The sequence below is a fragment of the Dama dama genome, chromosome 15 (assembly GCF_033118175.1).
Source record: "Dama dama isolate Ldn47 chromosome 15, ASM3311817v1, whole genome shotgun sequence".
Classification (NCBI taxonomy): domain Eukaryota; kingdom Metazoa; phylum Chordata; class Mammalia; order Artiodactyla; family Cervidae; genus Dama; species Dama dama.
The window spans coordinates 68,350,240-68,482,483 of record NC_083695.1 but is presented as its reverse complement, the minus strand read 5'-3'; the positions used below and the strand labels follow the sequence as shown (position 1 = coordinate 68,482,483).

The 132,244-nt window shown below is 46.8% G+C and overlaps 7 protein-coding genes across 16 annotated transcripts; 2 read left to right on the top strand and 5 right to left on the bottom strand.

Annotated features, from left to right (window-relative positions):
• Positions 1-11,400: 11,400 nt before the first annotated feature.
• On the bottom strand, positions 11,401-19,356 carry SFXN3 (sideroflexin 3). Of its 2 annotated transcripts, XM_061162423.1 has the most exons (12): positions 19,277-19,355; positions 18,485-18,649; positions 16,982-17,145; positions 16,161-16,335; positions 15,765-15,859; positions 15,344-15,419; positions 15,106-15,191; positions 14,776-14,903; positions 14,531-14,580; positions 13,603-13,652; positions 13,089-13,136; positions 12,540-12,767 (listed from the first exon to the last, which is right to left on the bottom strand). In XM_061162423.1, the coding sequence occupies exons 3-12, from the start codon at positions 17,140-17,142 to the stop codon at positions 12,671-12,673; spliced, it is 966 nt and encodes a 321-aa protein (XP_061018406.1). In that variant the 5' UTR covers positions 17,143-17,145; positions 18,485-18,649; positions 19,277-19,355; the 3' UTR covers positions 12,540-12,670. The 2 variants fall into 2 exon arrangements, with proteins under 2 accessions (XP_061018405.1, XP_061018406.1); XM_061162422.1 differs by lacking the exon at positions 14,776-14,903 and having other exon boundaries at positions 11,401-12,767; positions 19,277-19,356.
• Positions 19,357-20,595: 1,239 nt separating this feature from the next.
• On the top strand, positions 20,596-39,486 carry PDZD7 (PDZ domain containing 7). Its single transcript, XM_061162421.1, has 16 exons — positions 20,596-20,947; positions 25,544-25,684; positions 25,996-26,170; positions 26,960-27,136; positions 27,373-27,520; positions 28,711-28,771; positions 29,147-29,548; positions 30,007-30,204; positions 31,981-32,031; positions 32,628-32,803; positions 36,121-36,212; positions 36,338-36,429; positions 36,581-36,652; positions 37,165-37,758; positions 38,044-38,144; positions 38,556-39,486. Exons 1-16 carry the CDS (start codon positions 20,656-20,658, stop codon positions 38,769-38,771), a joined length of 2,988 nt encoding a protein of 995 aa, XP_061018404.1. The 5' UTR covers positions 20,596-20,655; the 3' UTR covers positions 38,772-39,486.
• Positions 39,487-39,560: 74 nt separating this feature from the next.
• Positions 39,561-49,476, bottom strand: LZTS2 (leucine zipper tumor suppressor 2). Of its 4 annotated transcripts, XM_061162417.1 has the most exons (6): positions 46,598-46,669; positions 45,529-46,331; positions 43,729-44,178; positions 42,463-43,110; positions 41,661-41,918; positions 39,561-40,893 (listed from the first exon to the last, which is right to left on the bottom strand). In XM_061162417.1, exons 3-6 carry the CDS (start codon positions 44,134-44,136, stop codon positions 40,210-40,212), a joined length of 1,998 nt encoding a protein of 665 aa, XP_061018400.1. In that variant the 5' UTR covers positions 44,137-44,178; positions 45,529-46,331; positions 46,598-46,669; the 3' UTR covers positions 39,561-40,209. The 4 variants fall into 4 exon arrangements, with proteins under 4 accessions (XP_061018400.1, XP_061018398.1, XP_061018399.1 ...); XM_061162415.1 differs by lacking the exons at positions 45,529-46,331; positions 46,598-46,669 and adding an exon at positions 49,346-49,476; XM_061162416.1 differs by lacking the exon at positions 45,529-46,331 and having other exon boundaries at positions 46,598-46,692.
• Positions 49,477-51,831: 2,355 nt separating this feature from the next.
• On the bottom strand, positions 51,832-57,225 carry TWNK (twinkle mtDNA helicase). 2 transcript variants are annotated; one of them, XM_061162414.1, is made up of 6 exons: positions 56,867-57,225; positions 55,413-55,539; positions 54,980-55,220; positions 54,739-54,846; positions 54,296-54,437; positions 51,832-53,087 (listed from the first exon to the last, which is right to left on the bottom strand). In XM_061162414.1, exons 3-6 carry the CDS (start codon positions 55,099-55,101, stop codon positions 52,767-52,769), a joined length of 693 nt encoding a protein of 230 aa, XP_061018397.1. In that variant the 5' UTR covers positions 55,102-55,220; positions 55,413-55,539; positions 56,867-57,225; the 3' UTR covers positions 51,832-52,766. The 2 variants fall into 2 exon arrangements, with proteins under 2 accessions (XP_061018397.1, XP_061018396.1); XM_061162413.1 differs by having other exon boundaries at positions 55,413-57,225.
• A 56-nt stretch (positions 57,226-57,281) lies between these two features.
• Positions 57,282-58,474, top strand: MRPL43 (mitochondrial ribosomal protein L43). Its single transcript, XM_061162419.1, has 3 exons — positions 57,282-57,471; positions 57,561-57,667; positions 57,783-58,474. The coding sequence occupies exons 1-3, from the start codon at positions 57,341-57,343 to the stop codon at positions 58,022-58,024; spliced, it is 480 nt and encodes a 159-aa protein (XP_061018402.1). The 5' UTR covers positions 57,282-57,340; the 3' UTR covers positions 58,025-58,474.
• A 793-nt stretch (positions 58,475-59,267) lies between these two features.
• Positions 59,268-72,958, bottom strand: SEMA4G (semaphorin 4G). The gene is given in 18 exon segments (XM_061162412.1): positions 59,268-60,382; positions 60,510-60,950; positions 60,952-61,568; positions 62,961-63,022; positions 63,218-63,393; positions 63,537-63,652; positions 64,062-64,284; positions 64,387-64,531; positions 64,797-64,966; positions 65,051-65,220; positions 65,425-65,538; positions 65,686-65,779; positions 65,884-65,982; positions 68,878-68,940; positions 69,207-69,355; positions 69,451-69,916; positions 72,070-72,137; positions 72,869-72,958. Coding segments are annotated over 15 exon segments (2,535 nt in total). The 5' UTR covers positions 69,575-69,916; positions 72,070-72,137; positions 72,869-72,958; the 3' UTR covers positions 59,268-60,382; positions 60,510-60,737.
• A 5,101-nt stretch (positions 72,959-78,059) lies between these two features.
• SLF2 (SMC5-SMC6 complex localization factor 2) lies at positions 78,060-119,200 on the bottom strand. Of its 5 annotated transcripts, none has more exons than XM_061162407.1 (20): positions 118,811-119,103; positions 116,220-116,263; positions 114,994-115,718; positions 113,810-113,867; positions 108,890-109,875; positions 107,837-107,907; positions 105,153-105,275; positions 104,115-104,282; positions 103,162-103,264; positions 99,232-99,307; positions 98,287-98,428; positions 92,957-93,059; positions 92,173-92,349; positions 90,705-90,802; positions 90,045-90,132; positions 88,290-88,421; positions 87,766-87,843; positions 85,607-85,693; positions 83,390-83,458; positions 78,060-81,341 (listed from the first exon to the last, which is right to left on the bottom strand). In XM_061162407.1, exons 1-20 carry the CDS (start codon positions 118,948-118,950, stop codon positions 81,306-81,308), a joined length of 3,504 nt encoding a protein of 1,167 aa, XP_061018390.1. In that variant the 5' UTR covers positions 118,951-119,103; the 3' UTR covers positions 78,060-81,305. The 5 variants fall into 5 exon arrangements, with proteins under 5 accessions (XP_061018390.1, XP_061018389.1, XP_061018391.1 ...); XM_061162406.1 differs by having other exon boundaries at positions 108,890-109,878; positions 118,811-119,102; XM_061162408.1 differs by lacking the exon at positions 114,994-115,718 and having other exon boundaries at positions 108,890-109,878; positions 118,811-118,906.
• Between the last annotated feature and the right edge of the window lie 13,044 nt (positions 119,201-132,244).

Sequence of the window (132,244 nt, the reverse complement as noted above, 5' to 3'; positions counted from 1 at the left end):
GAGAATAAGAAAAGGAATTTACTTGGAAGAGGGGGTCAAGGGAACCTCTCTGAGAAAGCAAAGATCAGTCCATAATTTAAAATCAAAAGTCCTTCAATCAAACCCGCGGGAGGAAGGGAGAGGGCTCACCTTCCTCCACTATTGGCCTAGCCTCAGACCTCTGCCCAGGTCGGAGATGGAGAAGAGAATAGAACTGCGGTCTCTGGCACTCCTGACCTTCTTGCGGGGCTCACCTGATGGAAAGGAGGTGAAGAGAGGGATGGCGGCGGGTGGTGCGGCAGGCACCAGGTTGGCCAGCGCGGAGCGAGCGGCGCTGCAGCGGTGTCTGGGCTCATCTCCCTGCCCCGGAGCCCGGCAACTATTAATCTTGGTTGACGGTTTCTAATGTCCTAATTGGTAGGTGGGGAGAGCGGCCCAGTCCGCCCTAAAGGTAGAAGCAGCTAATGGACCTCTTCATCACCGCCAGGAGCGAGTCCCTGGCGGAGAGCGAGGGGCGCTTCAGCAGGTGAGACGCGGGGCTGGCAGCGACCCTTAATGAAGCTGCGGGAGCGGCGGCGGATGGTGAGGGAGCCGAGGAGGGAGGTGGTTCCGGGGGTGAGAGAAGAGGTCGCCCATTCCCGCCCGGCAACCCAGCTCCGAGGCTCACCTGGGCACACATTATCTGAGACCTCCTGGGGGCTCAGTGTTGGGGGTGAAGGTGCTGGGTTAGCCTTGCGCAGATAGGACTCCTTTCAGAGGTGACAGGAGCTGGGTAGGATATACACGGGGAGGAGGACTGTCTGAAAGCCCAAGCCCCTCTACCATAAGCAACAGCTGGGCACGATGTGGGCACTCTGATGTGTGTTGACCTAGGAGGCCTGGGCCCTACTTGTGCGGGTAAGTAGATGTTAGGAGCAAGTGTGAATTCGCGGGCCTCTGGGACCCCATGACTCCGGAGCTCCTGGTCTTTTCATAGTTGTGTCCCTTCTCCCTCGGAGACTCACTTTCCCTTCTGGGGAGGGCTGGTAAGCTCTCAGTTCTTCAGCTCTCAAGCCTGTCTCTTCCACCAGCACCTGCTAGCGGGATCTGTGTCTAACCCAATCCTTCCGATGCAGCCCTCCTTACCCCCGCCCCCATCCTGGTCCAAACTGCCCGAGGAAGAGAAGCGGGGCGGGGTGGAGGGGGAGGTGTCCCCCACGCAACCGGGTGGGCGCCTCTCCTCCGCCCTCCCCAGGGGCCTGCCGCGCTTCTCCGCGGGATTCGCTGTCTCTCACTCGCCGTCAGCCTCTTTCCCGCCCCCTCCCTCTTCCAGCCGCATCAGAAACATATTGTATTCTCACCTAATCCTGTTCAATTACAGCATAATAAAACACATAATAAAAACCTAATTCATTTTTCTCCTGCGCCCCCCATCTCCCGGCATCTTCTTGCTCGGGATTAAAAATTTGTCTTCATGTTTGTGGCACCGCAGTCCCGGCGCCTCCGCATCTTTAATGTATGAGCCGGGAGTTAGGGACCCGCGGGTTCTGCAGTCTTCGCGCCGGGAAGGCGCCCACCAGTCACCTAAGGACGCGGGCGGGGAAGGAGAAAGAAGAGTAATCCAGCACCGGGCCTCACCAGCATCCACCCGCTCCCTCCCCAGGGATAGAGGCGGATTAAAGGCCAGCAGATTTCGAGCGACCGCGAGATAGCGCGTCCATTCTTCCAACGGACCCAGCGTGGCCTCCAGGGGGCTTAGTGTGGGGCAGGTCTCTGGGGATTTTACCAAGGAGGCTGGGCTACCTGATGCAGCTCAGCTGAAGGTACAGAGCAGAGCCAGGCAAGGAGGGGACCCTGCTGTCTTCAGCCTCCCTTCTCTCCTTTGCTTCTGATCTGAGCTGACCCCATCAAGGCAGCTCTGGCTTCCAACTTTAGCAGCACCATCCCCAGTCCCTAGGGACACTCTACCTCCCTCTTATCAGTGTGAACCACTGGATCACTGAAACAAGGTTAGAACTCCCCAGAAGGAATTATTAAGAATTTAGTAAGAGGACTTCCCTAGCAGTCCAGTGGTTGGGAGTCGGCTTGCTAGTTCAGGGGGCATGGGTTCGATCCTTGGTCTGGGAAGATTCTACATGTCTTGGTCAGCTAAGCTCCACACCAGCTACTAAAGCCTGCAGGCCTAGAATCTGTGCTCTGCAACAAGAGAAGCCACTGCAATGAGATGCCCGTGCACTGCCACTAGAGAGTAGCCACCACTTGCCACAACCAGAGAAAGTCCACACAAGACATTTTTTTTTAAAAAAAAGAAAAAACAGCTTTACTATTAAAAAATAAATTTAAAAAATTAAATTTAAATTAATTTTTAGAAAGGAATTCAATAAGAGAAAATTTTCCCACAAAGGCACAGTACATGGGGAGCTTAGAGAGGGCAAGTCTGAGACCCAAATGCAACCCAGTGATAGTCCTTCATTTCTTCCTTCATTCATCTAGGGCAGGAGTTACCAAATTTTCTACATTAATAGAGCCCTTAGTTTTTCAGGAATTTTTTTCACAGTACTCTAGGCCAAAAGAAATATCTAACAATTCCCTTTAAATACTTAGTTCCACAACAACTTAATATTTACATCCTAACTTCTTTGTGCAGCTGTTTGAAAACCTAACACACATAAATTGGAAGAAAAATAGAATGGTTTTACATTATTCTTAAGTCTGATTATTTACCAATGAATGGAAAGTGTGTGCCTGTTGGGCTCTGCATACCTTCTCAAACCTTGGAATCAGCTTGGATACTGCCATCATTTCCTGTTCCACAGTGACTTTTGTGTAGTTCTTGCTTTTTGTCATAGCAACCATCAAAAACCCAGTTTTGCAAAGACATCTTTGAAAGTAAGGTTCAGTTCAGTCACTCAGTCATGTCCAACTCTTTGCGACCCCATGAATCGCAGCACGCCAGGCCTCCCTGTCCATCACAAACTCCCAGAGTTTGCTCAAACTCATGCCCATCGAGTTGGTGATGCCATCCAGCCATCTCATCCTCTGTCGTCCCCCTCTCTTCCTGCCCTCAATCCCTCCCAGCATCAGGGTCTTTTCCAATGAGTCAGCTCTTTGCATCAGGTGGCCAAAGCATTGAAGTTTCAGCTTCAGCATCAGTCCTTCCAATGAACACCCAGGACTGATCTCCTTTAGGATGGACTGGTTGGATCTCCTTGCAGTCCAAGGGACTCTCAAGAGTCTTCTCCAGCACCACAGTTCAAAAGCATCAATTTTTCAGTGCTCAGCTTTCTTCACAGTCCAACTCTCACATCCATACAAAACCACTGGAAAAACCATAGCCTTGACCAGACGGACCTTTGTTGGCAAAGTAATATCTCTGCTTTTTAATATGTATCTAGGTTGGTCATAACTTTCCTTCCAAGGAGTAAGCGTCTTTTAATTTCATGGCTGCAGTCACCATCTGCAGTGATTTTGGAGCCCCAAAAAATAAAGTCTGACACTGTTTCCACTGTCTCCCCATCTATTTCCCATGAGGTGATGGGACCAGATGCCATGATCTTAGTTTTCTGAATGTTAAGCTTTAAGCCAACTTTTTCACTCTCCTCTTTCACTTTCATCAAGAGGCTTTTTAGTTCCTCTTCACTTTCTGCCATAAGTGTGGTTTCATCTGCATATCTCAGGTTATTGATATTTCTCCTGGCAATCTTGATTCCAGCTTGTGCTTCTTCCAGCCCAGCGTTTCTCATGATGTACTCTGCATATAAGTTAAATAAGCAGGGTGACAATTTATAGCCTTGACGTACTCCTTTTCCTATTTGGAACCAGTCTGTTGTTCCATGTCCAGTTCTAACTGTTGCTTCCTGACCTGCATACAGGTTTCTCAAGAGGCAGGTCAGGTGGTCTGGTATTCCCATCTCCTTCAGAATTTTCCACAGTTTATTGTGATCCACACAGTCGAAGGCTTTGGCGTAGTCAATAAAGCAGAAATAGATGTTTTTCTGGAACTCTCTTGCATTTTCAATGATCCAGCAGATATTGGCAATTTGATCTCTGGTTCCTCTGCCTTTTGTAAAACCAGCTTGAACATCTGGAAGTTCTCGGTTCACGTATTGCTGAAGTCTGGCTTGGAGAATTTTGAGCATTACCTTACTAGCGTGTGAGATGAGTGCAATTGTGCGGTAGTTTGAGCATTCTTTGGGATTGCCTTTCTTAGGGATTGGAATGAAAACTGACCTTTTCCAGTCCTGTGGCCACTGCTGAGTTTTCCAAATTTGCTGGCATATTGAGTGCAGCACTTTCACAGCATCATCTTTCAGGATTTGAAATAGCTCAACTGGAATTTCATCACCTCCACTAGCTTTGTTCGTAGTGATGTTTTCTAAGGCCCACTTGACTTCACATTCCAGGATGTCTGGCTCTAGGTTAGTGATCACACCATTGTGATTATCTGGGTCGTGAAGATCTTTTTTGTACAGTTCTTCTGTGTATTCTTGCCACCTCTTCTTAATATCTTCTGCTTCTGTTAGGTCCATACCGTTTCTGACCTTTATTGAGCCCATTTTTGCATGAATTGTTCCCTTGGTATCTCTAATTTTCTTGAAGAGATCTCTAGTCTTTCCCATTCTGTTGTTTTCCTCTATTTCTTTGCATTGATCACTGAGGAAGTCTGTCTTATCTCTCCTTTCTATTCTTTGGAACTCTGCATTCAAATGGGAATATCTTTCCTTTTCTCCTTTGCTTTTCACTTCTCTTTGTTTCACAGCTATTTGTAAGGCCTCCTCAGACAACCATTTTGCCTTTTTGCATTTCTATTCCATGGGGATGGTCTTGATCCCTGTCTCCTATACAATGTCATGAACCTCCGTCCATAGTTCATCAGGCTCTGTCTATCAGATCTAGTCCCTTAAATCTATTTCTCACTTCCACTGTATAGTCATAAGGGATTTGATTTAGGTCATACCTGAATGGTCTAGTGGTTTTCCCTACTTTCTTCAGTTTAAGTGTGAATTTGGCAATAAGTAAGTAAAAAAAAGTAAGGTAGCACAATCTAATTTTGAAACTGTGAACTACCTTGAGCTAGTAGTTTGTGCAGTGTCCCAGAAATATTGAGTATTTTGGGGTTTCCCTGGAAGTCCTGAGTTTACTGTGGCACTCTGGGGTGCCTCAGTATACAGTTTGGAAACCACAGACTTAGAGAGTCTACCTGTTTTCTTTAAGCAACAAGCCTTCTCAGTGGTGTTAGAAAAGTTCAGTTCAGTTCAGTCACTCAGTCATGTCTGACTCTTCGCGACCCCATGGACTGTAGCAAGCCAGGCCTCCCTGTCCATCACCAACTCCCAGAGTTTACTCAAATTCATGCCCACTGAGTAGGTGATGCCATCCAACCATCTCATCCTTTGTTGTCCCCTTCTCCTTCTGCCTTCAATCTTTCCCAGCATCAGGGTCTTTTCAAATGAGTCAGCTCTTTGCATCAGGTGGCCAAAGTATTGGAGCTTCAGCTTCAACATCAGTCCTTCCAAGGAATATTCAGGACTGATATCCTTTAGGATGGACTGGTAAGAAGTCATCTGATTTAGCCAAAGGAAAAGAACTAAAATCTTATCCACAGTTTGTGGGTCACATAAACAGGGGAGTCTGATAGCCTGGGGGTTCAGGTGTTAGAAGCCAGAATGCAGAATGTGGCTCTAAAAGAAAATCACTAGCAGTGATGATCAAGTCTAGCAGGATGAACCAGACACAGAAGGCTTGATTATCATAAAAAGCAGTTCCTTAATCTTATATTACCACCACCCACCACCACCCGTGATCCTACTGTGCCGTGATACCCTGGAAAGGAGGTCATGACAATGAAAGTATATCACCAGAGACCAGCAACTCTGCTGTGGGAAACCAAACAAGAATGAGGTGATGTCTCTTTCCCAGCATACCTTAAAAGATGGCAGCTCAGAGCCAGCCCCAAGAAGTGGCAGAGGCAGAAGGCAGGTCAGCACCACAGAAACTGCCAAGAGGAAAAGGTATTGGTGTGTAGAAGGAAGCAGATAGACAGCAGAGTTGGAGACAGTGGCTCTGATTACATGTTAGATATTCTGTCCCTCACCTCCCTGCATTTAGGACTCCTAGAGAGACACAGAGAGGGAGGGCTGAGTTCCTTCTCTTGCTGGCTATCACATGTTGGAACATCTCTAGGAACAAGCTTCACTTTGCCTAGGGGACTTATCAAGTCACATTACTCCCAAGATTCTGACATATCTCCCTGGGAGAATAGGCTGGAAATCCCTAAAGCTGTGAGCCACTGTTTCTGTTGTGAATGTGTCATGTCTTTTAAGTTTGTTGAGGAGTAAAATAGATTGAGAGCCACTGTATCAGTAAACTAACTAACCTTGGACAAATATGTGAGTGGGGTTTACAGCACTTTTGGATTCCACATTCATTTATTCAGGAAACATGTAGCGTATACCTACTGTGGATCAGGCACTATTACAGCTGCAGTGAAAGTGAAGATATGAGTGGTTGCTTAATGGGTATAGAGTTTCAGACGTGCAAGATGAAAAAGTTATGAAAATCTACTCCACAATGATGTGAATATACTTAACACTACTGAACTGTACACTTAAACGTGGTTAAGATTGGTAAGGTTTATATTACATGTTTCTTTAATCACAATTTAAAAAATAGTGAAGATATGCTGCCTGCCCTCAGCTTTTTCATTTAAATTGGAGAGAATCATTTGTATAGGATCAATAGGAAAACATATTGTAGCAAATACCACTCAGGTTAATCCCCAGCTCAGGATAATTGCCCTTCTTTGAGAACAGCCCCAACCACAGAGAGGGACCTGAAGGATGATGCACAATGCCCTTGACCCTGACCTCTGGCTACCTCCTAGGGGCAGACAACTGATCTAAGCTGCACCAATTTTTGAAACTTGAACAGAGAGACTGAAGCTGTTACCTTTTTGACAGTGTCTGAGTACTCCCGTTGCTGAGGCCCCCGGAACTGCTCAGCTTCTTGCCCTTTCTAAGGCCTGGTTGATTAGCTCCATCTCTGGTTCTGAGAGCTATGGCAGAATCCTTTCAATTTAATGAAGCTATTCACAATCATTCTCTACTGCTGTCCACAAATAACTTCAACTATAACCCAAACCAGTAGTGCTCCTTCTAGGAAATAAAAGTTATCAGTTGAAGATTTGCTGGTGACAGAGGAGGGGAGGTCTTCAGTCAGAAAACAGCATAGGTGGTTAATTTATAGATTGAAATAGCAAATTCTTGTTTCATAAGCACCCTGAAGGAGCTGGAGTGTTGCCTGTTACAGTAGGAGTTATCTTCCTACTGGATGTGAGGGGATGTGGGGGAGGACAGAGTTGTGTGAATAGCCTAAATTATTCACAGTTCCTCCCCCATTCTCCTGGTCGTTGTTATTCACTTGCGAAATTATGCTGGGAAGACTGGAAGGAGAAAGCTTGAGGAGGCTGTGGCCTGAAGTTGTGGCTGCTATTATCCTTCTGGCAGCCTGGGCTGGGGCTGCCAGTGAGGAAAAAATATTTATAAAAGAGTGAAGGGGGCAGCTTCAGAGGCTCTCTTTGGGAAAATGATACAACTGGTTCGAGGTTCCTCCACAATTTCTAGCAAAAGATTGTTCGGCTTCAGGACCCGAGATCAGTGCAACATGCAAGGAGATTGACGAAGAGGAGACCGCCTGCCGAGCACTGGCTGTGTGCCAGCAGGTGGGATGGGACTCTTCACCCAACAGTCCATTTCTACTCAGCGCTGGGCACAGAGTCACACTTAGCAAAGTTTACTGAACTGTGGCACGCAAGGGTAGAGACGGAGAGACCGCGGAAGGCGCAAGATGTAGAGTCAACAGCCTCACAGGCCGCTGGCGGGTGGGGAGACGGAGGGGGAAAGAGGCCTTGGAACCCAGGAAGGGCCTCGATTCCTCGAAAACCTCGCGTATTTCTCGGCGGGAAGTCAAAAGGCGGACGCTGGGGCGCTTGTGGGTTTCGAAACTGAAAACTAGGGAGGGGATTTGGCGGATTTAACGGCCCAGGACCCAGATGATCAACGAAGCGGATCTGTGACCTGTGACGCAGGTTCCAGGTTCAGGTAGGCGAAGTGAACGGTATCCTCAGCCTACGGCGCTAAAGCCGTTGCCCGGGAAACGGGGAGGAGGCGGAGCCAACCGAACTTGGACTGACAGCAGCCACAGCAGGGGCGGGACTCTGCTTCTGACTGGTTATGTTCCTCTCGAGGGGCGTGGCTCGTTTACGGCCAAGCGGCCGCTGGGGCGGGTTGGCTTGAGACTAACAAGCTTGACTGGGGGGAAATGGGACTTGGTTTTAACAAGTAGGGCACCAGCCAGGGCGGGACTAGGATAGTCTGATTGGCATAAGTCCACAGGGCAGGAGCTAAAGCTAGCCCGAACCACCTGTCCTACGCAGACATTTTAGACACAGTCAGGGAAAGGACATGGTGAGGTGATTTGGAAGAATAGCATTGAAATATATATTCAGTTCAGTTCAGTCGCTCAGTCGTGTCCAACTCTTTGCGACCCCATGGACAGCAGCACGCCAAGGCCTCCCTGTCCATCACCAGCTCCCGGAATTTACTCAAACTCATGCCCATTGAGTCGGTGATGCCATCCAACCATTTCATCCTCTGTCGTCCCCTTCTCCTCCCGCCTTCAATCTTTCCCAGCATCAGGGTCTTTTCCAATGAGTCAGCTCTTCGCATCAGGTGGCCAAAGTAGTGGAGTTTCAGCTTCAGCATCAGTCCTTCCAATGAATATTCAGGACTGATTTCCTTTAGGATGGACTGGTTGGATCTCCTTGCAGTCCAAGGGACTCTCAAGAGTTTTCTCCAACACCACAGTTCATAAGCATCAATTCTTTGGCGCTCAGCTTTCTTTATAGTCCAACTCTCACATCCATATATGACTATTGGAAAAACCATAGCCTTGACTAGATGGACCTTTGTTAGCAAAGTAATGTCTCTGCTTAATATGCTGTCTAGGTTTTCATAACTTTTCTTCCAAGGAGTAAGCGTCTTTTAATTTCCTGGCTGCAGTCACCATCTGCAGTGACTTTGGAACCCCCAAAAATAACGTTTGAAAAAATAAATAAATAAAGTTTGCCACTGTTTCCAACATATATATATATATTACCATATGTAAAATAGCCAGTGGGAGTTTGATGTATGATGCAGGGAACCCAAAGCCAGGGTTTTGTGACAACTTCAAGGGGTTGGGATAGGGAGGGAGGTGGGAGGGGAGTTCAAGAGGGAAGGGATGTATGCATACCTAATGCTGATTCACATTGATGGGTAGCAAAAACCATAACAATACCATGAAGTAATAATCCTCTAATTTAAAAAAAGAATTAAAGAAGAAGAAAAAAAAAGATGTTGGCCTCCACTGGAAATATATACATTAAAAAAAAAAATGTTGAACTCATTAGCCCCAGTGGCCAAGGAAAAGAGCAGGATATGCCTACCTGGCCCCCTCCTTATAGCCAGGGTAAGCCAGGTCTCCAGATCCAAGCCATTTTTTCCCCTTAGAACATGGACCAGGAGAGAGGAAGAAGGCTGGGGAGGAAGGCCAAGGATGCTGATACAAGTTTCCAGAGAAGGTACCCAGAGTCTGAGCACTGGGAGGAAGACAGGAGACCCAAGAATGGGGCAGATTACTTTCCAGTGAGTAAAGTGCTATCTCTGCCCAAATGCTAGCTTCCAAATAAAATTCCAAGCATGTGGAAGCAGTCTCGAAAGCATACCTCACTAGGATTTGCCCCTAAAGAACCTGTGAAGTTAACCTAAACCAAACTTTTTTTATTTTGAGAAGTTGGTGTGAAACTAGGAATTTTGGTGGCAGAAAAGCCTTCCTACTAACTGGGCCACTGGTGCCCTGGCCAGTCTTCTCTCTAACATGGCTTAGTTTTATCTGCAGAGTACACTAATTGTTACTAAATATTCTTAATGATTTTGTTTTACAAAGATTCCTGCACCTCACTCCCTAAGTGGATTTCTTTTGCCTAGATTTTCCAGTGAAGTGCCAGGCCTCTTTTCAAGGGGATTTTTAATGGCCAAAGCTATAACTGTAGAAAGAGGTTTCAAGATTTGACCCAGGGTGCCAGCTGGGCTTGGTGGGAGACACTGTTCCCTGGCAGGATGCAACTGAAACTGGTTATCTAACTGTCATCCCATAGTTAGTCAAGAATGGAAATCTTTGCTTATACTCCTTGTTATAAAACCCTCAAGCCTGGAAACTCTTCAGTGGCTTTGGTAAAAGGTCTGTCAATTTTTTCTGTCCTGTAAACAAAGTGGGCCAGGGAGGAGCTGCCCTGGAATGTCAAAAGGACTAGAAGAACGACCTCAGGTTAACTGGTGGGTGAGGAAAAAGCATAACACATGATTCAGAGTCACTCAACTTGGCTCGAATCCTGATTTCACCACCACATAGTTGTGTAGCTGTAAGCAACTTTCTTAATGTCTTAAATAAGCCTGTTTTCTTGCTATAGTGAAAGTGATAGTCGCTTAGTCATGTCCAATTCTTTGCGACCCATTAACTGTCACCTGCCAGGCTCCTCTCTCCATGGAATTCTCTAGACAAGAATACTAGAGTGGGTATCCATTCCCTTCTCCAGAGGATCTTCCCAACCCAGGGATTGAACCATGGGTTTCCTGCATTTTTCTTGCTATGAATGGATATATAATATGTCTGGCCTCACAAGGGTGGTTGTGGAGCTCCAAAGACACAATGTACTTAAAGCACTTAAGTTTCATTAAGCCTGCCTGGCATGACTGGAAGGACTCAATGAGCAGTAGCTAGTGTCGCCCCCTACTGCCCATCAAGTGAACTACTTTCCACAAGGAATGGGTGAGCTCAGGCCGGGGGAACAGGTCACCTGAGGCTGTTGTGGGACCATTCAGTCCTAAAGATTCCTAAAGATTTCTCTTGGCCACCTACTGTGAGAGCTTTAGGCTGAAAAAAAAAGGAGATGAGTGTGTAGAGGTATGTGGCACGCTAACAACTTCTCTGATGGAGCTAGACAGTCCTTAGCCCTCTAGCCTTCCTCTCTTAGAGGTCCCCACTCCATCCCATGCCACAACCAAGAAGCCCAGAGCCTGAGTTGATTTGTAGGGGTGTGATCAGCCCCTTCCCACCCCCGCCCCCCACCCTAGCTCTCCTTTCCTCCAAGGGAATAGGAGGTGGAGCCGTCTACCTGCATCCTTCCTACTTTAGTACTCTGGGTGCTGAAGGAAGATTGATTTTCTAATCTCAGAGCGCCCTCTGCTGGGATCTGAGGCTCCCTACAAATGGGGAAGGAAGAGACTAAGACTTGAACTTTGGTAGGGAGAGAAAGCGCCCTACAGAAGACTGCAGAAAGGAGGCTCTTCCCTGGCACTCAGGACGTGGAACTGAGTGACAATGAAGAAATAGACAGATGTTCAGTTTACGGAGTAACAATGGCACCATAGCTTTTATTACTGGTGGTGGTTGGTTGCGGGAAGCAGGAAGGTGCTCTTAGAGGATCACACTGGGGCCTTCACCCCACTTCAGCCAGAGGTCACAGGAGTTGGAGGCAAGGTCCAACTCTTCACTCTGTGAATTCACCAGCACATATTACATCCCCAAGCGCACCTCCCCTTTGGACCAGCCATTGACACCTGGGCCCTCCTGCCTCTTGGAGATGGGGGTGGGGGTGGAAGCAGAACCAACCGTCAAGAAAGAGAAGGAACTAACTAAGATCAGGATGCTGTGGAATGTATAACAAGATCAGCGCAACACAAAATCCCCTGTCTTAAGATTGTACGCTCAGGCTTCGTCGCCCTGAGGTGTCTTACAGCCACTCAGACACCTGTGGAGTGTAAGCACCATTCCCACAGCTGCCTCCCTCTGTCAGAGGGTGCTGCGGGGGCTCTTAAAAAGGAATGCTTGCTATGCCTTCATGGCTTTTTGGTTGTGGGAGGGTGCTGGGATTTAAGTTTAGCTTTGAGGTTATGATGTCAGAATGGACCAAGAACTCCTGGGATTGTGCCCTAAGATGGCCTTATTGTAGTGGGAGGGAGGGAGGATGGGAAGCCAGCAAGAGCAGTACAGGATGCTGACATTCCTTTGTTCTATAGAGAAGAGGAGAGGAAATGACCCATTCCAGGATGAAGGGAATGGGACAAGCCTCCTGCCTCCCTTATCCCCACATGTCCTCCTCCGCCAGCCCAGTTCTTGAGTCAGCTTTGGGAGCCAGAAAGCAGAAATCTGAAGGATTCAGCCCAGTTTGGCCTGCTAAGTGTCCTTCAATCTTTGTCATGAGATCCTGGGGCTCCTCTTATGTCCAGAAGGGGCAAGGTCCCATCAGAAATGACTTGGCTGGTGAAACTGTTTAGGCAAGAAAGCCCTGTACCCTGGCTGGTAGATAGCCAAGAAGGGAAGCCAGACATGAGGACATCCCAGGGCAGCCTGTACACACACACATTATCACTTATATACATACATAGATGTACTAGAGTAGGAGAAAGGGGTTATATGACCCTGTCTTTTGAAATCAGAGGAGAGTAAAAGGCTTTGGGGGCACCTCTCAGCCTATGGATCGCTGGTCTCAATGGCTGCTCCCCCACCAAGCCCTCTGCCCAGCACCAGGCAGATGGAAAGCAGCAAGGACAGCAAGGCTCCACTAAGCAGCAGCCCAAGGAGGCGAGGAAGGAGGCCAGGGGCTGACCCTGCCTCAGAGCCCCTTGTTGTAGTAAACCACTTCGATGCTGGGGTTTTGCTCCTGAATCTGAACTCTCAGCTCCGGCTCCAGCCTGCTCACGTGTATGGAGCTGTAACAGAAGAGCAGGCTGGCTAAGTGTCCCCTGAGCCCACCCCTCACGCTCAGGAACCACCATCCCTCATCCTCCCAGGCTGCAGAATCTTCTCCTCCGACTGCCAGAGGCCCAGATCACAGTCATTCCCTCACCCCCAGGATAAGCTGAATGCCCACCAGGCCCCTTCCTGGAACACAATGATGGGACCTAAGGTCAGCTGCTCCCACAGGTGTGGAAAAGTGGAAGTGAAAGTGTTAGTCCCTCAGTCGTGTCCAACTCTTTGCAACCCCATGGGTCTGTCCAAAGCCCCCAGCCAAGCCCAGGGACAGCACTTACCTTTTCTGGGGGAACAGGGCACAGCACAGTGGGGTGGCAAATACCAGGCTGAGGGAGAAGAGTGTTAGAGAGGTTTGTGAGGCGCTGATCTAAGAGTGTTCCCTCCCAGTCCCCCACCCCATCTCTGGAGACAGCCTCTATGGGTGGAAACTGATTAAAGCCAACGATGACAGATGACAGTACATTCTGGCTGAGGAAAGAGCCTCCAGAGCAGTGATCCAGAGTGCCACAGCCAGTGACAGAACCAAGAATTAAATGTGCATGAAACTCTGAGATGGGACCAAAAGGCTTATTTCCATGGTGGATGTGGGACCCCTTCGACTAGACTCTTGACCTTCAAGAACAGACCTCACCCCTTAACACACACAGTATGCTTTACAGGTGTCCAAGACCCCTACCAGCTGATTGTATGAATGAATGACATATATAAACATCTTAAAAGCAATAATATCCACCCACATTCACCATGGAAAGGACACTCGCACACACTGTAGCTATCTTCCTACATACTTACCAGAAACCCACCAGGCCCATCTGCAGTGGGGCCCCCAGCCAGGGGCGGCGCTATGGGGAGAGAGAGAATATAACAGTGTGTGTCTCCTGCCCCCCTCATCCGTATACCCATACCACGGTGGTTCTATCCCATCAGCTCTACCTTTAAGCCTCTGATATATGGCCCTTTTCTTTCCCCCAATCCCATAGCAGTGACTGGTCACCTTCCACTCCAGCCAGGCATGTTTGCCGACACCCACCCTAGCATACCATCCTAACCCTTACCTCTCAGAATCACTTCTTACACTTCCTCCAGGAGCGTTTCTCCAGGAAGCCTTCTCTAACCCTCCACTCACTCCCTCCCATCCCACTGCATGAATTTGTCCGTTTCCAAACTCACCTCCTGCTCTGCACACCCTTCTTGATTTGCTCCAGCCATAGAGACCACCAATCTGTTGCTCCGTGTGTGTGTGTGTGTGTGTGTGTGTGTGTAGTTGGCACTCAATAAATATTTGCGAATAAAGGATTCATCAAATGAGTCAGAGCTTATATTCCTATGCTGTAAAGTACGGGATGTTCTGTCCCATTCACACATGTGTGAACCTGTGTGTATGTGTGCATGTGTCTCAATGCTTTTCACAGCTGACAGCATGAGCATGATACCAGGTGTAACTGTGATGGTCCCTCCCTGTGTGTGTCTCTGGAGTGACACCAGCTTCCTTCAGGACAGAAACTCTTTCCCTCCTTTCCTGCCCTTCTCCTGCACCCTCAGTGCTCCTTCACTCCAGTTCAAGTTAGTCTTGCTGAATGAATTAATGAAGCGGGAGGGGGAGCACAGGGGTGCAGACAGGTGGCAAGTCTTAGGTCAGGCTGGAGAGGATGTTGGGGACTGGTCACTTCTGCCCCCAGGCACCACTACTTCCAGGATGGGAAAAGTGAAAGTGACCTACCTTCAGGAAGTCTTTCTTCTCCAGGGTGTCCATGATCACTGGGGGAATAGCTGAGGGAAGAGCAGGGCAGGGAGGGAAGGAGTGAACGGAGTGAAAGTCAGGACCCTCAGGAAGGGGCGATCCCCCTTAGCAGCTCCTCCCACTCCCCCCAGAATCTTACAGCTCCCAGAGTCCTCACACCCCTTGGATAATGGCATCCCTTCTCTTAGAGCCTCCCGTGCCCCACAGAGCCACTTCTGCCTCACCCATGGCAGGAATCGCCATGCAGATTCTTGATATCACCACCTGGAAGATTCCTTGCTTGGCTGCAGCCACAGAATGGCCAAGCCTCTGACCCTGTTCATTGGTCACTGGGATGCCCACCTGCAGCTCCCTGAGAAGGGACGGGGGTGGGGATCAGATAACAGGCAGCTGGTCCCTGGGGTCCCCTCAGTCAGCCTAGATTCAAAGGCTGGTTCTCCCACCCCAGCATCCCCCCAGCACCAGATGGAGACTAGGCCCGGCAGTTTGCAAGGCCAGCTGGTATGCCTCCAAGCACTCTGTGCGTGCACATGCCAGAAGCAGGGGCCACTCACCTTTGCCTCATCAGGGGGATGTTGATGCAGTTGGCAGCTGCAACGGCTGCAAAGGGCACAAATCTGCCAACCAGTGGGGGAAGATGCTGGGGGAGAAAGGGTGTCACTGAGTGGCCCTAAGGGCCATGGGGTGGCGGGGAACTCTGAGGAGAGTTACCGGGAGCCTGTAGGTTGAGTGGAGGAGGGGAAAGGGAAGAAGGAGGTAAGTAAAGAGCGAATGGGGGTGGGGGGCATTTACCTTGGTGAGGGATTTGAGTCCCAGGGCCGTGGCCACAGCCCCAGTGGTGGCACTCACGTATGCTGTTCCCAGCTGCCTGTGGGTGGAAGAGTCAGGAAATGAGGTGGAAATGAACAACCCAGCATGTGGCTGTTTGCTTCAGGGACATGCCAAATCCTCAGTAACTGAGGCATGGGAGGCTGGCCTCACTGCAGAGAAACGTCTCCCCTGCTCCAGTGTAGACCTGTCTGGAAGCCCCAATCCCTCCACTTGAAGAGGGCTGGGTCCTCTTCAAGCATACACAAGAAGACCTCACGCCATCCGTCAGGCCAGGAAAGTGACAGGCTGAGAGGAGGGCACTGAGCCACTGGCTGCACAGGCCTGGGGGGACAAGAGACAGAAATGGAGAGCCAGGAGAAGAGTTCCTGGGGTGAGCTCTCACCCCACAGTGATGGGAGCGTCGCCACTGCGGTTGGAGTAGTTCACGATGGCATTGAAGGACTGATTCAGCCACTGCCAGAACACCACGGTTGGGGTCTTCCTGAGGGAACAAAGGCACTTATTTCCACAGTGTCCCATATCCTTGGACACTGACAATAAAACCCCAAAGGTTATCCCCAAACCCTCTAGAGGGGCCCCAGTGAACCTGCTCTGATGACCTGTGCATGACCCTCCTTACACAAACACACCTGAGTTTTGAGGAATGGAAGAGATTCCAACACAAGCTCTCAGCCACCCACTATTTTCTGCCCAAACTGGCCCAGAGAGGACATGCCTAATCATCAGGTTATCCTCTAGCCTGAACAGAGTACCAGGGAGGAGACACACAGGATAGGACCTGCCTGTAGAAGATGAGCATGCAGCCAGTGATGGTCATGTTCATGGGCACCTGGGCTGACATGCGGCCAATCAGGACCACCTTCTCTCCTGTGTCTGGATGGAAGGCAGAGTCGTACACGTACTTGGCCCTCCACAGCTGGTCCTCAGTGAGCCCTGGTGTTACCACGCCGGCCCTGCAGAAGTTGGCAAGGAGCTGACAGGCAATTCTAGGGGGCAGATCCACCCTCCCAAGCCCTGCCCACCCAGCTCAGGGGTGATCTGGGCAGAGAACTCTGGCTCCCAGTCTCAGAACAAATGAGCTCCTTGTCTCTGGAGAAGAATCAAATCTTCCAGAAAGAGGGCTCCTATTTCTATTTCCCTTCTAGCCACACAAAGAGGGGTACCCTTCTGTTTCTGTCTAATGCTAGGTCATTGGTCATGGTGGTTTCCAGTGGGTCAAAAATGGCTGGGGTACTCTGAGGCTTTTTCCTCCTGGAAACAAGGAGACTGCCCTCCTAATTTTTTAGGACTCAACTTTGAGCCCCTCCATCCTTGCAGAGGGTGGCCCAGCAGAGGGATAGGTCCCTGTAGAGGGTGTGTGAAGCATAGAACAGCCCCCTACCCATAAATATCAATACCACCTCCTCTACCCAAACACCCTGAAATCCTTTGGGTTGAAGTTCTGTGTCTTAGTTGTCAGTGATTCCAACAGATACAGTCAAGGAGTGAGGGGGTGGAGGAGTAGAACAGGGTCATGCTCAAGTGAGGAGAGATAGGTACAAAAAGTACTGTATGAATAGCAGGGAATGAGCCCCTCGGTCAGATGGGGTCAGGGGTCACCTGTAGTTCTGCACGATGTTCCGGGAAGCTTCTAGCTGTGCCCCAGACAGCAGCAGATTTCGTGGGTCCGTCACGGTAAAGAAGTGCCGGGCTCTGCCTAGGAAAGTGCTTTGGTCCCAGCGAGGTTCCTGGATATTGATATCTAAAGGCAACTCACCCATTTTCTGCAGGGCAGGGACCAAAGTCAGAGGACTCCAAGGAGGGGGTCCAAGGGCTCCACATGGGGGAGACTTCGGTGGTGCTGCCCTGGTCCCTGGGCCTATTGCCAATCCTTCTAGAGCTCAAGGTGATTTCAGATAGGTAAGCAAGCGGGGGAGGAGCTGTTCTCTGGGCAATGTTCCAGCCCAGGGACCTACAGCCCCTGGAGGAGGGGACAGAAGAGAACAGGGCCAGGAAAGCAGATGTCCTTGTGCTCTGGCCTGCTGCAGATTTTCATGAGTGAGGATTTACATGTGTGTGGTTGACGCATGAGCGGCAACTAATCCCATGCAGCTGCTCTTGTGCTCTGTATGCACAAAAATGCAGATTATATGCATCACACATCCACATTCATGTCAGATTTAGGCCCCTCCCCTCTCACACACTCACATTCACATACCCACACACAGAGACACCAGCATACTCGCCCTACAGAGACCTGCAGACAGGGTGGACACACCCTGTACACCAAAACTGTTATTTACATACACACACACACACACACAGCCTACATACAAACACCTGAGGCTGTTTGGAAAAATGGCATAAGCTGTACCACACTCTAGGCCCTAAATGGAGGCGAGCAAGGGCTCAACAGCTCCAGGGCTTATCTATTCTGGATCTCAAACAGGGGACTGATGCCAACCAGCCAGGTGTACTCACGGGCATCCACAAGTTCCCTCTCCAGATCTGTCTTCCTCAACCCCACACTGAATTGCCCAAAGTTCTCCTTGTTCCCCAGGTGGGCAGGGCTGGCATGGACACCCACTCACCTCTTCTTGAGCCACCTGCCTCTAAAGGAGCAGGATTCAGTAAGTGATCTCTTCACTCAGCATAGAGAGGAAAGTCTGAAGCAGCCATCTGGCCATGTTGGGCAAAATCCTACAAAATGACTAATCCTCTCCGACCACACTTCCTCACAGGCAGACACACCCTCCCCTCTCACACACTCACATTCACATACCCACACACAGAGACACCAGCATACTCGCCCTACACAGACCTGCAGACAGGGTGGACACACCCTGAACACCAAGACTGTTACTTACACACACACACACACACACACACACACACACACACACAGAGCTTACATCCATCAGCTGCAGACACTTGAATGTGTGACCACACAGAGCCCCACCCTAACATTCCCTCCCTAACCAACCCCCCCTCTGCCCCATGGATCTCCCTAGAGCCGAAGATACTGAATCCTATAAGACAGGAGCAGCTTCCCTTTCTGACTCCCAGCCCTCAACCCTCGACTCCCCTGACCCCCGAAACCCACCCGGCACAGCGAGCACTCACGCTTTCCTAGACTCCTGGGCTCCGCGGTTCTGCAGCTCTCAAACTCGCCTTCCTCTCCCGGCTTCCCCCCACCGCCTTCACATCCATCACGCGTAACGTCACGCGTGACGCTCACCGGCTTGAGGGGCGGGGGCTCCGCCCGACGAGGCCAGGGATTGGCAGGGCCTGGGGGCGATGGGTGTCATTAAGGGCGACGCCCCCAGCCCTGGCTACCGAGACCCAGCCCTCCACAGCCTCCCAGAGCCAATCCTGGCTCGGGAATCAGTTCTGGCCGCGTCCCCAGCGCGAGAGAGGAGGGGAGGAGCTGCCCCATTTACTTGCATTCCCTTGGCTGGCCTCGGGAGGCACCCGGCCTCTGCCCAAGGGGTCTAGGTGCCCCCGGCGAAGGCAGGCGGCGCGGAGGGGCATCCTCTCACAGTGCGCCCAGAGGGACTCGGGTTACCTCCAGGCTTGTTTACTTGATGGCTACCTTGGCCGTGGCCTTTGCCTACTTGGTCCCCTGGGCTCCTACCCCGGTTCCCATAATGTCCTCTCGCAGCATCTGGACATTCTTACCCCTTCACAGCCCAGTTCTGCTCGCGCCTCTGTCTTTTCAGTGTCCGCACCTTTCCTCCTCTGTATCTTCTATCCTCCCCTCCGTCCTCCAGTCCCTTCTATCCTCCCCTCTGTAACCTCTAGCTCCGCTGGGTCCCCAGTTTCCTTATGACTCCAGTCCCTATCCCTGCATCACAGACCCTGGCCCCTGGCCCCTTGCCCTGTCCAGGAGGTGAAGGGGCAGAAAGCTCAAGGTACCTCTCTCTGCATCAAGCAAGTGGATCAGACATTCTTCCTCCTTCTGGTGGCTCGTAACCAGCTTCCCTGCTATGTGTCCTTTCCAGAACTGGAAAGCCAGAGAGACACTTTCTGACATAGAAGGAGGATGCATGTGAAGGCAAAGTTCAAACACACACACACAAACTCAACTCAGTCATCATACAGAACATCCATGCTGCACACTGAGGCTCCAGCTCGAGTTCCTGCCCACTGCAGGCTCACTTCTCTCTCTGCCCAGGTGACATTCCTTCGCTGAGGCCTCAGGGGTGACCGCAGAGAGGTGGCAATTCCATAAGCCCTAGTAAGTAGCTGGTTTGGCCTGGAAACGACGCGGTTCTAGGCTCGCCTGCACCGACAGGTAGCGGGAGCTGGGCGAGCCGAGATCCAAGCTTTAAGTTCGTAGTGCAGGATGGGGTATCAGGACTCGAACTGGAGCGGGTAGAATCCACCGGCCCCAGCCCAGTTTACAAACGGCAGCCCCAGGCACCCAGGAGAGGTGGCGGGAGGGAGTGACTGGCGGCCTTCCCAGCCAATGGGAGCCCGAGGCTGAGCTGGCCAGCCCTGTTCCTGCAGACTCCCGCGCGGGGCGTGGGCGGGGATTCCCAGGCCGAGCCGGCGACTGCTGCAAGCGCGAGCAGGTGAGGGGGGACGGGAAGGTTGGAGCCCGGGGGTGGGCTGCTGCATTCTGGGTTCTGGAACTGCTATGCGGGATTTGGCCCGAGGTTTTGCGTGGGATATTGTGGGATTCTCAGCAGCAGGTCCTGTCCCCAAGGCTGGGAGAGGTTCATGCACCTCTTTAGACCCAAGGGAAGGGGGGACAGAGGAGACTGCAGCCTGGGGCTTGGAGATCTCTGGGGCCCTTGGCTGCAGCTGTCCCAGGTTCTGAAGTCCCTGGAGGCCCCAGCCCACATATACAGGAGAGGTGGTGCGGTGAACTGTCCTGGCCCAAATCTCTCTCAGTGCTTGCAGCCCAAGGACTAGCAATAATCCCACCTCCACTCTCTCAACCTCTACTGAGGACTGGAGACCTACCTGAATAGATGACTCAGCTGAGAGCAGGAACAAGGGGTAAAAGAGAGGTTCTCACCCAGCTTGTTGTATAAATGGCTCCAAAGTCCACAATGGTGCCTGAAATGGGCAGTTCTCTAGCTGGGAGAGGTGAGGGGCCTAAGGGTTGAACAGGATGCTCAAGCCGGGGGGAGGGGGTGGGGGTCCTGGGGGGCAGCATTTACACCCCTTCCCCAATCCCTGATCTCCTTGTGCAGGCCTGGAGCACACACTCCTGAGAAGCGGCAGAGGTTTGGGGCTCCCAGTCCTTGAGACCCTGGTTGGCACAGAAGGCTCATGGAGCCCCAGGCATGGGGGGCCCTCCTCTTGAGGGTCAGCATGTTCATTTCGGACCTGCAGGGCGCCACCCCAATCTAGCCAGCATGGCACATGGATTTGCAGTGGGCTTTGACCCACTGGGTCTTGGAGACCTGAGCTCCAGCTCTCTGAGCTCCCTCTCCTCCCGAGGCCACCTAGGCAGCGAGTCGGGCTCCGCAACGCGATACCTGCTGAGAAAGCAACGGCTGCTGAATGGGCCCCCCCGCGGAATCCGAGCCTCATCGCCCATGGGCCGAGTCATCCTCATCAACTCCCCTATCGAAGGTGGGGGCAGGGCCAGGAACTACCAGAGTGGGTAGGGGACAGCAGGCTTAAGTAGTTGAAGAGCCAGTGTGGGTGGGGGAGTCCTAGGGATGCAGGGAGAGAGAGGGCCTCTGGTAACCCATAGACTGTTCCTCGTCTATCCTTTTCTCATCTTCAGACCGGCTTTTTAGTATTGCAAGATTATGGAGAGGTCAGAGCTGGGAGGTCTGGGCATGGAGGCGAAGAAGGGGTGTGTGGTATGCTAACCCCCAAGTAAGCAAGGCCAAGTATTAAATTGGCCCCCTCCCTCCTGTGGACTCTTTCTTTCTCCAGGCTCATTTGAGCATGACTTTTGGGGAAGCATGGAGAAGGACATTCTTCATCAGCCTGCCCTCTGTGTGCCCAGCTCTGGGCTGGGCTATGGGAGTCAGTGTCCAGATGGACAGACAGAATTAAAGGCTTCAGGTGCAGAGGATAGAGACAGAGGTAGACTGGAAGATGCTCCAAAGAATGTGGAGAGGTCAAGGGTCAGCACGGAGTCCCAGATCTGGGCCCTGAGGGAGGGGGACACCTAATCTTAGGCAGTTGCTTAGTGCTGTTTCATGGCACACCTATCTTATACCAGCTCTCACTAGGTCCTGAGGGGAACCTACAGAGAACTAAGTCTCAATTTTCACCTTCCAGAAATTTCCAGTGTAGCAGGGCTTGGAGACAGAGCCATGGTAGCAGCTGGTAGTGAGGTAGAGATATCACAGGCGAGGTTGAAATGGTAAGTGTGGAATATGGCAGGTGGGCACTTAGGAGACAGCCTGGTGCAGTGACAGATGTGAGGCGACAAAAAGCCAGTGAACCAGGCAGGACCTTGCCTACCAGCAGGGGAGGGGGCCTCCCTGGGCCTGGGCTTTCCCTGAGCAGAACCAGATAAGTATCTCCAGCTCCCCTCCTCTCTCAGTCAGCAGAGCTCCCCTGGCTGGCTCTCAGACTGGACTTTTCAGACCCTGCTCTTCCCTCTGACCCCACTGGGCCCCCTCTATCCCCTGCCATAGGGGCAGGGGTGGAATATTCTGCTCAGAGAGCAGGCTTTCCCACACCAGTGGCTCAGCATGCTCATCCACCATACTGGCCTCACTTTCAGGTGAGCAGCAAGGCAGTATATCATTCTGGACATGGAGCTGGAGTCCTCAGATGAACTAGGAGACACAGAGGAGCAGAAGGGAGGCACTGCAGTACAGTCCCTGCAAATCCCATTGTATTAGAATTACACCTATACCTCCCCGTCCCCCGCACACTCCATGCTCATCTATGATGCAAGGCCTGTGCACACTGTCCCTCTGAAGAGCCTCTTCCAGCAGTTCCATGAGTGCTCTCTCCCTCACCCCATGCCCCAGTGCAGTCAAGAGAGCAGCCTCCCTTAGCGATGATGGAAGGACTGGGGCATCAGTCAACCAGTTGGTCTGTCTGGGTTGGGAGCCTGTGAGCTCAGAATCGTCCCCTCTACCTGAGCACTAACATCTCCCAACTCACCACAGGCTGGAGCCCCTCCCCCATGTTATTTTATATGTTATTGTTTAGACCCTTCCAGAGACCTAACATAACTGATGAGGAAGACACAGTAGAAAGGGGAACACTGCTACCCACATTGTCCTCGAGAGTTCCCACCAGCTCCTCAAACTCGTTGGGTCCCAGAGAAATAGCATTATCTTTAATCCCAACCAGCCCCTCTTCTCACTCTCCCAGCTCATTCATTTATTCATTATTCTGCTTATTATTTCATTCATCAAAAAAAGGCTTAGCAGGGACTTCCCTGGAGATCCAGTGGTTAAGACTCCATGTTGCCACAGCAGAGGGCATGGGTTTGACCCCTAGTTGAGGAAATAAGATCCCACATACTGTGCAGTGTGGCCAAAATAATTTTTTTAAAAGACTTAGCAAATATCAACCACTGTGCAACATACTGGGGAATACCTTGGTGGAAAGGATTACTAAGTCCCTACCATGATTGACTTCCCTTGTGGCTCAGATGGTTAAGTGTCTGCCTACAATGCGAGAGACCCGGGTTCAATCCCTGGGTCAGGAAGATCCTCTGGAGAAGGAAATGGCAACCCACTCCGGTACTCTTGCCTGGAAAATCCCATCAACGGAGGAGCATCGTAGGCTACAGTCCATGAGGTTGCAAAGAGTAGGATACAACTGGGCGACTTCACTTCATTTCACCATGATTGAGGTCTTCCCTGGTGGCTCAGATGGCAAAGTGTCTGCCTACAATGAGGGAGACCCAGGTTTGATCCCTGGGTCAGGAAGATCCCCTGAAGAAGGAAATGGCAACCCACTCCAGTACTCTGGCCTGAAAAATTCCATGGATGGAGGAGACTGATAGGCTATAGTCCTTGGGTTCACAAAGAGTCAGACATGACTGAGCGACTTCACTTTTTCACTTTACGATGATTGAGCTTATAGTCCAGTGAAAGGAGAGTGAGAATAAATAATATTACAAATGAGCAAATAATGAGAAAGTATGGTAATAATCTTAAAGGTATTAATTTGGATGATAGGACAGAGTAGTGGTTATCAAACTTCAGAATACATCAGAATTGCCTGGGAGCTTGTGAAAAGATTACTGGATCCCGCACTCAGAGCATCTGATTCAGTGAGTCTACGGTAAAACTCCAAATTCACATGTGTAATAACTTTCCAAGGGCTGCTGATGCTGATCTGGAGAGCTCGCTTTGAGATCAAGTTTGAGACTCCCTGGGAGGAGGGGGAGGGGCCTTTCTTCAGCAGGATCGCCCAGGAAGTCTTCTCTGAGAAAGTGGCACCTGAGCCAGGAGGAAGAGGAATTAGGAGGTGGCTTTACGAAGGTCTGGGCAAGAGCACCCCAGGCAGAGGGAACACTGAAAGGACTGGCCGGTGAGAGGAACAGGGAGAAGGTCAGTGTGGCCAAGGTCATGAGGCCAGGGAGGGTGGCCAGGGGTAAGTGTAGAGAGGTGGGCAGAGGGAAACCAGGGAGGGCCTTATTGGGCATGGAAGGAATGTGGAACTCCTTCTAGAAGCAGGGACATGCACTGAGGTTTTTAATCAGGGCAAAGGCATGACTGTGTATAGAATGGATTAAAGGACACAGAGGTGAAAGTGAGGAGATAGTGAGGCTGCTGGGTATCTGGAGAGATGCCTGTTGGCAGTGCTAGGGCACTGGAGGTAGAGAAGCTTCCTTCCTCAGGGGCTCCAAGCTCCTAGACTCAAAACCCAGATTTTGACATCCCGCCTGGCCCAGGGAGCTGGCTCTCTGGGAGGGAATGAGAAGAAAGAGCATTGGAGGGCAGGAGAGCAAAAGTCTCCTTGTCTGGGCTGAGAACGTCCTGGGACCTGTGCAGATAGAATCAGCTAGGAAGCCCCAGTGCCTCTCATGCCTCTGTCCTGCACTGTCCCTGCCTACAGGCTGCCCTTGGGGGTTTCTTCCAGAGCCACTCTGCTCATGCACTGGAACTTGATTTCTCTTAGATCAAGTGAGTGTGGGTGTGTGTGTGTGAGAAAGAGAGAGAGAGAGAGAGAGATATTTCCCCTCTCAAACACCTCTGAGTAAGCCTCACCCAAGAACTCTCACCTTCCCACCTGGGACCCAAGTTACCCTCCAGTCCTCTCACTCTTCTCTAACCAGAAGACCGCCTCTGCGCCTTTGCTCACTCCATCCCTTCATCAGTGCCTTCCCCTTTCCCTCCACCCACCCAAATCCCACCTTCCAAGAAGCCTTCCCTGATAGTCCTGGTCCCTAAAGTTCCCCTCCTGACTTTCCCTGTCACTGATGGAGGGAACCACTTCTGTGCTCTAGGCGCATACTAAGGCATGATGGTGTTTTGGGTTTCTCTCCTCGTGTAGTCAAATAGCTCCTAGAACCCTCACCTCCAGAATCACAGAGTCTACAAGGTAAAAAGAGCCTCAGGGATCCTTCCACAACATCCCAGACAGGGATTTACTATCAGCTTGTATGCCTCCAAATAATGAGGAATTCACTATCTTTCATGGAAAATTTATTCCATTGTCTGCCAGCTAAAGATTTTAGAGAAAGTTTTCCCTTATTAAATCCCCATATAACTCCACTGTGTGGGCTTGGTTCTGCCCTAGGGGTTACACAGACAAAAATATCTAATGCCTTTTATAGAATAGTTCTTCAACTATTTGAAGATAGGCTTGTCTCTGCTGTAAGCCAGAGAGCCCGGATTCCCTCGACTGTGCCTCATAGAATGGAATCTTTTTCATCCATCTGACTCTGAGTGGCAGGGTTTTTTAGAATTTGGCCTGTCCCAGTGGGTATGGGAAGTTTAGTAAGGATTAGACACACACACACACACACACACACACACACACACCCCTACATTATAAGGGAAGGGAAACAGTGTATTCTAGCATGGAGTCCTGTCCTGCCGGCTCCCATACCCTTCCTGCCATGATCTCAAAATCACCCAGAGAGGACTCAGAAATTAGCTGCCTATGCCCACATTTTGGGTCCTGGGTGGCTGTGCCCAGCAACCCAGCCTTTGCAGGCCCCAAGTTAGGGGACTCAGGGACCCTCTGTGCCCAGAATGAGCAGGGGAGTCATGCCTGTGTCCCCACCCCCATCAGCCAACAGCGATGAAAGTGACATCATCCATGCAGTTCGAGTGGAGAAGAGTTCAGCTGGGAGGCTGGGGTTCAGTGTGCGGGGCGGCTCTGAGCACGGCCTGGGCATCTTCGTCAGCAAAGTGGAGGAGGGGAGCAGTGCAGGTGAGTGGGACCCCAGGGGTGAAATCCTGGCTTAGGATGCGACCCCCCACTTCGGTGGTATGTGGAGATGCTGTTGGCAGGGATGAGAGGAGAGGACCCTCAGTTTTGGAGGGGCTGATCCAGTGGGGAGATGAAAGGGGCTAATGAATAGATCCTTGGTCCGATGGGCTGATACTCAGACCCTACCTGGGGATCCCAATCTCACTGAAGAAGCTGTATCCCAGGGAGCTTCAGGGATGGGAGAGACTCAGTGTCAACCTGGGGGACTTCTCCCCAGGGACCCCTGCCCACCACCCTCTCCCCTCATACAGAGCGGGCTGGCTTGTGCGTGGGGGACAAGATTACCGAGGTGAACGGGCTGAGCCTGGAGAGCACCACAATGGGCAGCGCTGTGAAGGTGCTGACGGGCAGCAGCCGCCTACATATGATGGTGAGACGCATGGGCCGTGTGCCGGGCATCAAGTTCTCCAAGGAGAAGACTACATGGTGAGCAGGCCTGGCCTCTACCCCCAGCCCAGCACCACCACCCAGAGCCATGGTGGGAGAGACCCAGAGCCCAGGGCTTCTGCTCTTCCCATCCCCTGGTACTGGAAACACAGGGATCTAATGGCCTGACCTTGAAATGAGAAAAGGCTGTGTCTTTCCCCCAGCCCTCCTCCCAACACTGCTGTCTCAGGCCCCAGTGACCCTTCCCCTCTATGCTGTTGCTGCTGCAGACCTGGAGACAGGGCAGTATCTCTCTCCCAGGCCCAGGGAGGATTTAAAATGGAGCCTGGCAGTTTCGTGTGTGCCTGCTAAGTCACTTCAGTCGTGTCTGACTCTTTGCCACCCCATGGACCACAGCTTGCCAGGCTTCTCTGTCCATGGGATTCTCCAGGCAAGAATACTGGAGTGGGTTGCCATGCCCTCCTTCAGGGGATCTTCCTGACCCAGGGTTCAAACCTGCATCTGTTATGTCTCCTGCATTGACAGGCAGGTTCTTTACCACAAGTGCCACCTGGGAAGCCCAAGCTGCTGCTGCTGCAGGCCTGACAATATAGTATCTCTCCCTCCTGGGCCTGGGGAGGATGTAAAATGCAGCTTGGCAGTTAGAGCTGCTCAATAAAGTAAGATTTCCGTGGTTTCCCTAACTTGATGAAATCTATGTCCTGGTGAAGATCTCAGGCCCCCCAAAGCAACTTCTCCTTTCCCGTGCAATTGTCTTGGCTTCCGGGAGGAGAGGGGTGGGTGGTGGTGGATGGGGATCCAGGCTGAGGGCCCCGTGTGATTGTCCAGGGTGGATGTAGTCAATCGGCGACTGGTGGTAGAAAAGTGCAGCTCAACACCCTCCGAAAGCAGCTCAGAGGACGGTGCACGGCGCATTGTCCACCTCTACACAACCTCCGATGACTTCTGCCTGGGCTTCAACATCCGCGGGGGCAAGGAATTTGGCCTGGGCATCTATGTGTCCAAGTGAGACTGAGGCAGGGGATGAAACGGAGTCGGGCTGGGACCTGGGGATGCATCAGCAAGTGGGTCCTGGCCAAAGGCATGTCCCAGCCACCTAGGTTAGGGATAGGATCTGGAGGGGGCCGGGGCTCACCAGGAGGAGGGTCAAGGAGTTTAACCAGGTCATCCCTGTGTTCAAGTGAAGAGTCTGGAATGGGTGGGTGAGGGAAGGCATCAGATCACCCCTTTCCTGACCCCAGAGTGGACCACGGTGGACTGGCCGAGGAGAACGGCATCAAGGTGGGAGACCAGGTCCTGGCGGCCAATGGTGTCAGGTTCGACGATATCAGCCACAGCCAGGCCGTGGAGGTGCTGAAGGGTCAGACGCACATCATGCTGACCGTCAAGGTGGGCAGGACTGTGGGAGTCAGGGAGAGGCCAGACTCTAGGAAGGACTTCCCAGACCAGTCTAGCACTTAATGCTGCCCATTGCTTTGTGACTTATGACTTTCCACAGCCTCCTGAGAGGCAGGGCAGGCATTGTCCTCATCTCTCTTCACAGAAGAAGGAACTGAGGCTCAGAAAGGCAAAGTAACTCAGGAATCACAGTCAGTTACTCAGCTGATCAGGAGCAGGACCTGGTTTCAGCCCTGCCCGCCACCACCCGCCCCCCCCCCGCCCCGCAGATGCAGTGGTCAGTGCCCATTTGTATGAGTGGTGAAGGTCTTGGAGGGTAAGGAAAAAATGTCCTGCCTAGAAGGGCACGTGGTAGGACCAGGACCTGGATGGTGGGTGTCCTAGGGCACAGGGCAGGACAGAGATTGGATTTCAGGGGAGGTACCTGAATTCATTATTCATGTGGGTCTCACACTTGCCTAAGGATCAAGTCCTTCTCACCCTGGCTCCCACAGGAGGTGATGTCTCCCTCTCTCCAGCCCCCAGCCCTGGCCCCTGCCCTGGTCCTCTCCTTTCTGAGCCTTCATCCCTCTCACCATTCAGTACCTCCTCTGCTATCCTCCCACCACCTCTATTTCCCACCTCTCACGCATTCTGTTTTTCCCTTTCCTTCCTCTCAAATTATCCCAAACATTCCTCTTCTCCCACTCTGCCCTCATTCGTTCATTCAATTCTTTTGAGTACCTACTATATGACAGCCATTATACCAGGTACTGGGTGACAGCACTGAAAAAGATAGACAAGGTCTCTGCTGCTGGAGGGAAACAGACAGACTAGATGCATGTGGATTGTGACGGCTGTTGTAAGGAAATTGATGGAGAGGTGGGATGGGGTAATCTGGGAAGGCCCTTTTAGCCAGGGGGATCTAAGGAGGAGACACCTGAAGAGCTGGCCATAAGATGAGCTGAAGGAAGAGAATTCAGGCAGAAGACACAGCCCGTGCAAAGGCCCTGAAGCATAGAGGAACTTGGCACATTCAGAAATGAAGCGGCTGGTGTGGCTGGAGTATGATGAGCTCAGAGCAGAGTAATTGGGTTGAAAAGTTGACTCCTATCCCATTGCTCCTGTATTCCTACCCTCCCTTCCCACTCTGTGCTCACTCACGCCCCTCTGCCCTCCTATCCCCACCATACCCTCCCCAGGAGACCGGCCGGTACCCCGCCTACAAGGAGATGGTCTCTGAGTACTGTTGGCTGGACCGGCGTAAGTGACCAGCTTCCCGAGGCTGGAGGGAAAGGGCCCTTAAGTGGGATTGGGATCTCTGAAGAATGAATGGGAGGGGCACCAAAATCTCCTCAGGACTGCTGTCTCTGGGCTCCCCTCTAAGAAGTTGCAGGTTCTGATCCAGGCTCTCCCAGGGGCAAGTCCAGGGGTGGTTGGAGAAGTGCCTTGCCTAAGGTCCCACAATCAGTTAGCAGGACTGCTGAGTAGTGGCTGGTTCCCGAGACCCTGTGCTCACAACCTTGCTGCTGCCCAGCACTCCCCCTCCAAGCCCACGAGTGGTCTGCAGCCCTGGCAGGGCCCCAGAGCCACCCGGCCAGACCTCTGAGATGCCCCTGCCCTTCCCACCACCCGCAGTGAGCAACGGGGTGCTGCAGCAGCTGTCCCCCACCTCGGAGAGCAGCTCCAGCGTCTCCTCCTTCACCTCCAGTGCCCCCTACAGCTCGGCCGAGGGCTCCCTGCCTTCGGACCGCATGGATGTCTGCCTGGGGCCTGAGGAGCCCGGCAGCTGGGGTCCGGGCTGGGGGCGGGCGGACACAGCCATGCAGACGGAGCCTGACGCGGGGAGCCTCGTGGAGACCTGGTGCAGCGTGCGGCCCACGGTCATCCTCAGGGACACCGCCATCCGTTCCGATGGCCCGCCACCCACCCGGCACCTTGACTCTGCACTCTCTGAGTCCCCCAAGACTGCTCTGTTGCTGGCACTCAGCCGACCCCGGCCCCCCATCACCCGCTCCCAGAGCCACCTGACCTTGTGGGGTACGTGAGGGACAGGTGGCTGTTGCTCCCCCCCAAAAGCTCTGGGTCCAAAATCTGTCTTGCACCCTGTCCTGGGCCCCAAACTTTCCTTCGCACCAGGCTTTGCCCTAACCACAGCTCCAGAACACACTCAGATCCTGCTTTGGGTTCCATTTTAAACTAGTCCTGGGCCCCAAACCAGCCCTAACCCAGACCCTCCATCCTTGGGCTCCCAGACCTGTCCATGAGCACACACACACACACACACACACACACACACACACACACTCCTCACATAGTTGGAGCTGTGGGTGGGGAAGGGGTGGGAAGTTGGAAGAGGAACCCCACCCCCATCTTCATCCCCACCTCCCCACATGGCTGCAGACCCTGTCTGCCCCCAACTCTCCCTTCTCTCTGCCCCTCCCCACACCCCTGCCCCTAGTCCTTCCTTTCTGCCCACCCCTCCCTCTTGTCTGCAGAGGAGAAGAAGCAGCGGAGGAAGGAGAAGTCAGGGTCCCCTGGGGAGAAGGGGGCCCTGCAGCGCTCCAAGACTCTGATGAACCTCTTCTTCAAGGGAGGGCGGCAGGGGCGGCTGGCAGGGGATGGGCACAGAGAGGCCTGGACAATGGACAGCAGGAGCCCAGCCAAGCCCCGCCCTCGCCTGGACCTGGAGAAAGGTAGGTACTGGGTGGGTCAGATGGGAGGACAGAGGAAAAGTCGACTTGATATTCCGCAGCTCTGAGTTTAAATCCCACACTGCCTCATCCCAGCTGTGAGCCACCACCTTCCCCTGCGAACCACATGAGTAAAACAGGAGTAATAATACCTGTTGGTGCTAGTGGTAAAGAACCTGCCTGCCAATGCAGGAGATGTGGGTTTGATCCCTGGGTTGGGAAGATCCCCTGGAAAAGAAAATGGCAACCCACTCCAGTATTCTTGCCTGGGAAATCCCATCAACAGAGGAACCTGGTGGTCTACGGTCCATAGGGTTGCAAAGAGTCCAACACAACTGAAGCGACTTAGCACACACACACACAATACTATTTCTTTGGGAATAATGATGAATCAGTGAATCAGTGTATGTTAATCACTTAGTCCATGGTCTGACATACAGTAGGTGCTCAGAATATGTAGTGGTCCTTGTTATACTGCCTCATCTTCCCATTTTACAGAAGGGAAAACTGAGAGGAGTCACAGCACAGACAAGAAAACCTTGGGTCAGATTCCCATGCTCTTGGTGCTCTTGAGAGACAGGACACTTCTTTCTTAGAGCATTTGGCTTCACCTCCCCTGGCCAGAGCTCCACAGGCTCTAGCCAGTTCTAGAACCACCTAGAGCAAGGCCATTTCTAGATCAAGGCCCAAAAAGGAAGGCCTAGACAGGTTTCACTCATGTCAAAGGCTTCCTGAGGACCCTTCCAGAGGGCATCTCATCTCTCTGGTGAGATTCAAAGGCTGGACCAAAAGTGGATGAGTTGAGACTCTTGGGATTATCTGTGAGAAAAACTTAATTCAAGCTAGCTTTAAAAAGCACTTCTTGGCTCAGCTATGGATGCAAACTGGGTCTAAAGGTTTAAACAGTCTCCTCAGCCATCTGTACTCTTCATCTTTTGCTTCCTCTTTCCCGTGGTGTGTCTTCATCATCTTGCTGGCTTTGCCACTTAAAGGTAAGAAGGCCACTGTCGCTTAGCAACCCAGGAGAAAGAGCCTCTCCTTAAATAGTTCCAGATGATGTCCCAGGCTCTGGTTGGCCCAGCTGGGATCACATGCCCGACACATCGCTTGTGACCTGAGAGAGAGAGAGGGTGCTCTCATTGGCCATCCTGGGTCATGTGTCCACCCTGGAGTACAGAGACTGAGAATGCTGGGGGTGGGGGATGGGATGGGTCCCCTGGTGAAATTAGGGTGCCATTTCTAGAAAGAAGAATGAATGTTGGGTAGGCAAAGCGGGGCTGGGCCCTGCCCCTCCCTGGGACTCATGGGAGAGACAATCCCTTCAAATCAGGGCAGCCTAACTCCCTCCCTAAACTCATCTCTTTTCACAGCCCCCAAGGCCCTTCTCTCTCCTGGTTCTCTCCCCACTTCTCTGGCTGCTCCTCTCCCTCCTTCCAAGGCTCCTCTTTTTCTCTCTGTGCCCTGAAGGTAGGTGATTTGCCCTTGGGATTCTTCCATCCATTCATTTGCTTCCCAATGGACTTCTATGAGCAGAGCACAGACTGGGCCCTCTCTTGATCCAAAGCCTTCACTGACTCCCCACTGTCTGTGAATGAAGCTCCTAGCCTGACCTTGGCCTTCAAGACCTGCCTCAATAGCCTGGCCTCTTGCTTCCTAGTCCCACCACATTCCAGCCTTGAACTCTCCATTCCAGCCCATGATCCAGCCAGTTCTGAGCCCCCAACCCCCATTTTCAGCTGAGAGACCAGGGCTATAACTGAGCCTCTTTCTTCTTCTTAGCAGGGGGAGTGGGGCCCGTGCAGAAGTTTGTCACCTGGAGGCTGAGACGCGGTAATGCTTGCTTCCCACTTCTGAGCCTGGTCTACAATAGAGCTGCAGATGGGGTGCATGTTGGGGGTGCTAAGGGACTTTGGGCTAAACTCGTGGTCAAGCATGGAGTATCAGACAGATTGAGAGGTGCACATTAGGGGCAACTAAAAGAATTGGACTATGCTTTCTAGGAGTATAGGGTTACAGATAGATATTGGGGTGCATTTTGAGGACTAGGAGCTTAAGCCGGGACTTCCAAAGACAGATTATTGGGGAGATGATGGAGGAGGCCTTGCTAGGTCTCCAATGTGGACAGACTGGTATGACAGTACATGTTCAGGGAGCCCAGGGGCTCTGGACCAGGGCTCAACTAAGGAGCAGACTGGGCTAGGGGTCTGGGATGGGGGCTGAAGGGCCTGAATTGGAACTCCAGTGATGGACAAATTGCTGTGGGAGACCATGGTGGGGAGCATCTGGGATAGGCTGGGATTCCACCGGGGGAACCTGGGACACTTAGCCAGTCTGTTCTGGAGTCTGACCCCACTGAGGGGAGCCTCTGCCTTGGCCTCTGATGGCTCCTGGCTCCTTCATTGTATCCTTTTGCTCCTGCCCTGCAGACCGGGAGAGGGGCCGGGCTCTGCTCTCTGCCAGGTCTGGGAGCCCCTCCAGCCACCTGCCCAATGTGGATGAGCAGGTGCAGGCCTGGGAGAGCCGTCGGCCCTTAATTCAGGACCTGGCCCGGCGACTGCTGACTGATGACGAGGTGCTGGCTGTCACCCGCCACTGCTCCCGGGTGAGCCTCCAGCCCACTCTCAGCCCCAGTACTTGGTCACTCAGTCACCCAACCCCTCACTCATTTAGGCCACTATCTGCTGGCCAGTATCTGGGCTTAATGCTGTGAGCCCAGTGGTAAGGAAAGCAGAAGTCACCCCTGTGACGTGGTTGCTCAAGAGTGCACACAGACACATGGACACACACATTGAGCTCACAGTCAGGAAGGAAAGATAGATAGTAGCTAGAACCTAAGCACCCATAGAGACAAATCATGTGAAGTACTATGAGGGAAAAGGACGTGAGAAAATAACCTGAGGCACAAACTAGATGGTGTGGTCTGCCAGGGCCTCCCAGAGGAGGTAATATTTAAGCTGAGAAGAGAAGGAGCCAGACCAGATAGGTGAGTTTGCGACCTGAGTCCCTGCAGTCACCTGCTCTGTTTTCTGTTCTCTTCTAAACCTCAGCCTTCCCCAGCTCATGCCTCCTTCCACTACTGGGTCAGCCATCAGGCCTGGCCTCTCCCCTGTTACCCAAGTAAGTAATCTTTTGTTCTCCCAACGACCCCAAGCCTCCCTCAACATCTACACTGTTCCTCACTGTTCCTTTCCACTTCAGTATATGTGCTGCCAAAGTGAGCACTCCTTTCCACTTCAGACAGAAGCAGAGGTTCCCACAGTAGTGTCGAGGGTAGATTTGAGGGAGTCTTTGTAGCCTGAGTATTGGGGAGACTGTAGGAGGCACAGGTCAGCCCCTCCAGGAGAACTGGAAGTCCCTCTCCTATCCTTCTGTCTCAAGAAGCCCCAGGTTTCCTGTCATGGGTTCCTTATACTGCATCTGCATCAGTGCATGCGTGATCCTCTGTACCAGGGCAAACTGAAGAGTTTCAGGAAATTGTTTGTGGTTCCCCCCACTCCCTCACCTTGGTCAGGGTGGGGCTGTGTTATGTCTGTGTGATGTGTACCTTTGTTTATCTGGGTTTGTGTTGACTTAACTGTATGATTTGGGCTTCCCTGTTGGCTCAGTGGTGAAGAACCCAGCTGCCAATGCAGGAGACACAGGTTTGATCCCTGGGTCAGGAAGATCCCCCAGAGAAGAAATGGCAGCCCACTCCAGTGTTCTTGCTGGGAAATCCCCAGGACAGAGGAGCATGGCGGGCTACACTCCATGGGGTTGCAAAGAGTCGAGACTTAGGGACTAAACAACAGCACTGTATGATTGTATCTGTGTGCATGTCACCTGGAAACTGAGGCACAATAATTCATGCATCCTTTTCCCAATGCTTGATTTACATCAGAGCTACATATGGAGATGCATGTTGGGGGCAGCTATAGGCCTCTGGGCTAAATTCACTTGAGTGTCATGCTCAGCTTAGAGTGCCAAGTGGGGCTGAGTGTACCCTTTGTAAGCCTGCGACTCTAGGCTCTGGCCACCAGGTGGAGCTCTGTGTCAGTGTCTTTGGATGCTGTTCCCCCATCTCTCTGCTCCTCCCTCCGTGCCCTGACCAGGAAGGCCTGTTCCAGAGCCCGTAGCACCTAGGGAGCAATGCCCACCACCCGAGTCTGACCCAAGCCCCACCCACACCAATAAATCAGACTTTTGGGGTAGTGTCCTGGCTGGAATGATTAGTAAAGCTCCCTTAGATGTGTGGTCCTGAACCCCAAGCCTCCCTTCTAGCTCCCACTCTGAGCCATCTCCCCACAGCCTCCTGACCAGGCATTATAAACTACCTCTCTGATCACTTTACAAACTCCCCCAACCCCCTTGCAGTCTCTTGTCTTTGGCAGAATAGAGTACAAGTTCCTTATCCTCACATTCAAGGCACTCCCTGATTTGACTCCCCAGCTCACTAACCTCTGCTTTCCCATGGTCACCATTTCATCTTCCCCGGGTATAACATGTAACCTGGTTGATACAGGTTACGATCGCGCAACTCTAGGAGCACCACCTGCACTGTAGTCACAACCCGCACAGCCTATATGGAGGCCCCTTCATGTACCCTGTGTGCATGGGTGTGTGTCCTCTGTCCATGGGGATTCTCCAGACAAGAATACTGGAGTGGGTTGCCATGCCCTCTTCCAGGGGATCTTCCTAACCCAGGGATCAAACCCTCATGTCTTGCGTTTTCAGCATTGCAGGTGGATTTTTTACCCACTGAGCCATAGGGGAAGCCCAGTTAAACTTCTATGAACGCATTACTCCATACCACCCTTTCTTCTCAACTTTCTCGTATTCCTTTCATTTATCCGTAAGAGTCAGTGTAAATGCCACCACTTCCGTGAAGCTTACTCTGATCTTCCCACCCTCTTCTGAGACTCCCTCTGGGTCGTCGCCAGTGGTTTGTAGTTTACTGGGGCTTGTGGCTCTTTGTCGTTGTGCCCCTACTGCCCAGGACAGGACTCAGCACTTAGTGGATGCTGAACGCAGGATTGTGGACTTGAAGGGTGTGCACATATGTGACTGGTTCTCTGCCATTACGTGTATCTCTCTACAGACAAAAGGGGGTGTGTTGGTACGTGTATGTGAGTCCCTGCAACTTTGTGTGTGGTTTAGGGCCGCACACACGTTTGATTTCCAGCTATTTACGAATGTCTCACTCTGGCCACCAGGATGTGCTGTTTGCCAGTGTCCTGTGCTTGCCAGGGATGCTCTGTGTGTGTCCCTTGTGGCACTAGGGGGCAGTGTGCTATCCAAGTTGCGACGGTGGGGTGTGGCTGGAGGCATCCGGGCAGTGCCAGGCAGAAATGCCTCCACTACCCTGTCTAAAGACTGGAGAGGCTTTCTATAGGGCCACCCCTTCCCCAAAGTCCCCATTCCAGCCTTGAACAAAGCCTAATTTGTCGGTCTGTATGCAGACACAAGCTGGGACAGCCAGGCACACAGCCTAGCCTTTGGCTCAAATTCCTTCCTTCAGCCTGGGAGGTGGGGGTGGGGAGGAGAGTCCACTCCCTGCATATCCTTTTCCGGTACAGTAGTAGGCAGGAGCCAGATTTCTCAACTTTCAATCTCTCTTCACACTTCCTCATCTGTGTGGCCTGGGGCAAAGTCCTCTCTGAGCCTCAGTTCCCTCATCTGTAAAACAAGAATAACTGATGTCACCTCTCAAAGTGGGAGACCATGTGTAAAAGGCCTAGAAAAAGGCCCAAAGCTGTTATTGGTGTTGCTGTTACCGCTCTGTCATTATTATTGCACGTTCCACCCAGTCACCGAGTAAGACAATCCTGTGGACAGCCCGGGCCTGGGGGAGAACCTTTCCTAAACATGGGGACCCCCGCATGCCCCCTCACCGGGCTCTGGAGGCCCCTGCTGCTATCTGACCTGTGATACCTCTCTCTGCAGTACGTGCACGAGGGCGGCGTGGAGGACCTAGTGAGGCCCCTGCTGGCCATTCTGGACAGGCCCGCCAAGCTGCTGCTGCTGAGGGACATCAGGTGGGGAGGGCTTGAGGGCAGGGAGGGGACCCCCGATACCTCCCCTAACCTCTCCAGGGTTGAAGCCCCTCCAGGCCCCCCCAGAACTGAGCCCTGCCCACACCTCGTCTCTTACCCTCCCCCAGGAGTGTGGTGGCCCCCACAGACTTGGGTCGCTTCGACAGCATGGTGATGCCTGTGGAGCTGGAGGCTTTTGAGGCCCTCAAGAGTCAGGCAGGTCAGCAGCCAGGGGGCAGGACTGAGGCTCCTGAGCCCCAGGTGGGGCTGGGGGCAGGGGCCTCTCAGGGGAGAGGGGCAGAGATGCCTGGGCCCTTTCAGCTGTGTCCCTCAGGGAGCCTTGTTTCTAACCTGCTCTCCTCTCCAACCAGTTCGGCCTCCTGCCTTGAGACCAACCCGACAAGACACACTACCCAAGCGTCACCTCATCACCCCCGTGCCTGGTCAGTCAGAGTTCCAGAGCGCAGGGAGGGGGCACACCCCAGGGGGACTCGGGGAGGGAGAATGGGCGTTCCATCCCTGTTCCCACATAGGACTTCATGGCTTCAGAGATACGTGTGGTGTGGTTCCCTGAAGGGAATCCCTCATCTCCCAGGACCATTTTTATCACGTCCACTAACCATCTGTACTATTATTTACTTACTAATTGGTTTTAAAACCCACTCACTTGTTAAATCATCTCATTCTGTGCAATAATCTCTGAGAAATTACCAGCTTGGTGTGGGAGTCATATTTTTACTCAGACATGATAAAACAAAACTGTAACTATTCCAATAGAAAGTATTAAAATACTTTTGCAATAGAACTGGGGCAGTGTCCCTCACTGTGGGACACACTGCCATCAGAGCCTGAGCACACCCAGGTCTCCTTACACCCATGCAGTGAGGACCGGGCTCTGGCCAGGCAGTTTGGGCTGTTGAGGAGAGGGCAGCCTGACCTTGGCCCTCTTCTCCAGACAGTCGTGGCGGCTTCTACCTGCTTCCTGTGAATGGCTTCTCAGAAGAGGAAGATGATGGGGAGCTGAGGGAGCAGCTGGGGGGCCTCCAGGTCTCCCTGGGTGCCTCTGCCTCCTGCCACCCTCATAAAGGAATCCCCCATCTCCAAGACGTGCCAGTAGATGCCTTCGCCCCACGCCGAAGTGCCTGCACACCCCCTCCTCAGCCACCTCCCGTGGCTCCTCGGCCCCCGAGGCCTAACTGGCTGCTGACTGAACCGTTGACCATAGAGGACCCTCGGCAGAGCCGGAGCCAGGGCCCAGCCCAGAGCCGCAGCCGCAGCCGCAGCCGGGGCCAAGGCAAGTCCCCCGGCCGCAGGCGTTCCCCTTCCCCGGCACCCATCCCCACTCCCAGCACAGCCAATGGGCGCTACCACAAGCCTCGGAAAGCCAGGCCCCCTCTGCCACGACCTGTGGATGGGCAGGTGGCCAAGGCAGGGGGCAGTCAAGGGCCCTCTGAGAATGGAACTCACAGGACAGCTGAGGAGACAGCCATGAAGGTCCCCAGTGGGGAGCTGAGGACCATCACACTGTCTAAGATGAAACAGTCCTTGGGTGAGTCCTGGCAGGACTGGGCCTGGTGGGGGGTGGGGGCTCGGGTGTGGGTGCGGTTGGTGGGCTTGGTTTTGGGGTGTGACTTGGGGAAAGAATCAGGGTACAGTTGGGAAGGTCTAAATTTGGGAGGCTTAAGATTAGAGTGAGTTGAGGATGGAGCAGCAGTAGGATCTGGGGGTTGGCTTGGGGGGCTCTCTATTTGGGGATGGGTCCTGGGTTCTCCAGGGAGCTCTAGGCTTTAGTGGTGTGGCTGCACTGTCACCCAGTGTTTCTCCCTCTCACTAGGCATCAGCATTTCTGGGGGCATTGAGTCCAAGGTACAACCCATGGTGAAGATAGAAAAGATCTTCCCCGGGGGCGCTGCCTTCCTCAGCGGGGCCCTTCAGGTGGGTGAAGGGCACCCAGACCCACTCTTTAGGCCCAGATCTGAATTCTGGCAGAGGGCAGGACCAGTGCATGCCCATCTTCCAGCCAGACATGTGTAGACCAGGTCGTGGGAGGAGGCTTGGAGCAGGGGGTTAACCTGCAGGTTGAGCAGACCTAGGGAAAAATCTGTGCCTTCATGCCAGCCTGGGCCTGAGGGTGGCCCATCCTGTTCCACCCCTAGCCCCAAGGAACAAAAGGCCATTGTCTGTGCCCCACCCTGCCCCCATTGGGCTCCGGGCACAGAAGTCCCATTGTCCATCCCCTCCGCCCAGTTGGGGAGCAGTGTCCCAGCTGGTGGAGGTGAGAGGTTGCGGGGTGGGGTGGGGTTGACCTGAGGAGAGAGGTCTGTGATTCTCCCACCCCCACTCCAGGCTGGCTTCGAGCTTGTGGCCGTGGATGGAGAGAGCCTGGAGCAGGTGACGCACCAGCGGGCGGTAGATACCATCCGCCGGGCTTATCGAAACAAGGCTCGGGAGCCCATGGAGCTTGTGGTCAGGGTCCCCAAGCCTGGCCCACTGCCCTTGCCCTCCGACTTGTCAGCCCTCAATGAACAGCAGCTTCCTGCTGACCATTCTCCTGCCCGCTGACCCCTTGATGGCACTCCAACTGCCTCCCACTGACTCCCAAACTTCCCATTAATGCCCTTCCCACCCAAACCCCGACCCCTTCTGCTGATGCCAGGCTTCTCCAGCTGACCCCAAGCCCAGGCCTCTCTCCAACCCTCCTGCCTCCTGACACTAATCCCAGATTCTCCCCAGCTATCCTATCCCATAACTTTCCCCACTGACCTCGGAGAATCCTCCTGTCATCCCCCAGACCTCACCTACTAACCTCTTCAGGCTTCAGGAACCTCCCACGCCTGCCTGCCTTGCCTCCTCCACACTGGTGGCTCAGATCCCCTCCCTCACGTCTCCCTCCCCAGTTGTCACTAAGGCTCTGCCCGTTCCAGATAAACTCAGTGTCAAGGGCAAGGTGCTACTGGGTAGCTATGTCACCAGCTCATTGCCCCCAACTTCCCAAGACAGGAAGGGGACACCCAGGGTCTGGAGCTGGGGATTGGTGTGCACTTTCTCATGATTCCCTGAAGCAGTGAGGGACAGGGATTCTCAGAGATGGCCCTCAAGGGGGTCACCGCATCCAGCCCTCAGCCGTGTTCTGTTCAAGGGAGAAGGTCTTTTCTAATTTCTCAAACCCTGAGGGCCCATTTCATGTTGTAGTCCACTAGGACGTCAGATTTTCTACTTGATTTGTCCTTCTCCATCACCCTTTCTCTCCCTAAGATCTCTATGAGGGGTAGGGGAATAGCCATCAAATAAAAGGGCTTGGGGGGGTCAAACAAGTTCCCCTAATCTTTATCCACAACACTCATCTTTTTTTAAAAACAAAAATTTTAATTTTTTTCTTTGGGTTTGTACAAGAAATTTACAATGTGAAAAATATACAAGTGAAAAACGAGGCCAAAAACCTGGATATGGGGAGGGGCCACTTGGTCACAAACACAAATAAACATTTCTGAGTTCTTCCTTTGGTCTGACTATAGCCCCTTCTCCCCAGGAGAGGGGTTGCAGAGCTGGGACCTGGGGATCAGACCCCAGTCCCAGCCCTGTTCCACAACATGGGCAGGGTTGGGGCAGGCACATCTGGAGCAGCTGGCGCTATATGGCTCGCTCTAGCTTTGGGATGGTGGGGAGAATGTGGAGATGAGGGAGCCCCTTCCTTTTCCGAGCCCCCTGGCTGAGTGGGCTGGGAGCGCTGGGGGGGTGTGGGGTTGGCAAAGTAGCAATGGCAGTATTTGGGGAATGAATGAAATAGGTCGAGTGAGTAGGAGCCTTTGGGTGACAGTGAACACAGGGACCTTCAGGGAGTCTGATCCAAGTCATCGGGCAGCCCTGAGTCCTAGGCAGAGGCCCAGAGGCCTGCATCCCAGGGACTAAAGGCCCTTGGGCCCTCAGACTTTGGGGCCCTCGGTGGATCTGAGGCTGCCTGCTTTCAGTAGACCTCCGTGCAGAAGGGGGAGCTAAGGCCCTAGATTTCAGTGGCAGTGATCTCCTCCAGGCAGATGCAGGGCGCTGGCTCCGCCAGGCCCAGGTCTGCGAGTTCCCGGGCCTCCAGCTCCAGACTGAGCTGCTGCAGCTCCTGCTCCAGCTGCCGGTTACGTCGGTACATCTGGATGTAGTTGTGCTGCAGCTGCTTCTGGTAGCGGATCACCTGCTCCTTCTCTGCCTGCCAGGCCAGCCGCTCCCCCTCAAAGCTGTCCCGCTGCTCCTCGCCTCGTCGCCGCTCCCGCTGTAGCTCCGCCCGGAGCCGTTCCACCTGGGCCCGCAGGCTGCCCCCGACCCCGGCGGCGGCCCGCTGTGCCTTGGCCTCATCACTCTCTGCCAGGAGGAATGGGTCAGCAGTGGCAGGTGGCACAGGGGGTTCCCGGAGTCCGGCAGCCTCACTGTCCAACTGCCCAGCTTTCTCCCGCAGCCGCTCAGCCTCTTGACGGTGCCGCTGCAGCTCCTGGGAACAGGCCTCCAGCTCCAGCTCCCGTGTTCGGGCTGCCTCCTGGAGGCCCCGTGCCCGGCCCTCACTGACCCGAAGCGCTGCCCGGGCCTCCCGCAGTGCCACGCGCAGGGCCACCAGCTCACTGCCCTTCTGTACCAGCTCTGCCTGAGATTCCTTCAGTTGCTGCTTCAGCAGGGAGATCTCACCTGACTTCTGGCACACCTAGGGGTAGGAGACAGTTGGAAAAGATGGTGAGAAGGTTCTCCCAGGTGGCCAGGCCCTGACATCAAGCTGGGCATTTGGGGAGAGCCAGTTTGATCACTGTACCTATTTTACAGATGAAGACACTGAGGCAGCTAAGGTGGAATATAGGCCCAGATCTTCTGGTTTCAAAGCTGGGGTCTTTAAACCATCATGAAGCACCAGCTTCATGCGGGTTTGGCAGGAGTGGAAGCAGCAAAGGGCAGTGCCTGCATTTCCAGTTGGGAGGCACTACAGTGTCTTGGTGGAAAGCACAGACACTAGAGCCAGACTGCCTGGGTTTAGATCTCAGCTCTGCCACTGACTAGGTGTGATCTCAGGCTCCATCCCTTCTGGGTTTCATATTCCTCACTGATGAAATGAGGGTGTGAACAGCACCCAATTCACAGGGTTATTACAAGGATTAGATGATACTCTACGTTACATGCTTCGAGTAGCAGTACCTGTCAAGGAACAAGCACTACATTCTCATTATTGGTGGGAAGGCAGTGGATGGGAGTGTCACTGGCTACCTGAGCACTTAGAGCAGAGCCATGAGGAGACCAAATGTGAAGGCCCCCAAGGAGACCCATACCCAGAAGGGAGGTCAGAGGGGGGAGCCTCATCTCACAGAGTGAGGAAGGGGAGGCCCTCTGGAGATGGCACGAGGGGATGTGGCTGGGCCCCTCCTTTCAAGGCTTACCCCCTCACTGAAGGCCCCGCTCCCTGCCCCTCCTGGTACAGCTCACCTCCCACTTGGTCTCCTCCAGCCGTGGCCCCAGCTCCCGTTGCTCCCGCTCGAAGGCGGCACAGCGCCGCTCCAGCTGCTCGCGTTCCTGCAGCAGCTGCGCGAAGTCGTCCTGTAGCTGCCGCTTCTCCTGCTGCAGCTGGAACACCTGAAGCTGCAGCAGCTGTTGGGCCCGCTGGGCCCGCTGGGCCCGGGCCACGCCATCCTCTCGCAGAGCCTCTCGCTCACGGGGCCAGTGCCGCTGCCGCTCCTCGTACACCTGCAGGCGAGAGGGCAGGCCTGGGTCCCGGAGGCTCCCCCACACCTCCAACCCTGACCACCCCCAGTGCCCCAGTCACCAACTGCCCTGGTGGCCCACTGTCCTGGGCTCAGGGAAGATGGATTCAACAGTGACAATAATTAGGATACCGACAGTAACAACTACTTTTATGAAAAGAAAGACAACAATAATAGCAAGCATGTGTGTGGCACTTCCCAGGTGTCAGGCATTGATCTAAGCACTTTACACCCTTTGCCCGGCTTAATCCTCATGATAACCCTGGGGCCAGGAATATCCCCATTTATGGTGAGGAAACTGAGACTCAGTACAACCGAGTAATGTGCTCAAGTCTGAAAGACAGTATATGGTGGTGCCATGTCCACCATTCTAGATTTTAAACCAGACAGCTGGGGTAGGGATGGGGGTCACCAGCCCAACACCTGCCTCTGAGCAGACAGAAATGCGTCTTGTATGCCCAGCACCTGTGGATGTCCTGCCATGCCACCCCCATCACTGCCACTGACCACACCGGGCACATGGTCACCTCACTCTCGTCCAGACTGTCCCGCAGCTGCTGCAGCTCTGTCTCCCGGTCTCGGAGCTTTCCTTCCAGGACACAGTGCAGCAGGGCCTCATCCGAAGGGGGTGGAGGGGGCGGGGGCGGTGGTGGGGAGCGTTCCCCACAAGAGCTGCTGTCAGGGGAGGCCCGGGGACCGCTGCCCAAGAGCCCCCCAGCCACGCGACCCCCCAGGGAGCCTGTGCTCTTGCTGGAGGAAGAACGGCCGCTGTCTGAGTGGGAAGGCCCGGTGGGGGCTCCTCGGGCTGGCCCTGGCAGGGCACCCCGCCCAGGGCCGTGGGAGGGCAGGTGCCCGCCTGGGGAGTTGGTAGCTGGCTCAGCACCCCCGGTGCTGTAAGTGGGCAAGCTGGACAATGAGTTTCGGCCGGAGTCAGATAGAGTCCCCGATGGGCAGCCGCTGGCCCAGCCACTCAGTATCAGGGGTTTGTCGGCAGCCGAGGAGGAAGAGGAAGAGGAGGAGGAGGCCGGGCCCCCGAACAGCTGCGTTAGGCTGCCTTGGCTCCCCGACGGTCCGGTGGCCCGAGGACCCAGGAAGCTAGGTAGGGATGGTACCCCTCGAGGTTTGGGCAGCACTGGCTTGAAGGCTGTTGGGCGGATCACAATTTTCTCCATGTTCTGAAATAAGGTGCCATTTGACAATGGGGATGAGCCGCCCAATCTCTCGAAGCCCTTATCACACTCCCTGCCCTCCCATCCGGGGCCCCCAACCCCCATATAGTAATAACAATTGCTACCACTGGCTGAGGGCCTCCTGTGTCAGCTTTACTTATGTCAGGCAACTTAAAATGTACCTCTCAGGTAATTACAAAATCCATGCAAGCAAAATATTATCACTATCGCATACATAGACGAGGAAATGGAGGCTGAGGGAGTTACAGGCCTTGCTCAAATGCAAACACACAGTAGTTATATAGAACAGTATTTCTAAGAAGCTAACATTTATTGAGTACCTATTATGTGCCAGGCACTAGGCTAAACACTTCACACATATTATTAGATTTAATTCTCACAACAATCCTATGAGAGTTGACCTGTTACCTCCATTTTACAAACACAGAAACTGAGGCTCAGAAAGGTTAAATGACTTCCCTGAGTGAGGTAGAGCTGGGATGAGAACCCAAGTCTGGTGAATCTGGAGCCCATACTCCTTCCTATAAATAGGTCTCCAGATTTCAGCTTCTCCAGGGGACCTCTGATTCCACCCAGACCCTCAAAGGAAGGGCTGGTCCTCACCTTCTCTAGTTTTCCAGAGACAGGGATGAGCTTTGGTGGGGGACCACGGAGGTGGGCATTGCGTGCCCGCTGCTCTCGGGCATCTTCAAGGTCACTGCTTGGGCTGGGGGGTGACTCTGTCCGGAAGTCCTCGTTGACGTAGGTAAAGTTGGTACCAGGGACAGCCTTCCTGGGGGGCACAGCTGGGCACAGTGGCTCCTGTGCCTCGTAGCCGCCCCGCAACAGCCCATCCTGCTGGCGGAAGAAGGTGGGTCCAGGGGGACCATGGTGGCGAGGAGGAGCCGGCCCCCCAGGGCAGGGCCGGCCTGAGATGAGGCTGCTCACGCTGCCCATGGCTGGTGCTTGTGGGGCAGTAGCGGCCTCAGGAGCGGGTTCCAGGGGCACTGGCAGTGTCTGCACAATGGCCATGGCAGCAGAGGCTCAGGCCTGGCCAAGGGCCTCCAGGGAAACCTGTGAGCAGGGAAGTGGCATCTGAGTCTCTCCATCTTGAGCTCCCTCCTTGTATAAAGTCCTGAGTCCCTCCTGGTCCTTAGTCTCAGGTCAAACAGTCCACCCAAAATCAGTGAAAAGCACTGATATCCTCCCTCTAACACATCCCCTCTTGCATCTTGGCAAGAACCTCCATCCTCCCTGGGCCCCAGACCACTGCCCAATTCTGGTCTGAATAGGGCTGAGGACTGAATCTATCAAGCAGGGATGATGAGGGAATGGGGGTCCCAAAGAGGCCAGGAATCAGGGAGGGAGCCCTCTGTACCAGCTCCCGGCACTGGTCCCTGGCCCCCTGGGACAGGTGGACTCATTAGATGCAGTCTGGGCAAACTCAGGGGTGCAGTCAGCAACTCAAATGGTAATTAGGGAACAAAGAGCTAAGGCCAGGCAGTGCCCAGCCTCACCCAGCTGGGCCTCAGTTTCTCCCAGACAGAGAGACGGCAAGGGTGGAGCTGGTCAAACAAGAACCAGAGCTCTTAGGGAGCCCACAGGTGCCCTCTGGGGTCTCCTGCTTTCCGGAGGTGGATGCAGGCTCATGCCTATTTCCATGACAATTCCTAGCCTCACCGCACCCAGTCAGGCCTAAAGAAGCCTCCACAGGCCCACTGCCAACCTCTATGAAACCTTTTAGCTTTCGACATTCCCCAGAGTAACTCCAAAGGGATGAGGATAGAGGCTCTACCATCACCTCTGGCAGCTGCTCCAGGGAAGAGGGCTCCACCTCCCCAGGCCCTGCTCCTTCCTGGAAGGGGATAGCAAGCCTCCACCCGGAACTCCCTCCCCAGTCCTGAGGCTGAAGACCAGGACTCAGGCATCTGCTGAAGTCATCATGCAGAGCAGGGGCCAAGAAGTGGACAGAGAACTGCGTAGGAGTAGGAGTGTATGCACTTTACTTATTTGTGCGTGTGAAACTGTGCACAAGAACATGAACATGAGCACTGTGTGTGAAAACATGAGTGTATGCAAGTACATGTATGTTTGAATAGATGTATCAATACATTCAGATATATACATGTACATATATATGAACTCATATGGGCATACCTTACAAAAATCTGTGCAACTCTCTCAGAAAGTATGTGAAAATTATAAATGCATACATTAGTGAATCTGTGATGTATGAGTGTGACTATGTCAGAGAATGGTTTGATGTCCATTCATATATACATGAGTTTATGTATCCTACACAAGTGTGTGAACAGGAAATAGTGCACAAGTGTGTACAGAATATTGTGTGTGCATGTGAGGGTGGGAGTCTGGGTGGCACGCAGGGCCAAATGGGTGAGTGGGAACCTGGTTTTTGTCACTCACTGGAGTGTGTGGAGAGGAGAGACATTATTCTTTGCTTGATCTGCTCTCCTTCATTCTTGCTGGTGTTCCGTTAAGTCCACCCTCCCCCACCTCCCCGCTCAAGTCAAAATATCTGGAGGAAGGTGTCCAGACTGAGGGAGGAGGAGCTGGGAGCCAGGGGTGGGGGTGACTGGTGCCCTCGGAGCAGGGGTGGGGACTGAGTCCACCCCACAAGTGCCAGACCTGAGCAAAGACACCCCCTCCTCTGCCCTCTCCCAGACCATCCAGGGCATGCAGGAAACCGTGGGGAAGGGGCTTCCCCTAAGGGGCCAAGAGGGCTGGCATCTCGGTGTGTTTCCCCACTTCAGTGAACATAGAGAAAGTGGAAACTGAGGGGAGGAGACAGAGATTTAGACAGGGACCCAAAAGACAAGAGACAAAGACGAAGAGCGGCTCCAGGGTCAGGCGGACCCAGTGAGCCGGGGTCCCCGCGAAGCCAGGGGCCCCTAAACCGAGAAGAGACGCTGAGCTGGGCCCTGAGAGCCAGACACCCACGGAGCCAAAGCCAGGCGCCTGGAAAGCCAGGCCCAGCCAGCCCGGCTCCCGCTCTTGGAGCCCGAGAGAAAAGGAGGGGCAAGTGGAGGCTCCATTTTGAGAAATGCGTTTGTGGCTGTGGGAAGGGAACCCCTCGCACTCCCCAACATCCTTGAGAAACCGCTCCGGTACAGCACACACTGCCCTGCTCGGTGGGCCGGGGGCGGTTGAAGGCTGGATCCAGCCGGGGCCCGAGGGAGGTCTGGCCGAGGTCCGAGTTTCCCACAGACCTGTTTTGGGGGCAGAAGAGTTCGGGAAAGTCTCCCCCTCACCAAACTCCAGGACCATCCAGCGGGATCAAGTCTGGGATCACGAGTTTCCATTACGAGACAGGAAGCCGGGAGCCCCCAATCCGCCCTCCGGAGTTCACCCCCCTCCTTCCGCCTCTTCCAGAAAGTGGGGGCAGCTGTGGAATGCGGCCTCCCCACGGGACCTCCGCCGCGCAGAAGTTGGGGGCGCCCCCAGGTCGCCTCCCAGCCCCGGCCCCCCCCCTCACCTCCACCGCGCCGCTCCATGCTCAGCCCCGGGCCGCCCCCAGCGCTCCACCGGCGCGCCGCCCGGCTCCAGCCTGCCGCGCGCGGCCACTCGGAGCGGCCGGGTCGGACCCGGCCCCGCCTCCGCGACGCCCCCGGCCCGGCCCGGCCCCCGCCCGGCCCAAGTGGGCGGTGCAGCGCGGGGGAGGGTCCGAGGGGTGACCCCGCCCCCGGGGCGCGGACACGCGCAGGCACCCGGCGTCACGCGTGTCCGGCGGGGCGCACGCTGGAGCTACGCAGCGGGACTCAGATTCCCTCCCTCCGAGGCGCGATGACTGTGTGTCTGGGGCTCGGTCGGCTCAGGACTAGCCGACGGCGAATCACCCTCTACCCCTACTTGGGCCCCGGGGCCAGCGGCAGCTGGTCATTGTTCGAGCACAAAGGGCCAGGCGCCGCGGCGGCCGCCCTTCCCCCTCCGCTCCTCCAGTCGATGCCTCACCCCCAGGCACACTCTCCGGCTTCAGAGTCCAGAGAAGGAGGTTGAGGGTCACCTGCACCCAACTCTGGGCCCTGCGTCCCGGGCACAAGTCGGGGGCCGACGCTTGGTGGGTGCCTGCCCCACCCCCCGCGGCTCGCAGAAGGCACGCTAGGATTTGCGGAGGCGGCGCCACCTGGCGGCCCGTTCAGAGAACACACCCAGCCACCCCCAACCTTGGGGGGCCCCTACCCTTCTCCCCAGTGCTGTACTCCCTTTCCGGAGAGGCCAGGCCTTCCTCGAGCGCGGTTCTTTGTTCCTCAACCTTCCCTCAGAGTCATTTGCTAAGAGGTCAGTACTCACAGGGAGACGTCCCCTGGGCCCCCAAAAGTCACTCCAGTGGGTGAGCTGGTCCAAACCTACAGGCCAAGCTTACGCCAGCCTCACAGCAGACAACGTTCCACTGTCTTCTCAGGGTCAGGGATACTCTCACCCTCTGGCAAACAACAATCTAAACACCCACACGACCTTTCCCACATTCAGTCTCAGACACAATCACTCAGTCTGTCTGGTACATCAGAAGGTTCCATGTCCCTTCTTTCCATAGTCAGGCCAACTCACAGAGATACATTCGGTGTGACGGCTAGTTGTGCATAAGCTTTCACAGCTCAAGTTCCTTTGCACCCAGTCACAATCTTGAATATACTTGTCTCCCAAGCATTTTTCACACTATGACAGTCTTTTTCACAGTCACAAAGACAACTTCTTAAACATACACGTCGTATTTCACAAACATTTTATCACACAGACTTTCCCATAGGGGTCTCTGTGACCTAGCCAGGTCAGCTGATGCCCGCATCCCTGGGCAAGGACAGCCTCCTGCCCCCTAACCCCGCCCCCCAGAACTAAGGCCTGCCAGAGCTCCTCTGCCCCAGGAAGGAGCATTCCCCCCCACCCCCCACCCTTCCAGGCCGCAGCCTGGCCGGCTCTCAGCTCTATTTTTAGCTCCATGGAAAGAGTTGTTTTCTTTCTTTTTCCCTGGAAAGGGAAACATAGCCCAGCCACCCTCAGGCTCACCCTAGACCCTCTTGCCTCCCAAGTACAGACTGAGCCCCACCCCCATAGAGACCCCCTCTTCTGGCCTTGCCCTGATCCCAGCCTCCTGGGGCACCAGGAGCCTCCTCCCCTTTCTGGCAGCTTGCCCAGAAGCTCAGGCAGCAGCTGGGCTCAGCGTGTGTGTAGGGGCGGGGGGAGGGAGGCCGAGGGCCGCTGCCCACTCACTCACTCGCTGGGGGGAGGGGCCCGTTCTCCCTTCTATCAGAGGGAGATAGGCCCACTCTGGTATAGAGAGGATGTGTACGGTCATGCATTCTTTGGGTAAGGGGGGCTCCCACTCTTGCGTGAGTGGGCTTTCTGCTCCTACTTTGAGGGGAGGAGCTCCCAGTTCCGCAAGGAGGAGTGTAGTAAGAAACGGGACCCACAGGCGCTCGCGCAGCTGCTCCCCGGGGCTGGAGGTCCCGGCGGAGGCTGCTGTACACTGCCATGCAGAATTGCGCCCCCCTCGGGTACCCTCAGGAATGGAGGCAACATGTTCCGGAGAAGGAAGGTGAGGAGCCCAGGTAACCAACCCTCCCAGGTAGTCCTCCTGCGCTACCCCAACTTCAGGGGGCGTTGTGCTCCCATTCCTGGGGAAGGGCTTATCCCCTCCAGGTGGAGAGTGGAATACCGCCGGCAAGGTATCTTTCAAACTCGCTTAGTATGGGGGAGGGAGGTTCCCGCCGCGAGGCTCCCCCTGTACAGCCCATGGGTCTGCGAAGCGATCACGTGCTCAACGCCTGTTTACGTCTTAGTCTTCACCTGCGGGCAGCAGGGAAGCCGGAACCTCCGGAGGCGTCCCACCTGGCCCGCCCCCGTCCGCGGTCACTGGGCGGCCCTTTTCTCCCACCCTCGTCAAGTACGCGACGGCAGCACACCCTGCCCGCTGGGGGTCCGCGCGGGCCAGCGGCGTTGATCCGCCGACAGCAAGCGAAACTCTATGAGCGCGTCCGTCCCGCAGTGCACGTGTATTCGGGTGTCTCCAGTACGCGCGTGGGTCTGTGTGCACGTTTGTGTGCGCCCGTCGGTGTGAGTTTTCGTGTACGTTCCCTGTTCAGACTCTTCGCCCGCGGAGCCTGGACTGAAGACCCGTCTCTGCACCCCAATCCCCCGCTTCCCGGGATTGGGAAAGTTCACTCCGGGGCGGGGGTGTGCAGGAGGCGAGAGTTCCTACACCGCCGCGGCGCCCCCACTCACTCACCCAGCGCCACCTGAACCGCCGTTCCAGCTCCCGCCGGGCTCCTGATCCAGGGCCGGCACCTCCTGGCCGCAGATTCGCCGGCTCTCCAGCGCGCTCGGCCCGGGCTTGGTGGAGGGGGCGGGGCGGCTGAAGCCGCGCCCCCAACCAAGGCAGGGGAGTGGTCTGCCCAGCACCCCCTCAGCAGCCGATCTGGTACCCTGCCAAGCTGTGTCGCGACGGTGGCCCAAGATTGCCCCTCGGACTTCTGACTTCGCAGCTTCTGGAACTGGCTTTTGATTTAGGAAGGGGCCAGCGGCGCCACAGCTAAGCTAAGCTACCTGGCTGCCCTAACCAAGTTGGCTATAGGGCTTTACTGCCACCATCTTCTGGTCAGTAGGGAGCCCAGCCTGGTCCACTCTCGGCCCACTCCCCAGACACAGGGAAAACCCCTGGGAAGCAGACAAAGAAAGCTCGGATTTCACCAAAACAGACCCCGCCCTTTCTCACACACACCTCTGAGGTTGGGGCTGCTCAAGCAGAACCAACACTTCCCCCTCCCCTGGAGTAGGTGTCTGCCCAGGTGAGCAGGCTTGCCAGTTCTGACCCCCCACAGAGGGTGGCCAGGCTTCTCTTAGACTTATAAAGTTCCACCCACAGGCACAAACAGGAAGTTGACCTGTACTGCACCAAAGGCTCCCTCCCTCCATGGCACCCAAGGCAGCCTGTGGGAGGGCAGACCGTGATGTCTACAGGTATCTGGGTCATATCTGCAGCCTGAGTACTTGGGCAGCAGGAGTCCTTTGAGTTGAGTCTCTTCTCGGACCCATCCCCAGTGAAGGGATGGAGGACCAAAGCTGCCCCCTCACGGCCAAGTGGGTTAGCGAATCTGAGGACAAGGCTGCAGATCCAGCTGGATTCTACTGGGCCAGGCTGTCCCTCAACTCTGAGGAAGATTCCAGTTGGGCACAGGCTGAGTACTGGTTCTAGCCCAAGCAGTTTGCCTCAATCCACTTTGGCGGGGTACAGAAACAGTGACTCGCAGGGACCTTACATAGGACCCAGGGATTAACTGCTACTTTCTGGGCTCCAGGGGCTCCTGAAATACTTTGGGCTAATTTTCACATGAGGAGTTTAAGACAGGTGTGGAATGAAATGTGTGTGTGTAGGGGGTGGGGCTGGGGGATCATTAGCTTCCCCTCCCCCCACCATTCTGGTTTGCTCTGTGTGGGCTGTCTGCTAGGAGGATGGGACAAGACAGGCAAGTGTGTATCTATGCCTCTATCCCCAATTCATAGACCTCATAAAAGTCCCCTAATGGAAATCCCTAAAGGATTTCCTGAGCACAGAAGACCGGAATGTGGAACCCACATCCTTATAGGTAGGATTGACCTGGTAGTGTGCATCTGGAAGGCATGGCTGACGTTCAACGTTATAGACCCTATATGAGGCCTAGACCAGCCAGCGGCTGGGAATGATTACTGCAGGATTAGGAGGCCTGGCTCCAGCCAGTCTGGGAGAGACCCCCAAGAAGGGAGGCCCTGGAGGAGGTCCCCCTCCTCCCCCCAGAGAACAGCTTTGTTCCAGGGTCTGTTTCAGGAGACAATTGTAGTCACAGTTCTCACACACAACAGACCAGAGACCCCAAACCATTCCACAGGGTTCTAGACCTCCCTCTTAGGTTGACAGGGAATGCTTCATAAGGCAGCCTTGCTTCCAGGAAGCAGGACATCCCCCCCCTCCCCCCGCAATACCCCCTTCCTTAACAAAAGGCTTCTCCCCAGCCCTAGAACATCTTGCAGTCTCACTACTCTTGCAGGCAAATCTAAAGGGAAACAGACTTCAGAATATCAGAGGAAGTAACATGGGAAAGTGTTATTATTTAGCAATATTTCTGACATGGTCTCTTTCTGCATAAGTTATTTTACGATCTCCTTCAGAGTATCTTAAAAACAAGGAGTCCTGCACCTCTCCTGAAACCTCCAGAATCAGAAATGCCTGTGTGTCAGGATTGGGGGAAGAGGAGGACCTAGGTTCTGCATTTTTAAACAAGAGACCGAGTTCTAACACACACTAACATAGGAGAAACCCGGAGAGGGTACAAGGAGAGGGAAATGGAAGTGGGTGGGGAGCAGATAAGAATATGCTGAGCCTGAATCCACAATGATTGAGGCCACTGAGTGACTCATATCACAGAGGGACAGCTGGTCAGGCAAGGTCTTAGGCATGGGGCCCAGTGACCCACACCTCTGCCAGGGATCACATGGAGATCCTCAGGGAAGACAGGGATAAAGAAGCAGCATCCTATCTTCCCTAGGCCGTGAAGAGGTCTAAGGGTGTGCATGCATGCAGATCCTGCTTTCTTGGGAGCATGCAGCTCAGATGGAGTAGGGGAGGGGACCTATCCATTCCCAATTCAAAAAGTGAGAGGAAAATTCAGTTCAAGGAAAAGCCAGTTAAAGACTAGGGAGACACCTGGTGGTCAAATAAGAAAAAGAGTAACAAAGGCAATGGAAAAAAATATATATATATATATATTTTTTTTTTTTCAGTAAAACTGGAAAAGGCTCTACAAAATGTCATGATTGCATCCACTCCAGTAGTCCCAGGCAGCATACCATGGGATGAGTGTCTAGGTGGCAGGCACTCTAGGCTCACGGCTCCATTCCATGGCTCTCTTCCAGACTTCCACCTTTGTAGCTAGCCCTGGTATTATTAATACAAGGGTGAAGCACCTAGATCAGATGGTAGTAAGCACCACTTCAGGGAAGGCTTCAGAGTGGTGGGTAGAGGAGTTTGGTGTCTACCATGTCACCCCTTGGCTCTGAAAGCCTGGGCTGCAGTTTTGGCAAGAAGTTCCCCTATTCCCCTACAGGTTCAGGGAGCCTGACCCCCCTGCTTTGACCTCAACTTGCTCATTCTCACCTCAGGGCCTCTGTATTTACTTTTCCCTCTGCCTGGATTCCTTTCTCCACATGTTCACATGGCTCAGTCGTAGTTCTTTAAAGGTCCCAGCTCAAATGTCCTCTGCTCAGAGATACCTTTTCAAATCTTACTCTAAACTAGCCTGTAAGCACTATCACATTACTCTATTTTTCTCCTTGAGAGCATTTTTTCACTATTGAGAACTATGTTTTGTGTGTGTTTGCTCATTGCTTGTCTCTTCTACCAGATTACAGGTTCCATGGGAGCAGGGACCTCATCTATCTTGTCAGTGCTATATTCCCAGAATCTAGAACCAAGCCCAGCACATAGTAGGTTCTCAAATATTTGCTAAATTGAATTCTCTCACAATGAAACCATTCCCTATGCTAGGCCCCTCAGACTAAGACAGGGGCCCATAGCTCACAACTACAGGACAGAGGCAGCCCTAGCAGAGGACTAAGAGTCTCTACCCCCAGACTGTCCTGCTAAGCTTGTTTCAATGCCCAGCTCTGCAGTGTCTTCATCTTGAAGGCTTGGAGAAGTCTGGCTGGTTGGGGTTGCGGGCCTGGTTGGAACAAGTGTCAGAGATCTGGGGCATAGCCCCCTTTTTGCCAGAAGAGTGTTTTTTGGCCACTAGTCCATTGTCATCCTTGATCTTCTTGAGCCGGGCCTTGCTCTTTGGTGGTATGGAGAAGGTGAGAGAACTCTTGTTGAATTCAAGTGGGAAGACACCTACATCTCCATCAAAGCGGTTCTTGGACACCTGCAGATACCGTTTCCCTGGCCCAGTTACCAGTTTCCTGTCCTGCAGGATCAGAACGTTGTCTGCTTCCTGGCTTGCCTGGGGGATAAGGGGCAGAAGGAAGAAGGAGCAAGAAGATATATGAGAGAAGCACAAAGGAAGGCTGAGTGTGCAGGAATAGCAAGAATGTGGGAAGGGAAAAGTACTTCCCCTGTCACCAAAGCTCTCCGAACTACTGACCAAAATGCTGGGGTCACTTGAGTATTTTAGTTCCCTGACAACCCTGTTGCTATCCCAGATTGTGTACATGCTGTTCCCTCTGCTGTGAACACATCTGGCTCCTTGGCTTGCTACCTCACTCAACCTGAGCTCCTTATCATTTAGGTCCCAGTCTAAATGTCTCACTTCCCTGGAGAGAACATTCTGGATACCCATAAATAAAAAAGGCACCAGCATCTTTCCACTTCTATCATTCTTTCCCCCAGTTCCATGTCCGTTTCATCATGGCACATAGTTTGCGTTCCTTGCCCTGTCTTCCTTGTGCCCAGCCCAGGCCTGGCACATAATAGGCACTCACTCCGTGTGCCATGGAAGCTCCAGGATCCCAGGCTGGTCCTGCTGCCCAGAGGGCCCTCCCACTTACTTGCTTATTTCATACCTATTGTTGCCAAAACCCAACCCAACCTTTGTTGACACCTCTTCTGAGAAGTCTCCCCAGATGTCCCAGGCTGACTCAGATGCCTTTTCTCCCCAAATACCTGTGCTGCCTATCATAGTTCTTAGTATTATGAAAGTGAAACTCGCTCAGTAATGTCCGACTCTTTGCCACCCCATGGACTATACAGTCCATGGAATTCTCCAGGCCAGAATACTGGAGTAGGTAGCCTTTCCCTTCTCTAGGGGATCTTCCCAACCTAGGGATTGAACCCAAGTCTCCCATGATGCAGGCGGATTCTTTACCAGCTGAGCCACAAGGGAAGCCCCAAGTATTATCATATTGAGTTGTAATCACTGTCTTCTTTTTTTTTGTGCTGTGCTATACGGCATGTGGGATCTTAGTTCCCTGACCAGGTCTCCAACCCTCGCTCCTTGCATTGGAAGCACAGTTTTCACCACTGCACTACCAGGGGAGTCCCTCATTGTCTTATTCTAGCACATGTATTCTTCATGTTATGACTCCAGAGGCAGCTGCCTCCTGCCTGTTCCACACGGGTAGTCAAGATGATTTAAGGCTGAATGAGGGCTGTCCCTGGTCATACCTGCCCCCTCTACTCTCCATAGCTTGAGATCTTCTAAAGTCCACTTACTTTGGCTGAGCCAAAAATGGATGCTGTCTGTAGTTCTTTATCATCATCCTCTTTTCGGGGGTGAATGACCAGTGTTACATGGCAGCTACTGTCTGTTGCAAACTTCCGAAAGGCCCCAACAATGTAGTCTTGAGCTGCAATCCTGCCCAACAAAGCAAAGAGGTTATCAGACACAGAAGGACAAGAATGAACACATACTCCTGGTTCGTTCACATCTTACCACAACATCACTCTACTTCCTTTTACCCAAGGACTCACACTTAAATCCCTGTCCACACTTACCACTGTCATACTGCACACCTCTATAAAGACAGAAATACATATAGAGAGCTATGTGCCTGCACGTATGTCAGAAAACAAGAGTACAGTGTTTACCCAGAGGCCAGCTGCCTGAGAAGATGTGTGTTTAAGTGGGTTACAGCTAGACAAGAGGAGGATGTCACCTGTCTGTGGACAGCTGCTCATGACCCATCATGAACTGCAGATTGTCGATGACCACATGACAAATGTCGTAAACATAGACTGCATGTTGCATTGTGTCTATTACAGTCCTGGAAAGAAGAAGAGACAATGAATTCAAGAGTCAGTTACAAGTAATCTCTAGACCATGGCAGTCTGAAGACTGTTGGGAGTCTGTTCTCCTGCCCTCCTGTTCTTTGAAAGCCCCAGGCCTGGAAACCTTACCTGATGCTCTGTTGCCCATGAAAAGTCATGAAATAGAGGGGCAAGTCCTCAAAGCGGTCAGCCCACTCATCATATTTGTCGAGTTGCTCTTCCAGTCGTCCCACAGCGAACTGTGTCAGCATGACACGGGCTAGTCTCACGTTGCTGATCTCAAAGCTACCCCACAGCGTGTTCACTCCTTGGGTACACAAATCCAGGGCATACTCACTGATGAATGTTGTTTTTCCACTGCCTGTTGGCCCTGCACAGGGGTTGAACACAGACCTGGGTGAGGGAGTAAAGCCCTCACCTTGAAACCAAGATGCACAAGAAGCTTCAAAGTTGGGAGGGGAAGGCTCCTTTTAAACATTTACTATGGCCCAAACCCACATGCTTTAGTCATCTAATCCTCTGCCCCCAAACCCACCCAAGCAGTGAGTTCCCAAAGGGTTACCTGTGAAGACTGTCAGCTCGCCCTTCCGATGTCCCTTCAAGAGACGATTGAGGTCTGGGAAGCGGCTCCAGCGAACACCAGCTGCCTGCTCCACATTTGACAGTTCTCCTAGCACCTCCTCCCGAAGCTGCCGGAAAGACACGATAGACTTGTGCCAGGCGGGCAGGGCCGTACGCAGGATACGAGAAAGGTTTAAGCCTTGGTTCAGAGCCTCCAGGGGAGAGGGCTGCTGGTCCCCAGGCCGCACCAAGGAGCATCGTTTGGGGTTCAGTTTTCGGGCAAACAACTTGGCAGCTTCCCAGGACCGAAGGTCATTCCCCAGCCAGAGCACAACCCGTCGGAACTGTTCGAGGTAAGGAAGCAGGGCAGGGGGTAAGCAGGCTGTTCCTCGGGGTAGGGCTAGAGTGGGCAGCCCTGTGGACTGGCTCAAGGCCAGACTGTCCAGCTCACGACTTGTCAATACCACTTCAACATCTCGTCGACTGATCAGTGGTAACCCAAACAGGTTGTGGTAGGCACCAGGCCGGGGAATGGTGGTCTCCACATACTGCACCCCACCACCCTGGGTTTCGGCCCCTAGTAGCTTCAGGCCTCGCAATCCCAAACCTCCAGGGGAGAACCAAGGGAAGACAAGCCTTCGAGCAGGCCGCAGATAGCGCACGCTGAAACGCTTAAGTGTGTCATCTGTCACTTTGGTGAGGCCAAACATCATTCGAGCTAGCTGGACCTCCTCTGGCTCAGGCAGCTCCCAGAGAGGTATGGCTCGGTCCCAGATCCTCCGGACCTCCTCACTGTCCTCAGCTTCTGGGGCCTCACTGAGTAGGACCCCTTCTCTGGCCCCATCCCCTTGCCCCTCCACGCTGGCCTGGAAGTCTTCCCAGCTCCCCTCTGCTAGGGTGGTCATGCAGAGAAAGCGGCCTGTGGTCTTGTCAATGAACAGACTGAAAGAAGTGGCTGCACCAGTCTGGTCCTTGAACTTTGAGGCCCCCACAAAAGGACTCGGTGCCCGCAGGCAGCTGTGTCCATCCTGGAAGGGGATCCCACGGGCCCGCAAATACTGGCGGATTTCAGTTGTGGTTACAGGCAACACTGGTGCCTCCAAGGCGGGAAGAGCCTCCTTCCTGTACCGTCTGCGAGGAGGGCCAGGGGCCAAGCTTCGGGGCAGGCCTCTCCGTCCCATCCACGCCCCACGCAGGGGCAGCAGGATGCGGAGGGGGTATCCGCTGCGGAGGAGGACCCACATTCCTACTCAAACGGAGGAAGTTACTGCTTGAAATGCCTTAGGTGCCTGGTTTGGGTGCCTTCACTACTAGGTCAAACCCTAGGGACCCTGCACGCAGCTCTCTTCTCCCTCTGAATCCTCTTCAGCTCCTCTACATTGCCACCTCACATCCAGGCCAGACGACTTTTTCACCTCCGCGTCCCTCCGGCCGGTCCCTCCGCAGCTATCTCACCTCTGCCACCTTCCGCGCCGCCCCTTCCTGACGCGGTTTCTCTCGATCATCTCCTCGCCGCTACCGCCCCTCCACTGCCCCTCTTCGTCGTCCTCATCTCTGCGGCCGTCTGTGTCCCTTCCGTGGTCCCTCTCCTCTGGGCCCCCTGCTAAAGGACCGCTCCACAGCTCCTCTCAAGGGGACTCCAGGTAACTAGGGTGTTGCTCCGCCGCTCCCCCCGAGGGGCGCCCGTTGTGCCTCCGCCGGGTGGCTTCCTCGGCTCCACGGCTAGGAGCTCCGCCGCTCCTGACCCCAGCCCCCGGGTCACCACTCTTGTCTAACCCCTATCGCCTGCAACATGGGTCACACGCGAGCCATTAGCCGTGACTTCGGAAGCAAAACTGCCGCGATGCAAGTGTTACCGGAAGCGGAAGCCTCTGGTTTGTCCCGCCCCGACTCCGCGAGACCCGGCTTGGCGACCGGAGAGCTGTGGCCATGACGGCCCGCGGGACCGCGAGCCGCTTCCTGACGAGCGTCCTGCACAACGGGCTGGGTCGCTACGTGCAGCAGCTGCAGCGCCTCAGCTTTAGCCTCAGCCGTGACGCGCCCTCGTCCCGCGGCGTCAGGTGAGCCGAGGAAGGGCGTGGGGTTGCGACTCCAGCCGCGGTCGCCCCGGGTCAGGGGTCACCTTGCTCACCCTTCTCGGGTCCCTCAGGGAGTTCGTGGAACGGGAGGTGGCCGACTTCGCCCGCCGGAATCCCGGGGTCGTCATATATGTGAACCCGCGGCCGTGCTGTGTGCCGAGAGTAGTGGCCGAATACCGTGAGTGGGGCCGGGCGAGGGCTGGAGGGCGGCGTCGGAGGGGGGCTCGGCCCGTTTGCCTGCCGCTCGTCTGACCCCTGCTCCGCTTCTGTTATTCCCGTCTCCCTTCGACCAGTTAATGGAGCTGTGCGCGAGGAGAGCCTCAACTGCAAGTCGGTTGAGGAGATCGCCACGCTGGTGCAGAAGCTGGCCGACCAGTCGGGCTTGGACGTGATCCGCATCCGCAAGCCCTTCCACACGGACAGTCCTAGCATCCAGGGCCAGTGGCACCCCTTCACCAACAAGCCGACAGCACTGGGCGGGCTGCGCCCTCGAGAGGTCCAGAATCCTGCCCCGACCCAGCGGCCAGCACAATGAAGACCAACTTAATACCCAGAGTTTGGACTCTCACTCCAGCAGAGGTGGTTCCTGCTCCTGGTTTGCTTCACGGGAGACAGATGGAGTCCACCAGTGGGTACTTTTGCTTAGGATAAAGAAGAGCTGCCTGTCTCTTTTGATGTCCACCCTGAGGGGCAGGGACTGTGAGTCTCCTCATTCTTAGCCAGTTGGCATCCTGAAACCTGAGAATCTTCAGAGATTTGACTGGGTCTTCATTTCTCAAATCCAAAACAATAATAGTGATCTCAAATCACAGTGAGGGCTTTCAAGGCTGGCTTCTGAAGAATTCCTTTTGGCCTGTTTCTGTAGCCAGTGACCAAGAGAGTGTGCTGTGAGCCTGGCATTGGACTAGGCCCTTTATATCTATGTGAATGTTTGTGTGCAGATTAGAAAACTGAAGTTAATAAATTTGCCAAGGTCACACTTGAAGTTTGCTTCAAAATATGTGCATTTTTAAACTGTAACACCATTTTTTGACTATCCTAAAACCAGAAGCAAAATGAATAATAACTCTTCAGGATGGTGTAGTATCAAAGGCCATATGATTAATCTAGGTTTAACCCTTGCAAAGAGTGATTCTCAGACCATCTGATTAATAGGCAGCATCTTCTAGACCTAGGGAGGGGAGGAGATGATGAGAAAAAGAGCCAGGAGGTAAAAACCTAGAAACTTTTGTATGAATTCTTGAATTGTCAATAATTTTATCATCCCCTTATCACCATGATCAGTAAATAGTGATCATTTTAAAAAGCCACTGTGTGCCTGTTCAGGACAATCAGGATGGAAGCTGAGGATCCCAACTTCTGCAGAATTTTAAAAAAAATAATTTTATTTTTGGCTGTGTCGGGTCCTCATTGCTGCACACTGGCTTTCTCTAGTTGTGCATAGCCTTATTGCAGTGGCTTCTCTTCTTGTGAAGCACAGACTCTAGGGCACGTGGGCTTCAGTAGTTGTGGCAAATAGCTCAGTAGTTGCAGTCCCGTGCTCTAGAGCACAGGCTCAGTAGCTGCGACGCACGGGCTTAGTTGCTTATGGAATCTTCCTGGACCATGTCTTCTGCATTGGCAGCCGAATTTTTTACCACTGGGCCACCAGGGAAGCCCTGAAAATGGTTTATGGAAAGCAAACCCCACCCTGAAACATCTTTATCATAAGCTTAGAAGCCTGTCTCCTGGTGATCAGGGGAAGACCAGCCTAGACCAAGCAGACCACTCATAGTAGCTGTGGGGAAAAGGGTATTTATTAACCAACAGTAGGAGGAGGAGCTGAGCCCAGCCTCCCCACTCTTGTCACATGCCTGTCCCGCCTACCTGCGTGGTGAGCGGGGGCATTTCTAAAGAAGTGTAGCCAGTTTACAATAAATACATTCATTATGGGGTAGAGGAAGGAGAGGTTGGGTGAAGGGCAGTAAAAATCCGTGGGATTCCACATTCTCAGCTACAAAAATAACAGTCATTCTCACCCGAGGGAAATGGGGGAGTTCAGTCAGGTTTTGATTGTCCCATGTGGGCCCGGAAGACTTCAGAGGCCCCTGGACCCTGAAAGTGCCCCGGTGAGGTAGGACAGGGGTGGGAGCCAAGCATCTAGACTCCCAACCTCTGCCCTTTGCATAGTTCCGAGAACGGGCATCAGTGCCAGGTGAGATATCAGATCTCTCCTCCCCCTGCTCTGATCTAGGGGCAGCAAATGCTTGGTCCCCAAAAGGGAGGCTGGCTCATTGAGTGCAGTGTTGGTCACCCGTCCTAAGGAAGTGGCTGCAAGGACAGCTAAATGGGAGACGGCTCTCCCTCTGAAATGTTCATGGACCAAATCCGACAGACACAGGTTCGGTGCAGCAAGGGGGGGCTCAGAAGGTGCATGTGAATGGAAATGTAAGCACATGTGTGTGAGGAAGACCATGCCTGAAGCTGTCTCTGGCACTCCTGAGAGTGACCAAGGGGTAGGGAGGCTGACTCACAAGGGCTACACATTACGGGAGAAGAGGGAAGGATGCAATAGTCTTACCTTCCCAGGCTGGCCTGTTGCCAAGCTCTTGCCAAAGAGGTCATCACATGGGGCTGGGACTACAGGAAAAGACTAGATAAGATGGGAGGTGGCAATTGAGAGGGTACCCAAAGTTCAGAAGAAGGGATGAAACGCAGGAATGCACCAGGAGGTGGGGGTGGGGGCCCTGCAGCCCAGCTGATAGGTATTCTTCCACGTGCGCACGTGAATGCACGCAGGGCTCAGGTGGCTCTGGTGGCTGGCAGAACTCTGGTTTGTTTCCAGGACCATCCAGCACATAGGGCCAGGCAGAGGGTGGTGACCTTGAGGCCACCTGGACCTGCAGAGCCCTGCCTGGGAGAAAGAGGAAGGGTGTAAGCAGGTGAATGGGGCAGGAAGATGGCATCCTCTCCTCCCAAGTGCTTAGGTTAAAAGGGAAGAGGAGTGGGGGCTGGGACTGCAGAGCCTGAGGGGCACTTACCTCTGAGGAGCACCGGTTGACCTGGGCTGCTCACAGATGGGTCTGTGGAGAGACTGAGAAGGGGGCTTTGGCTGGGCCTGACGCTGGCCAGCCCTACAGGGACATCATAAAGTTGGGAGAAGGGCCTGGAGTTGCGGGGATGAGGGTAAGTTGTCCGTTGGGGAGGCAGCGGCCCAGCCTGGTACAGGCAGGCTGGTTTGGAAAAGCATTTGTCCTGGGAGCCTGGGCTCAGACAGAGCTCTCATCCAGATGCTCTACGAGATGTGTGTGCTTCCTCTTCTCCAGGATGCGGCTGAGCTCCTCCGCGAAGGAGCAGGGCCCCGCCGGCACTCCATTGTTGCTCTGTCTCAGGAGCACGTAGCTGTTGCCATTCATCCTGCGCAGCCGGCTGGGCAGCGTCACCAGCCCATTGGTCAGTTCAGTTGGTGGTGGGGGGGGGGGGCGGCGGCGGCGGGGCTGGGGTCCCCTCTCCGGGGATGATCTGGAGGCAGCCACCCTCCAGGCCCCCAGCCCCCTCCCCATCATCACCGTCGTCTTCCTCTCCAGGACACTGGCCTGAGACCGTCTGCAGCTGCACAGCAGAGCCCCCTGCCCGGCCAGCCCGACCCAGTGAGTATTTTCGATGGTGCCCTCGTCCACCTCCCCGAAGACAGGCCACATAGAAGAGGGAGGAAGCCAGGATGAGGCAGAGGCCACCAAGTGCAGCAATGGCTAACACATAGAGCAGCCGCACATCCGGAGCCAGCTGCGCCCCAGGCATGGCAGGGGCTTGTGGAGCAGGGGCTGGAGTGGCTGGCCGCACTGTGAGGCTGTAGGAGGCCAGCAGGGTGCGGAGGCCGTTCTCGTCAGCATAGCAGCCGTAGTGGCCACTGTGCTCAGGCTGCGTGTCTGTTACCAGCAGCCCATCCACACCCACGCGGTAGCCATCCTGCCCATCGCTCAGGCCCATGCTCCCATTGAGCAGCCACAAGGCCCGGGCCAGGTTGGATGGCTGGTCACAGGGCAATAGGACATCATCGCCCCGGAGCACAGAACGGGTCTTCAGTGGTGGTGGTGGCCCTAGAGGGAGCAAGGGACAGGAGAATGTGGTCAGTTTATCCTGCTTATCCTGGGAGGGCACTGGAGATGGCAAGCCAGGTGGTTCACTGTTAGGTCCCCCGCACCAAGCACAGAATCTCGAATTACAGACTAAACCCTCTGTGCTCATGCTCCCACGCAAGGTTCAGTTGGCCATGTCAGTGGTTTCAGTTCCTGACATCTACTAGTGATTCCTCATCTCTGTCTCCAACAAAGAGTTTTCTACTGAGCATAGACTTCACTTTCTTCTATGTGCTGTGCATCTCTTGGACATGTCACAGGAACTGAGGCCTAAAGCTCCCTCTTAGACTACACTGTATTTTTCTTGAATTGTCATCACCATGTATGGCACCACCAGCCATTTCCCAGAAACTTGAGTCTCCCTTGTCTCTCTCTCCCCTTCACCTTTGTATCTAACCCTCACTAAGATTCTGCTTCCAGAATCTTTCTCAAACCTTCACATCTCTCCTTCCCCAGCTGCTGGCCCTCACCTAATCTATTCTTTATACAGCAGTGGGGTGACTTTTTTTTTTTTTTTTAGTGGGGTGACCTTTTAAAAACACTAAGCTGATGATGCCATCCCCCTGCCTCAGCACAGTCCTGCCCATCTCTCCAGCCTCTTCTCTCGTTCAGACACCAAGCTTGCTCTTCCCTCTACTTGGGTGTTGTCCCCTTCCTCATGCCCTGTATTAGCCAGGTTAACTTGGAGGAGAAAGCATAACAGTGAACAAAAGCACAGATTCCAGTCAGCCTGCTTGGGATTAGGCTCAAATTCTGACCCTACTGCTTAAGAGCTGATCAATTTTGGGTAGTTTACTTATTCTCTCTGTTACTCAGAGAGATTGCCCCTCATGGAGATGGTAATAATGGCACCTTTCTCATAGGAATGCTCTGAGAACAAATAAAATGCGTGTGTTTGATCAGTGCTCGCCGCATGGTAAATCCTCGGTACATATTAGCTATGATTATTATGATTATTGCTCTTGCTTCAGATATCAGCTCAGTCATCTGATCTTCTTTGGGGAAGAACCTATTATCTCTCAAACCCTTGTCATAGCTGTAATTATTTCTTTTGTATCAAAAAAACCAAAGAAAAGAATTGTAATTTATTGTGTGATCATTTAATTGCCTGCGCACATACTTGGCTGTAAGCTCCAGTAGTGAGGAAAAACTTCACATCTTGAATCTATTTTCTTATTTATAACTTTTCGTTTTGCAACAAATGTTTGTTGAATACTTACTCTGTGCTAGGTCATTCTCACTGAAAGCACAGACAGAGTCATTCAGATATATATATGCACATACAAATGGCATCAAATGGTAAAGAGGACAGACTATGCTACGAGACCCACACATGGCCATGATGTCACTTACCTGTGTCCCTGTTGCCCTCGCAGCCTCGGTTTCCTCTTTCCATGTCCTGTATGAGTGCTGTCCTGGAGACAGAGGATTGGGATTCAAGAACAAGGGGAACTGGGCTGTAGTCTGCCCAGTGGAAGGGTCAGTAAAGCTGTTACTAACCACTGGACCCTACTCCCCGCAGCTGGCAGGCCCTCCTTCACCCCTTCGGCCCTGATCCCCAGGGCAAATGGGACCCTCGAACCCCGCCCCCCAACCCCCATGCCTCTCACCTGCTACTCTGGGACCTGTTGGCTACAGTGGTGGTCACCATGCAGGCATGGGTGCTGGGGTCCCAGCCACAGTAGGGGTCCCGGGCCAGGATGCAGTCATAGCAGGAGCGGTAGCGGGAGCAGCTGGACAGTGGTAGCTGGATGACGCCACTTGGGGCCCCCACGTAGAGGCTATGCTAGGAGTCAGAGAGGACAGCTGGTTGGCAGCACCTCACTCCCACTTACAGACACACACACACGCAGCCAGTGTCCAGCCTTCCACCTCCCTCTGTCTACTCTGGCAAGACCAGAATATTGAGGGTCATGAGTCAGGGGCTACCTGCATCGGAGAGATGATCAGGTTCTCCACAGACTGGGGCTCCTTGAACACCTGTGTCTCTTCAATAATGTGCATCCCAGAGCCCAGGACCACAGCCTTGTGGATCCAGCCATCAGCTGGTATGGGAATGGCAGAAGGTCAGACTCCAACAGTGGAATCTACTCTCAGCCCCCTGCAATAAATAGCCTAACGGGAACAGCTTGGAGTCCTGAGGTCAGGGACAAGGATTCAGCCAGTAGCAGTGGGTTCTCCTGAGATTGGAAACTCCAAGCTAGTCATGGCAAGAATTATTGGATTTAGAAGCATTAGTGACCAGGGTCAAATGTCATTGTGGTTGGTGACAGGAGTCAGCAGTCACCAAGAGCTAGCGGTCCTTGGGGACCAGTAGTGAGTGTTCACTGAAGAATCAACATCAGTGGTCACCAGGGTTTTGTGATCGGGGTCATCCAGGGGACTGGACGTCAACAGGGATCAAGGACTCAGGCCAGCAGTCACCAAAGGGCTCAGGCCAGGGGTCAGAAGCACCTGTGCCCAGAAAGAGCAGGTCATAGGTGGGTCCAGCGGGTGTGCTGACAGGTGTCCCCGTGAGGTGTGTGTAGCGCACACTGCGCTTGAGCAGCAGGGGCCGTCCGCGTGCGGGCACCACAGGCCGAGCCATCAGTGGGTGTAACTTCACAAAGTCCAGGACCAGAGATGGCAAGTCCTGGGATGAGTTGTAGCCTCGGCTTCGCAATGAATCTGTAATGCACTGTGGTGGGGAATAGGGTGGTGAATCTTAGAACTCTACCACTGGCCCACCCTCCCCACAAGGTTAGACCTCCTCTCCATCTTAGGGGTCCTGTCTACTCACCGAGCCAGGCCGGGGCTCTGGCACCCCGCCCTCGTAGCGGCCCCAGCGCCGGACACCATCCTGGTATTCCATGTAGGGGCCTGCAAAGACAGCCTGCACCTCGGCCAGGTCATAGCGGCATATGGCTGAGGCCTCCAGGGTCTTCCTAAGGATGGGATGGAGGGGAGAGGGCTGAGTCACACTGAAAGGAGCCTGCCTACCTGCCCAGCTTGGAGCCCACTGTTGCCCTGACCAATCCCAGCCCCAAGTCCACAAGCCCTCTCCTGAGTGGCAGCAGACCCCTGGATGTGCCTGAAGTTCTCCGTCTGTGGCTGGCTTCCCCCCAGGGGGTCCTATCTCATCTCCCCTGACCTCTGCTCCAGCTCCTATGCTGTCCCCATCCCTCGCCTTCCCTCCGTCCCCGAACTGACCACTGTGTGGTCAGCGTGAAGGCCGCATAGAAGTGTGTGTGTGCTGAGGTATCAGCTTGCAGGCTGCAGACACTGCGCAGCGTCTCGTACTGTGGGATGTGGCAGATAAGGCGTGCCTTCAAGAAGGAGGTCCACTTCTTCTGCAGGATCTTCTTCCCTCCCAGGTCTCCCTGGGGAAGCAGGGGGCAGGGGGTCAATGGCCAGGGTCAGAGATTCACCCTCTACACCCTTGCCCTGACCTCAGTCCTCCTCACCTTGCACACGCGGGCCACACGGGCCACACGGTGACTGCTGCGGCTCTGAGCAAAGCTGCCTGCACCCTCCTCAGCAGCACGCTCCGTGAAGAAGTAGTAAACTTTGTCGTCGTCACCCACGGCACTGGCCTGGCTCTCCCGCACCAGGACGGAGAACACAAACTCAGCATCTGTGGGTCAGGTGGCTTCTGAGATAGATTGAGGATCTCCACCCACCGCCCCCACCCCCACTGCACTGCCCTTATTCAACCACACCCAGGAAGAGATAGGCTCACCTGGGGATTTGGGGATGGGATGATGGCCAACTGCCCAAGGGAGTACAGATGCAGAAACAGTCCCCTGCCCCCCACCACCCTGGGCCTCATCCTCCTAACCATTGAGCCAGTGCATCGGTGCCTCCTCCGTCCTCAGGGAGTGTGGATGCCGGCTCCGGCGGATGTCAGGGATGCTTCGGAATTCATACCGAGTGGCTGTGTAGAGGCCTCCATCTGAGGCACAAACATGTCCAGCGTGAGAGACACGTCACACACAAGACACAATACTACATGGGTGGCAAGTCCTAGCAATGAGATCCATGCCCCACAGACAGCATGCCTGTGGTTGAGGGGCCTGTGTGGAGAGGAGAGCATGCTTACCAATGATGAGGCCAGTGAAGCCGCGGGCTGGGTCATAAGGACACTTCTCCTTCCCCTCCTCGAAGCTGGTTGGCAAGGTGAAGGTCTCAGCATCCTGGGGGAGGAAAGGCCCAAAGTCAGTGATCCTGAGGACAGGCCGGGGTTTTTGCCAAAGGTCAGACGGGTCCAGGGTCAGGGAGCAGGGGCAAACACACTCACAATGGCTGCACAGAGAGGCTGGAAGGCATGAGTCCCACATGCGTAGAGGTGGGTGGCATTGAGCCGCTGCAGGAATCGCACGTGGTTGAAACACTCGGTCTGTGGGATAGACGAGGAAGGCTGTGAGCCCTGGGCCTCCTTAGAGACGACTTCCATTAGGCCAGCTCTGTGGTCTGGCCCTTGCCCCCACCCACAGGACAAACAATTCCTTCTAAGATCATGGTGGGTGTTCTCACTGCTCAGGACACAGACTGTTCCCGGGAACTCACTGTCCTTTGGTCTCCCAGGGGCATGACTCCTCTTCCCTTGGCTAGCTCAGCTTACCTGACACACCTGGCTGGCTTCTCCTGCATCTTCTGCAGTTCCCTAGTCTGGGGGCTCCAAGGGCTCTCACCACCTGAAGATGCTTCTCTCTTGCATCTTCTCAGCACCATCCGCCAGTCATGGAGCTCCCACACCCGCTTCAGGGTGGCATTACCAAACCTACCCCCCAGGTTCCAGCCATTGCTCCACCTGCTAGCCCACAGACATGTCGAACTCATGCTGTCAGAAATCAAGCTCGTCCCCTCCTCCATCCTATGCATCTTCTCTCTTAAACGTGTTCTTCCCGTCTTTCCCACCTCACTTCACCCGTCCATCCTATTACTCAGTCCAGAAACCAGGCGTCATCTTTGCTGCTTCCCATTCCCTCACCCCCACAGTCAGTCTATCTCCATGATTAAGTCTTTTCCTACACGTCCCATGACTCGGTCCACTTCCCCTCCACTGCCCCCACCCTAGTCCACATCATCACCGTCATCCCTTCCCTGGACAGCCACAGCGACCACCTGCCAGCTTCCGCACCTCTGTGCCTGTCTTTACAAAAGCTGTTTATTGAGTCAGTGAATGAGGAATACATGCACACGGTGTAAAATTCAAAAGGTACAAAGAGATATGTTGTAAACAGTCTCTTTTTTTATCCTGTTGCCTTCAAAGGAGACTGCTGTTACCATTGTCTGGATTTTCCTTTCAGAGAGATTCTACCAGTCAGCACCCTCTTGCAACCCACTTTCCGAGGCATATTTTAAAAATGTAAACCAGATCATGTCACTGCTGTATTTAAAACCCTTCTGTGACTCACCAGAGTCCTGAACATAGGGCCCCACATGCTCCTGGCCCTACATGACAGAGCCCTGCCCCTTCCTGTGGCCTCATTCACCCTCCTGCAGTCACAGAGGCCTTCTCTGTCCATCAAGTGCCCTAAGCTGATGCCCTCTTGACTTCTGTGCCTTGTTAATGATTCCTCCTCCTGCCTGTTACCCAGGGTTTGAGTCCATTCAGGCCTCTATGTCTTTACCCCACCCTCACCAGGTGCAGACTTTGGCATCCAGCCCTCCTCTCCACCAGCCTGCTCAGGCCTCCCTCCTCTGACCCATATGCCCCCCACCTCCGCACTACCTTTCTTGTCTCCAGACTCACTCTATTTTAATTCATTTAGTGCCTGAGACCAGATAAATATTCTTAAAATAGTGTTTCCCCAAGATGTTTCCATTAAAAAGGGGGAAGGAGGGAGGGGGAGTTCTGTGGTCAAATGAATAGAAAACCACAGGTAAAAGCTACCTTTACTGGGGACACCTCAAAGCCTTAAGGGTATCGCTGTGCATTGTAGGATTGAGCATGCAGCATTTTCCAGACTCATCTAACTATTAAACATCTCTTTTGAAAATTATTGCTTCTCAGAACATGCTTTGGGAAATGTTCTTCTAAAGTCAAAGAATGGTCCGGGACCAGCAGTGTGTCAGCTTCATCTGGAAGCTCATCAGAATGGCAGAATCGCATGCCCTTCCCCAGATCTTCTGAATTAGCACCTGCATTTATAATACACCCAGGTGATTTAAGTGCATGTTAAAGTTTGAAAGTCTCTAAAATATCAAATGGTGTGGGTACCACTGTCATAGAATAAAATCCAAACCCCCAGCTGGGTGTTAATAGCCCTCCATAAATTGGGCTCCATATGCTTCACCAGCTCCATTTCCCACCCATGTTACACTTAGAGGCATCCTTTGATGAAATCTCCTGGAGACGCCTTTAAGTGCCGCAGACCCACTAAGTCAGAATCCCCCAGCTTGTGGGCCTTGGGGTATTTTTAAACAGCTCTCCAGGTTCTTCCCTGGCAGTCCAGTGGTTAAGACTTTGTGCTTCCACTGCAGGGGGTGCCATTTCGATCCCTGGTTGGGGAACTAAGATTCCGATGTGCCACACCATAAAAAAACAAAAACACTGTGTAAAAAGCTCTCCAGATGAATCTGTTACATAGCCAGACATAGGACCCCTGCAGACATTCTGTTCTTTAGCTAGGAAGGGCTGACACTTCACTAGAGAGTGTTAGTTGCTCAGTCGTGTCCATTGTCCAACTCTTTGTGACCCCATGGACTGTAGCCCACCAGGCTCCTCTGTCCATGGGATTTTCCAGGCAAGAGTACTGGAGTGGGTTGCCATGCCCTTCTCCAGGGGAATCTTCCTGACCCAGGGATTGAACCAAGGTCTCCCACATTGAGGACAGACACTCTACTGTCTGAGCCACCAAGGAAGCCGGACACTTCACTAATACCTACAGAAAAGTGGGTACTTGAGCTATTCCTTGACCAAAGCCTCATTTTTTTTCATTGAAAGTGGAGGATAACACCATTTCCTAGGATTATTTTAGAATGAAATTAGATAATAGCTAAGTCAGCACTTACTAGAGATTACCTATTGTTATCATGATTATTATTTGGGAGCCCCGAGGAGATTAAGATAATATCCAAAACCACGCTAGTAGGTCACCAGATGTTTGCATTAAAAGTATTGCTCCCAGGCCTGCCACTCCAGCGGCACTCACAGTGTCCATTGTGGTTGCTGCAACTGACTGACTGATCTGTACCTATCCATCTGTACCTCTGTGTCCCCACCAACCATGAAAGCCCCCACTGAAGAGAAAGAGGAAAGGGGTTGGGAACCGGGTTGATCACATACCTGGTTGTTTTTCCCTTTTTGATGACATTTGCTTTGCATCTCTGGGGAGGCCTCCCAGTGAATCTGGAGGGGGTGGTAAAGGGAATAGGCTGAGGCATCGAACCCAATCCCTTTGCCTTTCCCCATTACCTGTGGACAAGGTGATAGGACCCCAGGGTGAGGTTAAGTGTCAGAAGGAGAATTGGATGTAAAGGAGACCTGGGCCAGGAAAGGCAGTGCTGTCTGACCAGGGGGTTACGGAAGACTGACAGGGTTTCCGGGAAGTTGAGGTCCTAAGATGCTGAATGAAGCTGGATACCCTCTGGGCGGTCTAGGCTCCAGGGGCTGACCTCTTTGTGAGTCCCGTCTCCTATGTCGTGCGCATTGAGAGAGAACAGGGCACCTCGGGCTCCCACCAGCAGCCTTGTGGAGGCCTCTTCCAGCAGCAGTGTTGAGTAGTTCTGGGCTTGGCCCTTGAAGTGCCGGGTCCCAGAGAGCTCTGGGGAGAGCAGGATCTGTGAGCCCAGCCCTGGGACTGCCTCCCCACCTTCAGCCCCTGGCTCCTGCTGCCTTTCGAGGTTGGGGATGTCAAACCTTCGTAGGGGATGGTCATCCGCGGGGTGGCATCTAGTTCTCTGGATGGTCTCCGCAGTGAGGGTCCAGGGACTGCAGTTGCTGTGAGGAAGCTCAGGAGGAGGGGCCAGAGCCTCCCCCACATCTTCCTGGGGAGGCTCAGACCAACAAGACCCCCAAAGGGAGCCAGGGCCAGAGGCTGGGGGGTGATGGGAAGAACAGTCACAGGGATTAAGGTCCAGGGAGGTTGCTCACAAGGTCAGAGGTCATGGGGCCAGGGAGGGTCCTGGAATTGGGAAGACATGGAATCACATGATTGTGCGGCCATGGAATCCCAGGTAAGAGGTCAAGAAGAGGGGTGGATTCCAGGCTGCCTCTCGGCATCAGTTACAAACTCCATGGTGGGGTCACACAGGGGTTGTAGGTCACTGGTGGGGTCACCCTGCCCCAACAGCAGGGCTAGTTCTGGCTCACTGAGGTCTGTTTTCTGAAGAAAAGAAAAAACAAACAGAAAAAAAGTCCTTTCATCTGTGTGTAGATGGAAAGTAGATAGCATTTCCCCTCTGAATTCAGGTGGTATCAAAGCGAGGAGGCCCAGCATCTACAAAACTCCCACAAGAGGAATGAACCCCATCATTCTGTCCTTGCTGTTCAGATGCAGGAAGCTGGGTGGAGCTTGCCCGCTTTACAAGACCCTAGACTCCCTTCAACCCAAATCTCAGGTGACAGCCCTTCTGTAACCTAGTAAGAAGCTCAGCTAGGCCTCCATCTTGGTAGAGCCCAGGTTCTCAGGAAGAAGCCTTCTCCCAGCAGTGAGACCCAACTCGGGCAGTAGCTGCCCCTCCGCCTGCGGGGGTGCCTTCTGCAGGAAAGCCTGGGCAGAGATGCTTAATGGGCCTTTGTTTAGTTTGTCCTGTTTTCCCTTTGTTTTTTCTTTTCCCTGGCCTGAAAGCTCCCTCTGGAATTTCTCTTTAATTAGATATTTCTCCTCCTCAGCATTCCTCTCCAAGGGGGTGCACATCTCTGCCCTGCCCAAGCGAGTCTGTACTGTACCCTCTGGCTAAGCATCCACACGTGCCCCTACCTGCAAACAGGCACTCACAGGCACCAAGATGGGTATCTTCCCCCTCTCCCCTCCGCCCCCCTCAGCCGTGCAGTTGTCATACCGGTGCAGGAAGCTCAAGTGTGCAAGGTCACTCAGCTGAGACATGAGCAACATGGAAAAGGGGAACGACAGGATCCCTGAGATGGTGGCCACCTCCCTTGGTACATCTTGGAGACTGTTACCACACCTGGACCCTCCCCCATGGCAACCAGCTGGGGATGGGGTTGGGATAGGTGGCAGGTCTGATCTGACCCCTGAACTTCAGGCCTGATCTCTGAAGTTCCTTGGCTGGGCTAGGTGTGGAGAAAACCTGACTTACCCAATCTCATGAGACAAAGCCAGAGGGGCCACTGGCCTCTCCCTTTCCTTCCAGGTCAAATATTAACTAGGTGGCCTTGAAGAGAGGGGAGGGACTGGGAATTGGCCAGAAGGAGAACAGGAATTTGGAGGGTTTTTTCAAGAGGTTAAGGTCACTACTGTTCTGGAGCAGAGCCCAAAAATGGAGAATGGAGTATGAGTAGACTGAAGAGGCTCCCTGGACCACAGGAGGGGCATCAGATCCTGGTCTGGGGGCTGGGGCAGCAAGAGGCCCCAGGCAAACTGCCCAGGCCCCATCTCTCACTGTGGAGGCACACCTGTTTACCTTTGGGGCCTCCTATTTGCTTAGAGCAGAAGTGGAGCAGGGGCGGGGGGAGCCCTAAGGCTAGGAGGGATCAGTCTCTAGGATTGGGCAAGAGGAATACACCCCAGGTCAGAGGAACTACTCAGAGTGTGGTACCTGGCACACCGACAGAGGTTTAAACGAGTCACATATGTCCAGAGGAGGGAGATGTGCATGCACATAGATACACACACACATACATATTCATAGGAGGGCTATAAGCACACGTACACATGAAGAGTCAGGCACACACATTCACAGCAAGGTCTGCACATATATGTTCACCTAAAGGGCCTGCCACCTGTCTTTACATATTTACATGTAAAGTTGTATTCACATGCCCATTCAATTAGCAAGGCACCCAGTCTCAGGGGTTAACAAGGAGGGTTATATACCCACACATATATGGAAAACTGTACACCTATTCACAGGAGGGTCCTGCACCTGTAGGGACACACACACAATCCCACTGATACATGGGTCAGGCACCATCATGTCCACAAAAGGATCAACTACATTTGTATGCACACAGTCCTCAAACACACAATTACATCTACGCAGAGACAAGTGTATGTACACACAGGGGTCCAGTTCTCACGGCAGGCTTGGAGGCTACCAGTATCCACTGGGGGTGAGATGCAGAGCAGAACCCTGCCTCCCTTCCCCGAAATCCTAATTCTAAGGCCAGAATCCAAGTTTGTGTTTGTGTGTGTGTGTAAAAAGGAGGGAAGTTTCTGATCTCAGATGCTCAAATAGGATGCATGCATGGGTCAAGGCCAGTCTGGCAAGGGAGGGAGGGGCTACATAACCCAGGCAGGAGGAGGCCCCTTGATTTAGCAAAGTAAAGATGCAATGGAATAGGAACTTAACCCACCTCTACTCCCATGTCTACTGCAGTTCTAGATATGGAATTTGGGCCGGAGCGCTCAGCCTGCATTTAACCTGTTGGGCAGGAGGGTGGGGCTAAATGGGGCGGGGGGACAGGCGGAGCTGCCACCCCCTTCCCCCAGTGACCACAAGGCTTCAAGGTCTCCAGTCCACATCCCACACACCATCTCCGGTTCCAAAGCTTGCGATCCTCCCCCAGGGCCGGCCCCCTGAACTCTGACCACCTTCCCGCTGTTAGATCTTGGGGCGGAGGGAACTGAGGAGGGTAGCCACCAGGATCAATGTAGGATAGGCAGGCTGTCGACCTTCATCCCAGATGTCCACCTGCCTAGTGTAGGCGGTATCCGTCTCTGCCCAGCAGGATGGCGGTCTCTCCTGGCCTGAGAGCCCCTCCCCCGCTACCCTCTCCTTCCTTCATCCTGGACAGTCCGCGGTTCTCTCCTCTCTTCTGATCTAACCTCAGTCTCTACTGCTGCAGCTCGAGGACGAGCTCTCCTTCGATCCCGCCAGACGCCAGGAGACGTGACCCAGATCCCGGGGAACACTGTTCACCACGCGGGCCCCCGCCCCACTCCAGATCCCGATTCTGCGGTGGCAGGTCTGCGACCAGCGCCGCCCAAGGCCTGGCCCGCGCCCCTCTCCAGCTTTTATGCGGGACCAGGGTATTTGGCGGTGAGAAAGGCCTGGCCAAGCCTGGAAGGTTTAACAGACGTAGGGAAGGCCTGGCCTGGCCCCCGCCCCCCGGCGCAGGCCTTGCCGCTGCCCGCACTCCACGCCTGTCTCACCTTTGCTAGCAGATCCCCGGCCATGCAGACGGCGAAGCGCGGCTCCGCGGCCCCACAGCACCAGCTGCGGGAGGAAGGGGCCGCGGCCGGAGGCGGGGCGGGTGGAGGCGGAGCCGGGGGTGGGGCAGGAAGGCGGGGCCAGGGAGGCGGGGCGCGGGGGAAGGCGCTCCCTGCTTTCGCGCCCCCACCCTATACTATAGGTCAAGGCTCACACAGTGCCCTCGGGCGTCTGGCATGCCCCGGCCCCTAGGGCAGCGCCCCCTGATGGTGGCTTCATCACCCTGCGCGCTCTGTAAGGACTTATCCCACCTTCCTACCCCTCAGACCTAGGACCCCTTGGACTTGCTTTCTCCGAGGGATGTGCACACCTGTCCTCTGGCCGACTTAACTCTCCGAAGACCCTCTGGCCAGTCCTCTAATGCGGAGCTCACTTTTTGCGCTCCTGCCACCTGCTTCTGCTCTCTGCTTAGGGCGGAGGGCCAGAGTAGGTGGACACCAAGTGTTGGGGCAGCTCTCAACCCAGATGAGGGTCTTGATTTCTAACTCAAGTGTCTCCAGCCGCCTGCTCTTTCAGCTTGAGGCCTGAGGGGGTCAGGCTTCAAGGGATGAATAAAAATTTGACCGGGAGTGCATACAAAAAAATGCTGTTTTTCTGATTAAAGAAGCCACAAACATTTGCATTTGTCCACTCAGACCAACTCTTAGATGTAACTGGGGTCTACCTCCTCAGGGACTGGGTCACTCAGACACCTGCATTCCCTTCCAGTTCATGTTGAATATCATTCTTATTCCAGATCTTACAGTGAGCTCCTCCTAGGTGAGCAAATATCCCTCCCTTTCTAGGCTTGATCACCTTACCCAGCAGTAATCTAAGAAGCCTCCTAAGAATCAACTCTCCAGCTCCTTACTCAACTAGGGTAGTCCTCCCATGCACCCTGGCCCCGCAATTTTCCCTCAACTCGGGTCATGCTTCCTTCCCAACACCTATTAAAATCTCCCTTTAGGGTTTAAAATCAAATCAGACCTGAGCTCTAGCCACAACCTGGTCTGATCCTCCCTCTCTCATTCACGACAGTATTGATATGGTCTAAGAATAAGACCAAAATGATGAGAGCCACAGGGTCATAGGTAACTGAGCCTCACATGTGCCTAGGAATCTGAGCTCTGGAGGAGCAGGGAGTGGGGGGACAGGCAGATGAGCACTGGCCTAAGAGAGGGTCAACAAGATTGAGGTAGCTGTCATTATTTAACTGAAGGGACCCTGGAAAAGACATGTCATCGCTTTTCTCAGAATTCCCCAAAGCTCAGTTTGGCACTTCATCACATACAGTCTGTAGTTTGTGTGGCTGTGAGACTACATACCGCTAGACAGCAGGGCCCACGTCCCACTTCCACCACCCCCAGCACTCCGTAAATAGGATGTGTGTGTATGTGGAAGGGGAGGTAACTGGAAAGAAATGTTTACATGCAAGTGTACATAGGGAATTCCCTGGCAGCCCAGTGGGTAGGACTTTGCACTTCTACTGCGGGGGGCAGATTCAATCCCCAGTCAAGGAATTAAGATTCTGTAAGCCTCGTGGTGCAGCCAAAAATTAAAGTGTACACAAACTTTTACAAAGAGTGTCCAACTTAATATTTTTCGTTGTAGTTTCATTCCACCCTGATGGATTATCAGGCCTATTTATTAGATGGGAAAACAGGCTCTAGGGCACTAAGTGACTTGCCTTGAAATCAGGACTGGAAAACCCTGAGAAGAGGGAAGCAGGGTAGAGAACTGTCTGAGCAAAGGTAGAGAAGGGAGAAGCAGGGTAAACCTAAAGAACTGTCTGAGCAAAGGCAGAAATATGCAAGTTTGTGCACAGATGAGTGTTGGGGGAGTGGGCAGAAGGGAAGGGGCATGAAAGACACAAGTGAGTTTGATTTGATAAGACGGTTCCTAGTAGCAAACAGAAGGGAAAAGTCAGCAAGTAATTCAGAAAAGAACACAGAAAAAAATCCTGAAAGAGCTGATGGATTGAGTAAGTGCAAGTTGGGAAGACCAGGAGACACATGGCTATGAAAAGTAAATCTGCAGTCCTTGTGGGAAAGTGGGCTGGGGGATGGTAGAGGGAGGGCAGGAAGACTATCACCTCATGGTAAAGACAGGAGAGAAATTAAAGTGCAGGGGCCCAGGTGGCTAAGGTACACAGCTTCTCATGCTCACATAGAACTCAGTGCTGACTTAGGTACCTCATGAGGTGGTAAGTAGGCCAAAATAGTTTGGTGGTCAGTTCAGCATTTAACTCATCTAAACTCTATGAGGCAAGCCTTTCTCCTCTAAGGTGCTCTGATGGCTGACTTGGAATCTTACACATTTTCAAATAAACAGAATGTATAAATCACAATGCTGAATTCTAGCATGGCACTGGCTAAACTGTAGCTGGGCAGTTACTTCACTATCTCTGATAATATAAGATTCAGACCAATTCCATCTCTCTCTGCTGTCCTCCCATTTCAATTTCTGAACTTAATGTGTGACAAGAGTTAATGGAACTTTCTATAGGAAGCCCTTTTGATTGATAATATTCTTCTCGGCAAATCAAGTTGATAAAATATGAATGAGGGGATAGTGACAATGGGTGAGACAAGAAATCAAACCAAGACACTAACCTCAACTTAAGACATGAATCTGAATCTGGGGACACAGGAGTCATTTTTGCACAGATTACTTACCCTTAAAAGTCACTACCCTGGCAGCTTCATAGCTTCCTTCATAGCTTCAAAGCGTGGCTATGAGAGGACCCCACTTGAAAACATTCTAGTGTACTTCACACAGAACACAAATGTGGGTCTTGTTGCTAGCTTATTCTCCCCAACTTGGCTGTAAAAAAGTGGCAGAGGCCAGTGCTGGTTGTCCTTAGCCACCTATATATACACCAGTGTTTGGCTCCAGGATTTGCACAGACCAAGATACTCACTGTAGCAGGGATCCTTGGTGAAGGGGATAGGTATGAAATCCTGAAACTTGAGCACAGGTTCCCTGAGATAAGAGAACTCTGCCCTAGTCAAGTTGTCCTGCTTCTCTGTTCACTGTGGCAGCACTTCTGTTCCTGTTTTGCCATCTCCACCTCTAGTTTGCCCAGCATTCTCCCTTTAGGTGGCATGACCTTTATTTTGTATGTGCACACAGCTCTGGTGCTTCTTCAGTAGGCACTATCACCAGTGTAACAACGATGTAGTCTCACTATTCCACTGCCTCAAGAGCCTGTTTTGCCTGTTGCTTTTCCTCCCAGCCAGTCATCTTGAGAGTCAAACCCAAAGCTGGGCCTTCTGGTTTGCCCTCTCTTGACTCCAGCCTGGGGAATGGTTAGCAAGGAAAAGGGAGTATCAGGACATGTCCACATAGGATGGAAAATCACCCACCACCCTGTCCTCAGCTTTAGCATGCTGCGTTTGGCGGGGGAGGGGGCGGAAATCACAATTTTTTGCCAACAGGGACAAAGCAGGACAGAGCAGCTTCTGGAACTCCCTGTATCAGAATAAACACATACACTGTAATTTTAAGAGATATGGTTTGCTCAGATGACAGTGAACCCCAAAGTACCAAAATTAATTTTAATATTCATCTCAGAAAAGCCTCAGATTAAAGCTAAATAATATTTATTGAAGTTCTTGCTATATGCTAGACACTTGGCTAAGCACTTTTCACTCCACTAGCTTACTTAGCTCTCACTAATCCTGAGGTACACACTAACAGATGAAGAAGCACAAGGTCAGAAAAGACAAGTAACTTGCCAAAGATCACATGGCTGATACTGTGAATCTGGGATCTGAGGTCAGGACTAAGGGCAAGGGCAAGGCACTTATCTTGGACAAGGCTGTGCTGCCTGCCTCCCAGTTAAGTACCTGAGGCACTGTCTGTTTTTGCCTAGGCTGTGGCTCTGAATATGCCAGGAGGGGGAGAAAAGGGCTCACAGGTGGTCAGTTCAGTTCAGTCGCTCAGTCATGTCCAACTCTTTGCAACCCCATGGACTGCGGCATACCAGGCTTCCCTGTCCATCAACAACTCCCAGAGCTTACTCAAACTCGTGTCCAGCGAGTTGGTGATGCCAAACAATCTCATCCTTTGTCGTCCCCTTCTCCTGCCTTCAATCTTTCCCAGCATTAGGGTCTTTTCCAATGAGTAAGTTCTTCGCATCAGGTGGCCAAAGGATTGGGAGTTTCAGCTTCAGCATCAGTCTTTCCAATGAATATTCAGGACTGATTTCCTTTAGGATCGATTGGTTTGACAGGTGGTCAGTTTCCTCTTAATTAGCCCATCAGAAGAGAGAAGGAAATAATGGCATGGTTCTGGAACCCGAGGCCTCTGGCAACCATGCCTAGTCCTTCTATGAGCTGAGGAGAACAGTTTCTCCTGTGAGGTCGGCTCAATCTATGTCTCCCTTCAGCTGGCACGAGAAAAATGAAAGTTGCTCAGTCGTGTCTTGAGTCTTTGCGACCCCATGGACTGTCTAGTCCAGACCAGGGATCTGGTATCTCCAGACCAGGATACTGGAGTGGGTAGCCTTTCCCTTCTCCAGGGGATCTTCCTAACCCAGGGATCAAACCCAGGCCTCCTGAATTGCAGGCGGATTCTTTACTAGCTGAGCCACAAGGGAAGCCCTCAGCTGTCATATCCAGAGCTGCATCTGCCAGACAGGTTGGAAGTGGTCCTAAGCTCTGCCTCTACTCTGTATGGCTTTCCCTTTCTTTGTCCTCAGGTCCAGAAAAAGGAAGCCAGGACAAAGGTATTCTTTTCCAGTCCTCTTTGCCTAATAAAGGAAAATACCTTCACCTGGATTTCAGAAGGTAAGATTCATGAGCTACCTGTTTGTGTTGTTCACCACTGAATCTTAAAAGCAGTGCCTGACATGCAGTAGCAGTACAGCTGTTTGAATGCTTCTACTGAATGAGGTGATGTAATAAAGAGATTACCACATTCCCAATGGCAGAGTATACAGCAAATTATTAACTGGGTATGTAACAGTCAACTGTGTACAACTATGGCTCGACATGGTTCCTTTCCAGAAACAGGAAATATCAAACTAAAAAAGTGAAGAATCCAATCCAAGAGGAAGAAATAGGTTTAAAAACTAGGTGGGGCAAGGGAAGAAACAGGACGTTCCAGATACTCAACCATCCCCACTCCCAAACAAATATTACCAAACATGTCTTCAAACTGGGAAAAAGCCATTTTAATAGCAGACACATACATTCATAGGACTTTAAGCAAGACGTAGTATAAAATTTGTTTAAAAAAGAAAAAAAAAAAAAAAACAGGAAGAAAAAGGAAATCTGCAATTACTTGTAAACTTCCTAAAAGCTGGTGGATTACCTGGCTCACAGGACTGCCCAGGGAAAACAAATGCACAGATAATGAGGTGCACCAACACTGTTAATGAGTAAGAAATAACCGCAGATCACACGCTACATGCCCAAGCCACCTGTACTCCAACGTGCCTCCTAAAGAGACAAACCAGAGCGGTCCTCCTCTACTTCTCCAACTCAGTCACTCGCTAATGGGTCACCTCTTCAATTTTTATTTTTTAAATGTCAAAATTACTCTTGGTTTAAAGACTCCACACATTATTACTGGCCCATCCCCACCAACTATACTTATTTTGACAGAAATAAATATGCAAATACTCCAACTGAGCCTGGATGACAACACGCAATTTTCTTCTACGTCCGGGGAGATTTTTGTGAAGTCAAAAGCAAGCTATTACTTGTACTTAAAAATAAAATGCCAGCCTTCTAAAAGGTGACAAAGGCACCACTGCCATCAGGAGACAAACAGAAAATGTACAAATGTTACTTTACTGCTACATAGATGCATTTTGTGCATGGAAAGCCTCTTCACTTAACATGATATAACCAACAGATTATACTTTAGGATAACAAGAAGAGCAGTTTAGATAAGGCAAACAGTTACACACAAAAGCATAAACACTTGCAAGTACCTTAATTTTCAGCTTGCAATAAGGGCAATAAGTTTGACATACAGATCCAGAAAATTAGACAAGGTGATTTTTGACACAGTAATATTGCCAAACACACCACCACTCAGTGCAAGCTTTGTTTGCCAAGTCCAAAAAGTGACCTGACATTCTCTGTGCAACGAACATATTACCCCCCACTACCATCCCATTCACAGGGCAACAGCAGCAGGAGGGAGACAAAGCATGGGGACTCAGAGGGTGAAGGATAATACTTGATTTGGGAGAAAAACCATGGGCTACTTGTGCTAAAGAGACTCACAAAAATTTTTGAGCCCCCAGTGAAAATACTGTTGAAATATGACCTGGAGACTAAGGATATCTACCAAGTCATATATGTAACGGTTCAAATTGATGTTTGGTCATTTATTTTAAAGGGACAGATGACGAACTTTTTTCCAATGGAGAGAGACAATTAAAAATAGAGACTTTTCTTATTGGAACTCCTAAATAAAATCTATCAAAGTGGTTTTAAATTTGATGAGCAGTTATCTGTTGAAACTGCAATACAAAAGGGTCACTTAAAAAAAAAAACCTGAATAACCCACTCGTTCCCCCTTTCAATGTACACGATTAGAAAATATTTACACACTGTAATTACAAGCAATATAAGCAGTATTTTATACTTTGAGATATTGTACACTTTACACAATGCAAAATGAGAAAAATATGAACACTTATAAAATTACACACAAATAATGTATATCTACAAAATATTAAATTACAGAGAGTGAAAGCCCCCACTGTTGGGCAGATAGATGCCAGAGTTTCAAGCTTCTGTCAATATAACTCTTTGTATCTATCTCATTAACCATAAGTGGCATTTTCTAACAATACCCTTGAGAGGTAGTATCAAGATAATAATATTCTTACCAGTAAACGCAACACAGAATAAAACTTTTGTTGGTCTGACTCCTGAAGCCTCATTCAGTCAGGGTTCTTAGGGACTAGATTAACTTAAGTCTTCCCTATAAAATCTCTAACTGCTCAATGTTTGACATGGGCTCAAAAGTTACTATTTTAAATGAAAATTTAAGATAAAATGCTTTTTACTGCTAAGCCTCAATTAGAGGTAGAAAGCTATTTTTCAAAATTTATTTTCTCCCCTCTCAAACTATAAACATCAAGTCCAAATCCCTTTCCCTTCATCCTTTTCCCACAACTGGAGGCAGCAGAGTGCTCAGGAGAGCAGTGTCATCCAAGTCAATATTGAAAGAAAGAAAAACAAAGCTGGCATCATCTTTCAAGAAACCAACCCTCCTAAAGGGACACTCAGTCAACAAAAGAATTCTTCAGTTAGCTAGTAAGAGTCTATTACTACCGAAGGCTTCAAAGGGCCCTGGGCTAAGACCAGCATGTGCATTTCTCCTAACCCTCCACCAATGAAACCAAAGGATGGCTTTCCAGTGTTTAAGAATTTAGAGCAGCTGTGGTTTTCAAGTGCAACAAATTTAAAATATAAGCACACACACGCACACACATACATACATACACCCGCGTGCGTAGTGTACCAAAGAATAAATGTTATTCAGGTCTCTGCTAAGGTTATATACTCATGAAAGTAAAGTTTTTGGAAACCTGTTCATACCTTTAGCTTTTACAATAGACTTCTGTAATATGGCTACGAAGGGCCAGAATTCTAAGATTTAGCCAAGATGCTAAGATTTTACCAGTATTAAAAAATATATAAATGCATGTAAAATAAATCCAAAACAAACAGCATATGTATGTTTTGGAATAAAAACAAAGCCACTATTTTATAGCTTAAACTCTTCCCCTTAAGGGGATCTGACAATGTACCAAACTTCTGCTTCTCAACTGTTTGTTTAAATGTATTTTAAAAACCCGACAGATTTATAATCTTGAATAGTGAAGAAAAATGCATGGATTGAAACACCCCAGTGGTTTTACAGGAGTAACAGAAAAGATTTATCCTTTCAATTATTAAACTCAGTTCTAAGCTTTCCCTTTGAGTCATAAAATAACTAAAAAGAAAATTAAATCAAACTGGAACTTGATCTTGGTTTCCAGGTCCAGCTTTTCAAGTTGGTCCAAGCCCTTTCTTACATACTTCCTGTGATTATCCAAGTGCTGCAAATACAATCCAAAAAAAAAAGATAACAGGCTTACAATTTAACAAGAGTAAAAAGGGGAAGGTTAGATATGCAACTGTCAGCTGCTTCTACCTCTCCCCTCTTAAGGAATTCTTCTCTTTTAAAAGGCCAGTTGCTTTAATTAATCAGATTATATTTCATATCTGCTTCAGAAATGGCAATTTCTTCATTACCAGCTTCATTCTAGATATTCAAGTAGCACATGTGCTGCACATTTTCTTAGATTTCCATTGGATTCTGTAGCATTCCTTTAGGAAAGGCTCTTATTGAATTTCTCTTGGTTCATAATTTTTTTTGCTGCAACTCCTGTTAAGAATCTGGTACCCAAAAGTCATGAAGTTGCCCCTAGAAAAGGGAAGGGAAGGAAAAAAAAACAGGATAAAGGAAAATCAGATTACAAATTAATCCTTATAAAACCGCTAATCAGCAGACAATGGGCTTTGATAATGAAATTAATAAAATGTTGACATAGTACATTTCTCTGATAATTTATCATAATCTGATTCAAGTTTCACATTTTATAGTCTAACAATTTAAACTAAGTATAAATTAGTACAAGATGTTTTCATCAGCAACACACACAGGTGGAGGGATGTATTTAAAAAGATTAATGAAAACGTTAAGCTGATTAACAAAGTTTTGGTATTAAATTCTTTTCTATTTTAATGCTACATTAGCAAAAAAGGCTGGCCTAAAAGAAGTCTATGGAGATTAGTAACTAAAACAAGAACAATAAAACATTAACATAATATTTCTCAAAGACTTCTGTGTTCCTGTTACTTTCACACAATCCCATTTAGTACTGTAGTTGGTCTGTAAATAAACAGGATGGTAAACTCAATAGCAAGTGTTTAAATAATGCCTTTCTTATGGAAAGTCTCCTTAGATATAATACCAAAACCCCAAGTGACAAAAGGAAAAAAAAAACTGGACTTCATCATAATGAAAAACTTCTGTTCTTTGAATAACATCATCAAAACAATGAAAGACAACACAGAAAATGGGAGGAAATATTGGCAAATTATGTACCTAATGGGGGAATTTGTATTTAGAACATATGGAGAATTCTCACAGTTAAAAAATGGACAAAGAATCTGAATAGAGACTTCTTCAAAGAAAATGTATGAATGGCCAACAAACACATAAAAAGATGCTCAACATCATTAGTTATTGGGGAAATGCAAATTAAAATCACAACATTCCTCATCCAACTCCCTACATCTATATTTGAAAAACAGATAATAACAAATGTTGGCAAGAATGTAGAAAAACTGGAAGCCTCATACATTCTGGTGGGAATGTAACAGAATGCAACCACTCTACCTAATACACAAATGTTCATGGAAGCATTATTCACAACAGCCAGGAAGTGGAAACAATTCGTAATAAGCAGATATATAAAAGTAGATATATAAATCTACTAATAAGTAGATATATAAAATGTGATATATGCTTATAGTGGAGTATTATTTGGCAATACAAAGGACATACAACATGCCAAACATGTATTAACATTACGTTATGTAAAAGAAGCCAGTCACAAAAGACTACATCATATATGATTCCATTTGTATGAAATATAAACAATAGGCAAATACACTTAGACAGAAAGTGGATTAGTGGTAGCCTAGTGGGGATGGGAGTGTAGGTGCTTGGGGAATGAGGAGTGACTGCTAATGGGTATGAGTGTCACTTTTTGGAGTGACAGAAATGTTCTAAAGTTAAACTGTGGTGATGATTGAACAACCGTGCATATACTAAAAAATACTGTACACTTTAATTGGGTGAAATGTATGACATGTGAATTTTATCTCAATAAAGATATTAAGAAATACTCCACATGAAATAAGCCCCATTGGATGCAATGTAACATTTGAAAATAGGGTCAACCACCTTTGAAAATAAATGAATGAATGTAAGAACAAAAATTTAAAAAACATATATAAAGGACTATATTGGAATTTTCAGTTTATCATGAGATATCTAGAAGTAAGTACTTTGTCATGCTTTTTTAGAATAGTATGAAGAAATAATACTATCAAACCAGTCAATCCTAAAGGAAATCAATCAACTCTGAATATTCTTTGGAAGGACTGATGCTGAAGCCGAAGCTCCAATACTCTGGCCACCTGATGCAAAGAGCCAACTCACTGGAAAAGAACCAGATGCTGGGAAAGACTGAAGGCAGGAGGAGAAGGGGACAACAGAGGATGAGATGGTTGGATGGCATCACCGACTAAATGGACATAAGTTTGAGCAAACTCTGGGAGATGGTGATGGGACAGGGAAGCCTGGCGTGCCGCAGTCCATGGGGTTGCAAAGAGTCAGACACGACTGGGTGACTGAACAACAACAAATTGAGAACAAATAAAAACTGTTTAATAAAATGACACCTGAGTAGGCCGACAGTTCTGGATTATTTCCTGCCATTTTCCATGTATCCTGGCAACCAAGTCTTTTACCTTAAAAATACAAAGGGGAAAAGAGATCAGATCAAAACAATTTAAGACTTGACACAAAATACCTGATAATTGTGACAGACCCACCCCCAACAACTCGATGTAGTTTCTGTCAAGAAAGAATAAACTCCTCAACTTCGAGAGGGGTTTTCAAGTCACAGTGATTAACTAAGACCTTTCTTCATCATCATGTCTAAGATATTGAATGCTTAGGACTCCATTTTCCCATTAGTTAACTAAAGATCATCCAAAAACCCTGTTTTCTGCCTTCAAGACACCTATTTTCAACTCGCTGGCTTCTGAACACCCAACAGGAAAGCTGAAGAGTGGGCTTCCCACTCTTACAGGACCCAAGGCTTTGGCTGTTCCCTGCCTTTCAAGTTCTATTTGACTCAAGGTCACAAAAGAGGGTTGTTATTTGCTCCTTTTCACATTATCACAAGATCCAAAACTGCGTGTTAAGTCTCTCTAGGATTCTGCAAAGTATAGATGACTTGTGAACAATGTGGGGGTTAGTGGTGCCAAGCCCCTGCACCATAGAAAACCCTGCTGCTATCTCTGCCTCAAAAACAAAGAAAGAGATAAATGACTCACTCAAGAGCAGGAAGCTGAGATAGTTTGGATAGAATCTGTGTTGCTGAAAGGTAGACTACACAATAAATCCTCTTTATATATAAATACCTGACGCATTCCTACATTTGGAGCTTTAGTCAAGTCTTTGTATGAAACTCAAACTTTCCTACCACACTAGAGGATTCTCAATTAGTTCTTGGACATAACTGCCTGACAAAATGTTTCTATGTATTTACGTATGTCTATTTTGGGCTGTGCTGTGCAGCATGTGGGACCTCAGTTTTCTGACAAGTGATTGACCTCGTTCCCCCTGAAGTGGAAATGTGGAATCTTAACCACTGGACTGCCAGAGAAGTCCCAACAAAATATCTTAAAAGGGTCAGGAATTTTACAGTTGCTTTAAGTTTATAAATTGTAAGGTCTGATTTTTTCTCCATTTACAGTTTGGCAGATTCAATTTCTCCAAAACAATCAGCACCTTTCCTACTAGAGGCTTGTGGAGAGGCATGCAACTCATTCACTTCAGCAGGACCGCCCCCTGAAGCAATTTCCATAGATCTCTGTTTCACTCTCCACTCTAAGTAAGAGGAGCCCTGGCACCAGTCTATGCCCAGCCTCTTGGCTTTAAGAAACAAAAAACTTGGGGGTGGTCCCCTGTAGCATGTCTGTCAGCAGCAGCCACCACCACCAAGTTCTACAGGCCAGTAACTAGTCAGTGTTCAAAAGAATGTGTTTCTGAAACTGGTTTTCACTCTAAGCCAAAGAGCTATCTCCTACCTGCATTTGAAAATCTGCAATCTAATACAATTTTGTTAGTTACTCCTTTTGGTATTTAACTTAGATCTAGTAAAACAAGTACAGATACTAAATCTAAACAGGCATTGTTGAAATGACTTTACAGCTAATTACAAAGCCGAAACCTCACTTTTAATGACTATCTAAACACAAATGTGAAGAGTTGACTCACTGGAAAAGACCCTGATGCTGGGAGGGATTGGGGGCAGGAGAAGGGGACAACAGGATGAGATGGCTGGATGGCATCACCAACTCGATGGACATGAGTTTGAGTAAACTCCGGGAATTGGTGATGGACAGGGAAGCCTGGTGTGCTGCGATTCATGGGGTCGCAAAGAGTCGGACATGACTGAGCGACTGAACTGACTGAAACACAAATGGCAAGAAAGAATCACCCATACACTGCAAAAGCTAAAGGATGATTAAGAATAAAAAAAAAAAAAAATCCTTGGAAGAAAATGTTTTAAAAATAGTGGTGTTTATGTTTCAGGAAAAATTGTCAAATTGTTTTATTAATACTAAAGTTGCTTTCCTAACTCCATGTTCTTATATTCAGCTTTCCTGTTCAGCTTCTTGTCTTAAATGTTTTTGCTTTGAGATTTTCCCTTTCACTTTCAATCTATCTAGAAGTACTCAGACGAACCTAATGTTATCAAAGGAGAAAGTCTTATTTCTAATGTTATATGTTCTTAAAAAAAGAGGCTTATAGGCTTCTCTTACTCAAATATTAATAAAGCCAACGATAAACAAACACCAAAACTATTAAGAAAAAGGCATACTTACCTTAGTTCTATAGAACAGTCTTGCATCTTCCCTAATATCACACTTAACGTGCTTTTCCAAAGCCCCACAGAGGTGCACAAAGTGTTTCTGTGTAAAACAAATACGAAGGATGAAAACAACTTTAAAGCATTACAAATGAACAAAGAAGAGATTATGTAGCTAGAACTGACAATCATTTAAAAAAATCTACCTTAGCAATTTCTGATATTAACAGTAGCAGTCATATGAGTAAAATGTAGTGACTGCCACAACAATCAGACAGTTATAGCTTATTGTTAATGCATAAAACATATACAAAAGTAAAGATTTTTACAAAACAAGGTTTAATAATAGTTCTCTGAAAAATTAAGTGTCCTAAGTTTTAGAAGTGTACAGTTTAAAAGAGTCACACTTGTATATATACTAAGGTGAGAATGTAAATGGACACTTTTGAGGAGGGAAATGTGATAACAATCATTTTACAATAACTAAAATTTGAAAACTTTACAAATTTTGATTTAGCATTTCTACTTCTAGGAATTTACCCTACAGAAATGCTTCCAAAGGTTCATGTTGGTACTGTGTGTAATCTCCGAAAAAGGAATGTTCATCAGTAAAGATTTTGGAATACTATAGTTTAATTAGACAGAAGTGCTAAGTAAATTACAGTGAAGAAAAAAAGAAGTTACAAATAACGTGAATAGCATGACATCATTTTTAAAAAAGTAATTATGTTAGGATATCCATAAATCATGGAGCATTTACAGGAGGGCACTAGATTATAAAGTCTTTCACTTTCTACCTTACATGGTTTTATAGTAATTGAGTTTTAACACAATAATTATTGTTTTCTAATCAGAATAATTAAAAAATTTAAAGACCATATATAAGAACAGATAGATGACTGCGTGCATGCTAAGTTGGTTCAGTTGTGTCCGACTCTTTGTGATTCTATGGACTGTAGCCTGCTAGGCTCGTCTGTTCTTGGGATTCTCCAGGCAAGATACTGGAGTGGGTTGCTCTGCTCTTCTCCAGGGGATCTTCCTGATCCTGGGATGGAACCCACATCTCTTCTGTCTCCTGCATTAGCAGGCAGGTTCTTTACCACTAGGGAAGCCCCACAGATGATTATATTAGGTTCCAATCAGGAGAGCAAAGATAGTTCTATGTACAACAGTGTTTATAAAAACATAGGAAGCAGTCTTGGGTCCTTTTTGATCATGTCTAAGGAGATACAAAGTTTTAAACAGGGGCTGGATTACCTAAAGTGTAAAACATGGAGAATTAAACAAGAATTTTCCCCACAAATGAGGAACATGATAGTACAGGAAGAATAAATAATTCAAAATGAAAATCTTAACATGGGGAGATAATTTAGGAATGTATATATAGAGTAGGCTGATTTACCATCAGTTTAATTTTAAAGGCAAACATTATTTCTAAAGAAAAAAGGAAATGGAGTGGGAAGCAGAGATGGGAAGAATGGAGCAAAGAGCTAGCTCATTTAGTATTTGGTGATTTTGATATTAATGTATTACACTACTGCCAAGTTATCACAGTTAAGTTCCACTCCAATAAACAGAAAAAACGTTTGTAGACGAATAATTGTCAACAATATGGCTGCAATCCCTGGTTGAGGAACTAAGATTTTGCAAGTCTTATAGCAAGGCAAGAAAAAAAAATGTTAAGTTTGGACTTTCCTGGTGGTCCAGCAGTTAGGAATCCACCTGCCAATACAGGGGACACAGGTTGGTCCAGGAACATTCCCCATGCCATGGGGCAACTCAGCCTGTGAGCCACAACTACTGAAGCCCACACACTCTAAAGACTGTGTGCCCTAACTATGGAGGCTGCAAGTTGCAACTACAAATCCTAGGGCCTGTGCCCCAAATCAAGAGAAGTCACCGCAATGAGAAGGCCACACACTGCAATAAGAGAGTAGCTCCTGCTTGCTGCAACTAGAGAAAGCCTGCACGGCAATGAAGACTCAGTGCAGACAAAAAAAAAAAAATGATGCAAGGTTACTATCACTTCTCCCTTTCCAATGTACATTGTTATTTCAACAGTGAATCCAAAGTGAATTTGGTAAAAGTTATTATATTTTCTCCTATATAAAAAATGATCATTATTCCATCAACAGTGACATTTATTAAAAACTAAAAGGATGAAAAAATACCTACCCGTTGTCCAGAAGAAAAGGAGTGAGAACAACTAACCTCACCGATTAAATGAAGAAGAATGTAGGTCAGGTAATATGCCTGGTAGAGAAATGAATAAAGTCAACACCCATGGATGAAATTACCTAGAATACATGTCATCCCAGTTTAAACATTAGGGAAGTTGCCCAGGAAGGACTGGATTTGTTGAAGTTAACTGGACTGGTAAGTAAGCAAAAGTCAAGCATTTATCTAAGGTTTCTACTTTAAGTTCATTCCTTTTACCACCTCATGACTGCCCTAGTAAAGGGCTATAAAAAATACTCAGTATTAAATTACCAACAATCCTTTTATTTCAATCTTCAAGTTAACTGAAGGATTTTATGACAGCAATAAAAATATCATTCACCATATAACTATGCTACAATGTATCTAGTCTCTAAATTCAGAAATGTCAAAAAAAAAAAAAAAAAAGAATGTCTATGGTTAGGAAGCTATCACAGGTTGTGCTCAAATGCACTCTTTTGAGATGATCTAGCCCTGGATACCTGCTTTTCAAGTTCCAAATGAAGACTATCATCAATAGTGCTATTTGGTTGTTCAGCTCTTTTCTTCAAGACCATTTTCTTCAACAAATCTGAAGGCTTCATTTGCACAAGATAGCGATGTAAGACTGATATCTATCAAAGGAAAGAGGAGACAATGAAACATATTAGGCAATACACTTGCTCTTTCTTAGGCATTTTTTTTCGGTGTCCTCTGCTCATTTTGCCGTCTCTTAATTTAGCTTCTTCAAGTTCAGTGATATCCATTTATTCTTTACTTAAAAGTCCCCAACCGAGGGACTTCCCTGGCAGTCAGTGGTTAAAAACTGCACACTCCCAATGTAGGGGGCACAGGTTTGATCCCTAGTCAGGGAAGATTCTGCATGCCACGTGGTGCAACCAAAAAAACAAAGTCTCCAACTGACCCACCAAGGTTCATGTGTCTTTTATATACTGTTAAACTTTACTGTAATAAAATGAGAGAGGGGAAAAAAAAATCAACTGCTTAAATGGGATCTTAATTTTAATTTTTTTGGTTGCACTTTGAGGCTTGTAGGATTTTAGTTCCCCAATCAGGGATTGAACCCAGGCCCTGTCAGTGAAAGTGCCAAGTGCTAACCACTGAACCACCAGGAAATTCCCTAAAAGGGATATTAAATTTAAGATTTAGTACTTTTAATTGAGGATGAAAACTTAAGGAAGAGACCAAACTGCATTACCAAACAGAGGTCAAAGTGAATACTTTTTATGAAAAATTATTTGAACGTCAGCAAAGTTGAATCTTCATCCTTGTGAATAGAAGTCACTGAATTCTGGAAAGAATTCTTTCAATGGCAGTAATATCACTGAAAGAACTGAGAGCTATTTCTAATTACCCTGGTAGCTCAACTGTGGTCCCCCCCATATAGAATCAAATCTACTTCAACTCTACTAATATAGGAACAGCTGTCCTTTTCAATCTCTCCGTCCCACAGCACCCTGAGCATACTTCTGTCACTGTTCTTGCTACACTGTACCACAATGGTTGGTTAATTGTTTCAACCACTACAGTTTGTTTTCAAGGCCAGAATCTCTATCTCCACTTTATTTTTAATCTGTAGGACGTGACAGATTATTTTATACTGCACTGCAATTCAAACAAGAAAACCACATCTAAATCAGATTCTATGTTTCAAATTCAACTACAAATAGCCCCACTAGTGCTACTGATGTTTGTAAAAAGCCTTCAGGACTTCTCAGAATGGGTTTTCTATATGACATGTTTATATACACTCATATATACATGATATATTCACTACTGAACAAGTACTTAATTAAAGGGCAACCACATTTAAGCTCCATAATTTAAAGACTAATATAAAAATAAGTACAGGATGTAATTAACATTTAATAGTTTTGCAATTTCTAATCTCGTGATAAAACTGCTAACGTTGACAAGGTGAAATAATTAATGTCACATTTATATAGCATATTATGATGTTCCCAGCACTTTTTATAAATTAATTCATCCAATTGTCCATAACCATCCTATGTGGTAGATTAGGTATGATACCGTCTCCATTTCACAGATAAAGAAACTGGGTCTCATTGGTTAAATACCATGCAAAAGATTCCATGAACAGTATTCGGCCAAAGAGCTAAGCTCTAACTGCAGGACTTTTGACACAGGACTCATCACTTTTTCCTTTTTTTTTTTTCCATCATTTTTTTCTATATGTCTCTCCCACTTACTAAAAAAAACAAAAGTGCTATTTATACCTGCAGATTATTCACATTAGGGATATCTTCACGTTTTTCATCCAAAAGCTTTGAAATAATCACTAGGCTGAGGCACTGTCTCAGTTGCCTGAAATTAGAATTTTAAAGTATTTAGGATGCATTTAATCAATACTGTTTAAGAAGCAAATGAATGAGCCAAAAGAAGTTCTTCTAATTTGCACCACAGCTAATGTTTCAAGAGAAGGCTATATAAAAATATATAAACTTTATTAGAACAGTAACATTATCATGCAAAATATTTGTACACAAAGTTATAAGTTGTCTGAAGTGCAGGAAAACTATTGAGAGGCTTTATCTTTGACCCTGACGATTTACTGTTAGAAAATCTATTTTATTGCTGGAATTTCTTTTTATTAAAGCAAAAAAAAAAAAAAAGCAAATTGATTCATTTTTGTGGTATATGCCATCTGTATTAAGTTATCAGATAAGCTAAAGCTAAAATTAACAATCAAGACTATTACAAAGTGATCTGAGTTGAGAATCAGAATCAGGCTGCCAATGGCTTTTCTTAAAATTTAATATCAAATAAAAAACTCTGATTTAACATTCAAGAAATGATGAAAGGAAATAAAGGACCTAAAAGCATTTCATTAATGCAAACATGTATTTTTCTAATGTTTCATTCTCACTTTTCAATACCTTCCACGTGATGTCCAGTTAGGGACCAGCTGTACCAACCAGAGAAGGTTGTGGGGATGAGTGGAGAGTTCATTTATGGCCAGACAGAGTTCGGGCACCTGAAAACAAACCATGAGCAAAACTTTTCACATAAGTTAGTGGAATCAAGTATCTAACAGATCATCCATGTCCCTTCTTGACTTAAGATTACAAAAAGAGCACACAGACTGTTTTATCTTAAACTCTAGAGTAAACTGAATAAATACATTTATCAGAGTTTTATTTAACTTTTGTGTTTTGTGCTACATCATATCTACATTGATTTTAACAGTCCTTCAAAGAATAATCTAAATACAAATACCACCTGAAAAAATAAATAAATACAAATATTTTCCAAAGGTATATAATAAGAGTTGCACAATACATGTTCTTGACCAGGGATTTTTTGAATTTAGGAATTCTCAAGTTTAAATATTATTTCAGTATTCAAAATAATCCCTTAGTAAGAGTCGGGAAGATCCCCTGGAGAAGGAAATGGCAACCCACTCCAGTATTTTTGCCTGGGAAATTCCATGGAGAGAGGAGCCTGGTGGGCTACAGTGAACTGGGTCCCAAAGAGCCAGACATGACTGGCCAACCGAATTAAAAAAAAAAAAAGGAAAGGCAGTATAGGATAAGGAAGGGTAAGAGATAAGATGGAGTGCTGTGCTAAGCTGCTGCAGTCACGTCCAACTCTGTGCGACCCAACGGACTGTAGCCCGCCAGGTTCCTGTGTCCATGGGATTCTCCAGGCAAGATAGTGGAGTGGGTTGCCATGGCCTCCTCCCGGGCATCTTCCCAACCCAGGGATCGAACCTACATCTCTTATGTCTCCTGCATTGGCAGGCAGGTTCTTTACCACTAGCATCACATGGGAAGCTGAAGATTGATTACATTTTGATAATTGCTGAAGTTGGGTGATAAGTACTTAGGGGTTCATTAAACGGATGTTTCCCCTACTTTAGCACGTTTGACACTTTCTACCAAAAAAAGGTCGAAAAGCGTAATTTTAAAACACCTAACACATCAAATAGCAGAGGATCCCTGCCTTGTCCAGCTTTCCTGTAATTTGTAGCATTTACTATAACTTAATATGATACTATAATCTACATTTACACTGCTTATAACCTAACCCTTTGACTAAAAAGTGCAGGGAGAGCAAGGATTTTGTCTTCACACAGCTTTATCTCTAGCACCTGTATCAATAACACTTGGCTCACAGTTAATCCCCAATAAACATAACACATTTTTTGAATGAACAGCTTCAGTTTTAGAAAAGATTCAGTTTCATGAATTAAATACAGTTCCAGCAAAGAGAGTCCTTTCCTCAGTTAAGTTTTCATCTCCTGAAGATCTCAACTTAGGTTAGAAACTGTCAATTCTGCATGCACTACGATCACAAACTGTGATGCTATACAAAAAGCAATACTAAAGTTTTAAGTAATGTTACCTTTGTGTTCCAATCTCTGATGTTTTTCATCAGGTTTATTAAGAGGCTCTGAAAGTCTACTAGAGGAATCTGTTTCAATTCTTTTTCCAAACTCATTTTAAACAACATTAAGATCAGTAACATTATTTCACGATCCTGGTAACCTTCTGGATGTATAGATGTACACAAGCCTAGAAACTTTGACATACATCAGAGACAAAACAACTTTAGGAAATATATTCTGCTTGAAGAGTTTACAGTATAAACACTTTTTGATAAAATATGCAAACAGGAACTATACAGAAACCAAAACATCAGCTGTCTAGGAAAAGACAGAAAACATTCATGTTAATAGTTGAATTGCTGAATATTTTCTTCTCCATTTTTAATTTTCAAGATTTTAACAGTTCAATATCACTATTGATTTGATTTAGTCACTAAAGATGTTTTAACACTTATTAATTCTTGGTCACTAAGGTATACTGTAAACAATTTTTCTTTGTATATTCTAATTCTAGAAAATTATTGGTTTCAAAAATACTAGTTTCAAAAAGCTTCTTGGTAAAGGTATTCCTAGAACTATTTCAATCACATAACGCTGATTTAAAGTTCCCTTTTGTTCGTAATATTAAAACAAAAATAAAAACAGTAAAATCAAGTTTTAATACAAAGAATATTGCTAAGGAATGTCAGATATCAGAAATGCCATGGTAAAACACTAGTGATTTTGTTTGAAAATCACTAAGCAAAAAACTAAATGGTTCCAGCTCTGTGCTAAAGACACACAAAACAGTTTTTTTCCTACCTTAACCACATTTAAAATGTTAGTTTCAGGGAGAGATGAAAAAATTGGCTTGTAAGATGAATCTTCATTTTCTTTCACTCCCAATGTCACCTGTGTTTCAGAACTATAGAAAAGTGAATAAAGCAGTGAGAAATTAGGAATAAAATTCTGAGACGCACTGAACAACAAAAATTTTATTGAGGTATAATTACATACGATAAAAGAAATATGCACATTTAAAATTTCGATGAGTATGTATATACTAGTGTAACCACCATCCCAACCAAGAAATAGAACATTTCTATTACTTCCCAGAGTCTTCGTCAGGTCTGAGTTAATCAGCTATCGCCCACTCCAGGTAAATTTGATTTCCATCTATACATTAGTTTTCCCTCAAACAGCTGCTTTTTATAAGGCAACCTCCCTGTTGCTCTTGGTGTCTGAGAGCTATATAGAAGGTGGCTCTGACTACAAAGAACTCAAAATACTTAGAAGACTCATGAGTGGCCCAATAAAACTGCCACAGCAATATAAACAATTCTAAGCATTTCAATTTTGGTTGAGGAAATTAGTGAAGGTTCATGGCAGAGAGACAAATGAACCTAGCCCTCAAAATATAGGTAATATTTTCTTGTTTAATTTTTAAAAAAATAAATAACCCTTTCATATGGATAAAAAAAGGTTAAGAGATATTAAGGCACAGTGTGCTGAAGAGAATGGTCCTTGCAGTCTAGGCCCTCAGCTGCTCATTTCCCCTTCCCATGGACAATCACTACTAGCTTCAGTCCTTCCTCCCACAGGTATTTTATATACATACAAATAAATATGAATATACCTCTCTCCAATGCTTTAATACTTGTATCTTGGAGATACTCCTATAACTACAATGTGCAGAACCTTTTTATTTTTTGAAATATCTGAGTAGTTGTAGTGACTATCAGATGAAGTACTATATATTAAGCCCCCAGAACCATGTCTGGCACACAGTAAAAATACGTTAAGTATAGGTAGCTCCACTCAAATGAACAGTGCTTCAAGAAGTGAGACAGATAAGATTTTGATAAGCAGACACTGAGGATGGAGGTGAGGGACTTGCATGAGGAAGATCCAATGCAACAATGGCTAATGTGAAGGAAGAGCAAGAGAGTCAATCTGGTTAGAACAAAAGGGTGAACAAAATAGAAAACAGAAAAAAAAAAATAGAAAACAGGTCAGAATCAATTGTTGAGTCTTAAATACAGGTGTAAATGTTTAAAAGTGGAGAAGAAAATTTTCATAAAAGGAAGCCTGTAACAGTGAAAAGAATATTAGAGGTGGGACGCTCCCAGGAGGAAGATTTTTTGCCATGCTAGACATGAGAGGAGGATCTGAATAAGGCTGATGCTAGGAATGAAAAGGAAAGAATAGCTGTGAGATAGGTACAGGAAGAGAACACAGGGATGTGAGGCAATTAATGGAATGTAGAATAGAAAGGGGTTAGAACTAAGTCTGTATATCCTGCAGACTAATGCTAAAGAACTGTTACTTGGATCCTTTAATGTCTTACTCTCCCTATCTGAATATTTACTCTAACCACCTTCAAATCTACTATCTGGATGCATATTTCTGAATATGCATACACCTAACAGCAAAAATAGATAGGCTGCACATGAGTCCTAGTAAGAGAAGAGTGAGTTGTGATCATATCTCAACAGGATTTAGTCTTGTGCTCCAAGCTGTTTAAACAGATATTTCATTATGCTTCACTCATTCCTTCACCAGCTCACTCTTGCTCATCTGTGTTCATCTTTGCCTACCACTATACAGCAACAGTAACTTATAGCCACCACCTCCTGACTGCAGTCACCAAACCTGACTGAGGCAACTCTTCAGTTGGTAAATAATCAATCAGAGAAACTATTATTGGCATTTATTATGTCTTAATGAAATCATTTTATCTTTACTTCACTATATTCACTATAGTACCTGTTCACTATAGTGAAGAGAAAAAATTCAAATCTGTTACATACATACAAAATCACCACATACTACTCAGTTCATTAAATGTTAAATAATAAAATAGTATTAACTTTCTAAATATAGGTATTTGAGTATTTTGGTCATTTTTTGGGGGGGAAATATTGGGGTTTTTAAATGGTCTGATAAAGCATTATGTTTTCTATTTAAAGTGACAGAATACAGTCTTCATATGAAAATTTGCTATCTAACATATTTTCAGATACAGGTTACATCTAAGCAACAAAGAGAAATCCTGTATGCGGTGGAAAGAGATAGAGAGATGAAGATTTTGGTTCTGGATATACCAAATAACAAAAATTTGCATTAAAAAAAAATAAAGATGAGTATATTTTCATAAAGTTTAAGAACTGTTTTTCCTTTTCTATTTACTTCCTTTGCCCATTTTTCTAATAGTTATTGAACTTTTTCTTATTAATTTGAAATTAAGCCTTTATCCGTGACCAGAGTTCCATTCATAGCTGACGATTACACAATGCAGGGCTTGGAGCACCCACCCACCACAAAGTCTAAAATCCTTGTATTAGGTATAATTGGCCCTGTATACATCTGCAGATTTAATCAACTGATGATCGTATAGTACTGCAGACTCTTCAACAACCTGGGTTTGAACAGCACAGGTCTACTTAAAAGTGGGTTTTTAAAACTAGTAAATAATACAGTACTATTATGATATACATATTCTCCCTTACACCCCTCAATTTTCTTTTGACTTTTGTTTATGGTGATTACTGTCATAGAGATTTTTCTTTAAAAAAGTGGTCAAATATGTTCACTTCAGTCACTCAGTCGTGTCTGACTCTTGGCGACCCCATGAATCGCAGCACGCCAGGCCTCCCTGTCCATCACCAACTCCCGAAGATTACTCAAACTCATGTCCATCAAATCAGTGATGCCATCCAGCCATCACATCCTCTATCGTCCTCTTCTCCTCCTGCCCCCAACCCCTCTCAGCATCAGGGTCTTTTCCAACGAGTCAACTCTTCACATGAGGTGGCCAAAGTATTGGAGTTTCAGCCTCAGCATCAGTCCTTCCAATGAATAGTCAGGGCTGATTTCTTTTAGGATTGACTGGTTTGATACCCTTGCAGTTCAAGGGACTTACTACAGTTCCACTGTATTTAACATATTTGACTGAAACAGTGGAAACAAATATGTTGAATATCTCCTTTTATGGATTTTGCACTTTCAAACAAAATCATCTTCCCTTCCTCTAGGATTATTTAAAAGTTCTTCTATTACTTTGTGATTTCATTATATACACTTAAATCTTTACTGTATCAGTTTGAAGTACGGAAACATTTTTTTTTTCCTAGAAAGCCACCTCATTTCCCAAATAATGGGTAATATCAGATACTGAATAGCTCACCCTTTCCTTATTTTTTGAAACACTATCTTTAGCATTTACCAAGTATTTGTTTCTTTTCCGGTTTATTTTCTTCCACTGATGGGAGCTTTGAATCTCTATACCTGTCCCATGTTATTATCTGCTAAGGTCAGTCCTGACTCATAATTTCTTTCTCAAAACTTTCCAGGGTATTATTTTTTCTATATGACTTTAGAATCACTTGTAGAGTCCCAATTCCCCTTGTCTCAACAAAAACCTGACTGGCATTTCTTTAATTTTGCTGAAGTATAGTTGATTTACACTGTTGTGTTGGTTTTAATTTTTAATTAAGATCTCACCAAGTTCACAGTTTACCTTAGGGGGAGCTCTAATGTATTTATGATGAATTTTCCTACTGTTCTTTTTTGTTCTTTAGTAATTTTACACACATATACACTACTTCTATTTAAGCTTATTCCTAGGTATTTAACATATTTTTCTTTCTTACTATTATAAATTAAGTACATCTTTTAATTAGCTCATATATCCAAAGGTTAGTAACTTCTCTTTAACATTGTACCCTGGCATCCATACCAGATTTTCTTACTAGTTTGTCATTGCTTTTCAGTTGACTCTTAGGCTTCTATGTATATACATTTAAATCACCTTTTCTGCAAACAGTGAATCTTTCACCATTTCCAATCTTTTTATCTTTTTTTTTCTTATTTAATTATTTTGACTTATTGTGTTTGAGTTTTCCTCTCCCCAGGCTTCAAGGCTGAATTCTTTCTTCCTTTTGGTTTCTGCCCTCTAAGGTTGGTCCAGAGGTTTGTGTAAGCTTCCTATAGGGGGAGATCTGTGCTGAGTTTTGGTTTGTTTGTTTCTCCTCTGATGAGGTGGTAATCCTGTCTGCTGATGATTGGGTTTGTATATTTGTTTTGTTTGTTGTTTAGATGAGGCATCCTGCACACTGGTGGTAGGGTGATGCCAGGTCTTGTATTCCAATGGTTTCCTTTCTGTGAGTTCTCACTATTTAATACCTCCTAGGGTTAGTTTTCTGGTAGTCTAGGGTCTTGGAGTCAATGCTCCCACTCCAAAGCCTCAGGGCTTGATCTCGAGTTTTGGGTGGGGGCCTGTATATTCTTTTCTGCTGGTCAGGTACTCCTGTCCGCTCTTGGTGTTTGGCATGCACTTCTGTGTCTGAAGGTGTATTCCTGATGTATCTGTGGAGAGAGATGTACTCAATGTCCACCTACTCCTCTGCCATCTTGTTCTCCCCCTGAATTAAACAATTTTTTCCACGGGGAATAGAGAAAGCGTTTGTATGAAGATTCAGTAGTTCAGAATTTTTCCAAGGGGAGCTGATGGAGAAAGTTCCTTTTCTTCTTATAGATCATGGACTCCACTACACAGAAGAGCCTTGCTGGTGTGGGCAAGCAGCTAGGCCTGCAGTTCCTTCAGCTCCCACATCTTCCCTTCAGCCTCTCCAAAGTCCTGGGCCTCTCCATGTATTTTACTTGATGAGTTCAGATACGAAAATGATCAGGTAGATGGAACCACGTGAAGAGCTTCTCTCTGTAGGCAGCCCTGTTCTGGGGCAGAGGGCGTGCCTTCGGGCCGGCCCACAGGAGGGTGGCTGGGGTGGGGCTGGGGGTAAGCCAGAAGCAACCAAGCCTGAAGCAACTGAGGTGACTGAGCAGCAGTAGCTACTCATGGCCTAATTGTTTTGGCCAGTAACCCCCAAACAGTCATAAATAACAATGCATAGTCTCATAAAAAAAAAATTTTTTTTTTAATTTAAAAATGTTTCCATTTTTTCCCTGTTAAATATGATGATGGCATTTAGATTTAGATGTTAAGAATGTCTCTCATTCAAGATCCATTTCAACTTTGAGAGAGTTTTAAAAAATCAAGAATGAATACTGAATTTATCAAATGAATATTAACTGTTGTCATACAAATCGTTTAAAAGATCATTTTTGGAGTTAATAGCGAAAAGAACACTTACACTAGATTGTCTTCATTAAAGTCCGGCTGAAGATTCTCCAGAGGAAATAAAGATCTAAAATCAATTCCCATATTGAAAAACACAGCAGCTATATCAGACAATGATGGAATCCAGGGCCAAATTGGTGAATCACTGAAGGTATCTAGTTAACAGAAGAAAATATTTTATCCCAAATCCTGGGTTCACAAACCCTCTGTTTTAAGATGATAGTTTGCATGTGAAACATGGATTATTACCATGATTTCACAGAAATGGCAGCTGGTAATAACTATATAGTTATTTAGAATAATCATATAGGAATTAGAGATTTTTCTTTTTTTTTTTTTAAGGAACTATAGATTTTCAAATAAATATGAAGGAAATGACATTTATGAACAAAATCTGTTGAGTGATGGATGATAAAAAGGTGTAACATAGGAGGAACATTTTGAGAAGACTGGAAAACAACAGTAAGAAACCAAATACTGCTAACACAAAGATTTTATCATGTACAGGGTCTATGCAGTCACAAGTCTTACAGGTAAGTCATAATGCTTGTTTCATTATAAGGGATCCCAAAGGTGAGAATGCAACTGTCATAGTCTTACAGTGGATACTTTCAATCTTCTCAGGCATAATCAGCACAATACTGTTGCTCACCAAAAAGCCATCAAAGTTAATTGGCTAATTAAATAATAAACTATTTCTCTTTACTCAGCACAGTAGGCCATGACTTGGTAAAAATTAGGTAACGGCTGCCACTTGTAAGATCTTATACCCCTTTTCTCAATGCAACTAGAATGCACTCTCTTTATTAGAGTTTCATTTTATTATTAAAGACTTTATATTAAAAATAATTTTTTATTCTATATTTCCAAATATCCTAACGTTCAGTAATATGAAAGAGATCATGTAGAAAGCAACCAAAAATTCTTGCTACTAATCACAGTAAATTTGTATACTCACCATTTCTTATTGTTATTTCCATTAATGTACTTAGAATCTGCATAGATACAATACAGTCTGTATGAACTGACATCATCTGTTCAAAGTAGATAAAGCGTATTGAGAGAGAAGAAAGAACAAAGAGGGTCAGAGAGATTAACATACTCCACCCAACATAATATATGTGTTGGAATATAAACACATATCTGATTCATAAGTCAGAGCCCTTTCCATTCTAACACGCTGCTTTTTCTTTTTTTACAACTTTCACTTATAATTAGACAAATATAATATTTAAAATGATCAAAAGTACATTTCTAGTTCATATCATACCATGAAACCAAAAAACCATAAAGGAGAAGCCTACTAAGCTGATCATCACATCATGGGCAAAAATCAAATCACGAACTAGTAAAAAACATTCTATAAATATACAAATTAATATGTTAATGTGAATTTTTAAAAGCTACTCAATATCACTAATAATCAAAGAAACGCAAAAAAAAAAAAAAAAGGACATATCATTAGTTGACTTCAGGATTGGTAAAAATCAGGAGTTGTGATAATTAATACTCAGTGTTTACAAGAGTACTAGGAAAGAGGTAGTATGCCCAATGTGAGTGTGATTTGGTAAAAACTGTAAAGGCTATTTGGTAATGTTTATGCAAAGTCATTTCCTTATACTTTGATCTACTCAGGCTTTTTTATGTACAAAAATTAACATACGGAAGCATATAATTAGTGTAATTTCTACAAGACAACTTTTGGGAATAAAATCTCAAGTTTAACAGACATTAAAAAACCATAACGTATCGAAAATTATTTTAAAGTGGTTTTGTAGAGGACACATATCATGCTTCTATTTTGTTTTGGAACCACAGATTATATTAAATTTAAATCTAAAATGTAAGAATGAATAGCCTAAACTCTGGTTTCAGTCAGGCATGTAACTTGTGTCATTTCAAAATCAACCTATGTGAAAAGAAGTCTCTGCTATGATGTTTGAGTCATTACACTCTGCCAGCAGGGGCAGAATCATTCAAAGGCCTCCTGGTTACAGGACAAGTTCTAGATAAACAACCTTTTTGTAGGGGGTGATGAACTTTAAGGTGAGTAATACAGTGAAAGTGAAAGCTCTCAGTTGTGTCCGACTCTTTGCGACCCCTTGGAATTCTCCAGGCCAGAATACAGGAGTGGGTAGCCATTTCCTTTTCCAGGGGATCTTCCCAACCCAGGTCTCCCACATTGCAGGCGGATTCTTTAACAGAGGAGCCACCAGGAAAGCCTGGTGGCAATATAGAACTTGGAGATAAATAAGTAGAGAGATATATATATAAAAAACAATCTAATGTCTGTCAATTGAGATTGGGTTAAATAAATCAATCATGATATAGCACTACAAAGCAATACTTATAAAGCGATTAATAAGAGTGATAACATGTCTGTATCAAGATGAAAATAACTCAATAATTTATAGTTATCTGAAAAAAAAAAAAAACTTATAAAACAGCTCATATTCTGTTCACATTGTCTTTCTGGTCAACTACACTTAGACACATGATAAGACCATGAAGAGGCAAACATTTCAATTACTTTAACAATTCAATTTCAAACTATTAGGATTATAGGATTAAAATGAATTCTGAAAAAAAAAAAAGAAAAAAAAAATGAATTCTGACACATTTTCTGGAAAAAAAAAAAAAAATATATATATATATAAGTTGGTAAGTCTCTCCATCATGAAAAACAGACTTGGAATTGAAAAGAAGAAATGAGACAAAGTGTCTTGCATGGAAAAAAGCACAAATGATTATTAGTTTGCTTTTCAAAGAATAAATATGAAAAAAAGTATAAAAAACTGCTCACATGAAGGTATGTTTGTACGTCATTATTAGGGTTTTAAAGGCTGTAACGATGGGCCCACATCGACATGATGAAAACACAGATGAATGCAAAGTCTTACTTGTAAGTTTAAGAAAAAATATATTACACAGAGAATAATGGAATCCTGGCCTGACAACAAATGAGGTTTTGAATTGTTATAAATATCTGGGGGCGGGGGTTGATGGGTAGAGTCTTGCTGGAAACTGCTGGCAATAAAGATCTTATATGGAGCACTTGTTCATTATTGGGGAGAACAAAGAACAATTTAGGAGTGAAAGTGAAAAGCTAAAGGTCATTCAGAAGGATGACCGGTAAAGGGACTTGGGAATGTTTAGTGTGGGAAGTGATGAGTCATGATAGTTGTTTAAAATAACTGAAGGACTGTTAGATGAGGTATATTGTGGGGAGCTACAGAAAAGATAATTAATACTAGATAAAAAATATTTGGAGGCAAATTTTGATTTAATTAGGATTGTTTAAAAAACAAAAAAAAAATCACTGGAATCCAAGAAGTGAGCAACTCACCACAGGAAGCAAATGTTCCTGCCCCATAGTCTGTCCCACCTGTTATTCTCTCTGCCTAGAATGCTCTTCTCTTATCATTTGACATATCTATTAATATAAACATATACACATTTACGGTCTTTCTCCTCTATACTAGAACAAGGGTTTCAAGAAATCAGAAAGGTTTTTTATTATTGCTCTCTCCAGTACCTGGCACAGCTGGCACTCAAATATGCCAGCTATATGAAAAATGAATGAGAAACTATACTGGAGTATCTAGTTCTTGCCAAATATGAGATTTTTTGAAATGCAATCTTAAAAGTCCAAAATAGAAACTGCATGTTTCCCTTACTTCTCGCTTCATACATATAGTAGTTCTCTGATACCACCGATATTTATGAAGTTACCATGTGGATATCACAAAATTAAGGTAATTATTTAAGTGGATTTAAAAGTTAAATATGGAACTTCCCTGGTGGTGTAGTGGATAAGAATCCACCTAACAATGCAGGAGACAAGGGTCCGATCCCTGGTCCAGGAAGATCCCACTCACCGTGGAGCAACTAAGCCTGTGCATCACAACTACTGAGCCTGTGCTCCAGACCCCGAGACCCACAAATACTGAAGCCTGTGTACCCTAAAGCCTGTGCCCCTCAAAAAGAGAAGCCCTCGCACTTCAAGAAGAGTAGCCCCCACTCACCACAACTAGAGAGAGCCCACACAGCAACAAAGAACCAGTGCAGCCAAAAATAAAATAAATTTAAAAGTTAAATATGAACAGGGGAGAGAAACAGTTGGATTTGCACCTCCCCAAATATGAATGGGGGGAATATTAGCATACAATTCAAATCCTAACAATGTATGGAGCTGCTGGCATAAAAATAGGGGGAAAAGGAGAAAAACTCCAGGTACATAAGCATTAGAAGACCTTTTCTAAAGTGAACTACAATAGTGATTTACCAGTGTGATGAAATGTCTTAGGCACAACTAGCAGTACTGCCTAGCCTGCACACGGTCTACATTGGCATTTCTTTGGCAAACATTTTCCTTAAATTTGTATTTGTTTATTGGCTGCACTGGGTCTTCGTTGCTGCATGCAGGACTTTTTCTAGTCGTGGCGAGCAAGGGCTACTCTTTGTTGTGGTGCTTGGATTTCGCTGGCTTCTCTTGTTGCAGAGCACAGGCTCTAGGAACTTGGGCTTCAGTATCTGCACCACACCTGGGCTCAGCAGCTGAGGCGTGCAGGCTCTATGGCATGTGGGCTTCAGCAGTTGTGGCACAAGGGTTTAGCTGCTCTGCAACATGTGCAATCTTCCCAGACCAGGGATCCGAACCCATGTCCCCTGCACTGGCAAGTGGATTCTTATCCACTATACCACTCGGGAAGTCCTGGTAACCTCTTTATATCAGTCTTTTTGCTTCATTTTAACCCACTAAAATCATGGGTTTGATACACTGAATTTTTTTTTTTCTTTAGCAATATGCAAATAAGATTATATTTTAAAAGTTTACTTTTGACTGAATGTATAGCAAGAGACGATGTCTCAAAAACATTTCTCTTACCCGAAATAGCCACTTCAACACAGGTACAGGACACTGGACATAGTGATAAGCCGAGGTAAGGAAGCCTTGTGTTGTCAAAAAAATTTGATCTGTTTTTCCTGATCTGAAAAAATACAGTGAAATCAATATGACTGCTATATTCATGGCAAGAAACTTGTACCACCACATCTGACATCAGGGAAATGAACAAGCAAACCATTGCAGTCCATGGAGATGGACTCTGCCCTAATGTCGATAGGTTACTCATTAAAAAATTCAATCAATGGCCTCACACTGAACCAACCTGTTGGCCTGGCTCCAGATTTATCTGGTGGATGAATCTACATTAGCTGGCAGTGTTAAAGAGCCTATCAAGTCTCAGACCACTGTCTGCTTTTGCCAGCCTGGGTTTGTACTTCCAAAAAGTTCAGCACCAGAATTAGTGCTCTCTCTCTTTGGGTCTGACCAACCATGCAATGAGAGAAATTAGACTAGTCTGGGTATTGTGGTAGAGACTGTCAGCTGCCTCTTCTGACATCTATTTATGTCCTTCCTCTTGGTAAATGAATTCTGGGGGTTTTAGCTGGGCACACTGGCTGCCTGAAATAAAAATCACTCCCAGGCTTCCTTGCCACTAGGTGTGGCCATGTTGACCAACTTCTACCCAACTAACCCTAAGTTAAAGTGTTGTGTGGGGCTTCTGGGAATTTAAGTGTAAAGGCTGGAGCTCCAGTAGTGCCTGAAGCAACCAAGTGCTAAAGATGGTGAAGAAGAAAGACTATATTTCTCGTGTAAGCTCTTGTTATTACACTGCTTCCTGTAATTAAATAATAAACACAAAGAGCAACAGTAATAAGATGACTAAGAAACAGGATAAGTCATAATAGAAGAAGTCCTTTCAGAAGAAGTCCATCAAGTCAGTAATCTTTTAATTCTTATATAGGAAAAAGTAAAATGTCTATTTGCCTACTTACTTAAGAATAAGCTTTTCTACAGCACTTTGTCCGATAAAACCAGAGTCTCTCAAATCCAAAGTATACTGACTGAAAATTTTTCCAGAATTAAGGAAATTAAATATTTCTTCGCCTGGATGATGATCAGGAATAGCATCGATTGTAATTGAAAATTTCTTTAGAAATTCTCTGGGAAAAAAGAAAAAAAAAAAGAAGTAGTTATTGAGTACTGAACAGTTATACTGCATATAGTTTTGTATTTAAAAACTGGGTGCAAAAAACCCTTCTCTTAGGACCACTATTAACCCTAGATTAGAAGGCGAACGTGAGAACACATGTTCTGCCCCTCCCACCTTTTGCTAGTAGTTAATAGTGCAAAGCCACTAAATGTGTCTGTGCGAAAAGAAAAACTAGGAAGAAAGACAAAGAAATGTAACTTAGCCTTAACATTTGCCTTTCAAGTCCACCCCAGATGGATTAAGAACCCACCATATATTATTCATAAAGTAAACCACCACCTATGGTCCATTTATTTTATGAAAAACAAAATTTTAAATGTATTTTTAATAGAGTGTATTTATGAAAAACACTACCTGAGTGCTTTTTCCTCTGAATGATTTATTTATCTAGTTTTATTGAGGTATAAAAAACATACAGCATGGTATAAGTTTAAAATATACAGCATAAAGATGTGACTTACATACATCTTGAAATGATTATCACAAGTTTAGTGAACATCCACCATCTTCACTACAACATACAACAGTGTTCACCTTATTTCTCACGTTGTACATTACATCCCTAGTACTTATTTATCTTATAATTGGAAGTTTGTACCTTGTGATCACCTTCATCCAATCCCTCCCTCCTCTGAACCCTCTGGTAATCACAAATCTGATCTTTTTCTGTGGTTTGTTTTGAAGTAAAACTGACCTACAACACTGCTACTTCCTGTTACACAACATAGTGACTTTGTACTTCTATACATCTCAAAATGATCACCATGACAAGTCTAGTCATGCACCACCATTTCTAGCTGTTTACTAATTCCCCACATACCTGTGCTCTTCTAAGAGGCCATCTTCATCATCAGTACTGTCGTGATCACCAATTCTGATTGGGGATTTAATGCCTCGGCCCTGCCTGATGTCTTCCTGTAGTTGCTTTTGCAGTTCATCTAGCCTGAGAATCAAAAGAACGTTATAATAAATGGCTTAACCTAAAAATAAAAAATCTTTAGTTTATGTCTAAAAGCAGTACCTACAAAAACTCATTAACAGACTTGACTATTTCTTTATGGCTAGGACTTTAATAGGGCTTCCTGGATGGCTCAGTGGGTAAAGAATCTGCTTGCCAACGCAGGAGACACAACAGACCAGAGTTCAATCCTGGGTCAAGAAGATTCCCTGTAGAAGGAAATGGCAACCCAGGTAGTCCAGTATTCTTGCCTGGGAAATTCCATGGACCAAGGAGCCTGATGGGCTACAGTCCATGGTGTCAAAAAGAGTTGGACACGACTAAGCACGCACCCATACAGGATTTCAGCAATGATGTCCAAATCATTTAGAGAAAGGAGAAGAAAAAAATCACAAAGAATGAAAACTACTGACTTGATTACCCCTTCTAGTCTTAAATGCTCCTTTGACTTCCAGTTAACTAGGCTTTCAGGAAGCAGTAGTCTTTACCATCGTCACTGTCATGATCACAACACTCAACACTCACTAAGCAGCTACTATGACACTGTCCTAAGGACTTTATTAACTCTTAACCCTCACAACCACCCCAGGAAGTAGTTTATTATTATCCATTTTATACAACAAGGAAACAGATATAGAAAAGCTAACTTGCTCAAGCTCACAATGTAAAGGAGCTGGGATTCAACTAGAGAGGCCAGTTCTGGAGTCCTTGCTCAGAGTGCTTGCCAAGATTAAGTTATTTTAACCAAGGTCCTTATTCCTAGCTCCAGCCCTACAGTATATGAGAAAACGCACCACTTTATCACTACAGGAGAATCATTAGATCAAACCAGAATCTCTCCCCTTGGTCTGTGAATGTTCAATTTTAAATGAGAAACTTCAGATGTGACCTCAGAAATCACATGAAATCATGAAACTTTAAAAGAATTTTATAGTAGACAGGAATTCCCTGGTGGTCCAGTGGTTACAAATCCATGCTTCCACTGCAGGAGGCACCAATTCAACCTCTGGTTGGGCAATTAAGATCCTACATGCTGTGCAATGCACACCACTCCTTCATCAAAAGACTTTTACAGTAGAGACAAATTTATTTCTCTGTTAAACTCAGAAAGGGGAATAGTACTTACTTACTAATTGTCTGTAATTCCTATACTTAGGTACTTGGAGACACATATATACCAACTTCAGGCCAGTTGAGGTTTTAGTGAAGTTCTCTGAGTTATTTTTAAGGATAGTCTTTGAATTAATAAGGAATATTAATTTTTCCCTCTAATAAGCAAAAGCAGTTTGCAACTTGTTACATAAATTTCATTAAGGTTATTATAATTTTCAAACTTTTTGATTTCTGTATATGTGTGGGTGGTGGTGGCTATCAGTCATAATTCTAAACTTCTTTCTCAAAAGAGTAACTTGATGTGAAAACGCCATGTCTAGTTATACTGGTTTCAAAACTTGGACTAGGTGGGCATACAAACATTTAACAAGTATGAAGGTGCTGCTTCATACTTGTTAGAGGATGGCTATCATTAAAAAAATCAGAAAAACCAAGTGTTGGTGAGTATGTGGGAAAACTGAAACCTATGTGCACTACTGGCAGGAATACAAAATGGTACAGCCACTATGGATGACAGCATAGCAATTCCTCAAAAAATTATTCATAGAATTACCAAATGATCCAGAAATTCCACTTCTAGATACATATGCAAAAGAACTTAAAGTGGGGACTTGACAAGAGAATTTGTCCACCCATGTTGATAGCAGAAAAATTTACAGTAGTCAAAAAATAGAAGCATCCCAAGTATATCAATCAACAGATAAATGGATAAACAAAATGAGGTATATACATACAATGGAATCTTATTCAGCTTTAAAAAGGAAGGAAATTCTGACACATGCTACAACATGGATGAACGTTGAAGACCTTACACTAAATAAAACAAGCCAGTCATAAAAGGACAAATACTGTATGATCCCATTTACATGAGGTACCTAGAACAGTCAACTTCATAGTCAAAGAAAGAGTTATAGCTGCCAGGAGCTAGAGGCAAGGAGAGACTAGGGAGTTACTGTTTAATGGGTATAAAATTTCAGTTAGGGAAAATGGAGGGGAAAAAAAAGTTCTGGAGATGGATGGTGGTGATGGTTGCACAACAATGCAAATGAGTGCTAGGTAACACCTGTGAAGTATTTAAAAATAATTGAAATGGTCAATTTTATGTGTTATATTTTTGGTCACACACACACAAAATACAAAAAAATCTTTTCTACCCATGCTTTTGATCAAGAATTTTAGCTACCAGATACTAGCTCTGGTAAGCAGAAAGGAATTCATACTACTAATTGATGCAGTATACCATAAAAACCAGGATCTTCCGATACAGCCTGTAAACAAGAACACCTTATTTTTAACACAAATGACTTGTGAAACTATCATGGCACTAGCACAAAATACCCGCTAATTTCTCTTTTTTTTAAAAAAGGTAAATTAAAAGTCAGTCATACAAACAGTACATTAAATTTAGCAAGACAGTCATGATGCTAACCTACCTGTGTGTGTCTTCCATCTCTTTCACTAGACGCTCTAAAGTATTTGTGTAAGTCCCACTATGAGCATGTTCCTAAAATAAGAAGAAAATTTAGGAATACTTCATAACATATCTTAGCAGAAGAACTGGGATGCTTTAAGTTACTCAGAAACTAAAAATTATTTATTTTTCAAAAACCTGGGCCAGGAGGATATATATATTTTTTTAATTATTTTCACCATCATGCTTTAAATTGAGAATTCTGTAGTGCAGGCAATTTGATTTTACCATCTATTAGGAAAAAGCACTACTTATAAAAACCCTGCTAGTCTTAGGAACTGACTGCCAACACCCAAGGGCTCCATGGCTACCCTGTCTTTACTTTTAAATTCTACTTTACTGGAATTAAACTACTAATTTTTAGGTGTTACTATGAAACAGTATCACCTTCCCCACCAAATTTTACACACATATGAAAATTTAATTCAGTTTATTCCCAAGATAGAATGAAGCACTTCATAAATAAAATTGCACACCACAATTAACAACATTTCTACACTCTACCTTCATTTACAGCAGTGGTCTCCAAAGCAGGGGGTGTGCAAGGTGATCCATTGGGGTGCAGGAAGAAAATAATAGAACTTCTATTTATATGGAACTTCTATAGAAACTCCAGTAGAACTTACTCTATAGTAACTTCTATATAACTTCTATAGAAAAATACTTTTTCTTCTTCCTTTCAAATTCTTTTTTTTTCATATACTTTAGAAAGTACATAGTAGTATAGTAGTACATGTATATAACCTATAAGTATACATATATATTGGGGTACATGCTCTAAATTTGTTTTACTAATAAAAGTATGTCTGATCAAAGAAGTTTGGAGACCACTGATTTACAGTTATAAAGCTAAAAATGTGGGAAACCCATTCACCAAAAAAGAACTATACTGCTTTCAGTCTGAGTTGTAACAAACACGGAATTTTAAAGTAAATTCTAACAAATCTATCACTCTTTCACTAGTCAATCCATTTTTCTCTCTTCAAGTAAAGATAGATGTCATAGAACTACTTACTGTATAGTCTGATGACTGAGATCTAAGCCCTTTAGAAAGAGCCGGAGGCTTTCCTGTAGCTGTAGGAGTCTGATTGAAGTTCAAAGCCATTATTTCTTCCAGTGATTTTAATGTTTCCTCTTCCTCATCACTCTCTAGGTTATAACCTAAACTTTCTTCATCACTATCAAAATCACCCCTTAGTTTCCTTTTCAGTGCACTGCTACCTGCATTAGAATTTCCTGAACTCTCTTTATCTGAAGGGGCTTTATCTGAAGGTGCTGGTGGGCTTGGAATACATGGCACAACTTCCAAAGCAGCTGGGGGAGACTTTGTAGGAGTGCCATATTCTGAACGTAAAGATCCCCCAGAAATTTTCCCTGAAGATATGTTAGAATCAGCCTTATTAGTCTTTGCTTTGTGTTCCTTGTGTGTGGAGGACTCTGTAGAATGCCCAGAACATTCTTTAGGTGAAGAACGCTCTTTATCTTTTTTAGGAACTGGAAGAGTGCAATTTTTAGCATTTAATGGAACCCGAGAGGAACCAGCACTTGGAACATGAGAAAGCAAAGGTAGAAGTTTTGTCTCCTGTGATGACACAGAGCTAGCAGTTTTATTTTTCTGAAGGTTGCTAGCTTTTTTAACTGCAGACTTTTCCTGAGGTAAAGATAAGTGGGGTTTCGGTATCTTAGTCTCTTTGGTACTTGCCACACGGATTTGGTCACTACTCCTGGAAGAATGGTGCCCAGAATTTGTTGGTGTCAAGTCTGCAGAGGAGCAATCAGCTTCTTCATTTGGGTCCTTGGATATATCTTCCAAGCGCAATACATCACCAGGTGTCTTCAGTGCAATATGTTTTATAAATTTTTCTTTCTGATGTGGTCCATCAGGACGCTTCTCAAGGAACGACTCTTTTGCTTTTGGCATTATAGATTCTCTTGTGCTTTTCAGATCTGAGTCCACAGAGTTCCTTTTTCTTTTGTCAGGGAATTTATTCTGCTTAGAGCCTGCTAAAATTTAATTTTTGCCAGATTAGTGAAAGTATACTTTTCTATCTTATTAAAGTTTATTCAAAGAGTGTCTAGAACACCCTGACAAAGTATTTAAATTCTAAAAGCTTAGGCTGAGATTATCACATATGGAATGAGGAAAAACAGTTACTATTGTATTTAATTATATTCCACATCACATATGGAATGAGGAAAAAGTTAATAATGTATTTATTTCTTTGACATACTCATGTCAAAGCTAATGACAAATGCTCATTTTCACTCAAAAGCTATTAAAAGTTTATTACCTAAATAGAATTAAAGGTGTTACTTGCCAAAACACTAAAAAGCTGTGTATCTGTATCAAGGTAAGGTAAGTTCTCAATTAAAAAATTCCTGTATTTCCCCCTACTATTTATTCTTCCCCATTTATCTTTCTAATCCTCAGCTGTGTTATGGGTTGAACTGTAGCTCCCAAAATAATATGCTGAAGTGTTAACTCCCAGAACCTCAGATTGTGACCTGAATTAGAAACAGGGTTTTTATAGGGGCAATCAAATTAAAACGATGTCATTAGGATGAGTCCTAATCCAATATAACAGGTGTCCTTATAAAAAGGGGAAATTTGGACACGGAGAAAGACAGGCAGAGGGAAGATAATATGAAGACACATACAAAGAAGATGCCATATGACCGGAGTGATGCACCTGCAAATCAAGGAATGCCAAGAATTGTAGATAAACACAAGAAGCTGGAAGAAGTAAGGAAGGATTCTTCCCCTAGAGTTATTGAGAGCATGGCCCTGCTGATAACCTTAGTTGGAGAATTCTAGCTTCGAGAATCATGAGACAATAAATTTTTGTTGTTTTAAGCCATCTAGTTTTAGACACTTTGTATGGCAGCTCTAGGAAACTAATACAACTTGACTCTATGTTAGGAACTCCATCCAGAAGCACTTTAATTTTAAACACCACATATACATGAATTAACCAGTTTTTTTTTTAATTTCCATTTAAAAATGTGATGTTTCATTAATTCACTCTGAAAAATTCACTATTTATATAATTAGTATTCTCAAAATCAAATTTCCCTAAACCAAGTTTCTACACATAGACAGATGTCCCCACATCTCAAGTTGGATTTAAAAAACAAAAAAACTCAAGAGTTAAGCAATTATTTGGATAAGCTTATCAATACACAGTCTGGAAAATCAATATATAAGAATGAAAAATTAATTAATAATCAAATGTTCTGGGACTTTCTTGGCAGTCCAAGTGGTTAATAATCTGCCTGCCAATGCAGGGGACGTGTGTTTGATCCCTGGTCTGGGAAGATTCCACATGCTGTGGAGTAACTAAGTCTGTGTGCCACAACTACTGAGCCCAGCTGCCACACCTGCTGCCCCTGTGCCCTACAGCCTGTGTTCCACAAAAGAAACCACTGCAATGAGAAGCCCAAGCACCGCAACTGAAGAGTAGCCCTCACTCGCTGCCAACTAGAGAAAAGCCTGTGCACAGCACTGAAGACCTAGTGCAGCCATAAATTAACAAATTTATATAAAACAAACCAACCAACCAACCCAGGGGAACTTCCCTGGTAGTCCAGTGGCTAAGACTAGGCTCCCAATACAGGTGGCCTGGGTTCAATCCCTGGTCAGGGAACTAGATCCCAAATGCTACAACTAAGACTGGTACAGCTAATAAAACAAAAACAAACTCAACCCCCAAGAGCTCCTGTCTGCATTCTTCTACAGGTATTTCCTATTAGCTGATAAATCATTCCATGCTCTCAGTTTTCTGGGGTTAAATGTCTTAAAATGACAGGGATCCTTTATAGGGCAGGATGACAAATCAAATAACCAAGAAAAGAGAAGACTTGGAGAAGACAAGTCTTCATGATTCTTTTTGTGTTTCCTGTATAATCTTTAGGTTGAATGAATGCTTTACAACATTTCAAATATCTATTAATATAGAAAATACTCAGATAACACAAGGACTGAGTTTGTAAAAAGAAAAAATCCAAATGCTCAATAGAAGATTGGCTATTACTAAATAATATAATAGAATAAATTACGGAGGGATTAAGTTGATCCTCAGAATTTAACCATAGGACAGGGCTCTGCAAGATCAATAAGCTAAATGCCTATCCTACCAACATTTCTGAAGTCCCTGAACTTGTATGTGATTAATAAATGTGTAATTATGTATATCATCACAACTATTAAGTGTAACAACAATAATATAAATATAGCATAACATCTGGATTAATATCTATTCACTACGTAGGGAATACTCACATGTGATGTAAAGAACCAACTCATTGGAAAAGACCCTAATGCTGGGAAAGACTGAGAGCAGGAGGAGAAGGGAGCTACATGGGACGGTTGCATGGCATCATTAACTCAATGGACAAGAGTCTGAGCAAACTCTGGGAGATATGAAAAACAAGGAAGCCTGGTGTGCTGCAGTCCATGGAGTTGGAAAGAATTGGACACGATTTAGTGACTGAACAACCACAAATTCACTACCAGATAAACATGCTTCATGTTATCTAGAAAAAAAAAAATCCCCTTATTCTCTTTATAGTCTATTGATATTCAATTGAAGTATAAATGTATACTAAAATTATTATACCATAATTATTAATGGGGATTATGAAAATAAAAATATAAGTGAAAGCAATCATTTTAAACCTGCCTCTGAAAATATAAAGAACCTTTTTCAAGTGGTTTTCAAGAAGAGCAGTATATGGGATTATATAAAAGGAAACCACTTCAGTCACCACTAGTGAAATCTGCAAACCCATGAACTGAAGAGAACTACTATTTTAGTCATTATCAGAGAAAAAAATGCTGAACAGCCTTTTTGGCAACATCATCACCAGTGGCCCCTTATACTAACAGAGCTAGTGTAAAGATATCTTGTTTTTCCCTTCAACAAATATGTTAATACAGTGAGTACACAAGCAATCTCACGGCTGAGAACTTATTGTTCTTTTACTGTAATGTTAAAATCCACTAAAATGTGATCACTAAAACCAAAATTGTTGTAAAAATTAAAACAAACAACACAGATCACTTGGTCAAAATGCAATACACTTCTAGAATGTACAGAAAACAGAGTTCTACATGAAACCAGAAGAAGAACGAGTCAAAACTGTCTCTTTGTACCTGTTTTTTCATCTCTAAAAGCAAGGATGTGAATCAAATGATGATTCACAAAGCACACAGTAAGTGCTCAGTAAATGTTGGCCATTATCAGTACGTCCAATGTATCTTACTGATTGTGGAAATCTGTAAAGCCTGCTTTTCAAAGTTTGCAGTCACAGCAGAAAAAACCGAGATATATCAGATTATTATTAACAGCGGGCATTTTTGGGGGCCTTTCTTTTTCTATGTTATAAACTTTTGTGGTGGCTGAATTTCACAGGGTTTTATCTTCTAGTTAAAAAGAATACTTTAAGAACTACTGAATTAACAGTAGCTGTTTGTTATGTATTTTATCAACAGATACTGAAAGTATAAACGAGTATCATGTAGGTGTCCTTGAATTTGATAATAAAAAGGGGTCTTTATATTTGAAATATTAAGAAACATTGTCTTGAACCATAAGTTTCACACTTAAACAAAGCATCTGCAATATCAAGACCTCAGTCTGTAATTCAAGAATGTAAGATTATGCTTCTTAATGTAGCCAAAGATTCAGAACACTGAATTCCAATATGAGAAACACATTGAAAGGAACTGTTGAAGAAGGCAGAGAAGAGTCAAGACAAACTACTGTTTATACATACTGAATTCAAGAACTATTCCTTCTTAATATAACTTTCCCAAACTTTAACCTGAGACACCCAATTTACCTCTAGGAAGGAAACTGTACATTTAAACAAAGTAAAAACCAGTGCCGTTAAGACGCAAATTTATTTAGAATTTTCAAATTTATTTTGATTCTACCTGAAGCAGGTCCCCATGAATCAGAAGAGGATCTTTTTCTTGAGAGATGTCCGTTTTCCTAATAGCAAAATGAGAAAATATTAATTAGGAGTTGAGAGCAGTCAAGAATATGAACTTTTCTTCATTATATTTAAACAAAGATTTCTAGACTGAATAAAGCAAGCATCAAATTTGGAGATAAATCCAAACTTCTACAGCAAAATACTTTAAACTCAAGTTTTTTCTGAAAAATGAAGTATTTCTGTATTATATGTAAAAATGTCAGTTTTCATAATGTAAATTTAGTAATTTTTATTAACAGCTCAAGATTAAAACTAGAGCACTGTACTATTTATTTTAAAAAAGAAATAGCCTAATATTTGCCAATCAAACAGGTACAACTCCCTCTTCAATACTTCTGTTTAGGTACTAATGCACCACCAAACATTGAAATCTTATGAAAATGAACCAAACATTACTACCTCTATTGATCATTAGCAAATCTCACTGGTAAAGGCACCAAAGTCCTTGCAAATAAACCCATGAGTTTATAAATATATTTCCAGCTATTCACTCTTATAAAGTCATAGTTTGGTTTATTTTTGGTCCATCTGGTTTTAAAACTATAGCATCTTATATTAACATAGCACTTTGTTATCTCATCTTCCTTTAGTTGCTCAATACATAGAGAAGCTCTTTGAAACAGGTACACTTAACAACTTGACTTTCCAGGGGAGAGGGACAGTTTTTATGCTAATCTAAGTTTGGTCTATTCTCAAAAGAGAAAACTGATGAGCTTAAGATGTATTTGGATAGTTTTCTAAGATGCCATCATTTTGTAGGTTTTCCAGGGCCCATACTTAATTATTTAAGACATACATAACATAAACCAGTGATTCTCAAACTTCAGGGCAGCCTAATTTAAAAATAACTGTACTCACTTAAAAAAAAAAAAAAAGAATGCTTATTTTCCTGATTAAGGAACATCTTTATTCCTGGTCTGAAAAAATTAAGGGCAGAAAACACTGCTTTACGTCAGCCATCAGAAATATTTTGATGGACAGTTGGAGGAAACTTAATGAAACTAGCTTCTGTATCAGTATTTCCCTAACAAAAGGCACCATATTGTTATCAAACATTTTTATATTTAGTATTCTAAATATGATAAAACAGTAGCAAGCAAATTTAGCATTTATTGCACATACCAGGTTTGAAAGATTACTGTTTCCAGGTGTGACATCATTCTGTTTACTCAGTTCCTGCCTTGGTTTGCATTTTCTTTCTATACTAGAAGATTTTAAGGAAAGATTGCTTGCTTCTGAGAAAGAATTTTCTGAGTTGATTCTCTGCTCCATTTGCTCCCTTCTCAATCTCTTTAGTTCTCTTTCTCTGCAGTAAGAAGCTAGAGATAACTGGAACTTAGCTCCCAGTGGGCTTTCTCCTGGGTGGTGCCTGGATAGGCTGCTCCTGCTGCTAAGACTTCGGGAGCTGTTCTTGAAGATGTCAGCTTCTGTCACCGTGGCCTGCTTCTTAGAATCTGCACTGATCCTGCCTCGATTGCCATCATTCTTCTCCCTGCTATTTTCATGAATGAAATGTGACTTCCTTCCCTCTGAAGACTGATGTTTTTTCTTGGTCTCTTTTGACAAGAGATATGAAGGAGGAACGTATTTTGTAACTGCCTTTGAATATTTGGTGTCCAGTGACACACAAGGCTGACGTGACTCATGTACACCATGGTCTCTATGGTGCTTTTTAACACCTTTTATGAATGCCTCTAAGACGGGGCTCTTTTCTGATGGCACTCTTTTGGGTTTAGAACTTTTTGGTGAGGATAGTTTCCTTTCAAACTGCTCTGTCCCACTGATGGACAATCCACTTTCTCCATATTTGATGTTCGATTTTTGTGGAGAATCCAACATACGTCTATCTGAATAGCCAATTAAAACAAATGCACATTGTATGTTATTAAAAATAGCACAAACTATTACACTTGTATAAATATTATAAATTAACACTTAAAATATTAAGCTATCACAAATGTTTTCAAATTTATATTTAAATAATGATACACATTTTATGGGGGGGAGAAATTAAGACATGATTTTAAAGCCTTACTTTCATAAAGCTCTCTTTCACCACATCATGTTCTCCATGGTTCTATTTATGAAGTTACTTTAACCCAGAATCAAAATAGTATACTTAATGAACATTATTGACTTGAATCTTTTAAATGTAAGAAAGCATAACAGCAGAGTTTCTTCATGATTTTAGAACTTGTTTATCTTTGTAAACAACACTGTATCTTCTTTATATTTTCAATTTTGAACACCATGTTTAATCAAATTAGTAAGTTTATAGTAGATTTAAAAATCGACTCCATCTCCCTCCCCAAAAGATCCCACAAAAAGTGCATGAACAGTATACATACCTTGTTTTGAAGCTGGTTTGAAGAAATCTATAATTGACTGTTTCCTGAAAATAAAAGCATAACTAATATGGCATCACACTGGCAAATATTAAAACTTCAATAATTCAGATTAAGTTGAGAATACTAGTAGATTTACAGATTAGAGGCTTAATTTCACTATCTGGCTTAATCATGTTCTGACAATACTACTTTGCCAAGCTGATTATAAAAAAAATTTTTTTTAATATAGTTCCTGTAGGAGTAAATTTATAAAAGCAAAATTGAAGTTTATATACTTTTTAGTACAAAAATGGTAAGACTGGAGTGTGGATCTAAGGAATTGGTAGACAGCTTTTTAGCACTGAAAGGCTTGCTGCTATGTGGAAGAATAGAAGAATCTGAAGGGATCTGATCCTACTCCTTGATATCTCCAGTGACAGGTACAAAATTTGTTCTAGATATGTTTGCTGAATGAATAATGGAGATTATAAAAACCGATTAAAACTTGAGCGGACTCTTAAGAGTAGATGGTAGAATGGCAAATATGGGTGATTTTGCTGGTTTGGAGAGGCAGCTAAAGAGTGTGCTGAGCAGAAGGCAGAAAAAGTTCTAACCTTATTCTTTATACACTACAGTGGGATGTTAATCTAAATAATAGCAAAAATTGGAACGAGGAGTGTTTCAAAGTCTTAATTTACTAAGAATTCTTAAGATATTTACAAAATCAACGTGTTGCCGGGGAAAAAAACAAAACAGAGAAAAAGACATTAAGGAGTAAAGGATGACAAAAACCAAACTTTTAATTTTTAAGGATTTCTGCACTCTACAATGAACACAAAGTGAAGTAGGACCATATTACCAGAATTTTGTACTCTGATTTGTTCATGTATTTAGTTTCCAACTGCACAGAGCGGTGTTACTACTAAGTAGAGCAAAAAAATCACCTTTCTGGCAAATTTTGCTAAAATTTCTTCGTTTTAGCTGAAAGAAAATAAGCGGTAGACAAGTTCCCCTAAACATTTATCCACTATGAGGTTGGACTGCTCAGAGAAAACTTGAACAATGTAAATCCCTGAAGTTTATGCTGCTTTTACATCTTGCACTCTTTACTAGCCACATCAGAATAGCAATGCCCATCTTTAAGGGTTTACTGACAGTCTACGTTTGTTTGAGATAGTAATAGAAAAGCTAAGCAGCCTTGAAATGAATGCTAATGAACAATCTATGCATTTTTTTCTTCATGAAATAAATTACATCAAAGTAAAGAAATACTACAGGTTTTGCAAAGGGGAGAAGGATAATGCCTTGCTATTGGTTGAGTACAGGGAGGTGAGAAAGAGCTAAAAAGCAGCTAATTAACTTAAAGCAAGATAATACTGAATGTTTTTACATTAATTACTAAAAGTAACACTGTATCTCTTCCCTAAAGTATTACATCTTTTTGTTCATTACACCTGGGAGAAAAATGGCTTTGGGTATAACACAAGAAACCTGTAAAACAACCATGAATGTAACTTTCAAGAAGTAACAATCCCCTAAATTCAAATGCACAGAAAGGTCCATTATTTATTTATAACTAGTTAAACAAAATTATTTATAACAGCACACAAACCCTTATCTTAAACTTTTTTGGGAACCAATGCGTTTTAGAATTCTGAATTTACTGGATTTTAGAAAGGCGGTAACCTGGATGAATTATGGAAAGCCCCCAGTGGGGTCTGAGATTGCACTCTGTAAGCAAATAGGTAAATGTTTTTCCATCAAAACTTAGACTCTCATTTAAAGGGAAGAAGACCAATTATAGCCTTCCTCTAGTTCTGATCAGGTTTGGCTGCCAAGTTACATGTGGTGCCAAACTTACTGGAAACTTTCGGTTTTCATAAGTTTCTGGCTTTCAGAATTAAGATAAGGGGTTGTGGACCTGTACCACAATATCAGAAGATAAATTTACTGTTAAACTAACATTACAAGTTTTCAAACTTAAAAAAGACAGTACCAAGTTCGAAGAGAATTTAAACATGTTTTATTGTCAGAGAATGTCATTTGATGAAACTCTCCATCTTTTTACATAGCTCCAACAAAATCTTTACAAGAAGACCTGGCCTCTTAGAGAGAAAACAACACATTCCTAATCTGCATGTTCTTTAAATTAAGACTTATCGTGTATACTGCACTTTAAAGCAATTCGTGGAAGTGTTTTCCTCATCACATCTTACATAATTTCACCCACAACATAGAAAATGCTTATACCATTCAACCACTAGGATCAGGAGAAATGACAATGCAGAGAAAACCACTTAAGTATGCATTTAGCAGTTAGGGCCTAGAGTCCAGCTAAAATAAAGGACAAAAATCACGTTCTACCTAAGGCGGGTGGTTCGAAGCCATCCAGGCTGTGGTCACTATACCGAGAACACCGTCCCAACTACAGAAAAGGAGACTCGAGCTCCCAGCAGTCCCCGCGTGGAGGCGGGGCAGGGGTTTGCCAGGCCCCGGACGCGGAGGCCTGAGCTCGCGGAGGATGGCGGGAACTGGAAAAGCGACCGTCCGCAGTCCTCCCTCATACCCTTGCCCCCGCGACCCGGCCCCTTCTGAAACCCTCTGCACGGTACCTGTCCCCAGGACTCTCTGTTTTCTTTCCCGCTGCAGCAGGGACGGTACTACCGGGTCTCAGATGGCAGCGCGGGGGCGACGACCCCGGGGCTGGGGATGAGGGGAAACCTGGCCTAGCGGGCATGCAGCGCCTTGTCATGTCGGCGCCGCTGGCGACGGCGGCATGAGCTGTAGCTGGAGAAGTTGGATGCGTGGTTGCCGTCTTGCTGCTGGGACTCGGGGATGCTGTCGGAGCAGAGGTGGGCGGCACCCCCTTCCCTCTTCATGGCGGTTCTCTCTCTTCGGAAGTGACTCCGGTGCGAGCGGGAAGGAACCTGAGGACCCACAGGGGGCGGGTCTTACTTGAAGCGGCGCATTCTTATTGGCCGGCACGGGGGTCATTCCAGTAGTGGTGCAATAGAAAGCCGTAGCCTCTCAAGAGAAGGCAGGGTTTCGGGGGAGGGGGGTGGGGAGGAGAGAAGGAACACTGTTCCCCCTCGTCACGTGCACGGAGTGGGGGTGGGGCGCCTCGGCGTTCGGGCCGCGTCCGCCTTGGCGGGCACGCGGGGGCCGGAAGGCGCGGGCTGCCAAGGGCGCTGCGGTAGCTGGCCATACCCGTCTTGAGGAGGGCGAGGGGCAAGATTTGCTGAAGCAAACCCGAGCCCAGCAGTTTCCCTCAATGAAGACGGCCAATAGTTGCTCTTCTTGTGTCACACAATTGTGCCTCAGAAATCCCCAGCTGTTCATTACATCGTTCTCTTAACATCTTAGGCCGAAGTGCCCTGATGCTGTCACCATTTCCTCGGTAGTCGGCACAACCCAATGTGAAGACTTGTTCATTGTGTGAGGGTTCTTGTTGAGTGCTGGAGTGCCTCCTCTCTCTCTTTTTATAAGAAGGAAAAAACCTCATTGAAATAAAGACATTTAATTACACAAACGCATTTTGTTTCTCAGTTGCTGTGATGAGTTATCCATAAAGTCTCTGCAGCCAGATTCCTTGGAGATTTTTGAAAGGAACATAAGGTCAGCTTTTAATCACTCATGTCAAGTGTGGACACAGATTAGTGAAAAGTGCCAGCAATCTCCAATTCTTTGTAAAACGTTTGTGCTTTGGAGGCTGTTAGCTAGGGTTTTCCCTACAAACTGAGAAGGCTGGTCTGAGTAGCTCTGAGCTTTAGTTTCCACATCTATAAAATGGGCATTCTACTTTTCTGGGTAATTGCTTATAAAAATGATAAGCCATGCAAAGTGCACAGCTCAGAGACTCTCATGTAGTAAGTACTGTGTGAATTAATGTTCCCTTGCCATTGTTCTTTAAACAGACTCTATAACTTACTATAAAATCTTCCAGAGATGGGTCTGATATTGTTATAATAACTATTAACCAAAATATCAGTCTTAACTGTTAGGCCTGTTCAATCAGTTGGATGGAACAAAATCTTAAATGACACTGAAGAAGTTAGACAGGTCTTTCAAGTTTATTGTACTGAGATTTAACGGCTTCTGTAGCTAAGCATGCCTGACTGGCCTGAAGTTCACCTCCTTCCCTCACCTGTTAGCCCTCAGGAGAAAGAATTAATGAATAAAGTGGCTAACAGGGAGGGCAAAGTTGAGGGTAGAAGGTAAACCGAACATACAGGTCTCTCATTCATCCCCAAAGTATATATACATAGGTGGATACTAAGCAGTAGGGATATAGGAAAGGAGCTACTGAAATAAGGGGCATTTTTCTGCTCCCAATATCTGAGAAGTTACTATACCTAGCATTGTTTCTTAGATAAAAAAGAATATAATAGGTGCTCAAAATGTGTTGGATGGTAGTGACTTATATATTTACAGGTTTTTTACACGTTATTTCCAACCTCTTGTATAACTGTGTTCTGGATGTTACTACACTAGCAAGTTCCTATTTCTGTAACTACACATCTATAAAACATTTAATCTGATTCGTTTCATTGCACACTCAGTCCATAAAAAAGAGTAATGCATAAAAGCACGTTCTGCATGATCAGTTGCTTTTCTTGGATTATAGTATTTGAATCATCCAGCCTCCAAGGTATCGCTTTAAAGGCTGTACTTATGCTACCAAACAATAGTTTTCGAATTTTCTTAATCTGAGCAACAGATTATGGAGTTAAGTGAGGCAAGAAATCCCCTGATCAATAAATGGAGATGGAGTCATAATAAAAACACAATTTTAAAAATCTCTTCTTAACAGGGAAGTAGTTATCTAAATCCTCAATAAGCATCAAGGCTCTTCTTTGTTTAAACTGTGTTTGAGAATTATGCAGATTTAGGTTGCAGGGTGAAATATGCTCTACATATCAACCAGAACAGCTGGGAGCTTCTGAAGCTCTTCCCCCCTCCTGTAAATAGTGTTAGTCTTATTATGTGTTTTTAATCCCTTCTCTTACTTTGAATTAGTGTATGTATATATCTCTATGTACATAAATGGCCTGGAAGCTGTACTAAGTGAAAGATGTTGCTGGTGAGGAGACCAGGGGAGAGAAAAACGGCTGGGGCGAGAGGATGATGAATAAAGTAGACAAGACTGAATTAGAGATTTAAGACAAAACCTCAGCCAAGATTGGAAAAGTAAATGAAGAACTGAAGGCCAATGACCATAAAAGGCTAGTTTGAGATTTCTGTGGATGAGGAAACAAAGACCACAGGAAGAAGTGGCTTCTAGGCATGAGAGTTCTATGGGGTATTTGGCACAATTTAGCATCCTGTATTGTTAAAGACAATAGAGGAGCACAGACCCTGGCCTTGATGGGAAGGGAGAGTCAGTCAGAGAAACAATGTTACCTGCAAAACAAATCAAATCTGCTGGGAGCTCAAGCCCAGCCTGGGAATCCTGAAAGGAGTGAGGGTATAGCTGATGCCAGAGATACAAAGTCACAAAAAGAGAAAACGATTTAGGGAGATGGGCTCATGAAGTACCTTTGCAGGCAGGGACTCTGAGAACAAAAGGTCAGTAAGTTACACAGAATGTTACTAACAAGCTGGGAGCTCTTTTGATTCTACAGTAATGACACAGTTTTGCTCTGACATTGCTACACTCTGGAAGAAACCCCAAGGCTCTTAATGGAGGGTGCTCCAGGGCAGACTGAGAGACAAAGATGGGTTTGCTGCAGAAATGCCTGCTGGTGGCCAAGAATGTGTGTGTGGAGGGGAGGGTAGAGGGTGACCTGGGAACGGGGATAAGGAGCAGACTCTGAAAAACAGGAAATAATTAACTTGAAAGCCTGACTGAGAAAGACCACGTGATGATCTGAAGGAGGGAAGGCGACCTCCAGCCTCTCAAGATTTGCACGAATCACTTTGCAAATAGATGCTGAACTCAAAACTGCCCAACAAGGGCTTGGAAAAAGCACTGTGCTCAGTCACTCAGTCGTGTCTGACTCTTTGTGGCCCCATGGACTATATAGCCCACCAGGCTCCTCTGTCCTTGGGATTTTCCAGGCAAGAATACTGAAGTGGGGTGCCATTTCCTATTTCAGGGGATCTACTTGACCCACTAGCTTGGTTTTAAAGGGCTGCTGGGAAAAAACCAAATGTAATATGATATCATGTCATGTTCTGAAACTTAAACTTCCTGAGAGTTAATTAGAAAAACTGCAGAAGCAGATCTAATGTTAAGGAAAGTTTCTTGTTATTTCATTATGGAATGGTGCAAGATACTGTTTCCCACACTTTAGAACATGAGTGACATATTTGTAATTTTTGACATACCTGAGTGTTTCCTATATTAATATTTAATATTTTTCTGTAAATCACTTTTAAAATTTAAACATTTATTTTAGAAGAAAACTTAAAAATCATTTTCCCACTTAGGGACAACTTTCCAAATGAAAGCTAGTTCTAAAAACTAATTAATAACTAGAAAGAAGTCTCTATGTTTTTTCTAGAGACATCTTGTTTACTACTTTTGTAGGCATAGATATCATTCATCTTATCTGAAAAATAAGACACTGTAAATATTGGTTTGGAACTCCAGCCTGAATCAGATGTTTTTCACACTAGGTTAGCCACTCATTAGAGGGTTTTGAAATTGATGTAATGAGTCACAGGCCACATGAAAAGAGAAAGAGAGACAATGGAATAGAGGGTGCACATAGTGTATGAGTATGTGTTGTTTTGCAACACTTTTACTTATTTCAGTTGCACAGATGTATTTTATATGGCAATGATGTAAAAGGTATTTCTGTGGCCCTACTGTGGGCAGTAGTGGAAACTTGTGAAAGTTGTTGCTGTAATCTGTATTCATATTTCACACTTCTGTGTATTGGTGAAATAGAACAGCAGAAGCTGCTTGGAGGGCAAAAGATAGGCTTTCTCTGGTCACTCTTGCTGGTGGGGAGGGTGGAGAGACATAACTCGGGCTCCCCTTATGCCCTTTTAAGACCATATTTTCCAAGAGTGGGGGAGACTTGAAGAGGGAGACAGACTGTCTTTTCAAAGGAGCGTGCCTTTACCCCTCCCAGGCTGTAAGAACTTCCAGATGGGGAGGAGTGGCTAAAGTGGCCCTATCAGACCCCTCCTTGTCTTCAGTAATCTTGAGACTGAGGAAGAAATAGGAGGAAAGGGGAAATGATACAAAAGAGGTAGAAGGACCTTATATACCTTGTCCAACTCACCCCTCACCTGAAACCCTACCACCCTGCAAAGAAAAGTCTCTTTGAGGATAATACATCTGATCTCATACTTTTGCAATGCTCTTCCCAAAATTCAACACACCTGTAAGACCTTTCTTGATTGGGTTATGACTTACCTCTTCAGAGGCATTCTACCACCACTGTTCCTTAAACTGTAAACTTGCGCAGCACCAAAATACTGAACCCTCTATGCCAGATGTGACAAGATGGCCTCCTGAAGGAGCCATCTTTCATCACCTTCTTTTTAAGCTTCCTAAGAGTTCTTTTGTAAAGTTATGGGGTAACATTTAAAAATCAAGAGATTTCGCAGAAAATTCTAGATTTCTGGCTCCAAGAAGTACAAAGAGGGGTCTCATATTTCTTTCTACAGAGGCTAGATAGATAAGTACGTGAATCAGGTCAGTTCAAGGCCACCAAAGCCTGCTTGGCCACACAACATGGATGCTGATGTAGCAATAAAATGGAGTAATTTAGCTGAACTCTCAACACTTGTGATGGATTCCCAGGTGGCTCAGTGGTAAAGAATCTGCATGCCAGTGCATGAGATACTGGAGACGTGAGTTCGATCCCTGGGTCCAGATGATCCCCTGAAGGAGGAAATGGCAACCCACTCCAGTATTCTTATCTGGAGAATCCCATGGACTGAGAGCCTGGTGGACTACAATCCTTGGAGTTGCAGAGTTGGACAGGACTGAGCACGCATGCACTCAACCCTTGTTAACAATATAAACTAACAATCTCTGAGATACCCTAAGTGAAAAATTGAGTTGCAAAACAGTGTATGCTACAGTGTATACATGTGCTATTGCTTATATAAATAAAAAGTTTATTTGTATGTATGTGCAAAAAAGACTATCTCTGGAAAGATGCTGTGCTTTCCAAGTAACTTTCTAATGCAACATAGTATTCTACTGTATGGACTGGCCCATAACTTAGTTAAGTTAGTTCCCTTTCAGCCTTATATTATTGATAATGATGCAACGAATACCTTTATACCTTTATACTCACCTTTGTGAGCATAAAAGCATATCTCTATACATTGGGAAGGGAATTGCTGGGTCAAAGGATATGTATGTTTTATATTTTGATAGACCACAGCCATTGGTACTTTTGAGTGTCTAACCTGAGCATAGGTAAAGAAGCTCATAAGAGCAGTTGCCTCTGGAGAGAGGTTTTCCCCTATTGTGAAAATTATTTTATCAAGTGCATATATTACTTTTCCAAAGAAACACATATCCCTACCTCTTCCTATCTATTATATCTATCGTCTATCTATCATAAAATAAAAGGACCAATGGTTTTGGATGAAAAGTTACACTGTGTTACTTTAATTGCTTTCCATGAAGACTTCACCATATATCCTCCACTGTTTCTATTAGCTTCTATTCATTTCTCCTTCATTTCCCTTCCACTTGCCACTGCCACCCTTGTTCCTACTGCCCCTATTGGAGGGCAATATGGAGGCCATTAAGTTACCCTCCCTGACCAGGGATTTGGTAGTAAAAACATTTGTGGTTAGGTTCTCAAACTCAGCATGTCTTTAGCAGAACCTATTATATTCCCTCCCTGACTTCCAGATTTAAGGTTCTCTCCTCCTGTATTTCTTATCTCAGTGAATGATTTCATCATCTTCCCTTACCTGTCGGTCAAACCAAAAACCTGGGAGTCCTACTAATCTCTCCCCTCTGTCACCGTCAGCTGCCACCTGTTATGTCATCAAATCAGTGATTTTGCCCTCTAAATATAACTTGTGTCCTTTCTTAGCAAAAATAAAAAGGATGACAATATAAAATATTTGAGCAGACATGAGGAAAACAGTGCTCTCATATATTGCCAGTGGGACTGTAAATTAATTTAGCCATAACCACACACACACACACACACACACACACACACCTGATTCTTTTTAGAACAAAGATATAGGCAAATACAAAGAATAATATTACAACATATTCACCATTCTGAACTCAGAACTATTAAAAAATTTTAATCTTTTCCTTCTCCTTTCTGGTTTTCTTTAGTTTCCCTTTATTTTTTAAAAGTCTTTATTGAATTTGTTACGACATTGCTTCCATTGTTTATGTTCTGGCTTTTTGGTCGCAAGTCATGTGGGACCTTAGCTCCTGGGCCAGTGATTGAACCCACACTCCCTGGGTTGGAAAGTGGAGAGTCCCAACCACTGGACTGCCAAACAAGTTCCTGGTTTTCTTTAATTTCATAATAAAACATTATATGTTTTTAAAACATGCTGCTGCTGCTAAGTCGCTTCAGTCGTGTCCGACTCTGTGCGACCCCATAGATGCCAGACCACCAGGCTCCCCCAACACGAGTGGGTTGCCATTTCCTTCTCCACTGCATGAAAGTGAAAAGTGAAAGTGAAGTCGCTCAGTCATGTCCGACTCTTTGTGACCCCATGGACTGCAGCCCACCAACATATAATCTTATTTATGGGAGTAGCTGGGTCTTTTTTTTATTGACACTCCCGTTTAATTGTCTTCTCTCCTACTCCTGTGGTTTTCAAGTCTGCAAGCCTCATATTCCTCATTTTTTCAGTTCAGCTCAGTTCAGTTGCTCAGTCGCATCCGACTCTTTGTGACTCCATGAACCACAGCACGCCAGGTCTCCCTGTCCATCATCAACTCCTGGAGTTTACCCAGACTCATGTCCATTGAGTCAGTGATGCCATCTAACCGTCTCATCCTCTGTCATCTCCTTCTCCTCCTGCCTTCAATCTTTCCCAACATCAGGGTCTTTTCAAATGAGTCAGCTCTTTGCATCAGGTGGCCAGAGTATTGGAGTTTCAGCTTCAACATCGGTCCTTCCAATGAATACCCATGACTGATTTCCTTTAGGACGGACTGGTTGAATCTCCTTGCAGTCCAAGGGACTCTCAAGAGTCTTCTCCAACATTGCAGTTCAAAAGCATTAATTCTTCAGTGCTCAGCTTTCTTTATAGTCCAACTCTCACATCCATACATGACTACTGGAATAACCATAGCCTTGACTAGACGGACCTTTGTTGGCAAAGTAATGTCTCTGCTTTTAAATATGCTATCTAGGTTGGTCATAACTTTCCTTCCAAGGAGTAAGCATCTTTTAATTTCATGGCTGCAGTCACCATCTGCAGTGATTTTGGAGCCCCCAAAAATAAAGTCTGACACTGTTTCCACTGTTTACCAATCTATTTCCCATGAAGTGATGGGACCAGATGCCATGATCTTAGTTTTCTGAATGTTGAGCTTTAAGCCAGCTTTTTAGCTCTCCTCTTTCACTTTCATCAAGAGGCTTTTTAGTTCCTCTTCACTTTCTGTGATAAGGGTGGTGTCCTCTGCATATCTGAGGTTATTGATATTTCTCCCGGCAATCTTGATTCCAGCTTGTGCTTCTTCCAGCCCAGCGTTTCTCATGATGTACTCTGCATTTAAGTTAAATAAGCAGGGTGACAATATACAGCCTTGACGTACTCCTTTTCCTATTTGGAGCCAGTCTGTTGTTTCATGTCCAGGTCTAACTGTTACTTCCTGACCTGTATACAGGTTTCTCAAGAGACAGGTCAGATGGTCTGGTATTCCCATCTTTCAGAATTTTCCACAGTTTATTGTGATCCACACAGTCAAAGGCTCTGGCATAGTCAATAAAGCAGAAGTAGATGTTTTTCTGGAACTCCCTTGCTTTTTCTATGATCCAGCGAATGTTGGCAATTTGATCTCCGGTTCCTCTGCCTTTTCTAAAACCAGCTTGAACATCTGGAAGTTCACAGTTCATGTATTGCTGAAGCCTGGCTTGGAGGATTTTGAGCATTACTTTACTAGTGTGTGAGATGTGTGCAACTGTGCAGTAGTTCGAGCATTCTTTGGCATTGCCTTTCTTTGGGATTGGGATGAAAACTGACCTTTTCCAGTCCCGCGGCCACTGCTGAGTTTTCCAAATTTGCTGGCATATTGAGTGCAGCACTTTCACAGCATCTTCTTTCAGGACTTGAAATAGCTCAACTGGAATTCCATCACCTCCACTAGCTTTGTTCATACTGATGCTTCCTAAGGCCCACTTCCTAAGGTTTCACATTCCAGGATGTCTGGCTCTAGGTGAGTGATCACACCATCATGATTATCTGGGTCATGAAGATCTTTTTAGTACAGTTCTGTGTATTCTTGCCACCTTTTCTTAATATCTTCTGCTTCTGTTAGGTCCATACCATTTCTGTCCTTTATCAAGCCCTACTTTGCATGAAATATTCCCTTGGTATCTCGAATTTTCTTGAAAAGATCTCTAGTCTTTCCCATTCTGTTGTTTTCCTCTATTTCTTTGCATTGATTGCTGAGGAAGGCTTTTTTTTTTTTTTTTTTTTTCCAGTTCTACCGCTTTATTGCTACCAACCCATCTCCCTCCACCCTCGTGCACACATGCTTAGTTAGTCATGTAATCCCATGGACTGCAACCCACCAGGCTCCTCTGTCCGTGGACTTTTCCAGGCAAGAATACTGCAGTGGGTTGCCATTTCCTTCTCCGAGGAAGGCTTCTTTTTTATCTCTCCTTGCTATTCTTTGGAACTCTGCATTCAGATGGGAATATCTTTCCTTTCCTCCTTTGCTTTTCACTTCTCTTCTTTTCACGGCTGTTTGTAAGGCCTCCTCAGACAGCCATTTTGCTTTTTTGCGTTTCTTTTCCATGGGGATGGTCTTAATCCCTGTCTCCTGTACAGTAAGAGTCTTTTAATTTCATGGCTGCAATCACCATCTGCAGTGATTTTTGAGCCCCCAAAAATAAAGTCAGCCACTGTTTCCCCATCTATTTGCCGTGAAGTGATGGGACTGGATGCCATGATCTTAGTTTTCTGAATGCTGAGCTTTAAGCCTACTTTTTTGCTCTTCTCTTTCACTTTCATCAAGGGGCTCTTTAGTTCTTCTTCGCTTTCTGCCATAAGGGTGGTATCATCTACATATCTGAAGTTATTGATATTCAGTTCACATGTATTTATGTCTAGTCATAAAAATATAGAGGATGATTTTGTATATGTTTTAAAAATATGTTCATTTTATTTATGTATGCAGTTCATATTTGTCTATTACAAACAATACTTCATGGACATCTCTGTACATGTTTCTTTTCACCCACGTGTAAGAATTTCTATGGGTTATATAACCAGAATGGAAATTGCTGGGTCATGGAGTATTTGCATTATCAAGTTTATTGTATGCTACCAAGTTGCTTTCCATAAATGGCTGAATTAATTTACAGTCCCACTAGCAATATATGAGAGCACTGTTTTCCTCATGTCTGCTCAAATATTTGATATTGTCATCCTTTTTTTATTTTTGCTAATCTGAAGGGTGAAAATGATTTCTCACTGCTTTATTTTGCTGGGTATCTCTTCATAAATTTGGTAGTGGGGCATTTAGAGTATTCTTTTGTTAGCTACCTATTTCTATATTTCACCCATTTTATAAACTCATCTTTTTTTATTGTTGATAAAATTTTAAAAATGCATATTTTAAATACTCAAAAAATTCTTTCTATTCCCCCTGCTGCACCCCGATACAGGCCCTAATTGTCCTTTGCAAAGTATGTTGCAACAGCTTCCAGATTGGTCTGTCTGACTTGTGTTTGCCGTTCTTCATTCCATCTTTCACACTGCAGCCTGAACCATCTTTCTAACAAGCACATCTGAGCAAGTCACTCCCAAATTCATTACTGATGGGGAAATGAAGCAAAAACTAAAACATCGCCATCCACAACAGAATCACCAAACAAATTTTAAAGGCCTACACTCTTTGTTATACCATATAGGTACTCCATGATCCGATTCCACTCTACCTGTGAGAGGCCATCACCCTGTTCTTCCCCATACTTCTTACCCATTCAGAACAATGATATTGGACATTCTTTGAACACATCAGCCTCGCTGATGCTTCTTGGCTTTTGCGCACCCACCTGTACTGCAATCTTGTCCCCTAGAAAAAATTTCTCTGACATCCCTAAAAAGACCTAGTTGCTCTTTGCTCAACTCTTATATGCACTATGCACGCTGCTTTGCTTCAGTTCAGTTCAGTTCGGTCGCTCAGTCGTGTCCAACTCCTTGTGACCCCATGAATCGCAGCACACCAGGCCTCCCTGTCCATCACCAACTCCTGGAGTTTACTCAAACCCATGTCCATCGAGTCGGCGATGCCATCCAATCATCTCATCCTCTGTTGTCCCCTTCTCCTCCTGCCCCCAATCCGTCCCAGCATCAGGGTCTTTTCCAATGAGTCAACTCTTCTCATGAGGTGGCCAAAGTACTGGAGTTTCAGCTTCAGCATCAGTCCTTCCAATGAACACCCAGGACTAATCTCCTTTAGGATGGACTGGCTGGATCTCCTTGCAGTCCAAGGGACTCTCAAGAGTTTTCTCCAACACCACAGTTCAAAAGCATCGATTTTTTGGTGCTGAGCTTTCTTCACAGTCCAACTCTCACATCCATACATGCTTCAGTCATGTCTAACTCTTTGGGACCCCATGGACTAGAGCCCACCAGGCTCCTCTGTCTATAGGATTCTCTAGGCAAGAACAATGGAGTGGGTTGCCATGCCCTTCTCCAGGGACCTTCCCAATGCAGGGATCAAACCCACGTCTCTTACATCTTCTCATTGGCAGGTGGGTTCCTCACCACTAGCACCACCTGGAAATCCCAAAGGAAGAGTGATTTTTTTCCAGGCCCCAGTTGCTTTAGACTTACCTGTAGGCTGGGAGTGTGTAGAGCAAAGCACTGAGCAGCGTCTCACTCTCAGCAGTTCAACACAGCTTTTCTGTGCTCCATGTCATGGTAATGCCACAATACTCTTTGTGACTTCACATTGAAATGATTTTTGTATATATGTCTTCTCTCTAGACTGGAAGCTTCGATAGCACAGGGCTCTGTCTCTTGGTCTCAAGAGTCAGTGTATCAGAGTGGTTAGGAATGTGGGCTCTGAAACTAAACTGCCTGGGTTTGAATCTTAGCTCTGTTACAGTTTGGGAAGTTGCTTAGCTTCTCCGTGTGTCAGATTCCTCATTTGTAAAGTAGGGATAATAATAGTACCTATCTCATCTGCTTTCATTAAATCAGTTAATAAATATAAAGTGCTTATTAATAGCCAAAAGGTGGAAGCAAGTCAGCTGTTGATAAACCTGAGTCTCCTGTATCTGCATTGCAGATTCTTGACCAAAGAGCCACCAAGGAAACAAATTAATAAACAAATGTGTATATATATATATACATATACATATATACATACATACATATATATATATACATACAATGGAATGTTTTTCAGGCTTAAATAGGAAGGAAATTTCTGACATGTGCTACAACTTGTATCAACCTTGAAGACTATGCTCAGTCAAAGAAACCAGTCACAAAAGAACAAAGACTATGTAATTCCAATTATATGAGATATCTGTGATAGTCAAATTCATAAAAACAGAAAGTAAAATGATGGTTACCAAGGGGTGCCAAGAAGGGAGAATGAAGAGTTAGTGTTTAATGGATATAGATTCATTTTGGGAAGATGAACAGTCTAGAGATGGACGATGGTGATGATTGCACAACAGTTTGAACATACTTTATGCTACAGAACTGTGCACTTAAAAATGGTTAGGGAATTTCTTGGTGGTCTAGTAGTTAGGACTCCATACTTTCACTGCTGAGGGCCTGAGATTGATTGTTGGTTGACGAACTGAGATCCCGAATGCCTCACAGCCAAAAAAAAAAAAAAAAAGATTAAAATGGTAAATGTTAAAAAAAATAATAAATAAATAAAATAAAATGGTAAATGTTATGTTATGTATACTTTGTTACAGTAAATGAAAAAAGTGCTTATAATGATGTCCAGTATATAGTGGGTGCTCAGTAAAGGTTAATTCTGATTGTTTATTAACAACACATTATTAATAATCATTCATTATTCTCACTGTCCTTGAGTTATTGTATCTTCAAGTGGGGCTAGCTCCTACAGCTGGGTCAGTTCCTCTACTCTGTCTCCTGTCCAACCCTAATTTCCTCTGATTTCCTGACACAAACCAGTTCCTCAGAAGGAGATTTCTAGGGCAAGAGGATATACTCAGTGTAGGAGCCTTGCTAGCCTAGGTGACACTTGGGTATCTCCCAACTAAAATTTCAGGAGTAACACCCACTGTGCACTCAATCCTGGTTTGAGTCTTGGTCAGTAGTGGCCCCTGCCTCCTCCCTTCTTTTCCCAGTTCATCCATCCCAAGCACCTAGCTACCGTACCAGAAATAACTGGAGGCATTGGAAAAACGTGCTGTGTTCTGCTTAGTTGCTCAGTCGTGTCCAGCTCTTTGTGACCTCATGGACTGCAGCCCACCGGGCTCCTCTGTCCATGGGGATTCTCCAGGCAAGAATACTGGAGTAGGTTGTCATGCTCTCCTCCAGGGGATCGTCCCAACCCAGGGATCGAACCCAAGTCTCCTGCATTGCAGGCAAATTCTTCACCGACTGAACCACTAGGGAAGCCCATTAAAAAAATACAGCACATTAAATGAATCTGAGAATATTCTTTGCACTTTAAAAACCTGTGCTAATTCCGCTCTAATCCTCTCCAAGCCACTCACCAAGCCCACACTTTCCCTCTTCTCTTCACCCATGAAGCAAGCTTCAGTCTGAGGTCTCAACATGTGGTAAACCCAAGCCATCCATTCCAAGATTCCTCCAGAATCCAGTTTCCCATGTCAGGGCCTCAAATAGTCTTTACCATAATGTTCTTTCTCTGCTCTCTTTGAAGCACAAAATTCTCACTTTGTGTTCTTATGACCAGAACA

Excerpts from the sequence above, each read along its gene's own strand:
- SFXN3 (XM_061162422.1), bottom strand. The coding sequence starts at position 17,142 with ATGGGTGAGTTGCCTTTAGATATCAATATCCAGGAACCTCGCTGGGAC. Across the intron at positions 16,336-16,981 it reads AACATCGTGCAGAACTACAG|GGCCGGCGTGGTAACACCAG; the intron begins GTGACCCCTGAC and ends CAACTTCTGCAG. Across the intron at positions 14,581-15,105 it reads ATCCCCCTGATGAGGCAAAG|CTATTCCCCCAGTGATCATG; the intron begins GTGAGTGGCCCC and ends CTCTTCCCTCAG.
- PDZD7 (XM_061162421.1), top strand. The coding sequence starts at position 20,656 with ATGGGGGGCCCTCCTCTTGAGGGTCAGCATGTTCATTTCGGACCTGCA. Across the intron at positions 20,948-25,543 it reads CATCAACTCCCCTATCGAAG|CCAACAGCGATGAAAGTGAC; the intron begins GTGGGGGCAGGG and ends CACCCCCATCAG. Across the intron at positions 37,759-38,043 it reads TAAGATGAAACAGTCCTTGG|GCATCAGCATTTCTGGGGGC; the intron begins GTGAGTCCTGGC and ends CCCTCTCACTAG.
- LZTS2 (XM_061162415.1), bottom strand. The coding sequence starts at position 44,136 with ATGGCCATTGTGCAGACACTGCCAGTGCCCCTGGAACCCGCTCCTGAG. Across the intron at positions 43,111-43,728 it reads TCTCTGGAAAACTAGAGAAG|AACATGGAGAAAATTGTGAT; the intron begins GTGAGGACCAGC and ends ACCTTATTTCAG. Across the intron at positions 41,919-42,462 it reads ACAGTCTGGACGAGAGTGAG|GTGTACGAGGAGCGGCAGCG; the intron begins GTGACCATGTGC and ends TCTCGCCTGCAG.
- TWNK (XM_061162413.1), bottom strand. The coding sequence starts at position 56,655 with ATGTGGGTCCTCCTCCGCAGCGGATACCCCCTCCGCATCCTGCTGCCC. Across the intron at positions 55,221-55,412 it reads CGAGCTGACAGTCTTCACAG|GGCCAACAGGCAGTGGAAAA; the intron begins GTAACCCTTTGG and ends ACCCCTGTGCAG. Across the intron at positions 54,438-54,738 it reads GAGCAGCTGTCCACAGACAG|GATTGCAGCTCAAGACTACA; the intron begins GTGACATCCTCC and ends TTTGTTGGGCAG.
- MRPL43 (XM_061162419.1), top strand. The coding sequence starts at position 57,341 with ATGACGGCCCGCGGGACCGCGAGCCGCTTCCTGACGAGCGTCCTGCAC. Across the intron at positions 57,472-57,560 it reads CCCTCGTCCCGCGGCGTCAG|GGAGTTCGTGGAACGGGAGG; the intron begins GTGAGCCGAGGA and ends CGGGTCCCTCAG. Across the intron at positions 57,668-57,782 it reads GAGAGTAGTGGCCGAATACC|TTAATGGAGCTGTGCGCGAG; the intron begins GTGAGTGGGGCC and ends CCCTTCGACCAG.
- SLF2 (XM_061162406.1), bottom strand. The coding sequence starts at position 118,950 with ATGACAAGGCGCTGCATGCCCGCTAGGCCAGGTTTCCCCTCATCCCCA. Across the intron at positions 113,868-114,993 it reads ACAGTAATCTTTCAAACCTG|GAAAACGGACATCTCTCAAG; the intron begins GTATGTGCAATA and ends TTTTGCTATTAG. Across the intron at positions 85,694-87,765 it reads CCTTTTCTTCTGGACAACGG|AAACACTTTGTGCACCTCTG; the intron begins GTAGGTATTTTT and ends TGTTTTACACAG.